Consider the following 144179-nt stretch of genomic DNA (forward strand, 5'->3'; position numbering starts at 1 on the left):
CTGATATCAACACACACACACACACACACACAATCATCAAACACTCACACTAAATCGATATGTCAGCTTTCAGATTAGACATCATCCCTTCCGCTAGCTTCTCTTTGGATGGACACAGGTGTGTGTTTGTAGATTGTTTGCGTTCCCTTGGACACCTGCAAGCTCGGGTCAAAAAAATTTCTCATAAACAAATGAAGCCACATCAATAATCTGAATCACAGCAGTTCGTGATCTCTGCTCAGGTTATTCAAAAACCATGGCACGATAGCAAATTGCTGTCTTAATCACTACTGCGATTACTTACTCATTTCAGCTCAGAATTAAAATTCATGCCCTGTATCACAGCAAGGAAGGGAATTAATCTGATTTCAATGTGAATCATTTTAGTGGCGCACATCTGCTGAATCTAATCAGATTAATTAAACATTTACACCAACTCCTTTATATGTAATCCTGTCCCGATTTTCTTCTATGTCGTCATTCAAAGCCTCAGTTGGATGGTAATTTTATATTTTTTTAATAAACCGCTGCTTCTCATTTTTCATGAGATGCATTTTAAATGAGTTCAAAGAGCTTTTTCGATTTCTTCTTTCATTCTTTTTTTTTTAAATCAAAGAAGTATATGGAAGGAAGCAGGACAAAACAAGCGTTTCATTATTGTGGACTTATCACATTATTACAACACTGCATGTATGTGTATGTGTGTTTGTGTGTGCATGGGCGTATTTAATTAAGCAATTTCCCCTCCAACAAGTCACTTCTTTTGAGTGCATATGATTGGAAAATCAATATTTTAACTGCAATGCGTGTTATAATTTTATACATGCAGCAAAGAGGCCACAGGGCCTGGTTTATGGTAATCTAAATGACAAAATCACTTTTAACCAAATATGGTATATCAAGGATCAAGAAACCTTCACAGGATTTAAGTATAGCTGGATTTTATAATATGTTCTCTTTCATCAATTCAAATTGACTTCACAAAACATTTATTCATTCAAACTAAAAATCTCCAATGACAAATTGTTCTAAATGCACCAGGGTTGCTGGAACCCTGCTTTTAAGGTTCCGTAATGAACAAGAGTGAGTTGCAGGAAATTAAACCTTAAACCCCAAAACAAAGATACATTTAAGTATATGTTTAAGGGTTCTAAATCAAAATCTAGACAATATAATTAAAGAAACGTATACAAACGTATAAAAGTATATTAATTGTTGGGGATATTACACCTCAAAACTAAAATTCTACATAATCTCTCGTTTCATTCCAGTCGAATATGACATTCTTTCATCCATAGAACACAAATGGGAATGTTTTGAAAAATGTTCCCACTGCTCTTTTTTTGGACACAATGGAATTGGATAGTGGCCATGGTCTGTCAAGGTTCTGAAAGGACACAATCCATTATAAAAGCATTAGAAGAAGTACACCTTCTGATACCTTTGTGTGTGAATAATAGTCTCGTCGTCATTTACTATCATTATGGAATAGAGCTGCTTGGACATTCTGCTTCCATGTGGTTTGATCCATGAGGAGGAAGAAAGTCACCGGTGAGTAAATGAGGATTTTATTCTTTGGGGTGAACTATCTGTTTGAGGAATCTTTCTCTGTTTAGAGTGAATGTACAACATGGCAAAGAACATCGGCCAACCAGTGAACTTAGACCCACTTCATGCTGTGTTTTCTCTCGCTCTCAGTGTCTTTAACTGATTTCTGTGTAACTAAAGATTTGAAGCTGAGGGATTTGGAGGAGGGGGACAAAAGAGAGGGAACGAATTAAAGATATCATTGACGAGGTAGAGAGGCGCAGGGTGCATAATATAATACGATCTAAATGAGGCTTAATATAAATAGAGGACCAGGCAAAGAGCGACAGTACAAAAGAGACTTCTAAATAAATCAGCGAGGTATTTTCAGAGTGTTGGTGGCAATGAAAAATCCACCAATGAGCCGCGAGTTTTATTTCAAGTGTGGTAATGAGAAGAGTCTGTGTTTGGTCTCATCGCCGGTTTTTCATCACCGACGTCACCAAAGGCAAGTCTCACAGGTCACACACACACTCGCATTTGCACATTTCATGAGACATACAGATGTTCTCGAGAGCAATTGAGTGGAGACGCATATCAGAACAGAGGAAGAGAGTAGGAACGTATAAAGAGGAAGTCGTAACGAATCCAATCTAATGGAATCTTGAGAAGCTTAGGATGAGTCATAAAACATTCACAAATACAAATACAGAGTAGCACATTCAAACATATTCTAAACACACACACACACACACACACACACACACACACACACACTGGAAGACAGAGCTAGTCATGCCCAGCACATACAGCAAACCATTCTAGTGGAACTGTACCAATGATTAGGGGTGAAATTGTTTCTTCTTTTCTTTCGGCTCCTTAAACAGAAAACGATTGAATGCAAGCTACAGAGCCTGCAGAGTTCACAGAGCACGCAGCCCTCTGTGTCTCATAGATAGAGGACAAACACTCTTTTAATTACGTACTTTAATTGCTATTATTGTTCTGAACATTACCAAGTAGAGAAGAGGAATTTAAAGCCAATTCATTGAAAACAAAGACACATCTCTCTCTCTCTCACGGTCACGTCAATGCTGGTGAAGCAAAGCAGAGGCATGTGTGTCACTACTGACTTCTGCTGGTCAAAAGCAGATACTATATCAGGAATTTAACCAATTTAAACTTGAATATTTTTTTTTAACACTGCAGGAACATTTAAGTGAAATTAAAAAAGGCAAAAAGTTACAGAGCTAAAATATACATTTGACCCAAAATCTTGATCTAGTCATATATATATATATATATATATATATATATATATATATATATATATATATATATATATATATGTGTGTGTGTGTATACACTTATATAATAATATATACTTATATAATAAAATAAGGGTATGTTGACTCTAAAGGTGTGTGCGATAACCTAATGTTTGTAATGGCACCAAATCATTGATCAGGTGACACGTATATCCTATTGTGTGTGATGTTCACATGCATTGCCTATGCCACTAGGATCCAGTCTCAGGTAACCTTCTGCCAGTGAGCTGAACCCAGTCAGGCCTCCCATAGCCGCATAAGGAACAGCTCTGCCCACCGGACGTCCCCGTGTCATGCGCTCTTTTCTGGTTTCAACCACCGTCACATGAGCATATCCAGGCTGGCCACATCCGCAGGTGAATGGACTTCGAAAACCCGTACACTGAGTGCCTACATGTGTGAACAGGTAACTTTAAGACAAATGGGGACTAATTTTATGTTTTATTAAATGCTTATGTGTTACATGATCAATTATGTTAGCGTTCATTTAATAATATATGGGATGCAATGGTGCAAAACTCACACTTCTTGCACAGGTGCCCTGAAACTTCAGCGTGCTCACTGGTTGTGTGTTTGCATCTGCAGCGTACTTGATTAGAGCCGTTGATATGAACGTATTCATAGGACACACAGTGACAACCTTTGACCCTACAGGGCAGGAGTATAGGCCTTTCCTTTGGCAACTCCTCAAAGTCTGTGCAGTGTTGTTTATACCTGAGAATGAAATAGAAACATAGAATAATCTGTTTGTGTGTGTGTGTGTGTGTGTGTGTGTGTACATCAAGTATGTGTATGACTGGTGATCCATACCTGTGTGTACAGAAGCAAGGTGTCTCTGGTCCAATGAGTTTGCAGTCTATCTGTCCTGGGATGCCAAAACTGACGTAAAGGCGGTTTCGTAATCTTCTTGGCACCACTGTCTCTTTGTATTTCTTGTACTCATCCTCTGAAAACATCCTTCCTCTATCATCTTCCCCAACAATCCTTTGTAAAAGATGCCATTCAATGATAGAGAATTATAAGATCACCTTTTCAAACTGACAAGCTTATTACTTGAACTAAAAAGGGATGTACAAATCACCAGAACATGAAACAAATGGGAAATGAAAAGATCAAAATAAAGTTTGTTGTTGTTGTTGTTGTTTAAACAGACTTTAGTTATTAGCTTACCGATTTCCTCAAACAAACAAACCCACCTTCTGTATTCTAAATAGGCCTCCACTGCTTTGGTTGCATTTTTGTCGATTTGTATGTTTTCCATTCCACTTTGATTACGAGTCTATTTGGTTGTTTTGTCTGTTGATATATAAATTACAGTCTCGCGCTGCAACACTGACAACGACAACTTGTTTTGGAATGAATACTTTTCTTGGCGTCTGTGACGTGTTTCTAGGCAACGACGAATTACAACACTGATCAGTTTATCTTACGTAGTCTAAAAACCAGGTAAAAGAGAGAGGAAAAAAATATACGAATGTCAAAATCTTACCAGTAATGTCCAATATAGCCTAATATAGCCATTGTATTGCATCTCTCGACTACATTTGTACAAATTGACTACATTTCCCATGCTCCCTATGACTTTTACGCGTGATGAGAAGTCTCATTCGAGATCGGTTCCTTCAAACAATTCTTTTCAAGAAAACAATTCAGTGATTCTTTTACGCTATGACGTAGTAGAACCTTGCGTTATCGCATGGTCCTCGTGTGGCATAGTTTCTATTATAAATCATTCCAATAACTGTATGTATCCTCATAGACTACAACTGTCTATGATGATTTTTCCCCAGTTTATTAATTAAGGTGTTTATTGTAATGTCATGCTCATAAAAACATGAGGTCATTTACAACATAATTATTATTTGCGTTAACAGAAAATAATACAAAAAATTTACATCGTCTGGCTGAAAAAAAATAAAATTTTGCCGGTTTTAATCAAATCATGTTGTACTATCAAGTACAAAAAAATAATAATCCAGAACGTTTAATTCGTAGGCTACATCATGTCTGCTCTAACTGTTCTGTCCATTAGTCAGAATAGTCTCACACGCACATTCATTAATTGCAAATGACTCGAGAACCGCTCGAAATATTTTTGTTCGTTTCGTGTACGAACCATAGACTGTTCAGTTGGCTCTGGTTCACATGGTTCAGTCCAATGTAAAATAATTGTTCAGACGATATCGTGAAACGACTCAGATTCAGACACAGATTCGATTCATAAGAACAATTCATTCACAATCCGGACATCGCCAGTGCGTAACATGACGTCGTACGCAATAGGTCGAGTTGTCACCGCAGGGAAATACTCAACATTTTGCTATGTTTATTCCGAGTTTCTCCAGATCAAGAGGCTCCGAATGATGATCTGGCATTTATTTTAAGGCGTTTTAGCTGTAAAATAATTCGCTTCTTACTTAATACAGAGACGCTTGCTTTGAAGTTTGGCTGCAGTTTGAATAATGTTTTAATACTGCAAGGCTGCCAGCCATGCAAACGTGCTAAGAAGATGTCAACAATTTGGAGTCAGCGAATCTGTCACCTTGACTTAAGTATTTAAGGTAATTTCTATATGAGCTATACGTTACTGTGTTGGTTTCCTCAGGCTGTTCCAGCTGTCTAATCTGTCTTTTCCAACCGGCCTTGTTTAAAGCGATAATAGAGTGTGTGTATTAGTAATACAGTCGATAGCTTAAAAGTCTGCAGACCGAGTGAAAATGGAGCACGTGTCGACGATTGATACGAGTCCAGCCAGAATCCTGAACTGTTTTTGATTTGCTTATGCTGCTTGCCTAATATCAGTGATCCAAATTTTTTTTTGTTAATGCTAACCTTTTCTAAAGACAATATCATAACAGCTATATGATAGCATCAACAGCTAAACGGTTAATAAATAACTTTCTGGCATTGTTTAACTAATAATCATGATCTGTTCAGCAAGGCATGAAATGTCGACCTCCGCGCTAACCCAGTTTTATGTGGTGATTCCCATCTTAAATTTCATGTGACTGTGCTTTGACAGCTCTGCAAACGAACACAATAGCTTGACAGGGTGGAGCACCTGTACTGTAAACCCTCTGTACTTTGATCACTCTTTGTTTAAGAAAGTCACAAGCTTGAATATGTCGTCTTGACTAATATAATCAATGTGCAAAAACACTACATTTTTATTTTGCCAATATTGTGCTACTGATTTTGTGGTGTAGTAGGGAGTTAGAAGTGGTCGTATTTCTCCCTCCTGCGTTATTCATTTATTTAAAGCATCGTCTCAGTGAGTGATTGATTTGTGATTGGTGGAGAATAGTACTGTGGCCATAGTGAAAGAGAGCGATGACAAGGTTCCTATTCATTTAGGATGGAAATGTAATTTATTCATGCACACTGAAATCTGAGGCTCTGCAAAATAAGTGCTTGTTCATAAAATCTGATATTATTACCATTTCATATGATCAATCCTCATATTTGCTTGTTTTTGTTTGTGGTGTTTTACAGATATTCCTTGCACCTAAACCCCATTGATAAATAGAACCCCCCAACACACACACACACACACACACACACACAATCTTCCACCCTGTTAATTTACTAGGCAAAAAAAAAGGATAAACAAATGTATGAGATCAGTGACCTTATTACCCAATCTTGTCCCCAGCCCTGAACTTGACATCCTCTTTTAAACCTGTCCCCACCCCATCCCCTTAACTGGGGTCCCATCAGACCTGCAGCATTGCCATGCTGGGCTGTCTGCTGCGTAGGAGCATGTCTCACAAACTTAGTATGTTACTGGTGCTCTTCGGCCTGGCCTGGTGTTTGCTGCTGTTTCACTACACCGTCACGCAACCTCGCCGGCAGAGCAGCGCAGAGCTCCGCCAACAGATCCTTGAGCTCAGCCATCGCTACGTCAAAGTCCTCAGTGAGGAGAACCAGAACCCTTCAGGGCCCCATGGCACCTCAATGGCAGGATATGGTAAGTATTTGCTATTATTAATTTGTGCTATTATGAAAAGACCAAAATTGATGTCTATGCTCTGTGGCAAATGTTGTTGGTTCCCTTGTGTCTTTTAACCGAACACAATTTCACAGTTTTAATACTTTTATGTTATTATACATATACTAAAAATGTTAAATAGCCTATGTATATTTCAAAATTAAATTAAAAATTAACTTATTAAAAGCTGTAAAAACAATGCTTGTTCATTGTTAGTTCATTCTATCTAATGCATTGTCTAATATTAACAAGTTACCGGTAACCATTGGTTTCCTTTATGGTTTACACTTTAAAATACTTTACAATAAGGTCTCATTAGTTAAAGGTGAACTATGCAGGTTTTTTACCTTAACTGAACAGCTTCGGAGTCATTGGAATGATTTTATTACTTTTTTCGGGTTGAATGGTGGTCGTTTCGCACCCCCCTATCGCCTGTGAGCGGAAAAACCACCCTTGCAACTTTGGGCCGGCCACAGCGTCAGAAAGTATCGCGTGATATCAGGTCTTGCGATGTAGCGAATTGCTTTACGGCAAAAAAATCTGCTAAAATTCGGTCATTATTGCGCTCCCTCAAGCTGTTCGAACCCGAATGAAGAAGACGTTTTAAAGAATGTCCCGTCTGCTTTATGCCGTTGTATCTGAGAGTCGCCAACAAGTTTTTCGACAGTGTTGTCAAATATCTATTCCGAAGCTGTAGGGGGAGCTCTATAGAGAAACCTGCGTGCAAAAAGCGAGAATACAGCGAAGAAATTCCCGAAATTGCATAGCCCTGCTTTAGGCTATGTTTACACGGAAACGATCTGAAGAGAAAACACAAAAGTGGCGTTGCGTTATCACTTTTTATTCTGTTTAGACGAGCGTTATGGGGGGGAAATCTGCGGGAAATCAAATGCAGCCTTTGATTTTACTTCTTTTTTTTTTATTAGTAATAACTAAGATTAAAAAATGCTGTAGAAGTATTTTGTTAGTTCACGATAACTTCTAATGTTAACAAATGAAACTTTATTGTAAACTGTTAACATGTAATTATGTAATCCTTTTAAATGATCTTTTATCAAATATTAACATTATTCTTATTCATGCTTTTTTTTTTTTTTTTTGCATGTGAAGTTTATGTGAAAGAACAGCCTACTTAGCATTCTGGATGGGTGTGTCCGAAAGAGCTTTAGAAATAACACAATACTAATACTTTCATCATTTCTTTTTGCTGAAGCTGACTTAAGGAGGACAATTGCTGTGCTGTTAGATGATATTCTCAACCGTTTGGTGAAGCTGGAGGGGAAAGTGGATGCTGCTGTCAACGCTTCCGTGCACAACATCTCCCATCCTGCTGCTGGAGCCGGCACTCTCCTTGCTGCCAAAGTTGCTGTTTCCAGGCCCACCAAACCAAATATGCCTGCCCACCGGCCAGACAGGCGTAGTAACCCTCTGCAGTTCCTGCCACAATCACCTGACAGGCCACATAAGCCGCACTCTTTAAAATAGAAAACTGTGGCCATGGACATCTTCTGCATCACTACAGCAAAGACTGTACAGAGATAAAAAAAATAAAAATATATATATATATATTTTTAGACTAAAGCAGCTTTTAGACATTTTTTTAGTTGTGCACATGAGCTTCAGCTTTATTGTTTTGTCTTTTATTCATGGATCAGAAATATATTTTATAACTTATTTGCAATATGAAATATAAGATCTGAGAGAATGATAGGATGAGATTTGTTTTGTTTTTGTTTTTTTACAGAAAACTGATTTTTGATATACAAATGAGTGTTTCATAATGTATCTGCAAAAGACTACATGTACAGCATCATCTCCACAGCTAGCTACTGGTGGCTCCTTTCAATTGTTAGGATTACACGCGTTTCTACGCATTAACTATTGAACTGTGGATCCAAAGAATATTCTCTGAATAGTTGATTGATGTCTCTATTGCAGGCTGAATCGGGTTGGTATTTACCTCAAAACTGAATGTAGCATTAAGCTTTCAGAAGGAACTATACACCAGGCACTACAACTCAATCCATGCAATAAAAGATGTACCAGACTTCATTTGTGTCAGTGTATGTAAGATATAAACACAGATTTGTGCCATTAACGTGATTAAATAAAATTGGAAATGTCTCCAAAGTGCTTCAAATAATACCATGGTATATGTACCGTGTCAATTACAATATAATTATTTTGGATATGTCGATTTATAATCTGTAATTTATATCTATAAATTGTAAACGACGTTAATCCGTCTTCAAACGTTGAGCAGGATGTGACGTAGTAGTTGAGCGAGTCGGTCTGCTCCCAGTTCCCCTCGCGCTTCAGCTGTGTGGTTTGGTCAGCCATTTTCTGCAGTTACATTGAGAGCGGAAGTCTTTCGGGGAAGAATATATTCATTTTCATTCTACCAATCATTCATATTTTCAAAATGAGTGATGTCGAGGAGCAACAATTCGAGGGCAGGGTAAGCATTAGTGTTGTGTCAGCCGTTCTGCAGTTTACTTTCAAATAATCTTTCTTTCTTTTTTTGCGGTAATGCTCGATTAACGTTAGCGAACGGCTAACTTTAGCTGCCGCTTTCTTTTGTTTATTTGCAATTTAACTGAGCAGATAGATCAGCCGATACATACTTATCGGTTAATAGTTCGCAAAACATTTAATATTTAGTAACTTTAGAGCTTATGAGTCCTTTACAATGTCGAATATCAAATAAATGTAACTACGCTGTTTGTTTTTCACCAGCATGTATTTGTTTATCAATATGTCCTTTTGGTAGTGTATTAACTTACCGGCTGGTCCTAGAATACTAAGTTACAGTTATTAAAGTAGACATTGAATAGAAAAATGTTAATACATGATATTCAATTACAACCACATTCACACGATTGTAGCCTGTGTACTTTTGGTTTCTCTTTCCAACGTTTCTGATCTTTCCCTACCTTCTGTCTCTTACATCATATGATTATATAACCAAACCAACATCTGTATTTCAAAAGGAGTGGTAAAATTTGAATAGTTAAATTCATTTTTCTCCCTAAATTTCCCATGATCTTAATTGCTCTGAATGTTCTTTTTTCATTAAGGTTATTGGTCGTGAAGGATTTGAAGAGTTAAGGCCAAGAATGTGGAAGAATATTCAAGATAAAAGAAGGCTTTTACAGAGAAAATGTTTACAGAGCAGACGGTTAAGTGGGAAGGGGAAAAAAGAACGGAAGATCGGTCAGATAGAAGCACGCTCGCATTATGTCTAAAGCAGAAAAAAGAAAAAAGGTTTCAGATTGGGGTGAAGAAATGAAAAGGAGAGGAAAAATGAAAACTGAACAAATGAAGACCGAAGAATAAAATGCCTGAGAGAAAGGAATAGCCTATACTGAAAACAGAAGAATGAATGAGTCCGTAGGTTAAGTAAATGCAAAATTTGTGTTCCAAGTGTCTTTCTAATCTCTCTTTGATGATCATTTGCATGTTTGTAGCTTTACTATGGTGATTCGGCTAAAGAAAAAGCATCAAAAGGACCTGTGATGACTTTGTAGCCTTTGTAAATGTATCGATAGTGTTATTAGCATTTTTTTTAAATCCATTATATAATTTAAGTAATTCTAACACTTTTCTCCACAGCTGTAATAAAGTGTATGTTTGGATTTCTGCAATTATGAATGTCATGTGAGTGTGCAAGTTAGCTTGCTTTGTGAATGTTTGTCTCGTAAATGTTGTAACACATTGCTGTGACATTAGGAATCTCGCTCACCATCCAAATCGGAGCGGGGCAGTCCTGTCCAACCCAAGAATGAGAGCAGGTCTGGCTCTCCCAGCCCTTCCCGAGCATCCAAACGTTCTGAATCAAGATCCCGATCCCACTCCAAGTCCAGGTTAGACCATACATTAGCTGAATGTCATAAAGCCATTTCTTGATTGGCTTCATGTCTGTTTATTTTGCTATCTCTCACTCTCTGTTTTTGGTCCTTTCCAGGTCCCGCTCTCGTCGGCATTCAAATCGCCGCTACAGCCGTTCTCGGTCTCACTCCCACCGGAAAAAGTCTCGTTCTCGCTCCTACAGCCCTGAATACCGACGCAGGCGGAGCCAGAGTGCATCGCCCATGTCTAACCGCCGCAGACACACTGGCAGCCGGGTGAGTAGTTCCATGGTTTGGGGTCAAAGTTCAAATGGGCCAGAGCTACGTTTACTGCAGTTACTTGTAAAAAATATAGTTCAATTCAAAAATGAAATTGTCATTATTTATTCACCGTAAACCCATGTGCTATTGTTTTTTTTCATACGTGTTTTTTCTTTTTTTAATATATATATTTAATATAATTCATAATCACAATAGCGTCATAATTGCATCTAAAAGATACTGGAAATACCTTCATATTGTGTTGGAAATTAGGGAAATTTCGAGTCAAAAAGTTTGAGAACGACTGGCTTACAGGTTTGTAACAACATGAGGGTGAGTGAATAAAGACAGAATGTTCATTTTTGGGTTAACTATCTCTTGAAATCAATTCAATTAAGAGCTATGTGGTCCTGTTTTTGATTACATTTTTTTACCATTTTTAACAGCTACGCTTAAAATGTAACAACTTGATTTAGTTCATGACCATGTTATGTATTTTTAAAAAGTGATGTGTTTTAAATGCTTGTCTCAAACTTGTGAGTCTCTGTTTTGTACAAAATGCATGCAAATGCAGCCTCACGGGGATGAGCATGACTGTCTTTAATAACCCCTTTCATTCCTTCTTATTACACCAACAGAGCTCACACAGCCATGACTCCAAAAAAGACTCACACAGTCATGGTGACGCCAGGGTATGTGGACGTTTCTTAAACTTTTAACAATGACCACTAGACCAAACAGGTCTCCATGTTGCTATTTAAAGGGGTTAAGAGGTCCATTTGGTGACTTTCAAGAATCGTTTTGTCCTCATACAGTGAATTTGAAGGCCCTTCAGATGGCTCATGCAATGACCATATTCATACCGTTATGCCTTAAGAAATGTTTAGTTGGACGGAAAGCTGTAATGTTTGTTCTTGCATTAAAAATATCTGTAACAGGGGTTATTAAATACTGTCACACAGTTATTTGGAGCAATTTCAGGAAATTAAGCAGTCATGTTGATTTGCCGTCCCACCAGAGAAAGCAGTGAAGTATTTCCTGAAAAATGGTACATCCATCTCTGTTTAGGGGTGTTACGATAAACACTGGGAAACCTAAAATGGTTATTTCATACAAAGAGAATGTTGAGCTGTTTTAATGTCATTTGCATGTGAATATTTTTTTGTGATCTAAAATTTGATACAAAGAAATGAATTGCAGCATGTTTTTTTTTTTCTTTTACTAAAGTTAATGTCTCATCAAAGAAGCGATAATGTAAGTTTAATATTTACATATTTATATGAACAGTAATATTTGTAAATAAATGAAATGAAAGGTCATAGACATTATTGTATTATTTGGTGGTTGGGTTATTTAATTTTTGGTGTTTTGAATCATCTGTCTTGTGTTCTAGTGCTCACACCTCTGTCCCTCTTACAGGCCAATCCAGACCCAAACACATGTCTAGGTGTTTTTGGTCTCAGTCTGTACACAACAGAGCGAGACCTGCGAGAGGTCTTCTCGCGTCACGGCCCTTTAGCCGGTGTCAACGTTGTCTATGACCAGCGAACGGGGCGCTCTCGCGGTTTTGCCTTCGTTTACTATGAGCGCATCGACGATGCTAAAGAGGTACGTCCCCAACTGTAAATGTCCTGCCAATGCATGTTCACCGCAAAAGTGGGGACATACTTAACGACTGTAAGGTCGATTATGAATGTAATTTGATTCTTACGACTGATCATGCCCAAACGCGCCGAGTCAGAGACAGTTGCGTTCAGTTTTGTTTAAAATCTGCTCCATTCATTGGAAACAGTCCGCAATGGCGCTTTTCCACTAGACAGTACCAGCTCGACTCGCCTTTGTTTGGTTTTCCACTGTGTAAAAGTTCTACCTGCTTCCAGATACTTTTTTTCGTATCACATCCGGTGAGGTTCTGAGCGAGCTGAGGCGATACTAAAATGTGACGTGAAAACACGGCAGACTGCTGATTGGTCAGAGAGAATCGTCACTATTCACTGCGTCATCATTGTACGCCCCAGACGGAGTTCCTGAATAACTCCGCCATTTTTAAATAGTTTGACCAGAGATTGCGTGATATACCCATTACTAATATTATGTAAAACAGCATACACTTGATTTCCTCCATTGTCCTGTGTGTGTGTGGGTAGTGGGTGTGTTGCTTAGACGATTACGTCACGGCAGTTTCCTGCGCCGTCGCTATGACGACCAGGTACTATTGTAGAGGTACTATCTGCAATGGAAAAGCGAGACGAGTCGAGCTGGTACTGGTAATGGAAAAGCGCCATTAGTGTGTTCAGTCTTAGAATGTTTCAGCTAGTCAATAAGTATGTCCCCGTCATAAGAGGTTTAGCGATTGACTTAATTGTAGCTTAAGGACAACTTCGGATTACCTGCTGTACCCAAGTGAACACATTGACTTATAAAGAGTTTCCCATACAAAATCAGGAAATATCAGGACATTTGTTTTCCAGGACTGGAATAGTCATGATAATTTCAGTATTGCAATAAAGGCGTGTTTCAATGTATTTGGCTATATATGGCTTGTCAAGTAAAATTTTCTTGCATGCAATAGTAAGGTGAGCGAATTGTTATTATTTGTATTTTTTTTCCCCCATAAATCAGTTAAACATAATAATCAATTAGTGAATAGGTCTGCAAAGCTTCCTTTAATCTTTCAAAACAAGACATTTTAATTTATATGGTTTTCAGTGCTCTGTAAATATATCTTGTCTAAAAAGACCATTTGTCCCTCACCGTAGGCAATGGAGCGGGCTAATGGCATGGAGCTGGATGGAAGACGCATCAGGGTGGATTACTCCATCACTAAACGTCCACACACACCCACACCAGGGATCTACATGGGTCGGCCCACACAGTGAGTATTTTGCAGGCAAAGGAACAAGAAGCAAGTGGCTAGTAGGATGGTTTTTAATAACACTTCAAATATGATTCTTAGCAATGGAGGTGGGGGGAGCAGCAGCAGCAGCGGTGGTGGTGGCCGGAGACGAGACTCGTATAATGATCGTGGCTATGATAGATATGACCGCTATGACGAGTACGACTACAGATACAGGTAACATGAATATACATACAGCAGCTGCCAAAAGTTATATGTTTTTAATGACCCTACAAGTTCAATTAAACCATCAAAATATGAGTATTTATTTTTTATAATTAAATATGAGGAAATGACAAAACACTATAATTTAAGGTATTTGTCTGACAAAATTATTTGGAAAAAACAAGGCAAACTACAGCTACAGAAAAAAAAAGCAATAAATATTAATTACAGTATAATCATTTATTAGTATTTAGTTGGTTCACTCTTGTTTTTGCATGTGTTCATGATTTGTATGACAGCTGTGGCAAAAAAAATAATGTGCGCACAATTTGGCATGCTGCTTTCACTCAAATAAAGCAAATGTTTAATAATATTTGAATAAAGGTTGACTTTATTAGGCTGTATTGCAGTGTCAAACATTTCCATTGTGCTAAATGAAAATCCTTGTGGATCCTGATCCGTTCTTCTCTTTTCCAGCAGGAGGCGCTCTCCGTCACCTTATTACAGCCGGTACAGGTCTCGCTCAAGATCTCGCTCATACAGCCCACGTGAGTGGATTTAAACGCCTTGAGCAATCTAAATTTTCCACATATGCCCAAATACATGACTGCTTTATAAGCCTCAACTTCTAGAGTGTATTACTCATGAAATCCCATCCTTCACCAGTTAGCTCACAGAATTGTGTACATTGTGATGGATATTTTAATTATAGACTCATGCTAATATAACTTTTATGTTTTGCAGGACGATACTAAGAAGATCCTGATGACTTCTTTCTTTTTGCCTGTTTGCATCAAGCTATACATTTATAAACACACGAAGTACATGTAAACTCACTGTACTGCAGAGATTTGTTTAATAAATGTCTTAATTTGTAGACTCCCTAGTATATAAGTTTAGGGTTTGTGGAGATCATACATACTGTCATCATAGGGTTTTATGTGCGAGACTTGTTTTTTTGTGTAGTGCTCGTATGGTGTGATATGAATTTTCTTATAAACTGGGCATCTTTTAGCGGGTATGTATGCTGTATTAAGAGTGTGAGTTGCTGTACATTTGTGTGACAGAGCATTGTGTACTTGAGAAAGCAAGCTGAGATTGCCTGTTTATCTGTGACATAAAAAAATCTTTATTTTCAGGATTAATTTGTGTTGCTTTGTTTCTTTCTCTAGAAATAAAGAGCTCAAAATAAAATGCGTTGCTTTCTATTCTGACAAGACATGCTTTGATGTGCTACTTAGTCTTGTGAATGTTCTTCAAAGTGTGAATACTATGAATACAAGCAATGTACTACACAGAATCCAATGTCAGCTTGCCTTGATATTTACCGTAACCATAGACATCAAAAATGTATGAAGAAACGTGTTTCTAGCTAGTAAATAATGTTGAACTATTTTTAAAAAGTGTGGTTGCTCACAATGCAAATGTTTTAAAATGATTTAAAACACTCAAAATGCTTGTTTGATTAAAATGCATTAATTAGGTCATGAAATTAATAATAACTGAAACGAACATTGATCAATTGTATAATTATCAGATTGTATTGTCATAATGCAATGAGATGTGCACAACTGTTTTTAATCACTGTCTTTATTATATCACAAGGAAAGATTTAATACAAATCATACAAAAAATATTTTTACAGTACAAAGTATAGGAACAATTTATCCTAAAATAATTCAAATAAATCCTTTTGCATTTTGTGTAAAACTGCATGGTACATCAATACTAATAGACACGCCTCTAATCTATCAGTATGTGTTCCGTTTTTAATGCACTCTATATAAGTTAATCCTATAATATTTAACATTCCACTATCCAGCTGTTTTTTCCCCCCAACAATATAGAGAAAGTTGCTTAGGCATCGGCCAAATACATGCTGACTAAAGTCTTTATAGTGCAAATTCAATGTTGAGGGCAAATAGAAATATATCTATCATATTTCAGTAACACTTTAGCAACTTTTATTGAAACAAACATCATATAAGAGACATTAGTTAACATGCATATAATTTGTTCATACTATACGTATTATAGTATACATTTTGTCAAGAGGGTCCACAGATCTTATAAGACCCCTTTGTTGTGAATATTTAATGTGTTTGAAATCAAATATATTAAATCACGAGAACAAGCCTACAAGGTTCTCCATTAGAGGAGCATGGAGGACTTGGCTACGTTAGACTGTCGGCCATATTGTTTCCACCTATCCAGGCATTTCAGATCAGTGGAGTGGATGAGTAAGGAAATTCTGAGACAAGACCATTGTTTAGATTCCGCCTGCCTGATGTGGTCCGTAAGTGACATGAGGCCAGCACTCCTTAAATTGTTTTAAAAGTATTTTTGAATATATAGAAATTAACAAATTGGTCAACAGATTCAAAACAGACTGGTGGGCTTAAAAGTTACATGTCGCTAACTGCCTCTCGAATAAGTCAATGAACCCCGTATAATTTTGTTACTTCTCATACAAAAATACATACACTGCCACCTTGTATGCACATTTAAACAGGCTGTATCAGCTGTCAGTGTATTGTGATTATGAAAAAAATAAATGTCTTAGTAAACATTCATAATATCATATGAGACTATTTTATTGTGATGTGATGCATATGTAACAAATCTTACATTTACAAAGCTTTATTTGAGAAGAAAAAGGATCACTTTAAAAGTCATATTCTTGTCTGCTTTTTAAAATTCTTGATAATCAATGACACGAGGCTGCAGTCTTTGAGATCTTATAAATATGCAATAAAACCACCGACTGCATACTTGCTTGAAGAACTTTAACAAACCCAAATGTCATGAAAAATGGCCATCACTTAAAATATGCCACACAGAATAAGCTAAACATTTAAGCCAAACAACTTGTATACAATACCTTCAAATATTTTAATTATACAACACATTTTTATTCCTACATTTCCAGACCATTCCAGCAATTAAAATATTAGGTGACTGTTGGATGCATTAAATAACAGTCTTTACAGTGGAAAATGTCCTTGAATTTGTTTTTGTGGATATTCTTCAGTGCACATTATCAATTTGTTAGCATACATTAGTGCAACTAAATACATCCCTACACCAAAAATGGTCCTTATCAGTCCATTCAAATGTTCCTGGAAATGAGCATGAGGAGGAAATTAGAGCACATTATATGAAACACTCAAAATATCATAGTTTGCATAAGTACAAATTATTATTTTATATTGTGCTTTACAAAAACGAATTTCCAGGAATGGAGGGCATTCGTAGCATTTAACACCTTTGTAGGTTGTTGTACACTATAAGAGTGTGACAACATCTAGCTTTGTTCTTCTTGAGACAATGAGAAAATTAATAGATTTTTTTTTCAGGTCCATTGTGATTTTCAAACATTACACACTACATTTAAACAGCCTCTCTAACCAAGCATGTATAAAACATTTATGTTAAATCTCTTATTACTATTCCAATCCTATGTTCGTTAGCATTCCAGGAGCCCCTGTTAAAGCTTGCAGAGCTTTGATTTTTGAGGCCCCACAGTCAAAGGTCAGGCCCACCTCGTCACATGGGTTATGTAACTATTTTTTCTTTTTTTCTTAAAATTAATTTGAGACCAATAGGCAATTAGTAAATCCCTTCTTCATTCTCAAATAAATATAAAAAAACAAACTTGTGATTTTTAACAATCAAATATTCAGACCTTATACAGGCCATGATTTGCAAATAATTTATGTAGGCCAAGACTTATTATTATTATTGTTTTATTTATTTATTGATCACAATCATCATTATTATTCCTTAATACAATTTCTCAAAATAACAATATTAAGGGAAATATGTAATACGTAAAACTTTCAACTTTACATTCTGTAAAGGCACAATAATAATAATAATAATAATAATAATAATAATAATAATAATAATACAATACAAATGATCTGCAACATAACATTAAACATTTTATTTGAGCCTTCGAAGTCATTCTTTTAAATATCAAAAAGGAAAAAGTGAATGAATAACTGAATAAACGCACGTAACCTAGTCTAAACAACTAACGTTAATGACTATACACATGGTGTAAGATGACATTAGTAGCCTAACCTAAAAAAGTTTGTTGTATGTAATTGTGACGCTTGTTAAGGTAAATATATGAACTATGAGTTCTTTGCATAGACTGTAAAAAAATAGGTTCTTTGACATGAACACAGGAAGCAGGTTGGAAAAAACAATTGGAAGATGTGAATCAGTACCGCCATTTTCTGTAACGTTATACACGGTGGTTCATACAGCCAAGAACATAAACATCGACTAAACTGTCATAAATATCCTTAAAACAAAACCAACAGGAGTGAAGAAGTCGGTTTTCAACAAATTAGTTATTTGAGAACACGAAACAAAACTGCTTGCTAAACACGAAACTTCCATGGAAGTTTCTGAAAGAAAATTATTCAAAAACATGGCGATAACTGCACAGAATGTTCCATACATCCACTCATCAAGGAACATAATCTGAAAACAATGCAAAATCTGAAACGGTAACTTACATAAAATACGTTTTAACTTGCAAAGTGATTAAATCCACTGTTCCTCAACGAAAGCGAAGCTAACGTCAATTCTTGCTCTTGTTAGCCTTTTGTTTGTATATAATATATATGCTACGTTTAAAACGTATTTATGTTATCGTTTGGGTCACTAATTCGACTTAAAACTGAAAATTATCCCGGTGGTTTTAAGGAAAGCCCGTAGATTTCCATCGTTAAACCAATATTTACCACCCTCAATCCGCGTACTATATAAACAATGTTTTCCTATAGAAACACGTCTCCCCTGACGGGTGGAGCAACGGGTCGCATTCCTTTTCAATAACATGCATTTTAAAGCAACCTCACAAACATACTGCACGAATGTAAAGGTTTAGTGGTTTTGTAAAGCATTTATTATCACAATCTATATGAAAGTTTACTATAAGAAATGGACGTTGTAAAAAGGGGGCAATTATGAAAATGAGCTTCCGATCTGACCAACGAATGAGGGGAGGCGTCGAGGCGAATCCCCCACACAAAAGGATTGGGTATCTAAAGGCAACGCATAAAATAACACTTTCCGCCACGTCTCCTACCATATAACGTTATATACAAATAACCACGTTTTTAGAATCAGAAAAAAATCTATATACAACACATTCATGCGAACTGCCTCAAAATACCTCATGAAAAAACGAAGTCCTCCTCCACATATTCTTTTCTTTGCATGGCTTTATATTTTAAATCTGAAACGAAAAGAAAATGTGTAGTGCATAATGTGTTCCGGTTTCTAGTTTTGAGACTGGATGAAGTAATTCCACCCCATAGTAGACTTTTCGCGCCTGGATTTGTACCGAAGAGCAGTGGATGAAAACCAATGAATGAACAGTCGCCGCAGCAGACAGCGAGAGTAGTAAAGCAGAAAGGAGCTGCGTTTTCATTGGTCTCCTGTTCGACCAATAGGAGCGCTTCATGTGCGTGCCATTCTATAGTAGTATTTCAGTTGTGCAAGCCATACTACTGGCATCTAGGCCCACATTGAGCAGTCAGCTGCTGTTACTTCTTACGTTTTTAGGTGCCATTTAAAGTTCACATCTATTGCATTGAAATAAGCTAGTTCTATTTAATTATGAGAAAAGCAAATTAAGATGTCGGTGCTCTTCGTATGAAAATAATCCTCTTCGTAGGATTTTAAATTAGAAACATACATGGCTATACTGCTGCTATAGAACAAACCATGATGTATGGCATGTTGAATGGCTTACTCAAATTCTGCCATTCTGTTTGTGTCTCAATGAGATAAAAAAAGCTAAATAAGTAGCCTATTGGTAAAAAAAAATCTGGGATAAAAAGTAAATTGTCTAGAAAAATAATTGCCCCCACAATGACATTGTTTTGGAAAGATGGCCCTGGCTAAAAAATAAATAGGCAAAAAATCGATACACGTGAGAAATAGTAACTAGTGTTAATAAAATAATTTGGGGGCGAAAAAAGCACAAAGTTAATTCGAAACTGATTATCTAATATGTGACTACCCTGAAGGTGCTGGCAGTCTAATTTAATTATTTTAATCATAATTGTACCCTAATATGCGGGATTATCGTTGTTAATGGTTACAGATTTGTTTCAAATATAGCATATTTAATTTGCTGATGTGTGTACTTCGTCTGACGTTTGGTAAAACCGAAGATGAACATATTTTTTAGGAATATTCCTCATTTAATTTAAACGCCAGGTAACAAATGTGAGGGAGCGCATACCTGGGTCACGTAAACGTAACAGGAAAAAAAGCTTGACGTGGCCGTCTTATGTATAGGATAACCTTTACTGGCCTTGTGAAAGTGCCACTAGTAAAGTTTTTTGTTGTTGACATTTTGTAACGACACTTCAGGTTGCGCTACATCTCGCAGCTCCCGCACAAATAGAAAACGCCCTAATTATCAGAAATCTGTCGTGTCAATGCGGTGCATTCAACTTTAATGTTTACCAATCACTGACTTTCTCTATTTTTGTGTACAGAAAAATCTTTAAGGAATCCAACACGACCTGTGTGTGTGTGTGTGTGTGCGTGACAGAAAGAGAGGGAGAAAGAGGCGCATGGGCGTGGGCCCTGTGTAAATGTCTTCGCTTTACGTGGAAGGTCGAGCGATTTGCAGGCCGCACATCCAGATATTTATACAACTCCAGTCTTTTTCTGTGGAACCGTGAAAGAAATGTAGCGAATTATCGGGAAAGAACTCTAAAGTATATTGCATGAACAAACACAGGCCTATGATCTCCTCCCCGCTGTGCCAGAAGGAGGCCCGCCTTAACCACTCGCCATTATGACTTTTCTATGTTCCGCATGGCCCTCCCCTTTCTTTAGGCACCGGAAGTGTTTAATTCGCTTTGTTCAATCTGGTCAGGTCACATTACATTAGGCCACAATTGTCAAATACTGTATGTACAGTTATGAAGAAGTTGCATTAGCGTGACACAAATGTAGCCTACCACATGCAACTGTGGATATGCATTAACAATGCATAGTTACGCGTGTGGGACTTCATAATGAAATAAAGAAGAGGCATAATTTAAACCATGTCCCTTGATTGATTGCATGTTGTCTCAGTTTTATATGTTTATTAAATGCATGTCATATAATGTATAGAAAATAAAGTAGATGCTGTATGTATGAATGGCAGACCCTCCCCCTCGTCCCCTATATGGCAGGCAGCCCACCATAAGCGCAGATAACAGTGCTGGCTTTAAGCGCTGAGAGCGAGAGTGCGTGCAACGCCTCTTTACAACTCCAACAACAACCAATAAGAGCGCAGAATTGCATTAGTAGAGAAAAGTCCACCGAACGGAATATCATTGAACGGTACAACGAGTACAGCTAGCTTTGCACGGGATCCCTGCAAATGCACGTAGAGCTCTCTCTCTCTCTCTCTCTCTCTCTCTCTCTCTCTCTCTCTCTCTCTCTCTCTCTCTCTCTCTCTCTCTCTCTCTCTCTCTCTCTCTCTCTCTCTCTCTCTCTGTCCCCACCCCAGTCATCCCTGTGCCATTTTCCCCCAATCCGACACTTAATTGAGCAACCGGGACACCTCACGTGCAGGACTGATTTGTAGTTTGAACACGTGGCTCATTGAAAAAGGCAGAACTTAGGTTTTTTTTGTTTTCCGTTTTCTTGATGTTATTGAGAGGCGGTGCCTACACAAACGTGTCTGACAATTTAGTCGCATCGCCAAAGAATAAAGAAACTTTCTCTGTTTTCCTCCTGGCCCTTGCCTCGCAGAGGTGACGGAATAAATAATTCAGTTCGTTTAAATCAAGAGGAAACGCGAGTGCGCGCAACCACGGCGGCGATCTCGTCCATCAAATATCTCAGTAGCTTGGAGTGATTGGGAGAACACTCCCAGACCCTCCGCTGAGCGACAGTGCGGTGCTCTCTCCAAACACTGCCCATCCGAGCGACGCGATACAGGGCTGCCCCTCTGCAACACGGTCGCTCTTTTTTGTATACAACAAAATGAATAAGCTTTACATTGGGAACGTGAGCGAGCAGGCGAGCGCGCTGGACTTGGAAAGTATCTTTGAGGAGTGGAAGATACCTTTCAGTGCACCCTTTCTCGTAAAAAGTGGCTACGCGTTTGTGGATTGCCCCGACGAAAAGGTAGCGATGAGGGCCATTGACATTCTTTCAGGTGAGACTTTTATCCGAATGTGATTTTTGTCCACCCTCCATATGAATTAAAATGCACACGCAACGGTCGCGTTTAACAATTAAATGCCTATGCAAAGCAGGGAAGTGCACGTAGATTGAGCAAGTGTTGAATATTCACTTTCAGTTTTTTAAACCACGGGCTTTACTCGTCGAGAACGCCAAGTCTCGCTTTAGAACCAAAATAACTGAACGGCAAGTGTCCATCAAAGTTGCAGCGTTGCTTGTCTACCCAGGGCGAAATGTGAAATGCTGTGTCCAAGTGGCGAGTGGTTGCACATATTTTATTTGAATTAAAATTGTCTTCATGTTTGGTGTGGCGTTTAAACGCATGTCGTGGAGCACTTCACTGAAAGTGAACTTAAGTGTTACTCAGAATTGGTCGGTTTCGAACTTTGCCATTGTAAAATTGTATCACTTTTATCGCTGTAATTACTAGCTGCTCTAGCCTAGAACACCAGGTGGTTGGGTTGCATTGGTGGCTTGTAGGCCTTTCGACTACTCCCCTCGTCTCCAGAATATGGGTTGATTTATGTTTGGGATGAGTGTAAATTGTGTAAAGGCTGCAATATTTGCTTTAAATGGAACGTATAAGTCAGTGGACATTTTCGTGATTTTCTAAAACAAGTCAGTGTCTCGCTGCTCGTGGCTGAGGCCTTAGCGCAAGCGTGGGGCAAATTTGCCTTCCATGTTTAACCTCTGGGAATTTGTATAGCCTATGATCTTTTTTTTTTTTTTAATTATAGACCGATTTTGCTTTAAGATGTCGTGAAAATTTAGTAGCTACTTGTCAGTGTGGTTTCTGTACACGTAACATAAATAGGATTGTTTATTTTTTTTGCACTTTCGTACATTGTAAATATTTGACACACAATAGACATTTTGTTTGAAATAAGAATGTGATTTATTAAAATACAATTAATATTTTTCAGGGAAAGTAGAACTCCACGGAAAAGTCTTAGAAGTGGAGCACTCTGTCCCTAAACGACAAAGGTAAGATTCATTTGTAAATTTCGCAATTTCATCCACGTTGAAATTGAATCCACGTTTTTGTTTTGAATTGATATCTTTAAATTTCTGTTCACTGTAGCCCTGATTTTAAATAGGGATTCTTGTTGTTTTTATTCTTTCAAATGACTCGTTTGATTTGTTTTCGTTCATATGGTCAATTAAACTGTTATTTGCAAGCTAAATGCAATATTAGGGTGGTGGCGGTGTTTCATGCATCTGCATAAAATGTAAATCTGCAGGTGTGTTTAGTAACAAAATAAGGTGTGTAAGCTAGCCTACTGTTGAACCTCCATGCAAGCGTGCGGAATGTGGGGTTTTGTAACAAATCAGAGGCCCTTGATGTGCTGAGTTCACATATTACTGGGCCTTTAGGCCTTGACAAAATGTAGCAAGAACGTAGCACGGTGTGCAACGTGAGAACACAAACGTAAAAACGGGACCGCACATGAATGTGCATTAATGGAGCCATGCTTGCAGTGGCGTCCATTTAAGAAGAAACTACTATTCAGTCATGCCGCTCACTCAGTGCTTCCGCCCCCTCTTTCCCCTCCTCGCGCTGCTCAGGCACGAGATGGACTCCTCAGCGCGTGTGGACTGCAAGGGTCGTGGTCTTGTCACGAAAACTGGTTTGTGGTTTCACAGAAACTGTACTAGACCCAGTGTAACCCACAAAGCACTGTATACCAACCGTGTACGAGTGGGTTGCTGTTTTATTTTAATAATTAAGTTGACGTAACGACACATACGATAGGCTATAATGAATATTCGCCTTATTTTCAATTTACGTCCCTCTTACGTAGGCTACACAATTCCTTGGCGTTGGCTACTGTGTTTTTATTAATAACTAACGGGTAGTGTTTTGAATATTGATTTCTCAGGCAAAAATCAACGCAGTTTCCACATAGATTTTACGTGATATAGCCCACATTTATAACGTTATTTGTTTAATTAAAGACGTTGCACTTAAGCGTTTAAAACGTTTAATTCAAATAAATGCTACGTAGTGTTTGATTACTTTATTTAGATTTTTTTTCTCGTAGGCCTACTGGTTAAACGCATGTTAAGTTAGATTTTTCAATTTTAAGGTGGGATTGCTGATGTTAAACTGTTGGTGACATGCAAGCTGTTTGGTTGCCATTTAATTTTTATCCACTAACTGTGTGTTAAACTATGGCTTAATATGCAGAGTTTTGTGTGTAAATTATAGAAAAACTATAATTTAAGTGTGCAATGCTCATTTTGTGTGTGTGTAGTGCACATGTGCTATAGGCATACTTGCTGATAGGACCAGGTCAGAGGTTGCGTATGTAAAGTTGGTTTGAACTGCGGACCAATGAGAGTTAAGTATAGTGAAATGCATGATGGGAGTGATCTTGCATTCTATCATATGAGTCTCGGCTTAGGCCCTGCCCACCTACACACACACACACACACACACAAAACATAAGATTTGGGTAAAGTTTGGCCCCTTAGCTCTCACGTGTGTGTGTTTCAAGGGGCATGCTATGGAGCCGTTTTCTGGGAGCTTTAGTGTGGTCAGGGTGGCAAAGTGTGTACAAGGCTGTATGTATGTACACAGGACTTAATTATCTTTATGTAAATATTTATTCACCTTAACATTTAGGCTGGATTATTATTTTTTCCCTTTTTAATGCAGAATTGTAATTTTGTAGCGTAGTTGAAATGTTTCAACATGATGATTATTGCGTTCTTTTACCAGTCTTGTGTACAACATACGCTGAGTGGGGTCTGGATGGACAACCCATTGGCCTTTAAAAGTTTAGTTTCATACGCCATCTTTCATTTTGTAGCTTCCTCTTGATTAGCATAGCCGTTTTCATTCAGAGCTTGCGCTGTGTGTGTGCGCATGCACACGTGTGTGTGTGTGTGGCGCTTGAAGGGGGCCCAACTGGAAAAGAGAGTGGGGGAAAGGGGTCTTCAGCTAGAACAGATACTGTTGTGTGTGGAAAAAAATTAACCTTTTGTGTGGTCTTTTTTTTTTTTTGGGTGGGGTGGGGGGGGGTATTTTGGATTTTATTTAATAAATAATACAGTGCTGATAAATTTTCCATAATTAATAAATCTTACTTTTTAAAACTTTTTTTCATTTCAAGTTGGGAAGAAAATATAACTAGATATTTTGGCGTTCTTTTTACTTTGGTTCAAAAAGTTGCTAAGATGTAAAAAAAAATCTTATTTAATTGTATGGTTGAAAACCCTCCCCCACTTTGATATTTTAAGTCACACAATGTGTAGCTGCGATTTAATAAAAAAAAAATTGTGCTAATGCATTTTGTGGTTTATTGTATACCTGATGTTATTTTGTTTAACTTATGCATTATCAACTATGGTTGAAATGTTCTCAATTTTTTTCTTGTCTTTTTACTATGAACTAGCGAGTAGAAAACCTAAATATTGAAGTGTCTTGATGCAGACAGAATTTTGGGTTCTTGTGATGGAGTCACGGGCTTGTGAATGAAATGCAGCCATGTTTCCTGGTTCCTCCAGGCATGTTTGTGTTGGGACGTCTACCCCAATCCCCCCTTTGTGCCATGTATGTTCTTACACGTGTACACACAGAGACAGTTGTTGCATGTCCGTTGGATTTTGAAGTAAATGAAGATGCCGTCTACTTCCTTTACGTCACAACCAAACCCCCACCTCTTTTTTCCTTTCTTGTCTGTAGGCTAACCCGTTACCATGGTAACCAGACCCCACCCCCTGGGGTAGAGAGTTTGTTACCCTGAAATGGGGCACTAACACCCCACCCCCGTCCTCCTAACCCCCCAACACACACTCACACTCCCCTCTTGCTCCTATAGCCTAATCTGCCGTAGGAGAACATTCCATAATGCATTCCCACTGGAATGCAGACCTGGACTGGAAAAGCACACCAATCCCACCAAATTCCTGAAAAGAAAAGGGAAGTGTTTAATTCGTATGTCAAACCTGGAATGTCGTACAGCTGTACTTTCCGCTAAAGTTGGTCTTAAGTGAACGTAAAGGCTTACGAAATGGCATTTGTTTTGTTTTTTTCTTCACTCGCCCCAGTTAATGCTATACTATTGGCTCCCCCCCTCTTCTCTGGTCTCTCATATGTCTGTTCATTCAGTTGAGTGCTAATGTTTTCTTTATTGTGTCTGTTCCTTTTTAGTAGATTTAATTTTGGTATGATTGTATGAACTAAGTTTTTTAGATTAAAATATTGAATGTGTGTGTTGCTGGTTTAGGTTATATAATTCTGTCAGAGCTTACAGCCACAGTGGATTTTTAGTGAAGCATGGACGACTTCTCGTGTTCTTTAGCATCACTCTCTCAATCCTTAACTTTAAGCTCAATTGTTTTTTATATCAATTTGTTTTCTCTGTAGGAGCTTTTCCCTGTTAGATGTTAGCATAAGCCCTGAACTACCTGTGGTATTTTTGCCTCCCTGCTTACAAAAATCAAATTTGGATTGCGCTGCCTTGGATTTTTTTTCACACCACAGACACGCTGGGGAAAACATGTCCAGGAATCACACAGATGTTGAATGCAAGTTGTGATGCATTTTGATAATTCCTGAGATGACTCCCAGTGATTGTTCCCCTCTTCACATGTACGCTCTTCATGAGTGCAAATGTCCCTTACAGCATGCACGACTAGGCCTAACATCATTAGGCTTTACTCTATTTAGCGTTACAAAGCTAGGATAGACAGTCTAGTTTTTTAACATGCTATAAGTTTAAGAGTTAATGTATCAGTGAGTATTTGAACATGCCAATTTCAAGGCAAAACAACAAATTAAAAGGTCAAAAATTCTTGCAGAAGTTAATGGTGCCAGTGTATATCCAAGCTTGTTCCAATTTGCAGAGGCATTATGGTATGACCATTTTGTTTGTTTTTATTATTTTTTTAAGAAGGTAGTTGCAGAAGTCCTAAATCAGAAAGAAAATTATTTAGATGGTAATGTAGTGCTATTTAAATTTGTTACTGTAAATCAACAAATTTAACAGCCAATGGAGAAAATATGCACTTTTTTTAGTTTTTCCTAAATTCAGCTTGAAAATGTATTTATTTTTTCGCAGCAAAGATATGGCTGTTAAAACAATATCCTCCATCTGTTTTTTCACTGGCATTAAAACAACTTGCACACAAGATGTCTTTTAAAAAAAAAAAATTTGTGGTGGTGGTTTACTGTCTTTTAGGGAGGTGAAAGCTGACATTTCGATAGCCAGTAACTAGAGCACAATACACTAAATAAATAAACCAGATCAACCATTGATGTTATAAAGCCATCAGAACTGTTGATGCTCACGGTTTGCTTTAAGCACCTACCGGTATGTGCATCGACATTGATTACTCTATTATGGTGGGTCAGTTTCTTGAACACCAGTGTCCTATGACTGAGTCCCCTATTATTACTTACTACTTAGGCCCCAGTCTATGCACATGTGTAAAACGCATGTGTGTGTGTGTGTTTGAGCGAGGGAGTGTGTCTACCTGTTCAGGTAGAGGCTTGTTTGTTCCCATGTGCTCTGTACATTCTGTTCTTGTTAATGTTATTGTGTAAATACGCAAGTATACAGACCGTGAACTTTGGAGCCGTGTAAAGTCAAGTGGCCAGTTATAGATCTTTCACAATCGCTACACCAAAACATACATGTTATTATTGAAACCTATATTAAAATAAAAGTACTGGTCTTTAAAATTTATACCACCATTAACATTTTGATTTTACAGTGCCGACTGACATGTTTACTGGCTCTGTATAAATCTGAGAAATGCTGTCATTTCTAAATGAATCTGAAGAAAAAGTGTAGGCCATCAATGTCTTTTTTTTTTCTTTTTCTCCATGGAATAATTCATTTGTGCAGTTTATATTAGGATTGTAGCGAAGTTGTCTTGTTACTTGTACTCGTTGTAATGTAAACATTAAATACCCTGTCAGGGTTCTTGACTGCTACAGGTGATGCCTTTTTGTCTTCCTCAAAAGCTAACTGACACATTACATTATTGACAAAATAGTTTATTCATAATAGGTTTGGTTGTAGTCTCTGACCAGTTGGTATTGTAGACGGTGTGGTGTTATGAATTTCTTAAACAAACCTGCAGAGTTGAGCTCACACTTACGATCTGTGATCTTTTTATTTAACTTTTTTTTTTCTTCTAGTGATCCTAAAGACCTTGATTTGGCTTTCTCAGATGTGTTTGATCAGGGTTGGAGCTAAACTCTCTCTAGGCCAAGATTTGGGGATCCCTGACCTGGTATAATGTTTTAATCAAGCTTGTCCATTATATAAAACACCTTTAAGTTCACCCTACATTATCTACATGTCAGCGTTTGTGAAATCGAGGCGTGTGGCAATATTCCAAACATCTCAGACATAATGACATTGTATAGTCAGGTTTTATCTGTCTGCTAGATATGCAAAATCAATTGCATCTACAACTGAAGGCTACGATTGAAGCACATCTGGCTCTGGTCATGTACATGTTAAATAACTAGTATTCACGTGACTGGGGTGTTTAAATTGAGTCGGCAAGGTGTTCAGACGATTCCATATAACGGGGGAAAAACATTGGTAAGAGTTTGTAGATTTTACCTTTGTTTGTACATTTTCATGCTGCTTTGCGAAAAGCTGGGGACTTTTGAGATGGTTGATAAGACTTTCGGAGACTCCAAGGTGACTATATTAAGCGAGTTTTAAAGGAAACAGTCAAAAAGCCTTTTAAAAGGCCTGAGCCTTTTCTACCTTTTTGAACAGGTTAACTGTCCCCTTTCTGTCGCTGTAATGTACTTGCAAACCAACTGATATGTACACTATTAATAAGTCGTTGGACTTTCACCGTTTTCTAAACTAGCTGATTACCTCCTTCACATAGTTCCATGAGAATGATGGGCAACCTTTCTGTATCAATTATCTTGATTTATAAACCCCAATTTCATACTCCGTTGTAGTAGGAGACTGGTTTCAGTTAGGTATCTTTGTTTCCAAATACAACAAATCTCAGGTTGTTTGTTCCAGTTGATGAACTCCAGTATGTATTTTTGCTATCCTGGTATCAATGGCTCACAAAACCACTAGCTTGCTTCCCTCCTGTCTGATGAGTTACTTATGTTTGCTACTATTGCCCCTAACTGGATCCCTAATCTGCAATTACATGTACCATATAGTCAGATCATTTATTTGAGTTATGAAGGAACAGCTAATGCATGTATTTGCAATAAAATTGGTGTTTGCAGGTCTACAGATAGAATTACTTAAGTCTTTAGAATGACTCAAATATGAGTGACTAAAATATGAGAGATTATATATCTTAAATAATCTTAATTTGTTTTGAAGATCAAACCAATTTTTTGTTTGTTGTGTTAGAGAGGCTGTTTGATTGGACACAATCTAGCTTTAATTTTCAGTAATTTACTTGTGTGGAAACCAAAGTGGGAAGTGGAAGGACTTCTGGTGAAAAGTCTCAACTAAGAAATGGAAAATGTATAGAAATTGACTGTACATTGATTTGTAGGGGAAAAAAGCCTATTTCAGAGTGCAAGTTTAAATTAGTATTTTTATTGTATTACAATGACCCCTCTCTTGTTTTCCAGGAGCTGCAAGCTGCAGATCAGGAATATCCCTCCTCACATGCAGTGGGAAGTAAGTGCCGCTCTTGTCTTTATTTTTTCTCCTCTGGGGTGAAGGGGCTTATACGAGGTGTGGTGTTGAAGCCATACTGTGACTTGCTGGCTCCCCACCACACCTCAGCAGCACTATTATTTAAGCCACCTGTCCTCCTGAGTTATGTCCTAGAATTTGACATCTTGGACCTTGTGTTAAGTAATTATCCTTCATATGTATCCTTCATATTAATCAGATGTTTCAAACGGCTTTCTTGGGAAGTAGCCTGTTGTGTGTGTTCGTTTTAGAGGTGTGTGACTTGTGTTTGAGGTTTGAGGCCTCGTCATGTGATGTAGAGTTACAAAAATTACTTCGAAAAAAGATTTGGATCTAAAATACTTGGCATTAAAATGTCCCTGATTTGTGCTGTTATCTCACAAGATGGATGGGTATTATCTGGCTTTATAGTGTGGGTGCCAGTCTAGAACAGATCTAGTAAAAGTATATGATGTTCAGTTGAAAAAAAAATCCCCTTTACACCTACTAACCCATTATTCTTGTCTTTCACTTATCAGATCAAACTATCTGTAGAAGTGACCGCGTGTGCGGCTCAGTACGCTGCTCTTTGCCCTCCTGCTTCTCATCTGAGCTTGAGACAAGAGCTCACTGACCCTTTGAAAGTGTGCATGACATGGTCGTTTTGCGTATCCCTCTTTCTCACTCCATTCTTGCACGTTTACATGGCCGCACCTGAATATAGCCTTACAGAAGTCTACAAAAGTGCTCTCACTGCTCTGATCATAGGAATCAGTTCAGATTCAAAACTGCGTGGTTTCCCCAGCTTTGGGGGGTGCTGGTTAGGGGGCTTCTCAACTACCAGTTTCATTTAAATGTATTACAGTAGTAGGTCATTGCCTGTTTGATGTTGGATTAAATGTAATGATTTAAAGAAACATTAGAGTCGACAATAACTACAATTAAAATGGCGACTCGCTGTGATTTCCATCATAGATTTAGTCAGCAACATGGGGAGCTTTCGGTGTGTGTGGTTTCTTTTTCCCCCTAGCCAACTCAATATAATAAGCTTTAATAGTACTGCTGTATGTATGTGTGTGTACCTGCTCATGGATAATAATATTATTATTATATAAGAGGTGTGAATCTTCACTTGCTTCCTTATCCAATTACGGTTTAGAGAATAATTAGATTGTAAAATTATTCTCGGCGCTTCATAATGCATCTTTTCCCAATTCTTATTAATAATAACTGTACTTTTTTATTTGAATCTAAATGAGAACAAAGATGAAAAGAAAAAAAAAGCAGTAGAGCTCAGCTAAAACAATATAGAAAAAAGTAAATAAACACTGCTTTTTTCACCATGTACATCTATTTATCAGAAGCATTCAAGACATACCAAAATTGAATAATCAAATGTAAAAAATAATTACTGCATATTCACTGCACTTTGTATCATTAGCATCACTTATTCTTGTTTGCATGTTTGTAGCAGGCCTTTTGCATATTTTATTACAGGTAAAATTAGTACATAAAGTCTACTGGGATTGTTTGCAGACAGTCATTGTAAACCGAAGCTATAATATATGAAGTGTTGTGACCGATTTAAAGGCTATATCAAGATGTATCGATCATGATTACTAAAGCGCTCCTAGACAATATTATGAATTCTGTTTATATAAGTTAAAGCCTGAAAAGCCTGACATATGGAATAAGTCTGAAAAATTACGTTTTGTAATGTAATGGTTTATCACCTATAGGCAAAAATATTAAGGTTTTAAAAAAAGCATGTTTTGAGTATTTTACTTGAATTGATACATTAGGCTTTTATGGCTCTCGTAGTATGATCGTAGAATATGGAGTTACTTATATGGAAAGAAGCAGAGGTTCAGACTGAGCTAAAATATAAGTCGTTATATATATATATATATGCATGCAAAGTGCATATCAGTTGTAATTTTATATCTTCCCAATAATGTCTTACTAAGATATTTAGGTTCACTTCCACTACATAGAACTGCATTCCCTGATGGATCAAAGACCAATAACAGTGTATCTGCAGCAACAGTAATGTGGGGGATCAACTGGTATTGGTATTCATATTTTCTGGACCGAAGCTCTATCTTCACAGCTCAGGCTCGAGGGTTGCTGTTGGTTCTGGAAAATATTGAGAAGGGTCAAGACTGTATAATTTCATTAGACTCAATGTCTTGTCTTCAAGCTCTTGAATCCGTGAATACTGACCACTTTGAGATTTAAATTTTAACTAAACTATAGCTTTTACAGAAGGAAAACTTTTAATAAGATATTTATTTCTGGGTTCTGGGACGCAGCCGGAATGGAATTCATATAAAAATAATAAACTCTATGAAAGAAAGCCCCGGATAAAAAGACCTGACCAAGTCATCTTGACTAACTCAAGACTCGCATGTGGATTTCTATGGAAAGGTGAAGCTCCTCCTTCGACTCATGTCCTGTTCCTTTGGCTGGTAAATATATTCTGTTGGACTAATTTTTATGATGCTACCAGAAAACATTGTCAAGTTGAAATGTTCAACATAGTACAAAGAAACGGTCCTCAAAACAAAAGCCTGATGTATCTTTCTTTAAATACAATTTTGTTTTTTGTTTTCATGGTTGGTTGTAAGAATAATCAAGTAAACTGAAGTGTGTTTTTAAAGAATTTATTCTTGCGTATACTTTATATAAATCTGTAAAGATTTCACTGTAAAACGACACTTGCATCACATGGTGTTTATTTTCTTTTACTTGATAAAGTATAAACTATCAATCATAAGGCATGTAGTAGATTGTGAACAAGTGTTTCAGAAAAATTGTGATCATGCTGAATTGATGCCTTAGAAATTGATACAGTAGTCTTTATAGGGTTAAAATTTGTTCAATTGTTACCTTAATATTTTTGCATAACGTTTCCTAAAAGAGGCTGTAAAACTTGAACTGACTATTCTGTATATTATTTGACTTAGTAACCACTTGATATTCAATACACTCTGATTTTGTTGTACGTAATTGCATCTGGTGTAGACTATGAACAGAAACTAATTGGTGTGTAAGTGAGTTTGTTTGTTTTTCTCTCCCTTGCATCTTTCATTTTAATACCATGTCAAGTTCAAAACAGTTCAACTTTTAAAAGTTGATCATTACCCCTGAATTTAGTTGCAATTTATCTGCACTTACTCTAGCTGTGTAAAAAAATCTCCTATTTTAATGGCCACATCATGCTTTGTTACCTTTTCGTGTTGATAGCCATGGTCCATATTCAAGTTAGGCGAGTTTTTAAAGGTTATAGAACATTATGACCATTAAACCGGTTTAATTATTATAATTAAACTTGTATTTATTAATATTTTCCAGAGTTTGTCACCTGGAAGTGTGTGTGTGTTTTGACTCAACTCCTCGTGGCCTCCTCGTATCGTATGTGAAAAATGAAATGTGTCTTCCCTGAATAGATAATATTCACACAGATTGGTTTTCTTCTCTTACAATCACAATTCAGTATGCAAATAGATAGGGGTGTCACGATTCTCCAAATCCTCGATTCGATTACATTTTCGATTCTAAGGTCACAGTTCGATTCGATTCTCGGTTTTTACTTTTTTTTTTCTTTTTTTTTAAGCACAGGTTGCATTATTAGACCAAACTTTTATGCATAATATCTGACCTTTGTTCACAATGTAGGCTACCACTGTCAAATTTAAAAAATGTATTAAGAACATAATTTAACAATACTTATATCTTCAGTCAATTGGAAACTTAAGCAAAATAACCTGCGATCTAGTTTCTCTTTTGTAACTGCAGTCTTCTTCAGAGAAGATGACATTCAAGTTCACAACAAAACAAACAAACAAACAGACAAACAGTTTAACAGATACATCTATGCGTCGCGCAGAGCCACTTAAAATTTTAACACTTTATTCTCTGAGAGTGTACACACACACACACACACACACCGGCGGCGCCATTCGGCGTCTGTCCGCGACGCCAGCAATGGCTCAAGACCTTGTTCAAAATTAATCCTGCCGCGCCAGAGAGCGCCATTCACATAGTTTTATATTACATTTATTTTAAATTAATAGATTTTATATACATTTATTTGTGTCAAATCGTCGTTATTACTTGCTGCAATATATATGTTTTACATTCATTTACAGAAATCAGCTGGTTGAATGAAAATTGCTGATGTTATCAGATTTTCAGGATACATTCAGTTAACGGACGCTCTCTGAGATAAAGTGCAGACTAAGCAACGTTGTACAGTAGCCTCATAACATAGACATGATCTTAATTCCATAATGTCCTTAAACATAATATTGCAGGCCATAAACATGAAAGTGCGCGTCCGGTGTTCGATACCTCGAGTTGTCACAGACGCGACGCGGCGCTTCTCCTCCGGTGTGTGCGATATGGCGATACCTCGAGTTGTCAAAGACGCGGCGCTTCTCCTCCGGTGTGTGCGATATGGCGATACCTCGAGTTGTCATAGACGCGGCGCTTCTTGTCGGGTGTGCGCCATCCAGAGGAGGTTGACTCGCAGCATTTCAACACGCGTGTTTTTTTCTGCTTGACAAGCCGACCGAACGTGACATGGGGGCGTGGCAGCATCGACGATTTAATTTTTTAATTCGATGATCGAAATTGTGACTTAATTTCGATCGATTTCGATTTAAAATCGAAATCGTGACACCCTTACAAATAGATATAAGAATAATCCATTTATTCTTGGGGGAGGATCAATACTCGCGCTGTTAGCACTGTAAATATCACCTTTAATGTTAAACGTGTATATAAAATATCAAAATAAAACTTCTTCTGTAAAATTTGCGTTATTCTGATATACTATAAGGCTGTTCATGTTTTCCGCAACAGAATTCTGCTGAAGTATTTATGATCCATCTGATGAATCATGTCTACTCAGGTTTTGCCCTGTGGCGGTAAGCTCTGTTGCTGGATAATACTAATCTGTTTGTAGTCCATTAACCCGGAAGACAATGATCATTTGAACCATGGGCATCCTTGGGAATTTCCAGTGACTTTAAGACTTGTAGATACCTTCACGTTTTGTCCTATAAGTTGCTACGACTGCCACAAGTATGTGAGTTTCTGTGCTTGACAAAGCGAACCATTGTAAATCCATATGTTGTAATTTCCTATGTGTTAATTTCTTATACGGCAAGAAATGTAGTATAGAAAAAAATCTAATATGTAGTAAATACTTTAAAAGTCACTTTGTGAAGTATGATTGTCATTTGTTTTAGAACAAAGCATGAGTCTTTTAAAGTGGTGTTTATCACAGACCTTTTTTTTTTCTGAAGAAAAAAAACAAAACGCTATGCTAAAAAGCCATAGAAAATTCCAGAGGGAACCCATGGTGAATTAGCCTCTCAGTTTGGCAGATTAAAAGTAAATTATAAAGGCTCACTTTTTTATTTTATTTTAGCCTGTAGTCCATTTGTGAAAGAAAGCTAGATAGGAAGAGTCATCATTATTTTAGCGTACTGTTCAAAAGTTACTTTTTAAAAAAATTTATTCTCTTATGCTCACCAAGGCTACATTTATTTAAACGAAATACAGTAATATTGTGCAACATTTTTAAATAACTTTTCTATTTTAATATTATTTAAAATGTACTTAATTTCTCTAGTGGCAAAGCTGAGTTTTTGACAAACATTCAGTCCACATTGTCCCATGATCCTTCAGAAATGTATTTTATATGCTAATTATGTTACTGAAGAAGAAACTCTTTTTAAATCGTTTGAAATGTGTATACATTTGTCTTTACTATCACTTGATCAATTTAATTATCCTGGCTGAATAAAGGCATTTTATTTTAAAAGTACAAAAAAAAAAAAAAAAAAAAAAAAAAAAAGAGTACTTTTTCAGCAGTACATCTCAATAAATGATTTGAGACAATTTTGTTTGTACTATATTTAAAATCACAAGCCTTTAGTTGTATATGCTGTATTTGAATTGGGTGCATCAACTTGGCATGAACCAAAAGTTAACAAAAAAATTGGACCTTGTCTAATTGTTTCGTTTCCCATGCACTTGCAAATAAACATACTTAATTTATAGTGCATTAAATTTCCTTCTCTTATTTCAGCTCAAAATGAATCCGCAGTCACATGATGTCAGGCTGCAAAAATGTCAAGTACCTACTTAAGTGAGATTTAGTTATTTAATCTGTCCCTTTGCTTTTCTTTGAGTTTGACCTGCCATTTGTGTTCATTTAGAAGGTATGTGTATTGTCTTGTTACTGTGGGCACATGTTGAAATCTTGGTGTGTGTGTGTTATCTGTGATGGCGTAGCTTTGGGGATGTGCATTTTGCTGTGTGACCAGGCTCAGGCGAGCTTAGCCGGGGCTGAATTTTTACCTGCTGCCCCGTCTGGCTACAGGCCTGCTCCATGTGTGGACGCCCAGAATGTGTAGATCAACCCCCACCACCCCCCACCTTTCCCCTCACTGCTTGTTGTCTGAAAGCCAACCACACCCCCTTCCTCTTTCACCCGACTGAAGGAAGCTTCGTCTTATTGGCCTGGACTCAATGATTGACTGGTTATGTAGCCAATGACTAGAGATGCACAATGGCTGCTGGGAATTCCATAGTAATGCACACGCCAACCAATAGGACTGCTTTGAATGGAGAAGGGAAGTGGCGGTGGTTGGGTGGGGGGGTTTGGGCCATTTAATATGTGTGACGTATAGGGGGCTGGTGTGTGTGAAAGCCTGTAGGCTTCCTTTTACCCATGTTCAGTGTTCGCCTGCACGCCTCCTAAAGAGCAGGGGTGGTGGAAGCGAGGAACTGACAAATGAGGTGTAAAACAGTGCTTTATTTATTTGGAGAGGATATCCTGTTTTTAAAGTATAAGATTCCACAAAAGCTAAGTGTGCTTTTGAGTTCAAATCTTTGGTCAATACCCCTTCAAGATCCAAATCATTAAGAGGCAAACTGCTTAAAGTCAACATGAAATGAAAAATCACCGTTTATTTTCAGAATGCATGTTATAGATCGAATTGTGAACAATTGATCCGTGTGGGTGTAAAGATCTATTGTTACTTTTGTTTCATTGACTGCAGTGACTATGTATATTGAAGAAAAATGTATGTTGTCATTTACACTCCCTCATTCGTTCCAAACCTGTGTGACTTTCTTCTGAGCAAACTCAAAAGCTAATGGCTTTTTTTTGTTTTTGTTTAAAAAAATAATTTGGTTCAGAAACAACCATTTCTTCTGACACCGAAGAAAAAGTCATGCCGGTTTGGATCAACATGAGGGTGAGTAAATGTTTTTTGGGTCAACTGTTAACTTACACCCTTCAATGTTTTTGACCCCATTACTTGGACTATTTGGCAATTTCTTTGAGTTCTACCTCCAGTCTCTTACACCATTAATCTTATTCTGAAGGTTTGTTGCTTGTCTTCACCAACAGGTTTTGGACGGGTTGTTAGCCCAGTACGGCACAGTGGAGAGCTGTGAACAAGGTAGAATGTGCTCCTCAGCAGATTGTCACTTAAGCAGTAATCTATATATTAAAAGATTAGTTAATTCTCTCCCCTTCTGTCTTCCTCCTTTCTATTCCATCTTCAGTCAACACTGACACGGAGACTGCTGTAGTCAATGTGCGATATGCCGCCAAGGACCAAGCCAGAGAGTGAGTATCATCTGCCTCGGATTCGGCCGACTCGGTCACCACCCCACCCCCTCCAGAGCGTCTATGTCCCACGTCTCGCAGTGAAATGTGAGACTGTCGGTTACACATGCACTGCTATTGGGATTTATTCAGCAATTATAATAACTCATTCAGTGCCACCTACTGTTTGATTAGTAGAACTGCAGAGCGGTCACAGGGGTTGGTGAAGAAGCCTCTGGTAAATGAATGGAAAGGGTTGGATAAAAGAATCTTCTGCAATTGTTTGCGCACAATAGGGAGTTCCTGTTACCATCCGCTAGTGGATGTCAATGAAAGATTTGGTGGCTTTAAAGGGCTCTGGCATCACATGTCTAAGCCTTAAGCGAAACCGATGGGGAGTTGAAGGGCATACGTTTTACATGTGTCCTGTTTGAGAGGGAAGCTGAAAAGCAGAGATGGATTTCATGCCCTTTGTCTCAGTCGCCAGGGCTATGCCCCGAAAATGGCCAATATTGAACAAACAAAACATTGGGCTTCATTCATGGAATGTTCATTAAAACTATTTTTGTTTAAACGGTTGCATTGAATTGTGACAAATTGTGCAACAATTTTATTATGTATTTATAAATGAGGCTCATCTTATTTTCAGCAATTGTTTTTATACTTGTACTATTTTAATTTGTTCCAACTCCGCTAGAGCCAATCTGTTTCAAGGTGTAGTTAAACCAAAAACTTGTCATTTTACATTTTCAAACGTGTTTATGCAATAATGTAATCAAGATTTTGCTGAAATGCAGAATTGCATTCATTAATGAGGCCAAGTTTATTTATTTAACTAAGCATAATATCCCACACATAAAAGTGAGATGTTTGTGTATAAAAGTAGCTTTGTTCATCCATCATGGCTTTGGTCCTTTCATTGAAATATAACTTCTAAATACAACATGATTTTTAAAAAAATTAGTTCTTAAATAAAAAGATCTGTTCACGTTAGTAAGTTGTTTCTCATTCTTCTGCGCTCCCTTTTCCAGAGCAATGGACAAATTAAATGGCTTCCTTATGGAGAACTACGCACTGAAGGTTTCCTATATCCCAGATGAGACGGCTACAGCAGATACCCCTGCCGTTGGCGGCAGGAGAGGTTTCAACTCACGCGGACCGCCTCGTCAAGGCTCTCCCAATCTGGGCGCGAGACCTAAACTACAGTCAGACGTGCCTCTACGCATGTTGGTGCCCACCCAGTTTGTAGGAGCTATTATTGGCAAGGAAGGTGCTACCATCCGCAACATAACTAAGCAGACTCACTCAAAGTAAGAATACTCTGTGTACGTACTTGTAAACGTCCCGTTTCACAATGCGCACAAGCACCACATATTAACATTTACACTCAGCACTGAGCCTATTTGCTCTATATACCAGTTTATCAACATTTTTCAATTGGATTTAATGAAGCAACAAAGAGCAAACCAATCTCTGTTGAAAAGCAAGGTTTGATGATATCTAATTGTGCAGTGACTGGTGGCGCACAGATGACCAATTTTAAGTTTGATCTGTGCAGATTATTCTGGTTAATTATTATTATTATTATTATTATTATTCGTAGTTGATTTCACTGATCAAAGTTGTATTCTCGATGATTGAAGAATTTGATTAAATAAATCAATGTATTTATTAATAAAATTATAAATCGCTTTCCAAATTGATGCATTAAAGACGCAGATGCATAAAGTATAAAAATCGTGCCACATGATCCTTCAGAAATCATTATAATATGCTGTACTCAAGTAACATTTCTTATCAACGTTGAAAAAGGTTTAACTACTTTTTGGTGGAAATCGTGAGACTTTTCAGTATTCTTTTGAATGGAAGTTCAAAATAACTTTTTTTTTTATTTATTTTTATGGATATCTTTTGTAACATTATGAGTGTCTTTAACAGTCACCTTCGGTCTATTTAATACATCCTTGCATTTGGGATGGGAACCCAGCATTGGTCAGACTGCTAAAACAAGTTGATAACATATTGTGTATGTGCGCACAGGATTGATATCCATCGTAAGGAGAATGCAGGGGCCGCAGAGAAGCCCATCACTGTTCACTCCACTCCTGAGGGATGCAGTTCTGCCTGTCGAAACATCATGGAGATCATGCAGAAAGAGGCAATTGACACTAAAATGTGAGATGATACACAAAACCTGTCTTACTGTTTCTGTTGATCCCTCTTTGTATGTCATACAACACTGTTACACAAACTTCCCAGACGGGAGGTGTGTCCCAATTTGCGTACTTGTGCACTATTCGATTACGTTTCTATGACGTGAGTAGTTCTCACTGAAAATTCCCAAAAGTGCACTTTAAATCCCCGGATGATGCACTAAATTGACAGAAAAGTTTTAATTGCATCCACTATCAGACTCCAATATTGAATGATAAAATATCCATGTAGAATTCATACTCATGCACTATATACTTAACCGTGTAAAGTACATTGTGTATAGTGTATCATGTGGGACACAACTATAGTCATTGATGCCTAGTTCACACTACAGGATTTTAGCCCAATTTGCAAGTTAACGAGCTCGCCGACAGCTCGGGCTGTTATCGCGTGCAAATCTGTGGGTGATCCGCGCTCGCCAATCTTTGTGTGAAATACTAAATGACGCATCAAAAACGCTCACTGACACCTCGCCGACGGCAGACAAATATATAGCATGCTAAATATCTGGAGCTGTCGGCCGACTCGATAGCCTGTGGTGTCACATGTCGCGACGAGCAACAGCCAATGATCAGCTTATCACATTACACACACAAGCCTTTTGCATTTGTAACTATCGTTACCTAACCACAACACTAGCAGGCAGCTGCTTTTTCATTATAAACATGTTTCATTATAAACTCTCTCTGACAGACAATCATTCCTGCCTGCGTCCATCCTTTCACCCATATTCTTTTTTTTTGGGGGGGGGGGGGGGGGTTTTGAACAGATCATTGCGCAACCAACGCTTTTTTTTTTTTTGTCTGGCCAGTTTTGTCCCCCCGTCCATTTTCAAATAGACAACAATTATTTAGCGTTATTTCGCATTCCACTTCTCGCGTGTGTTTTCGTGACAAAACGTGGTTTGGGGACCGGATAGGGTCGTTGGGTGACTGTTGTTAACCCCCTGCAGATCATTTACGTAGTGTGAACACCACAATGACTTCAAGACTCCAGAGCAAGTCATGTAGTCGAAACAGCACAGCGATCTGCCGACTTTTCAAGTTGTGTAGTGTGAACTATGCATGACACTCAATGTTGCACATTTAGTCACATTAAACCCATTATACCCTTCATATACACAGCACTGAAGAAATCCCTCTAAAGATTCTGGCTCATAATAATTTTGTCGGCCGTCTGATTGGAAAGGAGGGACGCAACCTTAAGAAAATTGAACAAGATACTGACACAAAGATCACAATCTCACCGTAAGTACTTTTTTTGTGTTTTTTTTTTATACTTTGAGATCAGCAATGTGCAAATTTTATTTATTTTTTTCTTAACTGTTTGCTGGGTTATGTTTCCCAGCATGCACCATGACATGAATAAATAATGTACACTGGGTTGAATATTCGTTACCATACCAATTTCCGAAGATGTCACTTATTCTGCAGAGATCGTTTTAAAACTTTGCTCAAGGCAACGCTCTGATTTACACTGTGCGCCTCTGAATATGCATTTAACTTGTCCAGTGGGTTTATCCATGCTGCACAGTTCAGTTGGAGTGTTTGGTTTCCATCCAGCATATTACTAAATAATGTAGGCTGCATAGTGAGGACTGTTACTTCAAGTGGTAGTTTGACCTTCAAATGCGAGGGAATTTAACTTTTCCTTTTTTTTAAATATATAATTATATATTACTAAATTATGCCTCTTTCTCACTTTTATCACTCGCGTGTGACTGGTTGCCTCTTTTGGCACACGTCTAAGGTTGATGACTCCGTCTATGCCACTTTACCAAAGGACTTAACTTGGTGTGTTTTCGCTTTGCTTCTACTGGTTATCTTTAGTGTTCTTTTAGTATTAATTAGATCCTATTATAGGATTTATTGATATTTTTAATTGGCTTTTCTTTTATATTTTTTTCAGTATTCATTTTAATTCGTTTTTTCCCCAGTAATTGTGCATTTGTACTTTATTTTATTTCTAATTTAACTTAAGCCTCTGCAATATTGATACTTTTTCTTTTTCTATATATATGTACATATTACATAAAAAAATGTATATGTAATATTTAGCATGTATTTGTATTAACAGAGCTACTTCATCTCTCTTTCTTTTCATATCCCTCCAATCCCAGTCTGCAGGATCTGACCTTGTATAACCCAGAGCGCACGATTACTGTTAAGGGTACATTAGATGCTTGCTCAAAAGCAGAAGAAGAAGTCATGAAGAAAATCCGTGAGTCCTACGAGAATGACGTAGCCGCCATGCATGTAAGTCTGCAATGATAACATTATGGATTAATTTTCATCTGAGATTGCATACAGCACAACAACAAAAATATCTGCCCTTTTTTCCCTCTAGCTACAATCTAACCTGATTCCAGGGCTCAATCTAAACGCGTTGGGTCTTTTTCCCGGTGCAGCGGGTGGAGGGATGTCCCCCTCTGTGGTATCAGGACCTCCGGCTGGGGCTCAAGCTGGCTATCAATCTTTTGGGGTAACAAAATTAGATATCATTGTGTTTGTGTGTGTGAGAGAGATGTATGTTTGGTGTACACTTGCGTGTTAATGTACGTATAGTGTTGTCAAAAGTACTGAAGTCGGTACTGAATTTTTTTAAAAGTGTGACCCTTTGAGTGCTGTTGAGCAGCGAACCGCTGTCTACGCCTGCTTTCAAACGCCCCCCTTGTATATCTGTGTGAGCGCTCTGTAAAGATTTTCGTCATTGGCTACAATGATCAGCACTTCAAAAACATGTAAATATACACCAATCACAGACATATTAGATAAGCGTGTGAACACAATGGGCAATAAGAGGTGTTTACGATTCTGCTCAACAGCGCTCATAGCGTCAAATATTTTACATTTCAGTACCGACTTGGTTCTGAAGTCGGTACTTTTGACAACACTTATCTACGTATGCAACGGCAAAATGTAAAGTTGGCGCCTACAGCCGTGGACAAAATTGGCAGTGACACAAATAGTTTTGCTTAGTTTACTGCTTCAGTTGTTGTGGTGTTGATTCGAATTTTCTAGATTATTGTGCAGTGATCATGTGCATTTTAAATAATTGCAAAAGCCTCATTGGCCCAAAAATGTACTATCACAAACCCCAAATTTCATTATTTGTATATATTTTTTTGGCCCTGGCACAAAATGACAAAATTTCACTAATATCATCAGTACATGGGAAAGTGTGAACAAGTACTAGACAGCACCACCAGTGCAGAGCTTTCTCAATATTGGCAGTGTATCTGCACGCACAGTCAGGGCGAAGACTTTTGGTCAATGTCAAGAAGGGCAGAAAAGAAGCCATGAGTCCTGTTGTGTTGTGCCAACAGTGAAGCATCCTGAAACCATCCATGGGTGGGGTTGCTTTTCATCCAAGGAAGTGTGCTCTCTCACAATTATGCGCAAAAACACTGCCATGAATAAAGAATAGAATCAAAATGTCCTTGCAAGAGCAACTTCTCCCAATGATCCAGAAGGAATTTGGTAGAAGCAAATCTGTGCATTTTGCAGCATGTTTGAGCAAGAAGACAAGAGTTGTAATGAAGTGGCTTGAAGATCGTTACATAGACATTTTGGATCTGTCAGGTTTTGGCCCAGAAGCTGATATCCAGCATGCCAGAGTGAGGCTCTGAAGAAGGTGACAAACTTTGCGTAACAAGTTATGCCACTGCCAATAATTTTGGTCATGGCTGTATAGTGTGTGTGTGGGAGTGTGCATGTTAATGTGTATGTTTCTTCCTTAGTGCAGCGTGTTTGGGAGTGAGGTGCCGTTTTGGGCCTCTACGCTCTCCTCCAGCAGCACAGCCTTTTCTGTAAGTTTTTATTTATTACCCACCATGCACTGCATGGCTTGGCTGCTCGCTACTGGATTTGCTGAAGGGACAAATGTCTGCTCCCTGATTAGTTGCTGCCCCGGGGACGTCGCTCAGCCTCCACAGCTAACAGAAATGCTGAAAAACTGCGGGTCAGATGTTTAACACGTGCTAGTCCTAAAGTTGTGTTTGTGATGGATGGGAATGAACGTTGTCAAGTTTGAAAGGGCATGAATAACATGGAGTTGGACTAACCCAAAAAATAGAATGAAATGCACAGGTGTGTAATATATTGGCTTATTGGGGATTTATTTTTCACCCCTTGACTTTTCTGAATGGTTCTCACGTTGAATGTTTGCTCATCTACATATGTATGACTGCTGTGCATTTTAATAAAAAACTATTCATGTGAATGGAGTTGCAACCGTTAAATAGTTGTATCTCTATAACTTGGTGAGTAGATTTTCTGGTTGCTGAATAGGCCGAGTATTAATATCTCTTTACATCAGGATGATATCAGAATGATATCTGCTGGCTGCTTTGAATATATGTTGCTTTTGGTGTGGGATGGACAAGTTACGAATTAGTATGTTTTTCAAGCAGGGTGAAGTCGAAAGATCAAGTCTTCATTCGTCATGTTAGTTGACTAGTTAATTGACTGTGTGAGTGAATGTTTTCCTTAGGACGTTGTTTGTTGTCTTGTGGCATATTCTCTTGATGCGTCTCGCATAAAAGCAGATTTATTTTGTGTTAAATGTGTGATCATAACTCATGAGTGCATTTGTGTCAGCAGGCACAGATGGAGTCCGAAACCGTGCACCTCTTCATTCCTGCCCTGGCAGTCGGTGCTATTATCGGCAAGCAGGGCCAGCACATTAAACAGCTCAGTCGCTTTGCTGGTGCGTCAATCAAAGTGAGTGACCGCAAGAATGTCTTGTGACCTTTTGTCTTCCATTCTAATCCTGTTTGTTAAACTTAATAGTTATGAGTAGGATTTGTTATTTTTGCCATGCTATTGCAGTATTAAAGTTTAAGATCTGTCATTTTTGTCTTCAATAGATTGCACCTGCTGATGAAGTTGATGCCAAGCAAAGGATGGTCATTATTACTGGACCACCAGAGGCACAGTTCAAGGTAAAAATGTTTTGATGATTTATGAATCAATTAATTGCTTGAACATTACAGTCATTTGATTGTGTATTCATGCATTGATTCTCTGCTGTTTTTTTAGGCTCAGGGACGTATATTTGGGAAGTTAAAAGAGGAGAACTTTTTTGGACCGAAGGAGGAGGTTAAATTAGAGGCTCACATAAAAGTGCCATCATTCGCCGCTGGCAGAGTCATTGGCAAAGGAGGCAAAACGGTAAACGGGCACTTTTCTTTTATACGTTTTCAATACGTTCTTTTATACGTATTCCCAGCATTCAATGGTCATAGCTGGCTCATTTAAAATGAATTTTTGTGCAATTATAATGAGGGGGATGTAAAACATTTGAGGAATGATTTGTCAAGCTCGGGTAAATTTTACCACTTCAAAAATGTCCCACGACTTCAACGTCACCACCACTAAGCTTCTGACCATTCTAAGCTTATGTGAACATAAATGTCAGGGAAAGAAATTACATGTGTATTCTAAATCGGTGTATTAGTGAATGCAGCGTAATATACAATACCTTCTGCTGTGTATGATGTTAATATGAATCCAACAACAAGAGAAAAAACTGAATCACTCACTACTCTTTATTGATTAACTTTAGTAACTTTAATAATAATGAATTTCTTACTTGAATGCTGCTGTTAAATGCTCTTGCGCTGACAAGGAGATAACATGGCGGACTTTGTCAAAGACTACCGTATAGATATACAAAGATGGTGCACTCCTATTACTTATGAATGGGAGAAACTGAAATGCACAATATGGCAGTATACGTCCCACCTTCTAAATAAAAAGTCACTTCGTCAGTGCAGCTAAAGTTAGAAGCTCCAGTTCCCATAGAAATCCCAAGAATCAACTTACTTAGGACTTCTGGTCTAGCCTGAAAAATAATCAGCTTGTATAAGATTCCATCGTCAGTCATGGGTGGGGCCTCTTCTAATGTGACGTCACATTAGAGTACATTCCTGAACGGCTCCTTTTGGCTACGTTCAGATAGCAGGTAAATGTGGCCCAAATCAGACTTTTTTTTTTTTTTTTTTTTTTTTTTCTCATGTGACTCAGATCTGTTCTTGTCATATGACAGTGTGAACAGCACAAACCACATGGAATCTAAAATTTAAATTCCTATTTGGGTCACATCTAAATGTAGTTGCAATGCAACATCAGTCTGAGTGGTCATCGGAGTTCATGCTACTTTTGTCACTCTAGAGTCGTCGTCGTCGAAAGTACCGACTTCGGTACCAAGTCAGTGCTGAAAATTAAAAAAAAATTACACTGAGCCTGGAATCGTAAACGCATTTTGTGTGACTTGGTAAGTCTGTATTTTTGACAACACTCGTCTAGAGCAATATTCGTAACAATTCTGCACTCATAGGAGCAACTTCAACGATTTTGCATACTCGAAGTTATCAAGACATTTGCTCAAGGTAGTCTGTGAAAGGACAGTGATGTCTCTGAACTTATAAGTAACGTTACCGGTATTACAGCAACAGCTTTATATACAAGCAAATCATGAGGGCTCGTATCATAAATATAAAAAATTCTGCTCTTTTTGATTTCACATCTCAGTTTTTATTTGTATATATTGCCTGCACATAAATTTGCTGGCCTCCATGGCATATCACGCTATAAATAAACGCTTAATTGCGTACTTTAATGTCCTCCGTGTTTACTTCCGTATGACAGAGCTGCATGTCGTCTTTTCATTGTTATTTTGCGCATGCAGATCAGTCCAGGACCATGATCTGTTCACACTGGAATCTGATATTGGCCACATTTAAAATGACAATGTGAACAACTATACAATAACTATACTATACATTAAAAAAACGATCTGAGCAATAAATCGTAATTGAGCACTAAGGCTTGCAGTGTGAACGTAGTTTAAGACGTGGTTTCATATGAATGGGGAATAAAAATGAATTTTGCATAATAGGTCCCCTTTAAAATACTTATGATTCTAATTTATGGGCATTGTGTAGAATATCCCTTTAAAAGCATATCAGTTATCAGAAAATATATATTTTATGTATGAATTGTACTTTGTAGCCCAAGACTTGTTGCCCACTGAAGCTAAGCAGGGGCTGAGCCTGGTCAGTACCTGGATGGGAGACCTCCTGGGAAAACCAGGTTGCGGCTGGAAGTGGTGTTAGTGAGGCCAGCAGGGGGTGCTCACCCTGTGGTCTGTGTGGGTCCAAATGCCCCAGTATAGTGATGGGAGTGGGGACACTAGACTGTCACAAGCACCTTGGATATTTAGATACATATACTGTAACACAACTCCTTCGGATACACACTCGGTGTTCACACTGTTAGGTCTTCTGATTTAACTGGTTGGACACAGAGTGGACATTCTGACCTAAAATCAGACACTGCACCTGGTCTGAGCAAAAAGAAGCTTAACATGGTTGTCAAACAAATAATTCCATGGGTTTTAGATTTGTAATTTTAGAAATATGGTTTTTCTATTAACTTTCTTATAGTATGTATTGATAATAATTAAACTCAATGGTAAAACTTCACATAATGTAAAGTTGCATTATTGTAATAAAATGTTCGTAATGTAGTAATTTCTTTTTAAAAAAAATGTATTATACAATATATATATTTTTTACATTATGAGAAGTTATTTCTCAAACATTTATTTATAAACATTGTCACAATTCTAATGGCTTTTAAAAAACAAAACATGTTAGTACCGGTATTTCTTTACAGTTCATTTTTACAAATCTAAATGCAGTCTGAAACTACCTGCGAAATGCAACAGATTTAAATATTCATGCAATTTATTTATTTAATTTTTATTATTAGTATTATATTTTTATTAAAGCGTTGGTATTCCTTTACGGTACATTTTAAAAATCTAAATCCAATCTTAACCTCCCTACAAAGTCCACCAGATTAATGATACTACTACTACTTCTAGTAGTAGGTGAAAGTTCTGATTTTATTAATATTTTACATCACAAAACCAAACAGATTTAGCAGGAATGTGTGGACTTTTTATAACCACTGTACATGATTGTAAGTTGTACTGTTTTTCAACATGCCCTCTGATGTATATGTACACTGTTTGCTTAACATGCTGCCGTTGGCTGAAGCAAATAACGTGATCTATCACACACACCTCATTACTATATTGATAGTTTTTATTTTTTATTATTTTTTATACAACATTTGTACATAGTGTTGTTGGTATATAACCCTCATTTAACAGTATGTATACCTTGTGTATAGAAGTAGTAATAATAGTAGTATCAGTAATCTGGTGGATTTTGTTGGCAGGTTAAGACTGGATTTAGATGTACTCTAACTGAATACCAATGCTTTGTTTAATAAAAATATAATAATTGCATGAATATTTAAATGTTGCTTTTGCAAGACTGGATTTAGATTATTATTTTTTTATGTACTGTAAGGATACTAACATTTGTTTCAAAAGCTATTACAATTATGACGACCGTTTTCGGTGAGTTTATAACGTAATATATTTCTCAATGTAAAAATTATTACATTTTGAGAAAATGATTACATTATGTGCAGTTCTTACATTGTGAGTTGCTACAATAGTGGAGCGGCTAAGTGAAATAATCGTTCAGTTTATGATACAAGCGTGAAAATTGGCATGAGCAGTCTCCACGGGTCACTTGACAAGAAAATTGTCTGAGCCACTTGAAATTTCAAGATGGCGGCCATTTTTCAAGATGGCCGACACCTTAGTGGAGCAATTAGGCTTAAAGGAGAACTGCGGGCAATTTTTAAGTTAATCTTGATCGTTATATCTTTGAGTACTGTCTATAGAAAGAAAAAGACAAACCGGATTGGTGCTTGCAACATGGAGCTGCTACCGCTAATGCCCAGAGCTCCCACTCAGCTAAAACGGCAGTTATGGGGGCATATTCATATTGTTTTTGTGCCTCTTAACAGACACAAAATGCAATTAAAATGTCTGTCCAACAAGAACAGGGTCCTTAGATGACAACAAGATGCGTTTAGCAACTTAGCCATTGTTTAAATTCACCTAAATAGTGTTTTAGACGGCTAGCTGTAGTCTCGCGCTGAAGTCCCGTGGGAACTCTCGTTGTAGCCGGTTGTTTGTGTGAAGAATGTGAGTCTAGTTCTTCGTCTGTATACTCGGGTTCTAATAAATAAGGACGACCATCAAACTCAAAAGCCTCTTCCATGTGTTCAAAATCTTCTATATTCTCCATAGTTACGTTACGAACAATTTCTTCTTCATTTGTGAGCAACTCCGATCATCACTCTTCACACACACGACGCTCCTCCCACCTGCACGCTGCTATTTACCTTTTTCCGGCTACAACAGGAGTTCCCCTGGGACTTCAGCGGGAGACTACAGCTATCCGTCTAAAACACTATTTAGGTGAATTTAAACAGATGACAACAAGATGCGTTTAGCAACTTAGCCATTAAGGACCCTGTTCATGTTGGACAGACATTTTAATTGCATTGTGTCTGTTAAGAGGCACAAAAACACTATTTATGAATATGCCCCCATAACTGCCGTTTTAGCTGAGTGGGAGCTCTGGGCATTAGCGGTAGCAGCTCCGTGTTGCAAGCACCAATCCGATTCGTTTTTTTCTTCTATAGACAGTACTCACAAAGGTATAACGATCAAGATTAACTTAAAAATTGCCCGGAGTTCTCCTTTAAGCCTAATTGCTCCACTAAGGTGTTGGCCATCTTGAAAAATGGCCGCCATCTTGAAATTTCAAGTGGCTCGGACAATTTTCTTGTCAAGTGACCCGTGGAGACTGCTCATGCCAATTTTCACGCTTGTATCATAAACGGAGCGATTCTGCCAAACATAAGCACTGTCCACTAAAGGTTGACATTGAATTAAGGAACAAGCTAAAAATGTTTATTGTAATTGTTAAAATGAATTTAATTAAACTATACATTAGAGAGAATCAATACTGATATACCCAACAATGTAAAAATAAAAATAGTATGTGTTGCATTTATCATGAAAATGGGGTGTGCAAACCTGGGAACATAGGAAAAATGGTGCTATATTGTGGTTCAAAATGCTGTAAAATGTCCATAAAACAATTTACTTCAATATGCATAGTTCAAATGGTGTTATTTATGACTAAGACAGTTTTGATATTGTTCAATATTTTAAGGCAGTGAGATCATAATCTTTACTGGACACCAAAGGCACTGATTCCCAGGAATGAACGAGCTGCTCTGTTTGTCTTTAGGTGAATGAACTACAGAACTTGACCAGTGCAGAGGTGGTTGTCCCGCGGGACCAGACGCCTGATGAAAATGACCAAGTAGTAGTAAAAATCACAGGCCACTTCTATGCAAGCCAGGTAATTGAGCTACGGTACTAGACATGCTAGAGCTGAATAATGGTTGAAATATGAAAGCCTTTTTTCCATAGATTGCTCAAGTACTGTGATGGTATTATGTTATTTCGCGCTTTGATTTGAGTATTTTTCCGCTATCTTTCACGTCTCTCAGCTGGCTCAGCGGAAGATCCAGGAGATTATCTCTCAGGTGAGGCGGCAGCAGCAGCCCAAGCCCTCGGCCACAGGTCCACCGGTCACCCGGAGGAAATAGAGCCACCGCGTCTTCTCGGAGACTGACAGGACACGGGACGCGTCCATCTCAGGGGTCAGGGAATGTCCTTACAACCCCGCCCACTTTTACACCCATTCCTCCTGAAGTTTCATTGAGATTGTGAACACCTCACAATTTCTTTGAATCAAATCATAGGAAAATCAGACACCCAGACCCTGCCTTAATACGATAAATGCACAGTCCTTAATTGACAGACGTTAAACGTAGTTTTGAATATTTGAGTTCATTGGGAAATGCAGCATTTGAGTGTAAAAGGCGTTTTGAGCCTGTTTTTTTGGGGTGCGGAATGGGTGACACGGGGTGGGGTTTAAGGTCTTCGGCTTGAGATGGAAAGAGGATTGTTGAAGGAAGTACGCTGTCCTGTGATCCATAGTGGCATTTTATAAATTCTGATGCATTTTATAGGTTAATAGATATATATACATATGTAAAATTATGAAAGAAGGTGGAGCAACACTGCCACTTATGACTGAGGGAAGTGTTGATTGGTGTTGGCCAGGAAACCAAGTTAATATGCATTTTACTGATCTACCTCAGGCTAGAGTACCTCAGAAAAAAAGAAAATGATATATGAAAAAAAAATGTTCTGTTTTTTTATTTTGCTTTGTGGTATTTTGTATACTTTATAAAGCTAATAGTTCTTGAACATTTTTTATTTTTTTAAGAAAATGTAAAATTTAGTCTGTAGTGAACAGATGAATCCCGAACTCCGCTTTGCTCCGTTTGCAGTGTGCGCGCGATGAATAACTGTATATAAGTTTGCGCACATCTGGTGTGTAAAAGAGCGGAGTTTGGGCTTCTATGTTAGCTACAGATAGGAGAAAGAAAAGAAAAGCGCCTCAGTGTCGCTGAGGAGCCACCACCCTCTGAAAACCGCCAAGGTAATGAGAAATAACGCCAACCGTACATACCGCAGCAATGCCGTGCTAATATGCTAATACCTGTCTCGGCGGTAGCATACGTTTCACCCGCAATTCATTACACTTCAGTTAGGGTTGGATGCAAGCAATAGAGGTCAGGGATAATCAAGGTCCTGCTGTAACCTCTTTGACACCCCCTCATCCTCAACGCGACTAGTTGTCTATCATAATAAAAAAGAACGACCAGCCCGATTGAGGTTGTTTTTTCTTTTCCCGTGCTCGTTTTTTTTCCTTTTTTTTTTTTCTCCCCCTTTTCCAAATAATGCGCTCCGTTTGGTCTTGGGATGGCTTTTTGCATCAAACTGGGCTTTACATGCCGAAGATTTTCAGTGTTTAACGTCAGTCAATGCATGTCGGGTTTGGGAAGTTTCACTGTTCTGATGCTTTTGCGTTAATAGCTATTAGGTTAGTCGGGTGCGCGTCTCTAGGCTAACGAGCTATGACGTAGAGATGAACGCGCGAACGGTTTCATTTATATCTTTCGTTTATCAAACAAAGTGAAAAAGCAAAAAAAAATATATAAAATGAACATTAGCAAAGAAACTAAACGTTTAGTAAATAAGTGAAAAACCAATATTCCTTTGTTTTCATGCAGAATGTAAATATGATTTGATTGTGGTAAAAGAGTGCATCCATGCTTCCACACTAGTTAGACCATTGTCTACCTCAGCTGAGGAAAGGGTGTGTGGCGGGAATCCTTCCATCTCACCCGAGACCTCCAGCGCGCGCAGCGATACCTCGAGTCCCTCGCGAACACTTCCGCACTGGGTATGCGCGTGGCGCCGAGCGCTGACCAGAGGGGCACAAGTGATCGTTTTTTTCTTTCCACACTTCTCTTACACCGTTTTTTGATCTACCTCTTGTTAGAAAAGTATTTAAATTAGAGGCATATTGCTATTTGTTAGAATCTATAGAGTCATATCTCATCTGTCCCTTTCCTCACAGAAAAATATCATTTAAAAAAAAAAATAATAATCATGTATGGCTAGGCTTTAAAGATGACTAAGAAAATTATTTCATTTTTGCCTGCAATTTATTCTCTGCTAACTGATTTGAAACCTCACCTAATTGCTTTTTTCCCCTTTTTCTTTCCGCTTCTTGGTTTGGTGGTGTGGCTTCCTTGTATTGGGCTTTATTTCTTGCATAGGTATTGTATTAAAGGTCAAAGTGTTTAATTTGGAAACTGATTAATGATGGCTATAGACTTTTTTTTTTTTTTCAAGGGCCTGCTTCATTTCTTGCTTATGAAATATGAACAATGGAGTCTTTTTATTTTTTACCTTTTTCATGTCTTATGGATGCTACAGTTTTTCTTTTTTTTCTTTTTCTTTTTGACTGATCTGATCCAATTTCATTTCATGGCTGTGTTGTGTGGTGAATCATGTTTCAGTGGGAATGTGATGTGGAATTCCGGGATCTGGAATGGTTCCCGGGAAAAACGTGGTCCGATTTCAGCATGATAAGCAACATCCCCTCCGACCGTGCTTGTGCGCCCTCACACACCTCCACTTGTCAAATGCCTCTGATACAAAGAAAATAATTAAAAGTCAAGTTGGCTCCTAGCAACCATCGTTTGTGATTCCTTGGCTGTTCTTTGTGTCCATATTTGTTGGCTGATTTTAGTGCTTTTTGGTGTATTTAGAAGCGTTGACGTTAAACTAGGTTTTGGAATGGGGAGGGAATAATTTCAGTTAAAATACAATGACCCCTAAAGCTTGAGGAATTTTCAAAATGGGTTATGAATGTATAAAAATGTCAGATGCACATTAGATGGTGGTTTAGAAAGTTTATTAGAATATGTTGAGTATATAAAGCACTTACAGGAGTGGCTCATTTCTATAATCATGAATGTAGCCAATTATATTTTCCAGAAGTGCTGTCAAATTAATTTAAATACCCAACCTGCATGTTCGTGATCAATACAAATTTCCCGAATTCATGTTAGAAGAAGAAACTGTTAGTAAAGTGTTTTCTTATGTAATAACAGCTTAATTACCATCAACTGAAAGACATCGGTCGGTCCTACAAAAAAGTGCACCAAATCCACTCCCCAAACGATCAAAATGAATCCAATATCTCTTGAATATATTATATATTCTCAGAACATTACACTACCCTTCTCACTCAACTTTCTCATCCTTTCTGCACATTAAGAAAACATTTAATATGAACGTCAAATCAAATGCCACAAAGCTTCACTTCAAATTGGCTGGTTCATATTTCAGTTATTGTGGTTTGGGAAAACCACATTTTTTCTGTGATAGGTCAGATAGTTAGTCATTTTAGATGATTACTTTAGATTTTTAAAACCCTGTAGATCTGGTATATTTGAGCTCATTCATCCCATTTCTCCCATTAAAAATCTTTGAAGCTTGTATGTGCGGTAACTAAAATGCTTTATTTATTCTAACTTAACTGAATAGAAGATGCCAGAGTAATCTAATCTTGCTGAAAACACTCGTCTACGAGATCACTTTTGTTATTCTTATAGATAGACTACAGCTTGAGTGATGTATTGAATAAATAGCAGCTGCAGAAACTAGATGCTCCGACAACTCGGATCAGTCTATTGTGCCCTTTCTGTCAATAAATGACTTCTCTCCTCGTGGACAGAGAACAGAGCTGCTCTTAGTCTGCTTAAACTCCAGCTACCAGCATTTCTCTCGGCATCCTCCAGCATGGAGCGTCTCACTGGACGATACACCTTATGTCGCCTAAAAGGAATAGAAAAAAATGAAGGGATTAAGATGCAGATTATGTTTTTAAAACATCAGTTTGGTTAGTGGTACTCACTTGTAAACCATGACGGCAATGAATGCAAAGATGGAAATAAGCACAGCGCTGGAAGACAGAACCACCTCAGCAACGTGGGAGGATTTAGGAGCGTCTAAGAGGATGGATAAAAAAATCAGACAATTATGATTATATAGTTATATAAATATTTATAAGTCTGTACATTTAAACATTTCTAAATCTTTATAAATTTTCGCTTTAAAGTGAAATGTTTGTGAGGACCAAAACGGAAAAAGTTCAATTTAGAGACACCCCTTTAGCAAAAAAAAGCAACAAGTGACTTTTTGAACTGCTGGTTAATATTTAGTCAGTCACTATATCATACAGAAAATATGTAAATTATCAGCTATATATTATATACTATATATATATATTAAAATACAGGGGTTGGTGCATTTCGTCATCTAGCAACATTTAACGACTTTTTTGAGCAGGCTTTAGCTACTTTCCATTGGAAATAGTAGGCAACACTAAACTAAAATTGTATTATAAAAGATAGAAACAATTTTTTTTAGATAAAACACTTAAATGAAAATTTGCCTTGGCAACTAACTGAAATTAAATAAGTTTAAGTACTAAAATAACCAAAACTAAAACCGAAGTAAAAATAAATAGAAATATATTTTTTAGAAATGAATAAAACTGTCAAAATCACATAACAAAATAAATGTAAAATTATACCAAAAAAAAAGCTCATTCAGAATATTAAATACTATAATTTTATATAAATAATACTAAAATAACTTTGTAACAATATATATTATAAAAATTGGTAACTACTTTTGATGGTCCGTTTTGAACATTCTGTTGACTAAGTAACTTTGCAACTACATGCCAACTTATTAATACTTAACTAATGTGAGTAGACATGTAGGTGCAACATTACTTATAGTCAACAGAATGTGTTAAAGGGACCATCAAAATAAACTGAAACCGGAGAATTATATAAAAATAAATTGAAAAAAATAATGCAAATGTCAAGGGACACTTCATACAAACTTACTCTTGTCAGGGCTGTTGCCAATTATGACTGAGGTGGTGCTGGCAAGAGCCAAGCCTCCAGGCACACCCAGCGTGATGTTGACACAGTAAGTGCCCGGCGTTTGGAAAATGCGTGTCAAACTGAACTTGCAGCCCTCGCCGTACGGGGCCACGTCCTCACACAAGATATTCTTGACCTCCCGACAGGCGGAGTTGGCCACTATGGTGCAAACCACTGAGGGAACACTGAGAAACGGAGGGATGATGCTCAATTATATTGGGTGTGATCCACACGTCATAGTGTTGTAAATGTGACTGAATGTTTTTGACATATGACGGTGACGTGCTGTGAAATGTCTCAGCTGGAGGGCCACAAATGCTCACTGCAGATCAGTCAACGACATCTAAAAATGCTCTTCACTTTCTGTCTTCTCATGTGAAGCACATGATCTTCTGTCTGCTTTTATATATATAAAGTATATATATATACATACACAGTATATGCGGTTTGTCTAAATCTTACCTGCCTGAGCATGTCACCATGAAGTTTACAGATGTGTTGGAAATTTTGTCAGCTGACACTTTTAAAATCTGATTAGCGGGCAGATTCTGAAGAGCTGGAGGAGGTTCTGTAGACACAGACATAAAAAATTTTTTTTAAATAAAAAACAATAATGTATTATTATAATAAGTATGAAGCATACCAGTGTTATTTTAGAAACATTGATAATAATTTTTTTGTAATATTTTGGTGTATATTAGATTTTATTTTTATATTTTCTGTTTCCATTTTACGTTTAAATTTATTTTTAAGCATGGTTTCACAGACAGGGCTTAGATAAAGCCAGGATTAGGCCTTAGTTCAATAAGGACTTTTAAGTAGCTTTTTTTAAACGTGCCTTAGAAAACAACATCACAACAGTGCAATTTGCTTCCAGTTAAACCAGCTCAAATGCATTTTAGTCTGGGACTAGGCTTAAGCTAAAAAAAAATCGTTTTTTAGTTTATTTAGTTAAACTTAAACGTGCAGAAAGCGATTTCTGAGAAACACTGTAGATATTTGAAATCAACCCAAACAAACACACTTGTGATGTCCAGTTAGCGAACTAATCGATTGTTTAAACTGATTCTTTTTAGTGAACTGAACCAGTTCATCAAACTGGACTGAACCGTCTGACACAGTTTGCGGCTCAAATCAGCACAGATCTACCAGTTACTCAATCAAACACTTTCAGATGTGTCTGACAGTCACACCATCTTGAAATGAGCCAACATCCAGGAGTATATGCTCCTTTGATGCCTGTTTTTGCCAACTCATTCTGCGTTCCAGTAAGTCCTAACAGTACACTGAACTGAAAACAGTCTTTCGTGCATGTCCGATATAAGAACTGTGTGCCGAGGGTGTCTTTTGCTGAAAAGGATAAAGTGTAACAAATGAAAGGTATTGGAAGAATGCAAGAGTGGATGTCTCTTTTATCATAGCAGAAGCTAAAATAATGCTTTGCGAAACATAAAGCAAAGATGATGAACGAATGACAAGGAAGAACAAAAAATGAACATATACAGTAGGCTACACAGTATACAAGCAAGAGTTTGTTGTTAGTTGCCAGCAGCACAACAGCTGCGTTTCCATTACCCTTCATATTGCGCAAATTGAAATCATGAATTGAAAATACGCCCAATGGAAACACGTCAATTTCACAAAAACTCCCATATATCGCGAAAAGTTTTTTAAGCTTGCATGAGGTGTTTTTTTTAGGCAATTGGAAAAGGGAATATTTTGCAGAACTGCAGTAGAAACTGCACCTGAAACGCCGTGATTTCGCAATCGTTTTTTAAATCTGCATTTAGAAAATATCGCAAATGTTTTGCGCAAATCTGTAATGGAAACGCGGCTAATAACACTCAAAACTGTCCTGTATAGGTAACTTTACAGATTAGGTCTATTATTAGGCCTTTTCTAATATTAACACGGGTCCTAAAGCTGTTGCCTGATCATAACCTTTATTTTTTTCAGTGATATTCCCCTGAGCTTTTCTCTTTTGTAATGTCTCTCAGCCATCTCTCTTTCTAAAGTCTTTCTTCAAATCTGCCTCTTGCTCACTCTCTCTCCTCCCCCATCATGAGTGGACACGCCCCCTACTGCTGATTGGCTACAAGTGTGTTGTGTTGCTCTGTCTGATCCACTTTCAACAGCATGTGGTGGCGGTTTTATGATATTCATTGATCTTTAGTAAAATATAGATGATTCAAATTATGTCACATGTGTGACTCTCACTTGTTAGTGTGAGAAGATTCTGTTTATGTACCTGGGAAGGCAGAAGGGAGAGACACTCCAGAGAACAGACGAACGAGGACCTCTGACCTAGATGTCAGAAGGCCATTTGATGCAGGGGGGGCTTAGTGACGAATCTAAACTAGTGTTATGGCTTCCTTGTCTATGGAAAACTACTGGATGGAAAACTACTGTGGGAGGAGGGCTCTGAAGAAGAAGACCTTGAATCTTAGATAAAAGCTGGTTCAGTCTGTCTGGGGGTGTGTCACTCTTCTGCACAGGGTAACAGCTGTGTGTTAGACTGCTCCTATTCTTGCAAGAATAAATACTTTAATTTTATAATTTGACTCTGAGTCTCCCTTACGCAGTGATGTTTGTTTGATGAATTTTTGCCACAACAATTTGGTGTCAGAATAGTGGGATTCCTTGGACGATGCCTCCTGGACCTGAGATCGGACGGTGTTTGGCCACCTGGACTGAGTAAGTTCCAGCTCTACCTCGTAAACTTGAGAGAGAGAGGCCGGCCGATGTCAGAGCCCCGGGAGAGTCGACCACTGGAAATCAAAAGAACTCAAGGTGGCTCGGAACAACATCTCTGAGTAAAGGTAATTAAATAATTAAATTAAGTTTAATTGGGGGAAGAGGGAAATTGAACCATATTGGCTGAGAACTGTTTTCTGTGGTACGTAATCTGAAATTAATTGATCTACGTACAGATCAAGATATTTCAAACAGATACGAGGGAAAATAATCTGAAATTAATTGAGGTCTGTGACAGAACAAGATATTTCAAGCAGATAAATAATCTGGAATTAATTGAGAACTGTGACAGACCAAGACATTTCAAACAGATAGGTACCTGGAAATTGATTGTTCCACCACGGAGCAAATTATTTTTGGGTGCTGAGGCTAATTAGGGGGAACCAAGAAAATCGTAACAGATTTTTTGGTAAACCGTAATTAGGAGGACACTAATAGTGTAACCCGTCCGGCTGGGTTAAAAGAAAGGTCGGATTTGGCAGGGACGCTTGACAAATAAAGAGAACGCGCGTAAAAGAGAAATCCACAGAAAACAGATGAGCGGCCAATATGGCGAAGTCTCAAAAGCAAGCTTGCGAAATTTGGTACACCGGTGTTTTGTCAAATGAGATCAAATTAAGGGCAGAAATGTATGATATTGAGCACCACAAGATTAAAGACGGTGCGGGAATCAGTTGAACAGGGCAGTGAGAAACAAAGGTTGTTGTGTCTGCGTTCAACGTGTGTAAAAGTGTGAAAAGACAATGAGTTGTTTGCTTGAAGCAGATAAAAGATAAAAGAGTCGATGTAGAATGTATTTCCATATAGTAAGATTGAATATAACTGATAAAAGGTTTTTATTTTTTAAGACATTAGATGTCAGAAGATTTTGTTTGTAACAAAAGTTGAAGTAGCAAGCAGCAATAAGATTTTTTTTTGTGAAGGATTGAGATTTGAGTAATATGATATTTTGGTTTCTGTAAAAACAGTAAGTAGGATAAGTGGGACAGAGACAGTAATGATAATACTTGTTGAATCTGCAGACTAACCATTTTGAGAAGAAAACAACTGTAGAAAAGGTATGTTATGAAAATAACATTTCTGATAAAATTTATGGAACTATATATGAACGGCTGTTAAGTCAGATTAAGGAATGGTATGAAAAGTGAGGTTCAGATTAAAAATAATAATGATAAGGTATTGAGTATGATTAACAGGGATTAACCTGATTTAAGATAATGAATGTTTCATTAAGCAAAATGGGGAACAATTCTATATTTTAGTGGTAAAATAAAGAGTGAAATTATGTTTATTTTTGGTTTGACCATTATCTTTTGAACCTAAAGACTCCAGCTATGCTGGGAGTACAGCAACAGCGCGTGCTTATTCAGCCCGGCTTCCGGATGATAAATGTGTACTTGCTATTGTAATCAGTGTTGTTGATGATAATACAGAATTAGAGAGATATAAAGACAGATTTTGGAATTCAATAATGTTAAATGTCGGATATTTTGTTGATATTAAGTCATTGAGGGAAAAAGACATTGTCTGTTTTATAAAGGAAATTATGGGTCGGGGATAATTTTCCCTGGACAAGTGTTAAAGTTAAATAGAAACTTTGTGAAAACAACTTAGAAACAATTTATGGATTTCCGTGCAGTTTATGAAAATTAATGTTCTGCCAATAATAATGATGAAGATTATGATTTGGCTAGTGTGATAGAATCCGCCACTGGTGGACTGTCAAAGAATAGAGAGAACTGCTTATCAGCTGTGTTTACAAACTGATTGGAACACACTGCTTCAAGGGTGTCAGTAAGTTGGTGCTGCTAGAAAGCTCAAGGTGATCGAACTATAGGCAAGGGGACAGAGAGTGTTTTAATTGTGGTCAGCTGCATTTAGCAGTAACTGTAAATGCCCACTCAGAAAGGTGTAAAAGAAAGTTGATGGAATGTGAAAGTGACGTATTAATGTGGGTTTGAAAGTAGAACAGGATTTGAAGACGATATTAAAGTTTTTCGTCTGAGAAAGAACTGATAATGTGAAAGAATGTGCAAGTAAATGAGAAGAGAAAGGAAAGTTGATAGATGGAAGTCGTAAGTAGATTGAAAGAAAAAAGAAAGTTGATAGATGGAAGTCGTAAGTAGATTGAAAGAGAGAAAAGAAAGTTGAAAGATTTAAGTCGTAAGGAAATCCTTTTAAAAGGAAAATAACTAAAGTACCAGTAAATGTAGAATTACAGATAGGGAAAATATTTGTAAAGGTAACTAAAAAGATGATTGTCTTTTAATGAAACGCTTAAACATTTTTTTTTGCAGATTGTAATTGAGAATCTGACAACTAAAATTGAGAGGTTATAATGAAACCTTATTGAGAAATAGAATAACTATTTGTATTTAATATCAAATAAGCAGAAGCAGTAGCACTGGGTTGCTAAATGTAAAAACAATTTTGTAGAAAGGGATCTGATTAAACAAACAGCTTGGTGTTGACCATGAAGGAGCTAGAAGATGATGTTTTGGTTTCAAAAGATAAGCTTTGGGACTTGGCTGAAACTGCCAGTATGACAGTCTCAATATGAGTGGAAATTTGTAATGTCGAAATTCCCTGATGTATGGGCAAAAGACAACTTTAAAATTATTTTTAATATTGAAAACGTATGATAAAGTAGAGAATGTTTAGGGAAGAGAAACATTGTACCAACTCCTGAAGGCCTGAGTCTCGGTCTCATTCAATGTCAGAAGGCTGTTAGCTTGGCCTGTCGTGACAATAAGCTATTTATAGTTGAAAATTATAGCATAATGAGATGTTAAAAGAAATCATGTTAAAGGAAATCATTGCCATTCAGAGGGCAATAAGTACTTAAATATTTTAGATTGTAAAACTGAATGACTTTAAAGGAGTCTTTAAAATAATAATGTAGACCTGAATTGAGAAGTGACATTTTTGTACTTGTTATTTTGGGACCAGTAACGTATTTGTCTGATCTTAGCCTTCACCATGACAGTGACACAGGACCTATGACCATGGCTATAGATGTACACTGAATAGACGATGTGAATTTTGTTCACTGAGATTTTGTTGATTCGGACATGTCTAACAGATTTGAGTGATTAAATACTGTTGTTGTTAAACCTGTCTCCCTTAACAATATTAGGCAGTCCAGGTGGAGGTGAGGTGGCTCTTGAATGTGTCTTTCCTAAGCTCCAGAGAAAAAAACAGCTGAGTTCTGTTGAAGAAACTGATTGTGTGATGCGAGCGGGTCACCAGTGGGTACGTGGCTACTCAAAGACGGGATGATTTTCCTGGCCAGGAGACATTCTAACGCAGGGGGTCCCGGACACTGCATCTCCGGATGGAGGTGTTATATGTGAGAAGGTATGAGAGTTGAGCGCTGATTACCAGAGGCCACTGGGGTCAGCAGAGCATTGTGGGGTCAGCAGAGCATTGTTTGACCGAGAGAATGTAAGTTCCTCTATACCACTCACCAGAGAAAACCCCGCAATTCACTGTATGGCTTGTTTTCAATTGTGACAAGTCTGATGGAAATTATAGATAAAGAGCTAATGTGAAATGTGCTTTCAGGAGCCAGCTGAGACCATGAGTTGATTGTCTTTATTTGTTGGGGAGACATTAATATTAATATTAATTTATATCAGGAACATGATGTGGTTGCCTTATGGGCAAGGAAAATTAAAGAAGTTGATTTTGAACTAATATGTCTATAGGATGGTTTTAACTCCTGAAGGTTAGACATGGTGCTGGTTAAAGATTAAGGCAGTTTTTGTAAGAGTTTGGATAACAAAGGTTAGGTGAATTGAGAATTTATACAAGTATTCAAACTAAAGATAACCTTATAAATACTCAGAGCATAATGTATTTTAGATTATTGTAATGGTTCTAATTTGAGTTAAACATTTGTATATTAACATTTGTGAACTATTAAGGGTTCTAGACTATGATTAATTAAGTTTCAGTCTTAGGAGGCTGTTTGAAAATATTATTTGTGTAAGAGAGACGGCTGAGTGGAGGAAGGGATTTGGTACTCTGTTTGTCTTTCTGTTATCAGGCATGGTAAGGCAAGTATAAACAAAATAATGATAATGAACCAAAACAACCCAGTTGACTTTTCTAAAGAAAAAATGAATAATGAACAGATAGAACATTTGAAACGGTTTGAAAGGCCATGTAAAATTATATAAAAGCTACAGAAAGATGTGAAGTTTAAATCTTATTTAAACCTTAAATATTATACTTTTAGAGTTAATATAAATAAAAATAAAAAAGCGAACATTGTAAATGAGCAGTTAACATGCTGTATGTGTGTCTAGCATAAGTGTGTGTGATGGGGACAGGACTTTATGTCTTGTGTTAGTGTAGGGCAGCTATTCCGCCTGAATAGTGAGTATGTTGTGTCTTTAACCTCTGGAGAGTGTTTTTTCATTACAGATGTGTTAAGGCAAGTGACAAATTGTAAAGAAGGCAAATGCTGAGTGAATCTGATGAGAAGATGATAGAGAACATGGGACGAGCTTTAAGATCACGCTCCGTCTGGTAGTAATTACTTTTGTCATTTATGATGTGGATTTGAATTACTTTTGGATAAGTTTAGGTATTTATATAAATTGGAATTGTGGAGTTGTAGATCATGGGTTGAAATAAAAGATGTTGTTATAGATTTGACAGCAACAACAAAGATGTGACACATTGGCTAAGTCAATATGAAATTATCCAAAGAGCAATTTATTATTATCGTAAACAAGAGGAGAATGTTTTGTTTTTTTGACTGACATTGACCAAGTCTGTACAGCATGACCTGACCTGATAAACTATTGATGACTTTAAAATGGTTGAAGAGGACTGAGTTGCGAGACAAAACAGCAGACCTGAAAAAAGCAGGATACGCTGTGAGATGGGCCGTTGGCCTTCAAATACTTCGATAAGAAAATGAAATTGTGGCTTTAAGTGAAGAATGTAATATTTTTGTTTCAGAGACAGAGAAAGATGTCTGGAGGAAATTTGTCTGAAGACACTATGTTAAATGTTATGTTAAATTGATGATCGAGTTGTGTCGACCATCAAAAGGGGGATGGTATAACAATTGCCAAATATGGTTTATTTAGGGGTAATTGGGTAAAAGCCCTGAAAGAAGCCATTCTTCTGCCTAACAAAATTGCTGTCTGGATTGTTTCAACAGGAAACGCCAGGACATCGAAGGCCGTGGAAACTACGTACTTTACTATCTGACGATAACCTCGAAAATTTGTTTTGCTTTACAGAGAGCATGCAGGATTGGGAGACAGGGCAAAATGTGCCCAATGAAATAATGGCAGAGCATAACTTTAAAATTTTCCTGTTGCAGAATGTCAGGATGGATTGCATCGAGCTGAACTGATTCTGCTTCCAAATGTATGAATATTGACTTGTGAACGATATGTGTTTTTCAGGGGAAAAGGACTCTGACTTTATTAAGAAATGTCTAATGATAATATGTTTCAATTTGTAAACAGATGGTGAAAATTCCACAGGTCACACCAAAAGGGACGAGGGAAAGACAAGCAGTCACTAACAAAATACTTAAAGTCTCCATTCACAGGTGACAGCAAGCAGGAAGTGGTTCATTCCGGTGGGGGTGTGGTTGTGATCTCAGGAGATCAGTGTGACACCTGGGTCCAAGCCGCTCACCTACACCAACAGGCCGCAACCATCCCATTAGTCCATGGGGCGAGAGGATGTTGGCCAACTAATGAATTAAGAATGTGGTTTTGTGATGATTTTGAGGATTTTATCTGATTATATTAAAATAGGGTTTAGTATTGATATTGGTATATGACAAATGATTTGATTGGTTACTGATTCATTAGAAAATATTTAAGGCAAATGTTTTGAGGAAGAGAAGATCTATTAATTCATGTAAATTATGGGGATTATTATTGAAGCTTATTAAGTAGAACCACTGCCTGATTGAATTAAAAGTAAAAGAACAAAATATGGTTAGGGAAATGGATATGGGGAAAATGTTGAATGTGTAGGAGTTATGATTGTATGTGTTATTCTGATAATTTTGTTATTCATGGGTGAATGTGAGAAAACTGGAATGTCTGTTCAATTGAAAATGACAGTCTATCTGGATGATGATGATGGTGAACAAAATTATGCAGATGATTCAAGTAGAGATTACAGTTAAATGTGTTGATGTTTTCTTTTTCTTTCTGAGAACGATTGATATGTAAAGAGGGTTAAAAGTAGCAGTCATCCGTGTTACGAGATGGCGTACAAGGACAGGGTTTGAAACTGAGGGATTTTTTTATTTTTTTTATTTTTATTTATTTATTTATTATCTGTTTGTTTTCCTACTGTGCTATAATCTTTTTCCTTACTAGTGTGACTGCGGTAGTGAGCCCGGCATTAGTAAACATGTTTACTTGCTTGCTAAATAATTAATGGGGCTTACCCCAACAAAAACAGCCTTATGCTTTCTTCATCCTGAACTCTTTTTCTTCACAGGTTCAAGGAGAGTGATCTTTTATGATGTGTGATGTAATGACTTGAACTTGCATTTATTATTATTGTTATTATTATTATTATGTTTGATTAATAATGATAAAAAGTGAGGAGTGTGGTGGCGGTTTTATGATATTCATTGATCTTTAGTAAAATATAGATGATTCAAATTATGTCACATGTGTGACTCTCACTTGTTAGTGTGAGAAGATTCTGTTTATGTACCTGGGAAGGCAGAAGGGAGAGACACTCCAGAGAACAGACGAACGAGGACCTCTGACCTAGATGTCAGAAGGCCATTTGATGCAGGGGGGGCTTAGTGACGAATCTAAACTAGTGTTATGGCTTCCTTGTCTATGGAAAACTACTGGATGGAAAACTACTGTGGGAGGAGGGCTCTGAAGAAGAAGACCTTGAATCTTAGATAAAAGCTGGTTCAGTCTGTCTGGGGGTGTGTCACTCTTCTGCACAGGGTAACAGCTGTGTGTTAGACTGCTCCTATTCTTGCAAGAATAAATACTTTAATTTTATAATTTGACTCTGAGTCTCCCTTACGCAGTGATGTTTGTTTGATGAATTTTTGCCACAACAAGCATTTCTCAGAAATTGCTTACTGCACCTTTAAAGTAAATGAAAATGAGAAATGTAGCTTTTTTATATTTAATTTTATTTCAGTTTTTTTATTACAAGCAATTATTTTTTATGGTTTTAGTTTTAGCTAACGATAACCCTGATACATACCCAAAAAAAATTTTATTTGACGAAATAAAAAAATTGAGTTTGTTGTAGCCTAAATGCTTGCTGTGGTCTGGTAATCTTCTTACCAATGATGATTATCTCGCCTTCAAATGAACCAAACATGTGGCGGAAACAGTCTAACTCCTTGAAGTGTGTGTGTTTGATCATCGGCGGAGAGGTGGGCTGCTTATAGGTTGAACTGGCCTCAGGTACAGCGGTTGCTGTAATAGATGTCACCTCTGAATCAGTTTGGAATCGTTCGGTTGTTGGGACAGCAGTTGTAGGAACTCGAGGGGTTGTACTTGGTGAAGGATCGGTGATGATAGGAGCTAGAGAATAGTTAAAAAGTATTAAATACATTGCACAACCCCAAATCCAGAAAATGTGGGACATTCTGTAAAATGCAATAACATAAAGAATCTGTGATTTGTTAACTCTCTTTCAGCTTTATTTAACTGACAAAAGTACAAGAAAAGATTTACAATGTTTTCACTGAACAACAAAAAAGTTGGGACAGAGGCTTGATTACAACTGTTAATTTCACTTTTTAAAAATTTTGGGAATTGAGGATACTAATTGTTTGAATTTGTTTTCAAGAAAAATTATTTTTTTAAGTTGAATGTTTGCCTAATCTCACCTAGGACATATAAGACATCTGCTTAACGGTCCGTGTCGTCGTTGTCTGATTCTGCTCGAGTTGCATTTCTTGATGCAGCGTCACACTGTGTTAAGTGACAACAGTTTTTCAAAGAACTCTCGCATGTGGATATATTTAACAGAGCAGCAAGATGGTTTCTCATGCAGTGCCGCCTGAGGGTTCAAAGGTCACGCACATTCAACAGAGGTTTCCTGCCTTGCCCTACATGTACTTGTGGATTTCTCTGCATTCCCTGAATCTTTTCATCTTTGCTTGCAAACACGATACCCTCACCTATTACTAATTCACCTGCTCTTTGTGGACTGTTTCAATAAGAGTTTGACTTGGATACTATATTATCTTTTATTTTATTTTGCCCCTGTCCCAACTTTTGTAGCAGCCATCAAATTTGCAAAATACAATGAAGTTGTTCAGTGAAAACATTTGGAAATCTTTTCTTTGTACTTCTGTCAGTTAAATAAAGATGAAAGAGAATGAACAAATCACATTCTTGATTTCATTGCATTTTACAAAAGGTCCCAACTTTTCAGGATTTGTGGTTGTAGAAATGTCCTTTATGTGTTCTGTTTGTAGTCATTCATATTAGACATTTTTGTTGCTTCAAATACAACTTGTCTTACCCTTGGTGGTCTCCATTTTGCTAGTGAATGCATGAGTGCCAGGAGGTAGAGTAGGCATTGCTGAAACACAAAACACATCCAACAGAAGTCATCCACATCCACAGGCTAGCAGGTTTAGGCATAGGTGTCCACATTTTAATGGACAATAATGAATATTATATGTCTGGCTAAGATAAGAGGATATCTGTTGTCTAGGAGCGTAAAGTGCCTGTGTTGATGAGATTACCTGGGGTATGAGCCTGTGTGAAGTGCATTGGTGTTGGAGTCGGTGGTGGGCAGGGTACACGGAAGGATGCCTCCACTAGGAGCTTGACTGTAACATTTCCAAGCGCGTTGTACGCATGGGTTGCCACATTGCTGTGGGTGACCAACTGGTTGCCATCCCGAAAGTCCCAAATGAAGTCCACAGCATCAGCAGTCTTCAGATAGTTACTTGGGTCGTGGATCTGGACGTTGAAGATCACATCCGACCCTCTGACAAAGACGTTTTTGTCAGTTATGCTGGCTGCTTCTTTCTGGGAAATGTTCACAGAGAGCGGAATCTGATCTGGATGAAAGAAAAACCTTGGTTAAAAATCAAAAATTGATCAATAAAAGAAGTTTTAAACTTTATACTTTATACAAATATCAAAAAAATTGAAAAAACAATATGTATACATTAAGACTGCATTTATATAGGCTACATTTATTTGATTAAAAAATATAGTAAAAACTGTAATATTGTGAAATATTATTACAATTTAAAATATTAAATATATTTTAAAATGTAATTTATTCCTGTAATTTTCAGCAGCCATTACTCCAGTCTTCAGAGCCAAAAAAATCATTATAATATGCTGACTTATCAGTTATTATCAGTGCTCAATTATTAATAATGCTAATGGTATAAAAATTTGCTGCTTAATAATTTCTGGAAACTTTGATACATTTTCAGGATTTTTTGATGAATAGAAAGTTCAAAAGAACAGCATTTTATTTAACATGTAAATCTTTTGTAACATTATAGATGTATTTTCTGTCACAATGCATCCTTGCTGTATGAAAGTATATATATAAAAAAAAAAAATTAACCCAAAACTAAATAATTACATAATAAAAGTAATATATTGAATTATGTAATAATAGTAATAGTATAATAATTACCAATATTATACATGTAATATAATTTATACTATTAAATATATACATCAATTGTATATATAAAAAATAAAAAAAAGATCAAGGTGCATTTATGATCCAGTACATAAATATGATTAAAACGGGAAGAAAGTAACTGGCAGACCTGTTATGAAGAACACAGTACTGTCCGTAGAGAGCGGGCTGTACTTTCTGCGCTCACGTTTACGATAAACCATCACTTCCATCACACCAGCCCCAAATGTCATATTAGTGGTGTTCAGGGTCAGATGGGAGGAGGAGCCATCACATGTCTCAAAATACTGGCCTGTGAGGGAACAACCAGGATGATGGTATAAGTGTGGTTCCACTGATATCATTTGGGTCAGTGAATGGCTGAAACTCACCCATGGTGTGCCACACATAGACATAACCTCTACGTCTCCAGTCATTGGTCTGAGGAAAAGGCTTTCCATCAGGGAAAACATTGCACCTCTTCAAATCTGTACACTTCCCAAAGCCATAGTCATCCAACCAGGATGTCCAGTTAAACACATACCCTGAACGCACCTGCCCATTAGCTGAAAAAAAAGCAAAGGGGTTGAACAGATGAAAAAATAATGTGTGATATATGTAAATGCAAACTTTTGAAATACATCAAATTTTCCCCCTTGCAGTTGTGCATAGAGATTATAGGGGAATGAAGCACCTGAGGCCTCCATCATACCGTCGTCGCAGTGCTCATCGTACACCAGGTTGCCATTGCTGTCCTCCTTCTGGCACGGTGGGAACTCCAGAGCTGCAGTGAACGACATGCACGAGCCGTTCATAGCAGGGCTGTCGCTCGTGAGGCGCACCTTCGGTGGTTTGTCTGTGATGTTCACGAGAGAGCATTGAATGATTATTGTGTGGGGTCAGACTCATGACTCATTTCTGTCATGCACTTTAATGTACATTTGTATTCCTGTCATGCAGGTCATTTTCATATCCCCAATTTTATGTGAGATTAGTATTTTTTTCTCAATATCTGTAAACATATTGGAGAATTTTTTTTCTCACAATCTTAAAATTGGAAATTATAAAAGGACAAAATGGCCATTTCTAAAACGTTTTCTTTGGAATATTGTTTTAATTGGAAGTCTTTTTTTATGATTTTCCTGTGGCCTCAGTATGACCTTTCCATCTTGTCAAACTTTTATTATATCACTTTAACTAATGAGATCATCTTCCTCCTGGATGTAAGAGACATCATTTTGGTGGGAAAACATCAACACAAATATCTCTAAGTATGCGGTGCTACTCAATCAGCTCCCTAGTTCAGTAGTCAGGGCACTGATCAGGGAGTCTCAGTCGCAAATACTGCCAGTTCACTGAAACGTTCGCTTCCTAAAAAATCCCACAATGCATAATGAAAACCAGGGAGCATCAATTGCTCACTATGCTGCATCCGAAATCGTATACTTAGCAGGCAAAAAACAGTATGTGACAAAAGTAGTATGAATTCACAGTACAAAAAGTACCTTAAGTAAATAATACTCCTGGCGAGATTCTGAAGTGTGCAATGTGCATACTATCCCATGAGGCCACTGAAGAGGATTTGTGAATGGCAGTGAAGCAACGCAACAGACACTGGTAGGTCACATGTTAATGAAAACATGGCCAGATTATATTCATACTACAATAATTCATACTATAAATAACATACTTTTTAGTGGTCGTGGAGTAGCCTAATTAATTATTCAAAATATTTAAAAATGAATTATTAAAAAATACTCTAGAGTATATGCAATTTCGGACACAGCCCCGTTCCCTTAATGTAAGTTCTGAAGCGTGAAACATAAATCACGCCAGCCAACTAATCACGCACAATAACATGTAATGTTTTGAAAAAACAAACCATTGTATTATTATAAACTAATTATTTTCCCCGCCAAATACGGACGGAATTTTCCGGGTTTCTGTGTTTTCACTGTAAGACGCAAGTGCCCCTAGGGGGCACTGTGACACATCTTCTGAAAGAGTTCTGAATCTCCTGATCAAAACACAGTAATGCTAGAAATACATCAAAGTTTATTTAGATTGCGGAGGCTTCAGATAGATGTGAGATTTTGCTGGGTAAGTTTAAAAGGGAATGAGAGAGCAGACAAAATAGCACAAAAAAAAAATCAACCAGGATGAGCGGTGTTATAAATATTCCCTTTGGTAAAGGAGAAGCTAAGGCATTGATCAAAAAAGAAATGATGATGAAAGGGCAGGACAGGTGGGACATGGATAATAGTGGATGGAAATATTACAGTGTAGAAATCTATCAATGCAGGCACAGGCACAGTTTTAACCAGACTGAGGTTTGACCACACAGGGTTAAATAAAACATTGTTTTTATTAGGTAAAAGTAAATCAGATGAATGTTTGGAATGTAAAATCACAGAAAGTGCAGAACATATAATGTTTTATTGGAGGAAATACAGAGAAGAAAGGATTAGACTAAAGCAAAAGATAAGTATAAGGCGGGAAGAAAATGGAATCTTGAGGGTGTATTGGGAACAACAGGAGAAGGGGTAAAAGATACACAGAAAGCTGTTGTGGAATACCTGAAGAATAAGGGGTATACAGGATGTAGTTGATCTATTTTTAATAAAATAATAAGTCATCGTTGCAATCCGCCATAAAACTAAAAGAAGAAGAATAAGAAGCAGAAACAAGCGATGTCATATGTAATCATTTGCATATGAGAATATGCAAGCTAGAACAAAATGGGTGAGGGTCTGTTCTTTCTATTGATATATTGCATGCTCAGATATTCATACAACAAAATATTCTGGGGGCCATGACATTTTTGTGAAAATGATCAAAAACGCTGACGGTGGCAGGCAACTTTTTTTTAAACGCCGGCGGGGACAGATTTAATATAGCATATAGCATAGCCTACATCAATAGACCATAAGTTAGCTAACATTTATAATTTATTTACGTCTGAAATGTTGCACATATGTATATGCAACAAGCAAGGTATTTATCATAATGTACTTTAAATTACATGTAAAAAATGATGTCTGACCGATATCAGTTCTGCTGTTGTTCATAAATACCAGCAGTGATGTTGTGCAATGAGGCTGTTATCATTAGTGTCCCGATGCGTAGTGAACCAGGGTCCTAGCTTACTGGCCATCCCAGTGCCTGCATTGGTGAACACGATATGCTGATTCCCGACCGAGGGAGCTAGAGAGCTGATTGAGACGCACCCATTGGCAATTTGATGACTTCTGTGATGTGTGCTATTAGCTGGCTTGTATCACTCTAAAACTTTACATTAAGTTTTCCAAAAGTACAGAAATTGCTTTGATATCACAATTATTAAAACTGGGTAATTATGATCTCGTATATTGTGTAAATAATCATGTTAAAACACTTTGAGTGCATGTGTACTCTTAAAAATAAGGTTCTGTAATGGCATCGATTGTTCCATGAAGAACCTTTAACATCCACTGAACCGTTCATTAGCCGCCACAAAAGGTTCTTTATTTTTATATTTTGTTTGTTTGTTGTTTGTTTGTAAACCAAAAATGGTTCTTCTGTGCATTTCTGAAGTGTGGTGTACAATTTTATACAAATTATTGTATATTTATTTTACTCAAGAATGATTTAAGGATCAATATAAGTAACACTGATAGGATATTTTACAGAACTCTTACCATGTCTGCGAGTCAGCTGTTGTTTGATGGGGGGATACAGAGATTCGTCCCAAGGGTTCGTGTCCGGATCCCATCCAGGGATTGGGAACGGAAAAGGGAGCTTGTGTTTGTGAGGGAACATGTCACCATAAGCTGCACTCATGACAAGGGAAAACAGAATATTTAAAAGCATTGTGAATGAAAATAAAGCCATGTAAAACTCCATTACACAAACATCTCTAATGACTATTTCATGTCATTAAATGGACAATAATTTACATAGTCTTGAAATTTTATAAACCATAACAGGGAAAACTGGGCTAGTTGTCTCACAGGGAATTTGCCACTTTCCACTCGGCTATATCTACAAAAACAGAGGTGAGCGTAAAAATATAAACCCACTCAAAAATAGGACAACTACTCCCAGTCTCCAGTAGGCAGCCTTCTTCCCAAAAAGAAGTCTTAAAACGCACTTAAATTACGCACTAACTTTATCTATAGGCTACCTGCATTCTGCGTATGGATACTTTTAACGAACTCAGATATTTAAAAAAAAATAGATTAAAAGAATAGACTAGAAAGCATATTCGCAGTCTAGTGGTGTACGAAATATTGAGAAAAGTATTTTCACAAGACTGACTTGGCTAATCTCACGCAAGTATCGTAGCCTAATTAGTTTCATGAGACTGCAGCGCGCGGACGAAAACAATTATTCCAACACAATGTAAAAAAATGTAAGTTATGTAGGCTATAGCCTATCATATGTTTTTTCAAACATAATTTACGTCGACTTTGGGGGAATTTAGAAATGGCAAGCAATCTTTTACACCTATATAGACTACAATTGTTTTAGTGGTTTATATAAACTGCCTACGTTACCATCTTGATTCAACAATGGGAAAAAATATATATATTATAAAAATGTGTGGACAGCCAAATTGCTTCAAAATGTAACAATTATAAACATTCACAGATTATTATTTTCGTCTCATCATTTCGTTCAAAAAAGTTTGTAGCCTACTTACTTTTTTTGCTGTTCGTTATAGGAACGAAAAATGCCCAGGCCAGCACAAGTAACATTTCCAAATGCATCATGTCGACTTTTTGGGTGAAAATACAAATATAATTTATCAGATTGTTGTTGTTTTTTTCTTGTATGTCCCACTCTGCCAGTCCAGCTGCTCGTCCCAGACCCCTCAACTCTCTTCTGCTCTTGCTCACATCTCAGTCACTCGCACGAGCTCTAATTTAATACAACAATCATGTGACGTTTCTGTAACAAGAAGCATCTGATTCTTAATTTGGATGAGCGCGAGCTGAGAGGAGACCTCGGAGTCTCATGGTGGCGTGACCCTTGTTGCTTTCTCCTTGTATTTCGAAACACAAGCTATTTCGAAATAATCGTCTTTTTCTCAGAGTGACTGTTGTCTTTACTCTTTAGGCTTTATAGTCTTGTCCAAAACAAATGGTAGGCTATATTGTATAGCCTTTTTAATGACCCATTATATTAGATAGGCTATCCTTGATCGGCAGAGTTCTTTTTGAGAAAATTAATTTAGTTATATTTTGAAAATCCTTTATAAAATTTCTGACCTGGGATACACTTGGGTGTAGGCTACAACTTGATAATTATTTTCAAAAAGTTTTGAATCACGAAAATTATGAAGTTTTCTTTGAGTTACCTGAAATAACCTTGCCTTTTCATTAAAAAGGTAAAAATGTATTTCCCTCTTACTTGGATTTGGGGACAATATTGTTTAAATATTAAGGCATTTAAGCCCCACAAAAAAAAAATCGGCTATAAAACAACAAAGTAAAACATTGCCCGTTGACAGTAAAGATTAAATTAGACTAGGTAACATATTCGCACAGTCTGGTGGTGAACGAAATAGTCAGAAAAGTATATTTTAAAAAAACATACACTGACATGTGCGTAACATATTAGCAGCATAGGGTAAAATATTTTCGTGGCAGGGGAGCTGCCCCTCGACCTGCCACTCAACGCGTCAAAGTTTTCATAACAAAACAAGGTCGTGTCGTCTAATTGCAAAGCGTTAAAAACAATTTAGAAACTCGGATGTCATAATATTTCGAGACATAGCCGAGGTTTGCACAAATCCACGCGCTTTCAGGAGACAGTCATTGGGAAACATTTGGAGGTCAAAGGGACGAACGATTGGCAGAAGATTTGTTGAGCGCCTTTAATTATTTTAAATAGGCTATCAGCTAAAATACAGTAAAATAACATGAGAAAAAATTATTAGGCAGTTATACGGAATAGCCTAACGTTTACTATAGCTATATTCTAATCATAAATGCATCTCTAAATCATCAGCTCATGTTTGCCCATAATGGAAACTGGCATGTCATCACATGCTTTGATGCGTCTCTCACGAGCTCAGTTTGAAAGTTCCTCCCAGTTTTTAATGTAATCATAATGGCGTGACTTTCCATGACATTTATGTCACAGCACTCCTGCCCACCAGAACCAACTCTGAAAAGACAGAGAAAAGAAACCCAGAAATAATTTAATAAAGAAAATAACTGATGAAAAGTATGTGGAGACTTCTTTCCTCTTTTCAAGTCATATCGCGATGTTTCACTCACTGACACCCCCCAGGCCCCAGTATACAGTATAGGCTATTATTTTTGTCATTTTTTTGTCGTGAACATTTCCATCATTGTCTTGCTTGGGAATAGCCTATAGCCTAGCCTAGACCTATTGCTTTCACAGCTAGCAATTTATGTATCCTAAATAGATACAATGAAATATATTTTCACAATTATTATCAATAATATATTTAATAGATTAATATTGCTTAATACTGTTTTGCACAAACCTCTCTTGTCCCGAACTGTAGTGATGGGAGTAACGAATTAAGCTTTTCAAAGCTTTGAATCAATTGAACCAAAATTATTCACTGTTTCGAAGCGTTCGAAACGCCACACGCTGGTGACCCCTGCTGGTCAGAACAGTGTAAATGCAACAATAACTCAGACCAAACATGCATAAAAACCACTGATCTATATAGAATGATGAAAGATCATTATATAGATCAGTGATGAAAAAAATAACACATTTTACAAACACATTGCAAATGTTTTATTGAAAGTAAAAGCTATCAGATGCAATTAACTAATCGTCTAATAAGATTAAACACCACGTGTCTGTGTGATATTGTGTTCTTTTATGCATTTTCAGGGCTTGTTTAGTTAGTTCCATGGATTGCCCAGCTAAATAGGCCAATAAGAGACTATTAACTACTATTATTCCTTTTAATTATACTAATGTCTAATTTAAACGTGTACAAATGTTTACAACTAATCAGAGCTCAGGTAAAACCTATACTGTCTATGGGTAAAACCCATTGACACTTGTTCAATGGTTCGCCGCTTGGGGGCGATCTCAGTGAATCCGCAATGAAAACAATTTTTTTTAATATAAAAATGTATTTATTTTTGCAAGAAAGGAAACGACAATGCATTTAATATACGTTAACATAAAAAGGAAAAATAAAAAAAAATAACACAGACTAACAATGGGACCTCAACTAGTAAGAAAAATGTGATCATAATTCTAAAGAAACGTATTGTTCTTATTGTTATTAACAAGTTTAAAAGATTTTACAATAAGGGGGAATATCAGCGGTAAAGACATACATTTTTGATGTAATCACCTTCATTTATATAGTGCTTTTAACCATACAGATTGTTTCAAAGCAGCTTTACATTGATAATAGAAAATTAAAGTAACAGAGATTGTTTGGCTTTACAGCTCTAGTCTAGAATCAAGTTATTGTCCAGCTAAAGTTAGTTTTGATTGATTCACTTTCATTGCAAAGATCGTAAGTTATTAACTTAGGGGCCGCTAACACGACACCGTTCTAACAGAAAACCCTTAACATGCTCCGGCCCGCAAACCTGTGAAAACGCTGACGTGTGCACATGCGTATTATGTGTTATAGGTATAGACGTGTAGTCTTTCTTTACAAATTGACCTTTGTGAATCTGGCCTTAAAAATGTATAATACAGAATTATTTATCGCTTCCACGTAGCCATGTGAACTGGAATTATTTTGACAGCGTTTTATCTGTACAGAAGTAAAGGGAAGGGAAGGAGGCCCTCACAGGGGAGAGACTAGTTGACACTTCAGGACTGCGTTGTCGTCGTGTCCAGGCGCAGGTCCTTCATCAGATCTGGATACGGCCTGGATCCGGCGGTCTGCGGTAAACCTCAGAATAAACAGAGACTAATATTAGTGTAGACGTCATCCTTCTATAATGTAACGAGTACATCAGGATTTATGGGAAGTGTTCCCGGTTCTGGCTGACCTAATCTATGCAGCCTAACATTGAATTATAGAAGTTTATAATGTGTTATGTGTATGCTAGGTCAAAGAGATGCGTTTTTGGTCTAGATTTGAATGACACTTCCCGGACAATGTTAGGAAGACTGTTTCAAAGTTTTGGTGCTAAATAGGAAAAGGATCTACCGCCATTAGTGTATATTATCCATATATACACATGGGTATTATCAACTGGCCAGAATTTTGAGATCGCTATAGACGTGGACTATAATGCGTTAAGAGCTCGCTCAAGTACTGGGGAGCTAAACCATTTAGTGCTTTGTAAGTAAATTTATTACATTTATTTTTTAAATGTATACAATGTTTAGCCAATGAAGTGAAGGGGCGGTCAAAATCCCTTGTCTCTTCAGTCAGTTATATATTTCATTCCATATCCTTTTGAATGCGTACATTACTTTTATACAAATCAATAATCAAATATATATATATGTGCATTATCACATAATCATTTCTATATTCTTTTGTGCTTGTGAAATTATATATTTTCTCTAGAGAGCAATGCCATTTCTCTGCCTTTCTTCCTGAGGAGCTATGTTTTGGTTAACTGATAATACGAAGCTCAAGCACTCTTCGGCCTTGGCAATGTTATTTGGTGGTGTTCTGTGTGTGTGTGTTTGACTTTCTACGTAGGCATTTGGGACACAACGCTCATCCTCATCGGCGCTCTCCTCTAACAGTTAGGTCAACTCTGACCTAAATCTAAAGATTGGCGACAGCTATCCTGACTAATGGCGATAGGCACCTTTTATCTGCTCACATGTGTGAAATTGTTTATGGTCTTATATTCTCTTAGCCAATCAGATGTATGGTGATGCGATGCTTGCCCTTGCAAAATGGTATAATTGGTGTATTATTTTGTGTAAGGTAGAGTTGGCTTGCGACCTCCTCGTGAGACTTTGACGCTCGCTCTACCAATGAAACTGCAAACTATTCTTCAGTAAATTTTTATCTTTTTGATTGAACCTCACGACTCCTGGTCATCTTTTCTACATATCTGGTCTCGGGTCTTATAACTGTTAACCCCTAACAGAAGTGTTGACAGGTACCTGGTAATAGCTGCTGCATTTTGGACCAGCTGTATTTTTTTTATACATTTTAATTTGTTTATTAAGCATGCAGGGCAACCACGCATAATAGCATTACAATCTTGCCTTGATGTCATTAACTTACTGTTCCGCATTTGTCATTGAAAGAATATGATGTAATTTAGATATATTTTTTACGATGGAAAAATGCGGTTTCACAGATACTAGTCACGTGGCTTTCAAATTAAAGATTGGTATCAAAGAGCACACCCAGGTTCCTAACCGACGACGAAGACTTGACAGAGCAGCCATCAAGTGTTGGACAGTATTCTAGGTTATTACGTGAGGAAGTTTTTGTCCAATAATTCAAATCTCTGTTATTTCAGAATTAAGTAGTAGGAAATTACTAGTCATCCAGTTTTTTATATCAGCTATTCATTCCGTTAATTTTGTGAATTGGTAAGTTTCGTCAGGGCGTGAAGAAATATAGAGCTGAGTATCATCAGTGTAACAGTGAAAACGAATTGCTTCCTAATGATATCTCCCAAGGGTAGCGTACAAAATAAACAGCAATGTTCCTAGTACTGAGCCTTGTGGTACTCCATACTTAATTGTGATCGATAAGACATCTCTTAATTTACTGTTAATGCCAACATAATTTTCGAGTCTATTTAAAAGAATGTTGTGGTCAATAGTATCAAATGCAGCACTAAGATCCAGTAACACTAGAGATAAGAGCAAATCATTTGTGACTTTAATGAAAGCTGTCTCAGTAGGGTACGGTCTAAATCCTGTAGATTTGAGATCGGCCTGTAATTGACTATTAATTCTGTAGGATCAAGTTGCGGGTTTTTTTAACAAGCGGTTTAATCATAGCCAGCTTAAAAGTTTTTGGTACGTAATGACAAAGATGAATTAATGATATTAAGAAGAGGATCTGACCTCTGGAAGCATGTCTTTCAATAGCTTAGTCGGTAAAGGGCCTACATGTTGTCGATTTAAATGATTTAACGAGTTTAGAAAATTCTCCCTCTCCTGTTGCAATGAATGAATGGAATTGCAATTCAATGCCTGATGCGATACTAGTAGACGGTTAGGCCTACATAGTTATAATTTTCTCCCTGATATTTTCAATCTTGTAGCCTAAGTAAAGAAGGTCATAAAGTCATTACTGCTGTGCTGCTGGGAAACGACTGGGGTTGAAGCTTTATTTTTCGTTAATTTAGCCACAGTTTCAAATAAATACCTAGGGTTTTTGTTTATTTTCTTCTAAAGGGGTTGAAAAATAAGCAGATCTAGCAGCTTTTAAGGCCTCTCTATAGCCTACGCAATAATGCTCTCTTTCCATGAAATGCGGGAAAAATATTTTCTTACAGTTGCGCTCCATTTTTCTGGCTGCTCTCCCTCTTTCTGGCTCCTAAATGTTGGCCTAGCCTATTTATTGCTTAATGAAATCTAGGCAAAGGATTAAGAGATTTCTTTTTGTGAATAATTAAAAAAAACACACACACACAAAGATTGGATTTACAATATATTCCAGGGAATAACCATGCTTTCTTCGAGTAGCCTAAATACTGTCAAAATAAATGTTCCAGAAAAATTTACATCAATTCTAGGGGATGTGTGAAGTGAACCTTTAAAATTTAGAAACAGTTATGACGTAAAGACTAAAGAAAGCCTTTTTTTATACTAAAAATCACGCGACTTTGGCAGTTTGATACACGTTCCGAACCACTGATTTGAAACTAAAGATTCGTTGAGGGTTTGAAGTTTTATGAAGTAGTGTTTCGAAATCGCCCTTCGAAGTGAAGGAAGATCACTGGATGGCGCTATAGACTGTGTTCACTATCCTTAAACACAGACGAAGAAGAAACGTCACCGGAGTGACAGAGGTGAAGTATGTTGACAAAATATTCTTCCTCTTGAGCATATAAACTCGTTTTGCTTTGTCCGATTAATTTTAAGTATTGCTTATAAATAATTTGAAAGGTAAATTGAACATGAAACTGTTTTTTTAATTAGCACTACCGTACCATTAGAGATATATGCTTGCTGCTCACGTGTGTGAATGTCACTAAGTTACATATCAGCTGTTGACAAGAAACTCTCATTTCAGATTTCAATTCAATGTCGTTGGTTATTTTTCAGTAAATACAATAACTAACTTGCTTTGTATTTGATGACATTATTAGGTGTTTGACCGGGATCAGATCGTCATATCTGATCAATCATGAGTGTCCCGTGTTATGTAAGAACGGTGGCCAGAAGTTTCGCTGTTGCATCAAAACTGTTCAGACCAACTGTTTTGTGTTCTTGTAAAGACACAGTCACGCGGTGAGTATCCAGAATCTGGGGCTGTTTCTAGAGGCTTTGTGTTTTAAAAGCTCTTGAGCTAGCTACCTTGTTGGCATGCAACAAAACTACTGTTTAGTATGTAAGGAGCGCACTGGATTTTGAGACACATCCAGCGTTTAGACACTATCCTTTGTGTTCATCCTAAACTTTACTACATTTGTTTCAGAAAAATGTCATCCAGAAGACAGACTGACCATCTAGAGAGAACCGCTAACGTTCGTAGAGACATGGTGAGTCTTGGATTTCTTTATCTATATCGGATTAATCTGAACTCCTTATAAAGGGTTAACAAATGATGTAGCTAAGTAGGTGAAAGTTCAAACACTTATATTCTGTGTTGTAGGTCAACCAATGTCATTTGCTTTTTGTCATGAGAGTTCAAGACGACATAATCATTTATTTATTATTTATCTCTACTTTTATTGTACTACTTTAATTTGTAGATATGTAGCATACTGATAGTATGGTGTTATTTCATTAACATATTATGCAGATTATATTGCCATATTATCACACTTCAATCATTGAGTGTGTGTATAGTTTTGAGTGATAAAAATGTATAATGGCTCTCATTTGTACATGCGCATTGAATAAAGCATTACATTTAAAATCACGAGAGGCTGAAATATGGAGATTTTATTGCAAATTCTCTTTAAAGACATGATTTGTTGTGTGCATCCAGGAACTTTTCTCTGCACGTGTCAGTGACGTTATTAACGAATCTGAATCAGTGAAGCGACTGAGACTGGAGGTTCCACATCCTGACTTCAGCTTCCGTGCTGGACAGTGGTAAGAACGGGATACTAAATGATATCCTGTATAATATGATGGGGCTGTGGGGGTATATAAGACAATAAAAGTTGGGAAACACTAATCTAGACAGTCTGGAGCTAATACTGTTACTAAATGTTACTTTATTTTCATTTGAAAGTGACTAATGGATGAGAAGACATGGAATTTGCTAAATGGCCAGGAGATGGTGCTTTTCTCTCACTTTCTCACAGTGTGAAAAAAAAAAAAATCTATTCGTACATCAACCTCTCCTCACACTTTCTCTCTCACTTTCTGCTCTCGCTCTTGTTGTGTATGTGTCTGAGTTTTGAGGGAGTCTGAGTGAGGTGAAAAAGTCAGGTGATGATTTATGCAGATATATGCACATAAACTCCTCCAGACCATATGATGTTGTGTTCCTGCTAAAGAACATGAGTCAGGGAGAGCAGCGCGAGTAGGTGTGTGTGTGTGTGTGTGTGTGTGTGTGTGTGTGCCTGACATATGTGCTTCTCACTTATTCATGCTCTGCATACACATATGGTGACTCTCAGACAAAGCATATGTTGTTTTCAGTTTTTTTTATGAAGTATTGATATAAGAATTTTTGTTGTCCTAGAATGTTACTGTGTCAAGTCAAGTCACATTTATTTAGATAGCGCTTTTTACAATACAGATTGTTTCAAAGCAGCTTTACAGAGATACTTTGTGGGTAAAATACTCTCTCTTAACTTTCTAAAAGTACTTTATGTAGTTGTGTTGTTAGTTTTCAGTGGTGTGTCAGTATATTATATTAATAATTTTGAATTGCTCCCTTTTTCACAGGGTGGATTTCTTCATCCCAGGTGTGGAAACAGTGGGCGGCTTCTCCATTTGCTCGAGTCCTGGCCTGCTGCAGAGAGAGGGAGTTATCGAACTGGCCGTCAAAAACACACACCACCCTCCAGCACACTGGATTCACACAAAAGTGAGTGAATGAAAAAAAATATACCGGTACACTTTGTTTTAGTTTTTGAAAGAAGCCTCTTATAATCGCCCAGGCTGCATTTATCTGATCAAACATTGAGTAATATTGTGAAATATTATTACAATTTAAAACAACTGTTTTAATAAATTTTAAAATGTAATTTATTCCTGTGATCAAAGCTGAACTTTTAGCATCATTACTCCAGTCTTCAGTGTCACATGATTCTTTAGAAATCATTCTAATGTGCTGATTTGGTGCTCAAGAAACATTTCTTCTTATTATTATTATCAATGTTGCGGTTTCATATTTTTGTTGGAGGCATGATAAATGTTTTTTAAGGATTTTTTTGATGAATGGGAAGTTCAAAAGAACAGCATTTATTTGAAATTGAAAATATATGTACTATTACTTTGTAAAAAAAAAATTAATCCATCCTTGCTGAATAAAAATATACATCTCTTTAAAAAAAATCTTACCAACCCCACACTTTTGAACTCTAATGGAATTAGCATCATTATTCAGATTTTGATCCGTTTTTATTTTGAATGTACTATTCCATGATTTTATTGAAATGTTTGTTAAAGGAATAATTCACCCCAAAATAAAAATGATCCCATAATTTACTCGCCATCCTCGGTGTAAATGTTTCTTCTTTCACTCGAAGAAGATCTAAGTTATATTAAATAATATCCTGGCTCTGTAATGGCATTGAATAGTGCCCAAGTTTTTGAAGCTCCAAAAAGCACATCCATCCATCATAAAATAATCCATACTACTCCAGTGGATTAATAAGGGCCTTCTGAAGCGAAGCGTTTTTGAAAGACAAATCCATATTTAACACTATTTTAACTATAATCGCTGGTTTCCGGCAACAGCCGTACGTGTGTTCACAAGTAATGAGTCGTTCATTGCGTCGGTCACGTGACAAATGAACGAAAGACTCGGAAGGTAAAGTAATTATTTATGTTCCCTGTAAATTATTTTTGACTGCATTATAATGATTTCTTAATTCAGAATATGATCAAGATTGCATAGGTGGATGTGTTCGGGGAATTTGCCTGTTAAAAGTATAACATTTAAAGACCCTTAAATGAACGAAATGACTCGGAAAAAAGATTTGTTCATTTTGATGAACGAGATCGAACAAGAGTCAGTAAAATGATCCGAACTTCCCATCACTAGTGTTCACAAGGGAGAATAGTTCTGGTATAAGGGTGACCTCTGACCTGACGTAGCACATACAGTAGCATAAGCTTAGCTGAGAATGTGGAAGCACAGAGGATGGAGCAAAACAAAACACCGGTTATGAATTAATCTAAAACGATAAGTTTATATAATGTAAGGAGCTATCAGGTCAGAGGTCATCACTCTGCCGTAACTAAAGTTTGTCTTCATAAACTTTAATCAGTATATTTTCATTGAATATCCAATTTTCATTGGATTACTGGTTGCAGTAATGCATTATATTTATTGTGCATGTACAATATGGATTGTTTTTTATACTATTATTCTACCATAGAGAGAAAAAAAAATGCATTTTAAATAATTAAAATAATCAGAACTCTAGAGAGCTATATTCCATATATGGTGATGAATGCCTTTATTTTATAGATTTTCTCACAAAAAAAAAGATTTTCTTGCTTTTTTTTGTAAATTCCTATTTGTCGTCCTCTGTTTCAGTGCTCTGTGGGCTCTCAAGTAGCTGTGAGGGTGGGGGGTAATTTCTACTTTGACCCTCAACCTTCGGACCCTGTGGTGGACCTGTTGCTGGTAGCTGGTGGTGTGGGCATTAACCCTCTGTACTCCATCCTTCTGCATGCAGCGGATCTGCTCAGACACGCTGATGGTCACAGGTACACACCAGGACACACACACCTGTGCTACAGCGCCAAGAACACCAAAGAGCTGCTCTTCAAGGCAAGTATATACACCGTTGACTTGTCGCTAGTGAGATTAAAACTGCCAACTGATTTTTACATATCTGCTCCATTTAGAACACCATCATTGACATTTGTCATGAGCGACCAGATAGATTCTCCTGCGATCTCCATGTTACCCAGCAGAGCTCTGACATAGAGCAGGAACTTCAGCCTTACACCATAAGTGAGTAGAAATATCTACAGTTGATATTTTTGCTATCTGTTACCTAAAGTTTTAACACATTGAACTATTTTCAGACATGATGCGTCACATGAGATATTCTTGTCTCCGCAGGTGGAAGGATATCAGAAGAGGAGCTTCAGCGCTATGTAGACTCGGAGCGCACATTGTGTTATCTTTGTGGCCCTCCTCCTATGATAGAGAAATTGAGTTCAGACCTGCAGAGAATCGGCCTACCGGAGGACAGAATCCTTTTTGAGAAATGGTGGTAGCTTTACAACTCCACCCAAAGCAGAGGACACAGTGATGGATGCATCTACATCGGTGTCATTAGAAACAGACTTCAATGGCAATGGACCTTTAATAACTTTGAGATCTGTTGAAACGCACAACAGACACCGTGTCTGCATTTGAACAATTTTCTGGACTCTATTTCTGTTATACCTCATTTTAAAGATGGACTCAACAAATTGACCATGACGAGCACTGTAATGATCTACATTATAGTTCATTTGCTGGTTAATGTCAGGAGTCCTGTTTTGAAGGCATGTTAAAAGATTGCACACTCAGATTGCACTGTTTTTGTTTTTTTGGTCTGTGAATAATTATATATTAGCATTTTAGAACACATATTTATTCATTACAAACAGGGACGTAGAAATGATCTGAAAAGTGGTGCGACAAAAACATAAAACATTTTTAACTATTTAATATAGTCCTAATTTTCTGAAAGGTACTAAACATGGTAGAAGTCCCTTTAAAGTCGTTGCAATATTTATAATAAATTTATTTGTGCGCTTCATTTTTTTAAATTCACGTCCCCTCATAATCTTCAAACAAAATAAGCCATATTCATAATGAATGAGCAGGTATTTCCAGCTTTTACAGCCCTCATCTGTTTTAAATTTTTTTCATCAATTTTATTTTAAAGACCGAAATTTGTTTGTTGAAATTGTTTCAATAACGTAAATATCCATGAAAATATCATTTATCATTATATTGTGCTTTTTAAGAGCAAGTCATGTCATTTTTTTTGTCTGGTTGTAGTTTTTTAAAATCAAATTTTACAGCTACAATGTTAAATTGTTTTACATTATAACTAGGCAAAATTAAACTCTTAAATTAAAATCTCAATAATCGTCATGTTCGAAACAAATACTATTTTTCTAATAGTAAGGACTTGTTTAAATATGTAAAGTCACATTGAAAACTGCAAGCTGTTGCTGGTTCCTCAAATCTGGCCCTGGAGGGCCACTGTCCTACAGAGTTTACCTCCAGCTCTATTCAAACACGCCTGAACCAGCTCAAGTTCTAGTTACTAGAAAATTGCAGTTAGGTGAATTTGATAAGGGTTTGAACTAAACTCTGCTGTAAATTATGCGTCTAATTTGCATCTTAAGCCCATCGAGAGCTTTTATTTACACCATTAACTCACAGACATTCACTATAACTGTTACTTTACCAAGTTAGACATCAGTTACTGCCATCCTTACTGCGACTGTCTTCAATAAATACAAATCTTTTTCATTTTACAGATTATTTGAGCTAGTGTATGACATATTGCATATGCTAATATTGTGTGTAATAAAACGAGCTAACATCACAGATTCACACAGGTACAAGTCTCAATACATTGGTCAGCGTTTAGCATATTCAGAGCTCCTTGAAAGGACGTTTTCACACATTTGTTTGAATCCCCTGCCATTTTCTACAGCAATTTACCTTAAAAACCCAAATAATTACAAGATTCAAACCCCTCTTAGCAATCTTACCAGGACAGTTACTCCATCAGCAGATGTATTTGCCCAGACAAGGGCCTGACTATAGTGTGTTCTGCCTGAGTAAACATGAGCATATTGTAATGGTTAAATATGCATAAATGAATAGTCAGCACACTCCAGAGAATAAAGCTCTCTCTGTTACCGCCGCTCGCACTTCCTCCAATTTAACACACGTAATTGTGCGCTTTAATTCCTGTTCGCCGTTTGTAACGGCGTCCTTTTTTCCTGGGCTGATGTTCGGGATGTTGATCCTCTGCGTGTGGAATTCCACCGTCCTTTCCGCTTGATCTCTCCTCTCTGGGCTTTCTGGCAAAGTCTGCCCATTTTCCTTTTGGATAATCTCACATTGTCTCATCAGACTTGTGTTTTCTCTCTCCATTCTTTCCATTTCTCTCTCAATCGTTGCCAGCGGTGATATCTCCCTCTCTGATGTCCTCTTACTATTCAAGTTCCTTTTGTTTTGACCTCTGAGGTGCAGTTTCTGGAAAACATGCACACAAACTGTCAGACACTGAGCTGCTTTTGAGGATTTTAATGTCAACTGACAACGCTATTACCATTTCACACAGTTCTCTTAGACAACTCTAATCTAATTTTAGCAGAATCCTTTCTTTTGCGGCAGAAATAAACCTTGTGCCATGCATACACACCGTCAAGTCTCTCCTCTTGCGAGGCAGCGTGGGTCTCTGGAGGAAGAGGATCTGTTTTGTGGCCAAACTTCCATCACTAAGACAAAAATAACAAATCAGAGGTCTGTAGGAGCCGTTTAAATAAAGAATAAAAACTAAGAGAAGACTCCTTTTTCAGGCAATGTTTATACTATAATTAGTCCCTAAACTGTATCATTGAACATAATGGTCTTGATTAAGGGTTTACTATGAGTTGGGACCTTTTCATTTTGACGATGGGAGTGGGCAGCACACACATTAGTCTCCAGCCGTATGGAGCCAGAGACTGGAGCAGAGGGATGTAGTCTGTCTTCACTGCGACACCCTGCAAAACAGAAGTGTCATTTAAACAACTTCATGTGTGGACATTTCACTCATGTCCTATTGAGACAAATTGTGTGAATGTGTACATATGTCTGCACTTATTTTTAAAGTTAGTTTGTAAGAAGAAATGTGTTAATTTCACTACAAATAATAGAATTGTTTATTTAATTGAATTCGGATGTACCAGAGTAGACTTACATCGATCACAGTCCATTGCTCAACTACAATAGCATCGTACACTGTGGTTGGCCCAACGTCACCTGAAGGACTTTGGAAGATAAAAACACTCTCCACAGTGGAAGAAGATGCTGAAGATAAAGAAAAAAGGATTGGAAAAGGTTGATATGAATTCAAAGTCTTAGATATACCTCCCTATCTAGATATACCTAGATATAAGTCCCCCCCCTTCCGGTGGACCACCATGGGACCTTACTTCGGAAAAATATTGTATGGTAACGTTAGTCAATGGCGAGAGACAACAAATATTTTGATCTCGTTTGAATTGTGCCCTGAATTACACATATGATGTTTGTCAATTTAAAAGATACATTTTAAAGTCAAGAAAGTCGCAGTTTGATGTAAAACTGTATAAGACTATGAAAATACGTAATTACAAAGAGTACAAACCCAAAAGGCGCACATGTGACGTCATACGTTTTCTCTCAATGAATGAAGCTAACTTTACTGAAGCTAACGTCTGTCATTTTTTTCTATAGTCTTACGTTATAATCGTAACGTTACGCCGTCATGTCTGAGTGTTTTGTACCAGACTGCACACATACGAGCAACGGTGACGTATAGTGCGAGACGAGAGATGTAGTTCATTGAGCGATTTTCACATAAAACTAAACGTTACTCTTCTTTTTTATGACAAACTACAACTTTCTTGACTTTCATAATTATCTTTTAAATTGACAAACAGCATATGTGTAATTCAGGGCACAGTTCAGACGGAATAAAAAGATAAGTTGTCTCTCGCCATTTGACATACATATTTTTTTCCGAAATAAGGTCCCATGAGCCGGAAGCGGAAGGGACTTAGGCTCTCTATATGGCAGAATAAGTCAATCAAAATAAAAGGGCCAATCGCCAGTTAGTAAAGTCTACACGTCACTGCAGCTGCCCTTAGAAATCTCCGGTTACTACAGCCATTTTGAGCAGTAATTTATGGGATAGTTCATCTCAGATTGTGTTGCTGTTTTCAAATGTGTTATTTACATGTAATATTTAATATTTAAAAGTATGGCAAAGATTTCCCTATTCAAATAGATAGGACTTGGTCTCGGATGCCTGAAATAAGTGCCTGGAGGCGTTGCAGGTTTGACGTCACTTTGTAGGCCAATCGGCAGTTAGCATCACATTGGTTCCTTCGACAAAAACCCAATAGGATTTTCCCACAGGCTTTTGGATTATCCCTAAAAACAAGCTCTGTGATCAACAAATGTTTATGATACGTTTTGTCCATCAAGATAATTATCACAGATGAACAAAACTTTTATGAATTTTGAAGCCTAAATGCAGTTTGCAGAAGTAAAAAGCTAAAGGTAGGCCATAAACCAACTACCGTCACCGCTGAGCTGATTTCTAAAATAATGATAAAAGTAGTTTTTTTAATTTAGTTTTATTCTGTTTATTTTTATTATGTTATGCATTTTGTCACATTTGTGTGTTTTTTCTAATAATTGTATCATTATTTCATTAAAACTCGCTAAATTAATAAATGTAATACAGTAGTAGAACATTTACTACCATTTGTAAATTGTCACTACATCTCCAGTACCTGCATCATCTCCCAGGTGAAAGTAGCCGTCGATGAGCTGTGCGCCACTTCTGAAGTGCTGCGTCATGTGATCCAGCCAATGAGAGTCAACCGAGCTAACAAGCCCCGCCTCCCTTTTCACCTGCAGTGGAACCCTCAGAGAAAAGTATTTTGGCGATCCCGACAGAACTATCGTATGGTTGTACAGCGCGAACACCTGCACACCTGCACATACAGAAACAAATACTTAGACTTGTTGCTACATATTGATTCAGACTTTAAAAGCCAGATAATTATAAACAAACTTATAGATAAGCAACTGCTACATGAGCAAGTGTTTCTCTGAATTTCTGCCAAATGAAGCCGCTGATAAACGGTGCGTCGAGAGTGCTATTGATGTAATACAGCTGCTGTTGTTTTAAAGTTAATATTGAGTAACTTTTAAACACAATATTCCCTGTTACTTGGTCTACTTTTGCTCAGCAAACAAAAATAATTCCAAACAAAGCCACAGAAGAATTTCCGTTGCGCAATACACAGCAATCACTTTCCTGAATAAATCAGTGTTTGAATGAATTGGTTGAGTAAATGATTCAATGGCTAACTCAAAGTGACGGTTGCTGCATCTGAAATTGCATACTGTATAGTAGGTACTACATTTGGTTTAAAACTTACTTCACGACCGTTAAAAAAATACGTTCTATATACTATGAATGTGTGTGGTATGAATGAAATTCGGACGTACTACATCCGCCATGTTGTCACTGTCATGTGGCCTCAGTATCAGTAGCGTCGCTTCATCACCATTCATAACACCTCTTCTTTCATGGAGAGTGTCAAAGTGTCTATTGAATGTGCACTTCAGAATCTCTTTTTGCTTATTGTTTTTAGAATACTATGTATTCGGACATAGTACTGCGTTTGCGTATTCCGTTTTTCGAATACTATATACTATATATGCAGCAAGTCACTTGTTTAATTCCTGTATCAATCAGTGTTTGAACAAATTGGTTGAATGAATGATTCCATGTGATGTATTTTGTAAATATCTAGATTCTACTATATGTAAACCGTGTCTACAGTTAGATTTGAGTCATCAGCATATTTTGCAAATAATTCTGAATTGGACCAACACAATGAAAGTGAACTGAGCCAAATCATGACCAATACTGAGATTTCAAGATTTCTTCACTGGTAAGGAATTGTGATCAAATCAGACCTGGGAATTATAAATTGTTTATCTTATTTTATATAATTATCTTAATAAAACTTGATATAATCTTAACGAAAACATGTTTTCTTGGTGGTTTTTTTTATGTATTTCTACAGACTGCATACTTACGATTCAACATCTGGGTGTTTCCAGTGCACTTGCTGGGTTTGTCTTGGCTTTTGACCTGCTCCCTGTGCTCTCTTTTGTGTTTTTCTGCCAAATCACAGCTGGACAGGACCGGCTGCATTCTAGTATTTTGGGTTTGATGTAGCTCTGATGCACTAGAGCTTAATATAAACTCATGCGATGACACTCGATTCTTTAAATCATCAGCTTGTGTACATTCACATTCAACATTCAGGTATTGATACTCTGGACACTGACGGTTCTCAGTGAAAGGATTCTGATTATTCCAGCACTGGCTGCTCTCAGTGCTTTGTATTTGAAGGCTGTGGTTCATAAAGTCTTCATCGTGTTGGCTCTGGTTCTCAAAATCTGGATTAAAGGTTGTGCGATACTGGTTTCGATGATCCCCGTTGCCTTGGTCCTGTTGGCTCTGCTCGCTCACAGGGCTGAGGGTTGGAGGTCTGCTGCTGTGATGCACAGAACAGGGACTGGAGTGTAAAGAGGAAAGCTCTTCTGGTTCCCAGTGACCAAGGAAATATGGACCCCCACCGGGCTGGGGCAAAAACCCCACAAACAGATCACCCTGATCAGCCAAATCCTGCACCTGCATCTCCAAACACAACCAGGACCAATTAAAAACGTTGAGACATTCATCATGACACCTGTTCTATTCAAAGTGTACAATCAAAGTTGACAATGAATGGATTCCAATGTAATATGAATAATTTTACAGTGTCTTTGTAAGAGGAAGGTGGTGCTTTGTCCTCTAGATGCTTTTAAAATAAGCTCTGTGGAGCTGTGACAGGAAATGCTAATGAAAACCATATTTTCCAATCATCATACTGTCACGCCACACACGCATATGTCTAAATCATCAGTAAATGTCACACGGCGCAAACACTTCCACACACACACACACACTCAGTCAAACACTGCTTATCTCCAGATAAATGCAATTACTGAAAAGGCGAGGGGGTGACGACTAATGGAATGGCAGATGAATACGGGGTGTCTGTGTCTTTGCAGCATCCTGTCAGCTTATGTTTTCTGTTTTACAGCCATATTGTAAGACCATGATAGAGAGAGTCTGAAGTAAGTGGGTTTTTGATGCCATCTTTCATTGAGTGATGACACTAAGTGTGCCACTAAAGTGAATGAAAAACAAATTGACCCGCTGCTCTCTGTTTGAATGAAAACAAATTCACTTTAAAATAAGGGCTAACCTTTTTCACATAGCCCTGTATGACTTCTGTGTCAGGGTCCTGGTGACCGAGGTAACACACGTCTGTTGTGAGATGAGGCTCCACCCAGTTCAGCAGACCACTGTCCGAACCACTGTAACAAAAAAGCACCATAAAGCGACTTTTGAACATCCATAAATCAAATGCACATGAAATCAAAATAGGCCCTATTTACTCAGTCTTGATTCATTTATGAATTCCGAAGAAAGAAAATCCTAATGATTGGTCTTGAGTCCCACAGAGGAGTTCCAGAAGGGAAAAAAGGAGGAGTAAATACATTGAGGGAGGAGAGAGGACCAGGTCATGGACATTTATGTTGTGTTTTATTATGTTTACATGTGGCACATTTTGAAATTACCGTTCAAAAATTTGGGTCAATGTTTCTAAAAATGATTCCTGCTCATCAAGGCTGCATTTATTTGATTTACAGTATCTCACAATTGCTAAAACACATTTCTTGAAACCTTCACCCATATTCTCAAAACTTTAAACACAAAACGCAGTATTTAAACTACATTCACAAAACCCCTGACTCTTCTGCCAAAATCAAACACTTGCCTCAAAACCATTTGATCTGTGCTCAAAATCAAACAATGCTTTCAAAACATAAACACAGCCAGTCAATATATAAACACTCATCAGCATTCATTAGACTCTACATCAAAAAATTGACAACACAGCGTCCAGGGCATGTAGTTACAGATTTTTTTATTTATTGCATATAGAAAATAATTTTGCCATAAATAAAAGTAAATAATTCACAACTCAGTACAGCAAATATATTGCATACTGTAAGTACTGCAAGTAATACAGTATTGATTTCTGTATTTTTCATATTTTCAACAAAGACAACTCTAAATGAAAAGCGTATTACACAAAATATTGTGCAATTGCAAAATCAAAGTCAATGAGAGACTCATTCTGCCTCAGCATCCCGTCTTCGTGCTGGGTCCGGCCAGAGGACTTCGTCCACATCACATGCAATGTTGTCCCTTCCTAGGCAACGTGGGAAGAACCCTCTCGTGTGCCGGATCCAGCCTTGACAACACTCCACACCTATGCCATCACAGGCCAAATCCATTGCCTGTAAAAGATTTACCCTTGTATATGGGTTACGGTCATAGACCTTCCATCGCCACGCAGAGAAAAACTCTTTTCGGGTTGTACTCTTTGTCCTGCTTCCCTCATTGTCATTCCATGAACAAGAACATGGTCTATCACAGTTGCCCGAATTTGATCTGAAATTACTATTCTTGGTCTTGCTCTTCGTTGTCCTTTTACTCTTCCTCCTCGTCCACCACCTCTTACTCGAACTCTTCCTCCTCTTCCTCATCTTCCTCCTCTTCCTCCTCTTCCTCCTATTCCTCCTCTTCCTCATCGTCCTCCTCTTCTTCTCACATTGTTTCCATCCATTGTGGTATCAACACTCAATGTACCTGGGCCACCTGTACTGGCTTATATTCTAGACAACTGATTTGATCACATCATTAGAAACAAGTGTGAACAATTTTGAGTTGTTGTGTGTAAACGATGACAACTGTGTTGTAGTTGTGTTTAACTTTTGCCACATGTATTTACCATTTTGCAACACAGTGCAAAATGTGTTTTAGTGAGTAAGAATGTGTTTAGAGTTTTGCAAAAAGAGTGGATGACATTTGCAAACAGTGTCTTAACTACCTGAACTTGTTTAAGGTTTTGCCTACAAAGTGACTGATTCGACAAATGCGGTTAGGCCACTGAGCATTGGGTTCAGAGAATGGATTTTAGTGTTTTAGCAATTCAAAAATACTGTAAAAAAAAAAAGAGAGTAAATAATCAGAAAAATAAATAACATTTTCAAAAATCTGTTTTCAAGTTGAATATATTATATATACTATATAAGTTATTCATTATTAACTTTATAAATCATTTTTTGGAAAATAAATCTTTTGTAACATTATTTATAAATGTCTTTACTGTCACTTCTAATTGATTTAATGCATCCTTGTTGAGGTAAAGTATTGATTTCTTTAAAAAAAAAAAAAAACGTTTTTACTCACGCAAGGTATGGTAGTCACAATTCTAAATATCTATTTTTTAAAACCTTTTACTGACCTGACATTTTCACACAATCTAAAATGTAAAGTAACTCTTTATTTCTAAGATGATCACATCAGCACTTTATATGATTTGAGAATGCAACATAATTGTATATAATGCAAAAATATTACTGTTTGAAATATTGATTGATGTGTACAGATAAAACACTGTTTCTGTGCAATAAGCATATGCCGAACATAGTCAAGGTTTGTGTGTATACCTGTGTGTTTGTCTGATGAGCACAGCTCGGTGTAACTGCTTCTGTAGGTTAGCACTAGCAGGGCCGCAGGAGTGAACAAAGGGATGGACAGCAGCCAGTACGAATCCCTTCTGATACAACTCACACACCTGCACTGGAAGCTCTCTGACTGACGACAGACACAGCAATGACGACACTGACACCTCTGGAGAGAGAGAGAGAGAGAGAGAGAGAGAGAGAGAGAGAGAGAGAGAGAGAGAGAGAGAGAGAGAGAGAGAGAGAGAGAGAGAGAGAGAGAGAGAGAGAGAGAGAGAGAGAGAGAGAGAGAGAGAGAGAGAGAGAGAGAGAGAGAGAGAGAGAGAGACAACTTACTTCTAATAACAATAGTTTAAAAAAAACGCACACACACACACACAAACACAATAATAATAAAACAAATAATTAAAACAAATTATATCAATCAGTAAGATTTCAGAAAGATTTTTTTGAGAAATTAATAATTGTATTCAGGAAGGATGCATTAAATTAATAGTTAAGACTTTGACATTGTTACAAATTTTGAAAATAAATTGTGTTTCTATGATTTCTATTTAATAAAGAATCCTGAACAAAAAAACTGTATCAGCATGTTAGAATGATTTCTGAAGGATCATGTGACACTGAATATTGGAGTAATGACTGCTAAAAATTCAGCGTTGCCATCACAGGAATAAATAAAATTTTAGACATATATCAAAGCTGAAACCAGTTATTTTAAATTCTAATAATTTTCCACAATAATATTGTTTTTACTCTATTTTTGATCAAATAAATGTACCCTAAAAAATCTTACCAAATCCAAACTTTTGAACAGGTGAATATCTAGTGGTTTATTTTTTCATTTATAAGACATTCCTTAGAGCAATGAATGTGACAACTAGCCCTAGTCCTTCACATATGTCAATGTACCAAACCTGAACTGATGAATAATGTATGCAGTTTCATAACACTATATCTGCATGAACTAATAAATCCACCCCCACCATACACTCATGTGGAAACGGGGAGGAGGAAAAAATGAGAAGATAGGTGCAAACCATTTCATTCACAGTCATCTCTGTCCAAAAAAAAGAAAAAAAAAAAACGTGTTAAGCTCATTTTCTGACACACTAACTGAAATGCTGTAGAAGTAGTTTGAAAGTATTCTGGTGAAATGGTTTTTACAAGCAAATTGTTTGTGTGATCAGTAATTAAAGTTAATTTCCAGCGCTCGTTATTCAGGGCCGCAGCGAGCTGTAATCTGAGCACTGCTTGACTGCAATCATCTTTCAGAGTGACGAGCTTGTTTAAACAAAACTGTGACGGTCTGAACACGCTCTCACTCTGAGGGGGGTTTATTCGTGTTTCCAGAGAGGAAATAACAGCACGGTTCACAGAGAGATCAACTTATAGGTGAAATGAGTGCATGTGTGTGATTTCTGTGATGCGGTGTGAATTTCACTGTTTGGATGCAGGTAATTTTAAGGAAATTATGTTATTTATGTCTGATCGACAATTTCAATTCAACCATGTCAGTAGCCCAGCTAATGTTCTTGGAAGGTTCTCTCAAAGTTATGAACAAATATAACTCCAATAATGTTAATTCAAAGTTATCTCGTCTTTAATAATGTTCTCAAAACTTAAGCACAAAAACATTATTACATCATTCATTAAACTTTTTTTGTCCAAAATGTTTAGTTGAACATGTTACTACATTTTAAAATGTTCAGATAACATTCAAAAGTAACATTCCCATAATGTTTGCAAAATGATTCAATGTAATGTTCCCTTAACGTTCGCATAACCAAGAAAAAAGCGTTTTTAAAACTGGTCGTTTTGCACATTCAGGGGTAATTCAGAAATAATGTTTTCATAAATTAATGCGAACATTAGCAAAACGTTCTTAGAACATATTTTTGTTAGCTGGGAGGTTTGGAATAGATTTGCTTATCCATTAAATGTATAAACCTTGTAAGTGTTAAAAAGATTTTGAAATGAAGAGACAAAGAAGTCTCTTGTGCTCAACGGGGCTGCATTTATTTGATTATTTATTATTTATTTGAAAACAGTTGTGCTGCTTAATATTTTTATTGAAACAGTGATAATTTTTTTTCAGGAGACTTTGATAAATAGAAAGTTTAAAAGAACAGCATTTGATTGAAATAGAAATATTTTGTAACATTATAAATGTATTTTACTGTCACTTTGTATCATCGCTGCTAAATTAAAGTAGTAATTTCTCCCCAAAAAACAAGTAGACCCAAAACTTTTTTTCCGAACCAAAACACAATTTGTCACTCTCTCAAATATGACGAGAGAAAGATCACATTTAAAAAACAAAATGAACACCAAACAGTTACATACAGCATAACTTCCAGTTAAGGGGGAAATCGTTTCTGACCCCTGTATCCCTCATGACACACTCTCATAAAACTTCACCAAATAGGAAAATCTGTTTGCAATCATCAGGTAGTGCTGAAACAGCGGAAGTGTCTTAGACTTTATGATGTCTATTAACTCCACTCCGGTCCAGAGCATTAACTATATTAACCAGCACATCATGCGAAAGGCCTGTGGCAAATGACACTCAATGCTTCAGCTATGCGTGAGAGAATGAGAAAATGCTTTTGTTTGTGTAGGACCCACACACACACACACACACACACATACACAGAGAGAAGATTTGACTCCTTCTGAAAGGCCAAATATATAATAATCTGTCCCTATATTTACTACGGGGAAGTTCCACCTTTATAAGACAGAATTTACCCAGTCGGGGGTTAAACGCTCCAGTAAACAGTCCTTCTCAGCAACATACTCCACCTCAACAATGCAGTCCTCTGAACGAATATCCCTCAGTCTGAATCCATGTACAAGCTCTTAAAATGACAAGCAGAGAAAGTAAATAACTGCTAAATCAGTTAAACTCCACCTGCTGAGAAACATGTTTTTTTGTGCTAAAATATCAACTCTCACAGCACAATCACACTAAATCCTTCCTGGATTTTCTGGAGCGGTGTCTCAAACACCTAGACAATCACAGATTTGAACGTACTATGTGCGTTTGTAATGAAGTTGTTAGCGTTTCCAAGTGTGATTAACTAAAATCCAAACACTGAACGGATCTGCTCTGGTTTATGCCTCAGACTAACAGGACACAAGCAAGCAGGTGTTTCGCATCACAGCTGTTATATTGAATATAACATGAATATAATTATCAGCTTATTGGCCAGAAATAATATTGGAGCAATATTCGTTTGACCATGAGCATCCAGGACTTCTTCTTTTCATTTATTATTTAAACAAAGTGGTTCATAGTATTGTAAATGCCAAAGTAATTTGATTTCACTGAACCAATCCTCTAGATGATTCTTTTAACTAAACGTGTTAGTTGCAAATCTATTATATAGCCGTCCCTTCTCCGGCTGCGCTGACCTATCAGAACTGCTCTCTAAATATTGATATGTCATAAATATTAAAGTAAGTGTTTATGTGATTCATAAGTATGAGGGATTCTTGCTGCTTATGACTGTGATGTCGGGTCCTGGAGGGGTCTTATTTTATTTTATAATAATCCGACAGAGAGCAGAATTGAATTATTTATAGAAACCAATTTAAATTAAAAACTGATTTTGGCTATAAATACAGTTCAGTGTCACTAAGACAACTGATTTTCTCTCTTATGCACACACAAACAGATAAATCCTGGATTTTAGTAGTGACCCCTCACATCTTCAAGATCAGATAATCCTTGAAACGATGCCTAGCTCTCTCCCTCTTCTTTTTTCCCCTCTCTGTTATTTCATCCCTGTCAATCATTCACATTCATTAAGTCACTTAACATTGCTTTCAATATTGATGCCCCAAAACAAACAAACAAACAAAGAAACATATTCTAACATCTCTGCCTCACACTCGCGCTGTCACAGCAGTTCGCAGTGAAACTCTTTTTTTTGTCTCGGTGTCTCTGTAGGCATCAGTGAATTTTACATATAAATGACCTGCCTGCCTGTCTACCGATAAGCAGCTAAAACAGAAAGCCTGGAGTGTGTGTGTGTGTGTGTGTGTGTGTGTGTGTGTGTGTGTGTGCGTGTGTGTGTGTGTGTGTGTGTGTGTGTGTGTGTGTGTGTGTGTGTGTGTGTGTGTGTGTCCAGAACCTGAACGATTGTAGCTGTCCCAGTTCTCACACATTCCAATTTTTTATAAATAAATATTTGATTCAGGTCACAAACCTGCACACACACAAATCTGTGTTTGGGTAATGTTTCATGCGTTAACTTTAAGTAGTAAAACTGCTAGATAAGATAAACTAACAATACCTTTTTTTACTCTTTATTTTATTTATTTTTTAGCTTCCAATAATATAAAATAGTATTTTCAATATAAAAAATTATTGAATTAGAAACCAGGCAAACACACTATATTACAGAAATATAAAGTCCTCTGAGATCCATGCTGGACGGCGCAATCTCATCAGATTTCAGTCAAAATTAAGTATTCCAGTCCCATATATATATTTTTTATATAAAAGTCTTGGTTAAAATTTCACTATGAAGCGTCAGCCAATCAGATCGTCTATGCAAATACCCTAGCACAGATGTTAGCCAATTGCATTCATGCAGCACCGGAAAAGTAATGTGTTTGGCTGTTGTCACAATGACGGTTGCCATTGTGCACTCAGCACTCAGCAGCACCAAGCTTCAGACACGCCTTCCGTCCAAGTATAGTATACACAGTATACAATAGAGGGTTCTCACTACACGTCATCAATCCGGAAGTCGGCCATTTTGGAGGCACTGAACGTAAACAATGCCACTGAACTGAACGGACTTGCAAATTTGGAAGATTATTACTGCTGAATTACTACTGGTCGAGTTTTGGTCTGTACTAATTGGTCGCACCGGGAAAAAAACATTTTGAGTTCTATAGACTGTCAAAAGTTAAAGAGAAGAGTGGAAAAACTGATGAAAGAAGGCATTTGTGGTTGAGAGAGGCACAGCATCAGCCACATGTGTAAATAGCGTTGACTATGGCTAAAATGTTGACGAATTATGGCTACATTTACACTGTCAGTCCAAATCCGATTATCTTTGTATCCGATTGGAATCTGATCTAAAATGATGTCCACACTGTGTATCGCAACTGTTCATCCGATGTGTGTGTCCATGCAGCTCTTTGGCAATGACGTTACGTTGATGGAGGGGTTTGCATTTGCAATAAAGATGTTGACTTATTTAAATTTTGGAAACATGGAAATGTGTAGCCACCGCGCTGGACTACTGTGTCTTGAGCCTGCGGCAGAACTGTAGGAGGCTGGTATGTAACAGCTTTTTTTCTGCGCTCTTGTCTGCGCCGGTTTCCAAAATAATAATTTTCTGCTCGTCCGGCACTTTGCAAAAACACAGCCTTGTTTCGGCAGCGACTTTCAGCATGTTCCCTATAACAACGTCTGATGTTTACATTTTACGTGGCGTGAGAAAGGCACATACCACGCGAAATCCGATCAGAGCGTTAATTCGGACTGAAGCTGATGTCCTGATATGTGTTTTGAAAATGATCCATATGGATGTAGCTTGAAACGGATTTCATGTGCTTTTTTGGACTGACAATCTGAACGTAACGTTAGCCTATGTCGGGATAAGAAATAGAAGGAAGAATTGCAGTAAGGGCTAGAGAAGATAGCTCGTTCGGATCTTTAACGTTACCACATATTAATTTTAGTTTGTAAAAATTTCACGCTCTTTCCTGCTTACTAAGTCCTTCTCTATATGATTTTGCAGCTTCCACGTGTTTTTTTCCGTAGTTTATTTGTGTAACAATGTGTTCAGTAGAACATAAACAGTGCAATCCATGCTGTTGTTCACATGCGAGTACCCCCATAATGGGCGGTTCCGGGTTACCGACCAGTACGTGACGTCGGTGAAAACCCTCTATAGCTACAGTAGCTGGAGCAACTTTTCTCTATTTATGGCATACCTGTCAACCCTCTCGTTTTTCCAGGGATTCTCCTGTATTTTACCTTGCTATCCCGCTATCATCCCGTTTAAATATTTTCCCGTATTTTTAATCTTTCTATAAAAAAATATAAAAAAATCCCATTGGGTGCAAACCAGTTAAGCGGAAATCCCGCCCTGCAGCTAATTTCATTGGTTAAGGTTACAATGACGGGTAGGTTTAGGGATCAGCGTTTGGTGTAGGCAATCAGTACTGTGATTCACATGACCAATAAAATCTTTAGAATCGGCTGAATTGCGGGATGGGGGGAGGAAATCGCGCGAAGAAGAACAGCAGCATCCCGAGGATGGACGAACATGAGAGAGATGGCATTAACACACGCAATTATGCCAAAATGTCCGTTTTGTCGAGTATCCTCATAAGAGCAGTCTGAGCAGTCTTAAATTAGTTAAATAAAGTCGTAAATGAAGGAAAAGAGTTGTGAGAGAATGAGGCAGCGGCTGGTTTTAAAGGGACAGCACAGCAGCCAATAAAGCTTTCTGTCAGTTAATCAAAGAACAAAGGTAACAGAGAAAATCACTCACTGCTCCTGACTAAAGAGCTTTTTTTAACTTTAATAAGGATTAATCAATATACAATTTAAAGTGCACACTGTTTGATAACTATTTGTTTAATTGATAACAATTTCTGTATATTTCCTGTTAGACACATATACTGTCTTTATGTTGTTTCTACATTAATTTGGAGATTGTGAAATTATTACATTATAAAATATATAAAAAACATAAGGTTTTTCAATGGCGATTAATCGTGATTAATCAGAAAAAAATGTGTGAGTAATGTAGTTAATTGTTGCAAACGATAAAAATAAATAAAGAAACATGAATAAGTCTTATTTGCAACATCAGGAGTTTATTTAAATAACACTTGCCATCAGCCATCAGGCTTATGCTACCGCTAACATGGACGTTGAGGTCATTTCCGTGATTTGGGAAAAGCCTGTAAAAGTCCCGACAGAAAGCGATGCATAAGGATGTAGTGTAACGACACCCAGTTCTAGGAATGCACAATTTTTTTGTGGATAGTACCAGTTTGCAACAATTATTAGTTAATAATAATTTGTCAACCACTAAGTTGTCAACACTTCAAAAAAAAAAAAATATATATATAATAATTGTGGATATACCAAAATACTTTTACAGCATCGCGCGATACTTTTACGGGCTTTGTCAAACAAAGCCCTTTCTCAAAAATAATTTGTCAAACACTTGTCAACACTTCAAAAAAAATAAAAATAATAATAATTGTGGATATACCAAAATACTTTTACAGCATCGCGCGATACTTTTACGGGCTTTTCCCAAATCACTGAAGTGACCTCGACGTCCGGGTTAGCGCTAGCATAAGCCATCAGGACAGTGTTGTTTAAATAAACTAAAATACCTATTCCGGCCATTATTAGTGGGGTAATTTACGAGATACAACCTTGGATCCATTAGCGCCTGCCATTCTGCTGATATCTCTAAATAAGCTCGAACTTTAATAATGTTTGACCAAATGAAAATTTTGGCTCGAGGTTATGGTGCAAAGGACCCTAGGATGAAATTACTCCGAACCATCCCTTTAATGCATTACTTTGTTTATTAGCATGTTTTCTTCATGGGGACCTTTGACTGGTGCCCACAATGTAACTGAAGGTAAATTCAGGTTTTAGTTGAGAGGTCCCTGACCCCCATCCATACACAATTATACATCCTTGTAATTATGCTCAGTAATGGCCCATATACTCCTATGCTTTTAAGTCATTAAGATGAGCTGGTCTGTTCTTCTGCTTCAATCTGTGTCTTATATTCTCTCATCCTGTCTCATATCCACTTTCTCTGAATTCAGCGGGATCCATTATTGCCTCTCTCGAAGCACACTAACAAAAGCAGCATTAGTATATTTAGAAACATAAGCCCTCAAAGAATATACACTGTTTGGTTGCTCTCTTGCTCTATTACTCTCTCTCTCTCTCACTCTCACTCTCTCTCTCTCTCTCTCTCGCTCTCTCTCTCTCTCTCTCTCTCTCTCATCTAATCTCATACTTTTTTTCTCTTTCTTTGAAGCTTTACACTTTATTATCTGAAGGTGGGTTTTGTGCATTTGTGTATGCATATCAATATATATGTTGCTTTGAATTTTGAAAAACAGCAATCATTTTTATACTGCATGTCACTCTGTATATTAATCCTCTGATGCATGAATTTATTAAGTCATTTAACCTTTCTTACCTTTATTTTTATTTTAGTTTTAATCATTTTTGTACTTCAACTTATTTCAGCTAGCTGCCAATGCAACTTTTCTGGTTTTCCGGTTTCCATCTAATATTTATATTGATGAGTTTTAGTTTTAGTTTTACAGTAGTTAACAAAAACAAAATCACTGTTCCCAATACCTTCCCCACAAAATGGTGTCATTTGAGTTTCATATAGGTCTACTGCAATCGTAAATAAATAAATATTCCAGAGATTCATCATCACTTCCATTAACCACAAAGGCCTATTCACACCAATTCACACCATAACGTTCTGTTTATTATAAGCGTGCCCTGCGGTCATGTTGCATCTGTTGTTAATTTGCATCATCTGGGCATTTAAAGGGGTGGTTGATTATGATTTCACTTTTTTAACTTTAGTTAGTGTAATGTTGCTGTTTGAGCATAAACAACATCTACAAAGTTACGACGCTCAAAGTTCAAAGCAAAGGGAGATATTTTATTTGACAGAAATCGTTTTTTAAGGACTACAACAAACGGCTGGTAGGGACTACAATGAGCTTCTAAAATGTACTTAAACCCCGCCCCCGGGAACAGGATTTATAGATTATCATGACTTAAGGCCATTGCACACTGAGTCCGAAATTCGCATACGAAATTTTCGCACGTCAAAAAATAAATACGACCTCACGTTATGTCAATCACGCTTGCACACTGCCTCCGAAACTTTCGTCCGTCATAAAAAAAAATCGAAACGAGTTCGATTTTCTGCGTTTTTCGCATCCGTAACAAGCAGTTTGAATGGTGTTTGAATGGTGCTTTGACAATTCAGAGCCACCGAATCACCAATACGAAAAAACGCATACGAAAATGTCGGACTCAGTGTGCAATTGCCTTAACACACAAGATGTTGTAGCTCCGCCCTCTGTGCCAGGAGCAGCAGCTCATTTGTATTTAAAGGGACACACACAAAAACGGCACGTTTTTGCTCTCCCTCAAAAAGTGACAATTTTAAATTTACTTAAACAAAATTTAAACAAAAATATCTGTGGGATATTTTGAGCTAAAACTTCACATACACCGTTGGGTAATCAGATACTTATTTTACATCTTGTGAAAAGGGCATTATAGAACCCCTTTAAAGTGCACTTTTTCAGTGTGAACACTATAAACGTCATAGAATAGGGATTAAGTACGCAAATTGGGACGCATCTAGGAACTAAGCAGATGAAGTGAAACACTGGAACAATGGGAACAAAGAATTCAATTCAACATAAGAGTCTTTTTGAAAATAAAAAAGGGGAAACAAGGTGTCAGAGAAGTCCACTGAAGGTGCGTTGAAGTGAACCCATGTGTTTATTCCAAAATCAAAAGTGAAACCCTAACATATAACAGGAAAATTCCATTAATTTATGTATGAACAAGAATACCACCAACTAAAGGGACTTTTTAAATAGATAAATTCTGCATCCCAATTCACCTATTATACTATGCCCTAAAAGTACGTACTGTTTTTGTGAAGAAAAAGTACATACTTTTGAGTGTGTAGCAGAAGAGTAGGTAAGCTTTGGGACATACTACGTCATATAATTATGTCTTTAATGGGCCGCTCTGTCGCTAAGTTATGTGCATCCTGTCACAGTTTAAACTGCCCTGTCAATCATCTTGTCAGTTAAAATTCTCCACATTGAATTTAATTTAATTTCCTACCGTTTCGGAGAGAAATATACTAGCACATTGATCTGCCAGTCTTGGATCGTTCATGTGGAGAACTCTCCTCATGTGTTTTCAATTTGCATAATGATGCATTTAAAAGTTAATGACCAAACGAATCATTAGAAAAGTTCACAATGCTGATGAAATATAATGTGATGGATAACATCGAATAAATACATTTTCGTCAGGTTAGATACTAGCGGTGTAACGATACCCTCATATATATCACCCTTGATACATATCATCACGATACTGAACTCACGATATGATATTATTGCGATACTTTAAGACATATGATAAAAGGTTAACAAACAATTTACTGTTAATTAAAGTGCTAAATTTGGTATTACATTTGGTTGGAAATGAACAGGCTTGGATTTGGCGCTGGTAACCCAATGCACAGGACAATAGAGACACCATAATAAAAATATTCATGATTCTGAAGCTGAAAATACAGAATTATTTTAGACGAATATGTTTGCACTCTATTGACTAGACATATTTAAATATGTTCATTGACTAAACATATTTAAAAATAATGTAGGCCACTTTTTACTGGTAACATAAGACAATTAGCATTATCAGTACCCGCAAATATTCCCCCATTTCTTTATTATACATTTTATTCAACATTATATATAGTAGTTTAATGTAGTACTAAGACTAAAACTCTGAAAACTAAAATTTTTCCTCACACATTATTTTTTATTTAACTATCAACGATACATATAGTCACTATCCAAGATACATATTGTTGCATTTTTGTATTGCGATATATTGTGGCACCCCTATTAGAAACTGATAATTAATCACTCAAACCCCTTTATCTAAACCTCTCTACTTAACCGTCAGACGTACATATCCGCCATGTTTGTCGTTTTTTTAATCCGTGTTTGTAGTCACGAATCGAATCCTCATCCAATGCGCAATGGTTGTGGGTTATATTAGCCGTAAGAGTGTCCAGGATCTGGACTCCGGATTCTAACCGAAAAAAGTAGACCATCCGGGAATCTTTGGAATACTCCTTTCAACATTCGAATACTATTTAGGGCGGATAGATTGCGAATTGGGAAACAGTAAGGCGTGTTTCCATTACAGATTTGCGCAAAACTTTTGCGATTTTTTCTAAATGCGAAATGACGCCGTTTCCATTAACCGATGTTATGCAACTAAAACATAATTTTTTTCTCTCGTGAGAAGTCATTCCAAAAATCATGGCAACAGACGTTGGTAGGTTTATGTATAGGCCTATCCCAGCCACCGCACTAGCCATTATTATTAATCGAAGGAGACGTAGGTATGTTACCCAAGCATTAATGCCAAGGAAAGACCCTTATACTTGTGTGAGCGACACGTATGAGGTGTTTCTGGGTGTTTCTCTCTCAATCTGCTTCGAGGTCTTGATTGTAGCATTTCTTTGAGGTTTAGAATCCAGTATTCCTGTAATTCTTATGTCTTTTATGAATTTAATAAAGAACTCTGTCTCGTATTCTGTCCAAAAACACCACGTCATCTACGTCAGGTGACCTGTAAATGCGCAAAAACTGTTTCCATTGTAGTTTTGCGAAATATTTCTTTTTCGAATTACCTGAAAAACCACCTCATGCGAGCGTAAAAACTTTTTTGCGGTATATGTGAGTTTTTGCTAAATTTACGTTTTTCCATTGGGCGTATTTTCAATTTTCAATTTAAATGTGCGCAATTTGAAGGGTAATGGAAACACGGCTAGTGATAGTGTTTGTAGCTGCAGGAAATGGGCATGTGTACCTTCCTTTCCTAACAGGAAGTCCAGGAAGTGGTATGTGTAGGCCACTCCTGAGTGGGTCTCCACTTGTGCTCTTCTGAGGGTGGAGAAAATCTTTCCCGGAGCTTCATCTGACCCTCGGGGTTTCGGCAACTTACAGCCCATGTCTGCGCACATGGAGAAAAACAAAGACAGAGAGAGAAAATGAGATAGATGAATATGGATAATTTGTCTGAAATATTCATGTATTCATAACTACTTTATTGATTTAACTGATTGCCTTGGCAGCAGTCCCTAATTGTCATGCTAATTAAGTCAGATTGACACTGAAATAGGAACTGAGCACGTGCAAAACAGGGGAGAGGGCATATCGGCATGTCTTTAAACATAACCACAAACATTCAGATACACGCACGTGTGCACAAGCAAAGATTTGTCACATGGTAACATAACATGAAGTCTAATTGGAAAGCTAATCAACCTTCAAGCATCAACCTTTAACACAAACACGCGTTCGCTGTATCAAGCACAATGCCCTCTTCAAAACGCACACACTGTCTCCTTGGCTACTAGAAGCAGCAATCAGATAACGCTTCATATTTGATCTGTGACTACACAACCAATCAAACAGTGGAATGTGTGGCCGATGAATTAGCGTGTGGCTAATGCTAATAAGTGTCACATCTAGCACGCGCTAACTTGATGTGACAGCAAAGGCACGCCACGTGGGTCCCGGCCTCCAGCGCTAACACACACCATCAGGTACGGGTAGTTAGCTGCCAGCATTTTCATGTCAGCGTTTGATGAGCCAGAACAGGTGAAACCGAGAGGAACCGGACAAGCCCAGTGGCCGTGACAACAAGCATTAACTGCGCAATGAAGATGCGACGGGGAAAAATGGATGGATGGTTTTGTGGATCAGGAATGGGGTGATCATTTGGGAGATGTGTATATGAGTAGACCAGGATAGACAGTTAAAAGCAGTACTGTGCCTTACCATGGTACAGCAACAGAATCAGAATACCATGGTATTTGGATATATTTCATAGTACTGTACTGTATGATGATTGTATTCAGTGGTATGTACTGATTGGTAGGCCTATTTGTAAGAATATGATGGCATTACCATTGTAATAATGTCCAAAAGACCATGGTATTACTTATTATGGTACTATGTCAAAATACTATGGCAATAGGAATGAGATAAAGAGATTGAGATACGTAAAATATTGACACAGCAATAAGTGTAAAAACAGTGTGAATTAATGACTTGTAAGTGTAAGTATGTTTTTTATATATATATTTTTTTGTATGTCTTATGTTCACCAAGGCAGCATTTATTTTATCAAAAACAGTAGTATTGTGAAATATTCTTACTGATCTGGTACTCAAGAAACACATTCCTTATTGTTATTAATGTGGAAAACAGTTGCGCTGTTTATTATTATTGTTGAAAACGTGAACTTTGATGCATAGAAAGTTCAAAAGAACAGCATTGATTTGATATCTAAATTTTTTGTAACATCATAAATGCTACTGTCTTGTTTGATAAATTGAATGCGTCATTGCGGAATAAAAAGTATTAAATTAAATAAATTTAAAAAATAGATTTATTTTTATTTTTAGTTGTTAGAACATATTTGAACCATGTGGACCACATTTTAATGCTAATATTGTTTTATTTTACAGAATTTTAAGTCATCTTGAGGCCCCCTTAGAAGTTTTTTTGAGGACCCCAAGTGGGTCCCGGTAAGTATGTTACCAAAATAGTATATGGGAGTTTCCAAGCTGCGAAAACAGCCCTGACTTCCAGAAATCAATGAAAAACATAATAAGGTGGAAACCGTAAGCTGGTGTCTCTGCTCTGATGTAGCTTACAGAGCATCTCTAAGTGGTTCTTTGTAATTTTAGGAGCTCTCTCACTTTGAATTTTCTTTGTTCCTTTAGAATTGATTTTTTTGATCGCCTCAGGTGTGATTGTGGCTGGTTATCTGCTCAAGTCAAATACTTCTGTAATCTGTTTAATCTCTGTTTTATCTCTCACAAAATGGTGGACTACAGACTTGAAACAATACGCTACTTTCAATATTAGTCATTCAGAACAAAAGAACGAGTCATTTATATTTAAACAGAGAATATACACAGGAAGGTGCAAACATAATGGTCTCAGTCGTTACCTCAAACATTATAGGTTTATATCGCAAGTAGGAGTGAACCACAAAGATTTACTGAGACAATTTGCTTTTATTATGAATCCGACAGCTGGAATATAAATGACTAATTCATGGGAGATACACGGACCTTCACACCTGTGCTGAGTGAAGTTAATACTGGCAGTCAAGCATCCGGTTCCACTCATTTCCCTTCACTAGCCTGACAATCACATCATTACTGATGCTAATCGCTCGGCAACAGACCGACAGATCATCAGTTTGCTCACAGTTACTGAGACAACATTTGGGGAGCTATTAGAGCAGAAAAAGAAACCACAGATTCTTAATCTCAGCTGAATTTGCAATACCATCAAGGGACCAGCAAACGCAAGCTTTGATATAAACACAAATGCTGCTATGAGCACATAAGCCTCAGTGAGGGGATAGTTGCTCCCTCATCGAGCACAAAAATGACAGCACAGCAATGCGAGTATGATACTTAGTCCTTTCCATTTGGGATATATCGGTACCAGTTTATGGAAGCTTGTTTCTGGCATGGAATAAAAATTAAAACGGCAATTGTGACTTTTTATCTCTCACTTTTTTTTCTTGCAATTGCGAGTTTAAATCTTGCAGTTCGAACTTTATAACTCACAATTGCGAGTTTATATTTTGCAATTCTGACTGTTTCTTAACATTTTTAATTTATATCAAAACTCTGAGAAATAAAGTCAGAATTGCAAAATATAAACTCACAATTCTGACTTTTTCACAATTTGTTTATAAGTTTATGACTTGTAGTTGTGAGTTTATTGGCCCTATTTTAATGATTTAAGCGCATGGTCTAAAAGCGCACGGTGCAAGTGCACTTAGGGCATGTCCGAATCCACTTTTGCTAGTTTAACGAAGGGAAAAAATGGTCGGCGCCCTGGTGCATGCTCTAAAAGAGTTTTCCCTATTCTCTTAGTCCCTATTCCCTATTCTCTGTGTAATGGCTATGTAACCAATCAGAGTCTCATCTCCCATTCCCTTTAAAAGCCAGTTGCGCTCGCGCCATGGTGGATTCGCTATTTACATCACGGAACAAAGACTGAACTCTATAGAGCGAGGAAATGGATCCCGCTCGTGCACGAGTTTAAAGCGTGCAAGCAAAACATCTACGGGACAAGCCGGATTTCACCATAATAATCTTTTACATTGTAATTCCTTTTATTTTTAATATTTGGCATGTTGGTGCGCCCTGTGAGTGTACGTGGGTTGTGCACCCGCCTGTAGCCAACAATGCGCCTGAAACGCGCCAACAATGCACCTGAACACACCTTGTTTTCAGACCAGTACGCCCATGGGCGAACAGATGGGCGCAAATGCATTTGCTATTTAAACAACGTGGAGCAGGATGTGAAAATGATAACTGCGTCGGATTGAAACTATAGCAAAAAACACTTGCATTGCACCGGGTGTATGATAGGGCCCTTCATCTCACAATTCAAAGAAAATAAGTCAGTTAAACTCCCAATTGAGAGAAATAAAGATAGTTATTATAAGATATAAACTCACAATTCTGACTTTTTTCTTGCAATTGTGAGTTTATATCTCACAATTTTGAGAGAAAAAAAACATAAGAATTGTAATTGTAAGAAAAAATTCTGAATTGTAAGATAAAAAGTCGCAAGCACCGTTTTAATTTGTGAGTTCGTATGTCACAGATGCAAATTTATATCACAATTCGGAAAAATAAAGTCAGAATTGCAAAGTATAAACTCACAATTCTTACACTCTAAAAAATGCTGGGTTGTTTTAACCCAATTTTGGGTTAAATATGGACAAAACCCAATCGTTGGATCAAAAATGCAATTGAAAAATTTAACCTCAATGGCTGGGTTTGTCCATATTTGACCCATATTTGTTAAAACAACCCAGCATTTTTTAGAGTGTACTTTTTCACAATTTTGAGTTTAAGGAGAGTAGTTGTGAGTTTATACCTCACAATTCAGAGAAATTAGGTCAGAGTTGCAAGTCATAAACTCACAATTCTGACTTTATTTCTCACAATTGGGAGTTTTAAATTTCTCTGAATTGTGAAATATAAACTTAGTTTATCAGTGCTGCCCAAGTCTCTATGGGAAAACATTTATCACATTTGAGTCACGCTCTTTAATATCCCAGCAGTTGTTTGTTTCCCATTTACAGTGATGGGATTAAAGAGCAAACGAAGACTTGAGTTTCTGCTTCTTGGAGACCCTGGTAATCTCACATGTGTCTATATGATATATGATATATATGATTCCTAAATTAACTCGAGCATTTCTCATCAAATTCTTCCAAGACCAAAAGATGTGAGATATGCTATTACCTTATAATCTTACTGTGTGTAAACAATTGGTTCTATTTTTATTTCCAAGGACTTATAGGAGAAACATCTGAGACAAAAAAATATACTAAGTCCAGTATTAGGGTTTTTATATATTTATATATTATATTAAATACATTAAATTATATATTAGTCTTAAATACATTAAATGCACATTATGTTCAGGATATGAGGATACAAACAGACTTCAGCACAAAGGTGCATGCACAGTTTCATACTCTACATCACAACCACACTGCACACTTCCCACACTACACACTTCCTGCAGAACACACGAAGATATTCACACACACAATAATCTCTCACTGTGATAAGCGTGAGGAGGGGAGCGGAAGAAAAAAGGGAAAAAGAAAGATGGAGAGCTAAATTTAGGCAAGATGATAGGGAAGGATAATAAGTTGAGAGCACACATCGAATTGTGGTAGGGGGGGGGGGGGCCCTCTGGTAACCAACGGAGACGGGATATTGTCAATATGATGCAATAAAGAAAAGCCTGATTTACTCTCCTAATGTCTTGCTCTGACAAAGGATCTTAATACAATCCTGAATATATGAACAGAGAGTATACTAAAATAGTGTAATTATATGTGAAAATAACAGAAATGTTACAATCTTATCGCATTAGTGCGATATGTCAACAGAAAAACATAGTTTGACATGGAATCTTGTTTTTTGTACATGCACGATAGATTTTAAATAAAATACTATGGTAATAATTAAGTACCATATGCAGTGGTGTCCAAAAGCCTGAGACCACATTGAAAACGGGGATTCCAAAAATAATTTAAACCTGTAAATAAACATTTTAGGTCAATTTGAAATGAGTACAAATATTACTATGCACTATTTCACTATATATACAGTCATGGCCAAAATTGTTGGCACCCCTGGTAAATATGATCAAAACTGGCTGCAAAAAATAAATCTGCATTGTTTATCCTTTTGATCTTTCATTCAAAAAATTTCCAAAATTCTAACCTTTCATTGAAGCAAGAGAATTGAAAGTGGGGCTAAATCACATTATGAAATAAATGTTTTTCTCCAAAACACGTTGGCCAAAATTATTGGCACCCTTTTATTAAATACTTTTTGCAACCTCCTTTTGCCAAGATATCAGCTCTGAGTTTTCTCCTATAATGCCGGATGAGTTTGGAGAACACCTGACAAGAGATCAGAGGCCATTCCTCCACACAGAATCTCTCCAGATCCTGCAGATTCCCAGATCCATGTTGGTGCTTCTTCTCTTCAGTTCAGCCCACTCATTTTCTATAGGGTTCAGGCCAGGGACTGGGATGGCCATTGCAGATCTTGGTTTTGTGCTCAGTGACCCATTTTTGTTTTGATTTTGATATTTGTTTTTGGATCACTGTCCTGTTGGAAGATCCAAACATGGCCCGTTTTAAGATTTCTAGCCCCGGCTGTTAGGTTTCGATTTTTTATCTGTTGGTATTTGATCCAATCCATGATGTCATGTATCTGAACAAGATGTCCAGGACCTCTGGCAGAAAATTAGGCCCACAGCAGTAAAGATACAGCAGAGTATTTCATTTTACACATGGGGTACTTTTTTATCCCTGTGTGCACCAAACCCATCTTAAGTGTTTGCTGCCAAAAAAGCTATTTTTTTGGTTCCTCTGTCCATAAAACGTTTAAAAGGTACCTGACACTACTGTCACTTCAAACGGGACGGGTTCTATTATAGATGAAACAAAAAAATAGCTTTTTTGGCAGCAAACACTTAAGATGGGTTTGGTGCACACAGGGATAAAAAAGTACCCCATGTGTAAAATGAAATACTCTGCTGTATCTTTACTGCTGTGGGCCTAATTTTCTGCCAGAGGTCCTGGACATCTTGTTCAGATACATGACATCATGGATTGGATCAAATACCAACAGATAAAAAATCGAAACCTAACAGCCGGGGCTAGAAATCTTAAAACGGGCCATGTTTGGATCTTCCAACAGGACAGTGATCCAAAAACAAATATCAAAATCAAAACAAAAATGGGTCACTGAGCACAAAACCAAGATCTGCAATGGCCATCCCAGTCCCTGGCCTGAACCCTATAGAAAATGAGTGGGCTGAACTGAAGAGAAGAAGCACCAACATGGATCTGGGAATCTGCAGGATCTGGAGAGATTCTGTATGGAGGAATGGCCTCTGATCTCTTGTCAGGTGTTCTCCAAACTCATCCGGCATTATAGGAGAAAACTCAGAGCTGATATCTTGGCAAAAGGAGGTTGCAAAAAGTATTTAATAAAAGGGTGCCAATAATTGTGGCCAACGTGTTTTGGAGAAAAACATTTATTTCATAATGTGATTTAGCCCCACTTTCAATTCTCTTGCTTCAATGAAAGGTTAGAATTTTGGCAATTTTTTGAATGAAAAATCAAAAGGATAAACAATGCAGATTTATTTTTTACAGCCAGTTTTGATCATATTTACCAGGGGTGCCAACAATTTTGGCCATGACTGTATATATATATATATATATATATATATATATATATATATATATATATATATATATATATATATATATATATATATATATATATATATATATATATATACACATACAGTGGGGAGAACAAGTATTTGATACACTGCTGATTTTGCAGGTTTTCCTACTTACAAAGCATGTAGAAGTCTGTCATTTTTATCATAGGTACTCATCAACTGTGAGAGATGACAAAAACAACATCTAAAACAAAAATCCAGAAAATCACATTGTATGATTTTTAAATAATTAATTTGCATTTTATTGCATGACATAAGTATTTGATCACCTACCAACCAGTCAGAATTCCGGCTCTCACAGACCGGTTAGTTTTTCTTTAAGAAGCCCTCCTGTTCTCCACTCATTACCTGTATTTAACTCGTTACCTGTATAAAAGACACCTGTCCACACACTCAATCAAACAGTCTCCAACCTCTTCACAATGGCCAAGACCAGAGAGCTGTGTAAGGACATCAGGGATAAAATTGTAGACCTGCACAAGGCTGGGATGGGCTACAGGACAATAGGCAAGCAGCTTGGTGAGAAGGCAACAACTGTTGGCGCAATTATTAGAAAATGGAAGAAGTTCAAGATGACGGTCAATCTCCCTCGGTCTGGGGCACCATGCAAGATCTCACCTCGTGGGGCATCAATGATCATGAGGAAGGTGAGGGATCAGCCCAGAACTACACGGCAGGACCTGGTCAATGACCTGAAGAGAGCTGGGACAACAGTCTCAAAGCAAACCATTAGTTTTAATAAAAATGAAAAATAAAAACGCAAGGTCCTCCTGCTCAAGCCAGCGCATGTCCAGGCCCGTCTGAAGTTTGCCCATGACCATCTGGATGATCCAGAGGAGGAATGGGAGATGGTCATGTGGTCTGATGAGTAAACTCCACTCGCCGTGTTTGGAGGAAGAAAAAGGATGAGTACAACCCCAAGAACACCATCCCAACCGTGAAGCATGAAGGTGGAAACATCATTCTTTGGGGATGCTTTTCTGCAAAGGGGACAGGACGACGGCACCGTATTGAGGGGAGGATGGATGGGGCCATGTATCGCGAGATCTTGGCCAACAACCTCCTTCCCTCAGTAAGAGCATTGAAAAAGGGTCGTGGCTGGGTCTTCCAGCATGACAACGACCCGAAACACAGAGCCAGGGCAACTAAGGAGTGGCTCCGTAAGAAGCATCTCAAGGTCCTGGAGTGGCCTAGCCAATCTCCAGACCTGAACCCAATAGAAAATCTGAGAGCTGAAAGTCCGTATTGCCCAGCGACAGCCCCGAAACCTGAAGGATCTGGAGAAGGTCTGTATGGAGGAGTGGGCCAAAATCCCTGGTCAAGAACTACAGGAAACGTATGATCTCTGTAATTGCAAAAAAAGGTTTCTGTACCAAATATTAAGTTCTGATTTTCTGATGTATCAAATACTTATGTCATGCAATAAAATGCAAATGAATTACTTAAAAATCAAAATTTTAAGTCTGGATTTTTGTTTTAGATTACGTCACTAACAGTTGAAGAGTACCTATGATAAAGATTACAGACTTCTACATGCTTTGTAAGTGAAAAAACCTGCAAAATCGGCAGTGTATCAAATGCTTGTTCTCCCCACTGTATATATATATATTTTTTTTTCATAAATACAATATATATATATATATCATTTTATTTTATTACATTAGAGGCATTTTCACTAATGGTCTCAGACTCACTGTAGCAAAGTACCACATATTACCATTTTGATACGTCACTGTACCATAAACATTTTTTTAAGAAACTGACTAAATTTATAATTTAAAAATGTTTAAATCTGAAACGGTTTCTGTGAATGGTTGCTTGTGACAGTAAAAGCTGGGGTCTTTGTAGAGACATGCGATCATCAGGGAGTAATGTATGTATGTGCATGTGAGAAAGTTTGTGTGCGAGATCTGTTTGTAGGACTTTGTAGGTTGCTATCGCAGGAGCAGGCAGGCATGGCTGAATATGAAAGTTGATGATAGCACATTCCCCTCACATTTCACAGGTTCGTAATCATCTCTTCATTCCTCTCGCTTCCTATCTCTCACCCTTGCTATATTTCTCTCTCTCTCTCTCTCTCTCTCTCTCTCTCTCTCTCTCTCTCTCTCTCTCTCTCTCTCTCAGAGTTTGACTGCTTAGGCTGTCACTCATATCAGCCTCGAAGCCCCACTGTGAGTGTGTATGTGTGTGAGAAATACTAACCGAAGGTCATCTTCTTCTGGCAGTCATCTCACTTGATACCATCATGTGTGAATGAACAATATGTGCCTGTTCTGAGCAGTTTTTTTTCCACTTATACTTGAGGTTGAATCTGAATTCTCACATATTCATGCTTACATATTCTTAGTACACACAATACAAAAATATATATTTTAGTATAACGCACAAATTAATGTGCATTTCATATTTTGCATTGAGAAATATTAACTTTGGTGAAGCACTATTTCATAAATTCCTGCTGTGTGTAGCACCTGCGGCTCTGCATATTCTAACATTAGGAAAGATCCAGAAGTTTAGATAATTTCAGTCTGAGTTTGAGTTGAGTGGCACATTTTAGTGCAGATTGTATTGTGAACTTAATGTACTCTTTCTAAAAGGCTATTAAAGTATAGGGGCAGATGAAAACTACTGTATATTGCAGCACCAATTTTCTTTTCACATGCAAAGACAGCATTTGAATTAAAGTCTTAAAGACAAAGGAGAGAAAAAGTCCACAACAATTTAAAAAAAAAATTCTTCAGTGGTCTATTTACAATAAAAATGTTAGTCATAGTCACACAGAAAACGGTCTATTTAATTGTAACGATTATGGGAAAATTGTCACAATAAACTAAATTGACTATTATATGAGCAAAAAATGTGACGCGTTAAAAAATGTGGCCACATTAAAAATGAAAATAAAATGTACAATATGCCCTTTTCAAAACTGCTTTAGGTTTTGTGACAAAAAGCCAAACACTACATAATGTTATATAGTAGTTATGTAGAATTATACAAAACCATTCATGCAAGTGGAAATGTTTTTTTTTTTTTTTAAATATATAGTATGACTTGAAGGGAAGTGTGAAAGTCTATTTTTGCTGTTCTCTTGCACATGCAATGCACACAGTATTCAAAATAGAAGTGAGCTTGAACTTTAAAGTGACTCACATACAAGCTCAAATAAAAGCATTGAAGTTTGCATTTATTACAAGTATAGCGAGAGCATGGGAAGAAAGAGAAGAAACCAGTGACTTACGCGTAGAATCAGAAAGTTAACAATGTTGTATGAGGGTTCAGTGAGAGAAAGAAACTACACACAATCATTAAGAGAGTGAACATACCTGCTGCTGTTCTTTGATAGTCTCTCTCGATTTGTGTCGTCTCTGCCGTTTCTTTCCCCCTTAATTAGGCTATCTTTCTCTTCTCTCCCGTTTCTTTTAGCTTTCTGTCGTTTTCTCAACTCTCATGCCGTCGCGTGTGTGTGTGAGAACTGGAAGCAGGTGAGCTGATGATGAGCTCAGTTCATTTCTGCCGTGGCGACTCCTTCACTCAATACAGTGTGCTCACTAACGTCTCCTCCTCCTCCCCTCCCTGAGAATGAAAGGGAAATGATGCCCTCCACTGTTTCCAAATAGCTCTCCTTTTGTCTCTCGTTTCACCTTCACCATCGTACAGTCAAACGGGGGAAAACAGTATCAACTAGAACCCAGAACTATTTGACTAATTCACACCAAAAGAGAAAATGTTGATTCCAAAGTTCACTGTTATCCAAGGAGTCTCTGGATCGGCTTCCTCATTCATTAAATATAGCCCTTAAAAACAAAACAAAGGTAATATGGCTCTATAGCGCCATATTAAAAAAAAGTGGAGTTTATATAAGTTAGTTTAATATAATAGTTTATATATTATTTATATTAGTTTATATAAATTCCGTTGTATGGCATAATAAATAATCCTAATAAATCAATACGTTTCTTGAATGTATCATATATTGTAGATTCCTACAGTAGGCCTATATGCAGAATAATGTTTAAGACAATGAGCATAACATTGCTCATTATAGTTCAGACAGTTCATGACAGAATTAAACTTATTCTACAACCAGAAACGTGAGTTTATTTTAGTTGAAAAGAGTACGTCAATGATCCAGAAGCCAGGTCGAAGTATAGAGTCCCAGATGAATCTGTGGATGTTTTTAGTTATATATAGCTATATATTATTTTAAAGCGCATATATATATATCATTTTAATATACATTTAAAGCATATTCATTGACCAATTCATAATTTAAAGTCTGTCTGGCCAGACAATACAAGGGATGAGACCAAAACAGTAGAACACCTTCCACAGAATCAAACATCAATATTATCTAAACATTTCACCTTAAAAGGCATTATAAAATTATGATTCAGTAACAATAATAACCCTACCCCCCCAAAAAAACAAAAACAACTAATGGAGCTCACAAACTACATAGTTACGAAATCCTTTTCTTTCTTTTTTTTTGCATTATTTTACAAATCTGGTGCCCTATTGCAGTAAAAAAACAAAACAAAAAAACAACTTTAATAAACGTGAGGCAAAAATAAGTTAATTCAATTATATATTTTTTATTAATAACAAAAACAGCAAAACCATACAATGCCAACATCAAAATCCAAAACGTATATACATGGCAAACCCAGAGTACAATGATTAGAAGCAGCTCTCAGACTATATCACAATAGAAACCACAACTCCCATGAGGCCATGGGACCTGAGGAAATAAAACTGTGAAATGTCAATACAAGTCAGTCAGAGTTCGCTTTAAAAAAATGTGATGAATCTGCTACAGCTATTAAATCAGCCCCCCATAAAAAAAACAAGTGGTGTAACAATAGGTATAAAATGACAGTGCTTTGTGTTCAAAAATACCAATAACTTTTTGCAAACTTTTAAAAAAACAAAACTCAATTAACAAAGGGAACTGGTGCGAAAAAGTGCTGGAAAAATAGAAAAAGGCAGCCTGACTGTTCACACAGTGATATCAATATTCCGTCATCGCTTTAATTTAAAACAAGTCAACCGTCCCGTGACCTGCTGTGACTTACAGGGCTGAGTATAAAATTTTATTGTAATTTCTGAATTAATGCAATGATTTTATTTACACCTTTTAACTGCACTAAGAAGAAAGAAAACCAGCATCAAGGAAACAAAATTAATGGAAGTACAGTGATAACTACTGATGAACGAAAGTAGATTCGTAGAGTAAAAAAGGGGAAGGGGAGCCACTGTACCCTGGTGCTCAACAACCAAATCGAGGAAATCTGAACATGTGCCCTGAATGTGAAAACCCCAAAACAAAACAATTTTAACAGTGAACACTCGCCAGGTTGAATCCGTAAACAAATGAACGATGGTTTAAAATAACACAGAACATGTCAGAACAGTTACCTAAATGCATACGGTGCATCACCAACAGTGAGTCAAACTTTAAAATAAGCAAACATAAATAAAATATAAATATGTATTTGTGAGCTTAAAAGTGTCTTTAAAGTTAGTTGGCAATGAAGAAAAAAGAAAAACACAGACAATACAAATAAATGGGTGGAATAGGCTAAAGCGAACAAAGCTTGTCAAATGTTTCAGTGAGTGGATGTGAGGCCTTATATTACAGTATGATCATACGATCATATCAGTGTTGTCCCCTCAAAATACACCTCCACATCACACCCAGGATGACCCTATCTGCAACTGTTTGAAAAGACAGACAATGAAGTGCACTGCTTGATCTCCATTAAGTTGTTCTCCTCTGCTTCTATGGGAGTCTACCCTAAGAAAAAGAAACAGTGACTTGTTAAAAGTGACTCAAGGAAACCTAAGACTACCTTCCATCTGAGGTGCAGAAAAACTTACCAAAAAAAAAAGGAGTGAAGGCTTAGCTACAGAAGGGTTAGCAAAGTCTGGACTCCACAATCCACATAGTTCTGAAAGACAAAGTCACACATTGTATGAGCCTTTTAATGTTGGCCCACTTGACTTCCCTGCAGGTGTTTTTATACCCAGTCAGCACTGCCATCTAAAGGCTAACCACAGCACAACAATCAAATATAATCTTCATTAACTATTGGCCAGTGCACTGTATGGTATTAATGTATTAAAGCTTAAAACTTTCAAAACGCATTGCATGCATATATAGAAGTATTTTCTTATCACAACATTGCACTGCTTATCCTTCATCTACATTTATAAGTTATCTTACGCTTCAATTAATGAAAAGCAAGGTTAAAAGTAAGACAAGTTAGGAATTTACACAGATATTGTAGATTCACTAGACTTTCTCTCAAACGTGACCCAATCTTGATACCATGTTTTGATTTAAGCTTGCCAGTGCTTATTGATGCACTGCACTGACAGCTTTTCAAGTATTATTAAAACGCTAGAGGCAACAGTTTCAGACTAGTTTACACACACTCTTCTCAATTTTATTTACAGGGCAAACCAATGTGGCTAATATCTCTGTTCGTTATATGCTAAGCAATTACATTACCACATCCATTCAAATTAAGTTAATAAAATATCTGTAAAAGTTTTAGAATGGCCCCAGAAAAAGTGACATGAAGTTAATTAAGCTCCTCAATTGACCGCATAAGTGTTTTGTGCATTTTTAGAAAATGCCCCGGTTTCCATCCGGTGTTTTTTTATGTGATATCCAATAATGTGCAGCTTTAATGTGTTGAGCAGCTTTACATTTGTGTGAAAACTGCTACTTTTTTTAGGATTCTTTGATGAATAGAAAGTTTAAAAGAACAGCAATTATTTGAAATAGAAATCTCTTGTAACATTATTTTCACTTTTGATAAATTTGTTCAAAAATATTTATAGGAATGGCATTTTGAGATACAACTACAACAATCCAGTTCAACCTCTTATGCTCAATCCCTCATTTACCAACCCCCCAAAAAAGGAAGTGGAGCTGACCTGGTTGACAAGCCTCGTCCTCTGCTCTCCACACCACTGTGGCAGGGGATACTAATAAATACAAAACAAAAACAAATGGTTGACATTAAGAGTTTTTTTTTTTACCTGAAAAAGATAGCATGTGTAATTTAGTTTACACAAGATATCCAAATATGCTTATCTGAGTGATGAGCAATGTGACTGTTTGCATGTACCTGGTAGGCATACGTGGTCTGTGCGTAGTTCATGGGCACCGGTGGGACCATAAATCCCGGAGGACTGGAGTAAGAATAAGGCTATAAAGAAAGAAAGATACAGGGAAAAGTTTTTAGGAATCTTAGGAATGTGCAAAATGTTTAGGAAGCACAGTGTTTAAAGGCCCATTCACACCCAGATAAGATAACTATAAAGACAACTATAATAATAACTACATTCGTCCACTCCACTACAACGCACAATATTGTTCCATTTATAAGCAAGTGCTTCAGTTGTGTTGTCTGCCGTTTAAAATGCTTGAGCTCTTCAAAGCAGGGTTGATTTCCTCAATATTTCAAAAGTCAATATGTTTTTGCGTTTATGAGCTGGGAAAAAAAAATAGTTGTGAAAGTGATCAACAATATTGTTCCTCTGTGCCATTATCATTATAGCTGTGGTGTGAACTCTGCTATAGACCTTAGTCAGGTTAGACACCATTTTAGATGTTTGATATCACGATTTTTGATTGTGGACGATAAAAAGGTCTCCACGATTCTCTTTTGAAGAAGCATTGTATCAGTTGCAGTTCTGGCGCCTCTGTCTCAACATACTGTACAACGCGATTACCCATGCGTTAACGTGATGTGAAGTACGAGTACACGGAACACTGCAATTCACAAAAGTTCACTATTTGCAGGTGCTTTAAAGCCTTGCCGGTTTAACATTTCATTTGCGTGCTGATGCGCTGTTCTAACATACACTTCCCTGAGCACGTAGCCTACACATGCACTTAAAAGCCTGTCAAACAGCGGCTGGTTTCTGGACTGAGTTACCTTTCAAGTCTTATTGGGTTAATACTGTCAAATACACACAAACATTTGAAAGAAAATCAGGTGCGTCACATGCGTTTATATTAGATGCGTGCCGGTCTTAAAGTGACCGTTGCCTACAGTAAAAATGCTGCGGCTTGTCCTTAAAAGTATAGTTCACCCAAAATATGAAAATGTTGTTATAATGTTGTTGCAAACCTGTATTCATTTTGTTCTTGTGCTGAACACAAAAGATGATATTTTAAAGAATGTGGCTAACCAAACAGTTGCGGGTCCCCATTGACTTCCATCGTAGGAAAAAAATATACTATGGAAGTCAATGCGACCAGCAACTGGTAACCCACATTCTTCAAAATGACTTATTTTCAACAGAAGAAAAACTTATTTGAGTTTAACAACATGAGAGAGTAAATGACAATTTCATTTTAGGTGGAACTATTCCTTTAATGCAGGGGTCACCAAACTAAGGCCCGCGGGCCGACTCAGGCCCGCCACCCCCCTTTGACTGGCCCCTCAGCCCCTCATTACTTGAACCGGCCCTATGAGGCAATCCTCAAAAGTCGTCATGGCCTATTTTTTTTATTGCTTTTTTGGAAAATAATAACATGTCTGCATCTGGTATTTTGTTGATTTTATTTTAGTTAAAAATGTATATTTAGTTATAAAAGTAATTTGCCGAATTTTCGTCACCCGACATGCTCGAGATAAAGCAGTGACAGACTGTCAGTGTCCAGGACCGCAAAATGGCTAGCGTTAAACAAAAAGTTTAAAAAAAGTGCCAAGACAGCACAATTAATCAACAAGTACAAATACAGCTCACCTATACTACTGATTTTGATTACCATTATTCTGTATTATTGTTGTGCTTTAGTTTTGAGCCTACTGCTCACTTAATTTTCACCTTGACCTAAAAAATGTTTACTGAACATGCTCACCTGGATAGGCATAAGAGCTGGCTAGTTGTTCTATTACTCATGTTATTATAATTTAAATGTTTTTTTTTAATTATTAATTTATTTATTTTATTGGCCTATTTATTTTATATTTGACCTGAAGTGCTGCACAGAATTATTATTAATATCAACAGGCCAACATATAATTTATAATTTTTCACTCACCTTTGCCAGTGTCAATCACCTCAATAGGCAGATGTTTCTTATCTTGACAGCATTGATGTTATTTTTATTAGAAAATAAATAAATGGAATATCTGTGATATTTCAAATTAAAACAAAGTGTGAAGACTGAATTACTACTTTTCCAAATCACTAGTAAAGATAAACAAAAATGTGCCAGGAATCAAGTGTTGATATAGTAGTTTGGATATAGTAGTGGGGATGGCTGTGCCAGTTTAGTAATCTCTACTACACAATGAGGCCTCTGGTGGTCATTTTGGTCTGGGTCATACAATTCTATGTTATATAGCTGACCCGGCCCCGGCCACCCCATCACAGTCAGTAATGTGGCCCCCAGAGAAAAAAGTTTGGTGACCCCTGCTTTAATGTAACAAAACACAAGGAGAAAGCACTCACTGATCTCGACTGAGAACTTAAGCATTAATAAGAATGCATGCATTTATACAGTGAGGTCTGTGTTTTATTTTTATATTTCTTCATTTAATTTCTTTCTTGAATGCTAGTTAACCCTTTCACACGCAATTTTAAAATATTCTAACTGACCCCCCAGCGTGAGTTTTTCAAGCCAACCGTTATTTCAAATCTCACTTTATTATTAAATATTTACAAACATTATAAACGTATAACCTAGGCAAGTTTAGCTGCTTCGGCTCACTCCACAACAAATTCTTTAAATTTATCGGTAGGCTATTCAGAACAAAAAAAAAATCTCATTTGACCAAATCCATAAATTTCCATATTCGCAATCTAACATTTGGTGTACATTATTTATGATGCAAGCAAAGGCTTTGTACTTCACTCGTGTTCCAATATCCAAGTAAAACATCCTTGAAAATGCGCAATTCATCCAAAAAGTGTGTTTGGTGGGGCGGTGGGCACGCTGACCGGCACATATTGTACAGCGGATGTTTTATGTTTGGTTCACTGCATTTTAGTTTAGCGAACTCGCTGAAATGTTAACTTAACAGCGGTACAAACTGATATGCTGTATGTGTGCGTGCGGCGCCTGCGTGATCAGTTGGACTTAATTATTAGTTAAATAATTAAGTGGAATAAAATAACGAAAACAAATACAATGCGCTTTCTGCCGTCTCATTTTCTGTGAACTTGTTCGTGGAGTGAGGTTTATTCTGCTATTTTCACATGTAAAACATTTATTATGATTTAATTTAAATTTGGCATACTCATCTTGTCATTTAACAGATAATGATCAGTTAACCTGTTAGCCTTCAGCGCCACTTTTGAAAAATCCCCAGAAATAGCATACCCAACCTAAAAAAGATTCAATTAATTTACCCTTTGTCCTAAAAGCTCAAGTATGGTCTCATTTGAAAGCTGACACCTGGCACTTTATTGGAAATGTAGAATGAATTATTGTCATAATGAAAAAAAAATTATGAATAGCTTCAAAGTTGTGTAAGTTATTAGAAATTTATTTTTATGAAACATCTTCATGAAAATTAAATTGAAGTTGGCCCGTCAGCACTCTAGAAATGCACTCCAGCTAAAGACACATGTCTGACCATGTTATATTTAAAATTTGAAGGTGATAAGTCTAAAACTCTGTATTTTGTTAAATGTTTTTCAAGATCATCTCAAATGACTTTATTTTGAATTGACTCTAAAATGCAAACTTGTGTTTATTGTCATCTATTAGCATCTATTCAGTCTATTGTCTCTATTGTTTTGTGGTGCAAACGAGCCCCATTCAGTGTCACTCTCTCCTGCACACATTTACACCTTTCCAGCCGGCTTATGGCCATAAATATTCTTTTCCTTTGTCTCCATTATAATCGCTAACGACTGGCTAATCACGGTGTTTCACCCCCTAATTTCTTTCATAATCTTCACTTCACATTTGAAACTGTATCAAATGCCTTTCTTAAATAAAGAAATATTTCAGTAAGCATTCCGATTTAGAAAAAAAATCATAAAAAATAACAGCTAGATGGCAGGTGCAACTAGAGAGCTAGCTAGCATGTTAGCTTAGCACACCATCAATACACGACAATTTATGAGATTAAAACCCTGTTTGAGCTCCAAACTTACTTTATAGTGCAAGTCGAGTGTTTTAAATAATCTTCTATGAGCTTATTTGGCTTCAGAAAAGAAAATCAGACAGAAAATATATGATTTGATATTATTCTGCACTATTGTAAAGTCTATACCGATTAGCACTGCTACATTATACATATAATCTATTATTATAAAAATACCTGACATGGCTCGAAGAACACAGGTAAATCAAATATCATTGCAATCATGTTTATTGTCTTCAAAACATCTTTATCTGCATGTTATAGCGATCTCTGAAAGCTAACGTTAGCTGTTTATGTCAGTGACGTCCTGGAAGGTCACAGGTTATTTCTTCTTCGTGAGCTTTCATATTTGGAAAAAACTGTGCAAATGGCGCCCTCAGCCTGCTGTATGGATTGAAAACACAGTACATCAGAGTATCCAGCGCTCTTTATGTATACATCGACGCATTTGGATATAAATTCAATAAATATTATTCCTGTCTATAGAAATATGATGTAAACCTATGATAATATATCAATATTTCTCCAAATCTGCACATTTTTGAGCCAAAAGCCCTGAGGAACGTTGTTTTGTCACGCGTTCTCAAGACAACAGCACCGGAGTTTTTTTCTGAATGGAGCAGCTGACGCTCATAATTCATATTAAAGGTATCGACTCATTTTTTCATTACATAAATCCTGACACAAATTAAGACATAACTGTCACTATAAGTTTCTCAGAATACAATAGTGGTCAAATACTGAAACGTGAGACTTATATATTTTTAATGATGTATAGTTTGTCAAGGTAATAACATTAAATCTGATAGTAACTTTGAACTATTAAAAAAAAAAAAACGCTTCAGAGCGTCCTCGCTCTGGTGAAGGTTAACAGGTTTTAAAAAGCATAGATTGTTGGTCAGGAAAATAATCTAAATTGAACAAAATGCTCTCATAATAATCTCTACCAGAATTGCTACGCTGCTCGCAATTTCACGCTAACTCCAAAACTTGTGTACACAAGCTAAAATCTCCACTGCTTACGTCTATATTGATAAATGGCAAGTTTTACGATCTGTTTTTTGTTGTACGTTTGTTTCGTAAATGAGGGCCATTATGTTTATACACAGGGTGTCGTGATGTGTTACCTGCATGTATTGATTGCCTCCATTGAAGACAGGTGAGGGAGGGGCCAGGCCTGGGGGACAGCAGCTGCAATACACATATGGGGTGGGGCTGACCCACTGTGATGGACCAATTATTGGAGACGACACTGAACCTGGGATAAAAAAGATCCCAAATTATTTTAACCATGACATTTTCAGTCATTAAGATTACATTTATAATTTAAAAATTAATTAAAAAAAGATGTTCCCAATTTTTATATCCACTACCAATCCTTGAAATTGCTAAAAACAAGCAATTACAAATGACAAGCAATACAAATGTCTCCAATGACACCATTTAAAATGACTATTTGATCTAGACATTTCCATGACATTTAGCACAAGACCAAATAGAAAGCGAAGCACATGGACTCACGAGAATTTCGCTCTTTCATGATGGCAGGTCCCAGTTTGAGTTTTTTCCCTTTAAAACTGATCTGCTGCTGTAAAATAATTAAAATGTACAATATATTACTCTGCCCTCATAACACCAACACCAAGAAAGAAAATAGAGAAGAAAGTCATGAAGAAAGGTAAAAGTGACCTTACATCAACGATAGTCTGGATATCAACATCCTCACTGAAATAAACGAAACCATACCTGTGAAGGGGAGCAACAAATCAAGAGGTGATGCAGCAATGAATATAGTCTAAAAACAGTTTCCATATTACAGAAAGTAATATTCTAAAAAAAGCATAGTTTACCCACAAATAAATGTCAATCTCTTATAATTTACTGATCCACATGGTGCTCCAAAATGACTATTGTAAATGACAATTTAAACATTTGGATGGCTTAGTGTGACAAAAGACTATAGAAGGGGTTGACAATAAGGACGGCTCGATGGCAGCTTAAACAAACAGTTCGGGACAGTTAACGGAACAGTCACTTGTCCGCTCAGGCCAGGGCTGCAACATCATAAAAGTTTATTGCATGTGTTTTAAGCCAACTAATTTAAATATTCAAACAAGACACAAAAGAGAAATTAATTTGGTACTCGCATGCAGTTTGAGAAGTTTTGTGAGCGCAACACATCTGAAGCACGTGCTCAGAAAGAGCAAATATTGAATTAGGGTTGCACGGTATACCAGTACTGGGAAAATATCTGTATACATTTTATTTCTAAATGTATGATGATATGATTTAGCTCATTTCGGTACTTAGTACGCTGCTGACCGGGAGTTTACTGCTAGGGATGCAACGATTGTAGATTTTTTTTGGTACTATTATAGTCTGAGGAGTAATCCCGGTTTCACGATAATTATGCAAGTATAATACATCAAATTACAAGAACAGTCCTTAGATTTTAAAGTGTTAATTCTGCCTTTTGAAACCGAAATAACAGTAACCAAATAATATAGCACAAAATAAGACAAGTCCATCTCTCCCTTTAAAGAATGGTGATCTGACTGACATCTGCTCCGTAAACATCCATAAAGTGAATAAACTGTTATTGTTATCAACTGTCATCCACATGTTTTCATTTTAATAATATTTTTAATAATTCATATAATTTTACATGTGGCCTCAGAAAATCATGTCTATTATTTTGGTTTAAGTTTTAGTAAAAAAAGGATAGAAGGAAAACTGAGAACATCTCTAATGCAGTGTTAACAGGGCCGGCGCCACGCGGGGGCATTGCCCACTCAGATCTGATTTGTGCCCACTCAGTTGCAATTTGTCCTCCCTCCATGCAATTGATTTGAACCCATATGATCACAACGGTGCAATTAGAGCGTTTAATGTGTCACTGATAAACTTAAGCATGCTTTCACGCTTTGGCTGGCACTGAGCCACAGAAAGACACATTGAGTGCTTTTCATACATCACGACTATTCAGTGTTTTCAACCACATTGGGCCCCATTTTTCAACTATCTAATCGCATGGTCTTAAGCGCACTGCGCAAGTGCACTTAGGGCGTGTCTGAATCCACTTTTGCTAGTTTAACGACTGGAAAAATGGTCGACGTGCCCGGTGTATGATCTAAAAGGGTTGTCCCTATTCTCTTAATGAGTAATGGCTGTGTTTTGGGCTTACTGTGCAATAAACCAATCAGAATGTAATTTCCCTATTCCCTTTAAAAGCCAGTTGCGCTTGCATCATTGATGCGCTTGCATAAAATTTTCAAGCAGAAAGACTGAATGCTTCAGCTCGTGCACAAGGTTAAAGCGCTAGAAGACCATTTACGGGACAAGCCAGATTACAGCATATTATGTACACCATAGGGATGCTCCGATCAGGATTTTTGCAGCAGATACCAAGTACCGATTTCTTGTCATGGTGATCGGCCGATACCAATCCCGATGCTTAATAGAAGACAAAGATAAATGCATACAAAATGGAGAAAATGGAGCAGTCTGATGCAGCCCACAAGGTTTATTTAAAAATTGTCCAACAGTAAACTGTGGGAGGACAAAATAAACATTTAATCTTAGGGCTGGGCGATAAAACGATAACGATAATTATCGCGATATAATTTTTCTCGATAAAACGATATCAACAGTTCGATAAATGTTCGATAATGTTTTTGCGCCAAAAGCGGAACGAATCTCATTTGAACCGCGCGCCACACGGACCGTTTATCCGCTCGGCTCAAGGTCCAAACGGCAGCGCGAGCTCACTAGAGCAGCCGTGTTGGTTTACTCTGATCGGTCACGAGATACAGTGAGAAGGGCTTGAATTCAGCGAGGAACACAAATGTCTCAGTGATGATTTAATTTTAAACCAGTTTAAAGGCAGATAAACAGCGCTGACGAACAGGAGAAACACTGTGCGCAACGATACAGTCAGAAGCTTTTCCGTCTACACATTCCCATCATTTACCACGGATTTACTGTAACGTTAGCCTAGTAATATTAACTGCACCATGAAATGTGCGTGGGATATATATATATATATATATTGAATGAATTGTATAATATTATTAATGTAGACAATGTATTAAGGGACTAATGGAATATAATTACAGTTTTTAATAATGTATTTAGGCTACTGGTTTTCATAAATACCATAAAGTTACATTTTATCTGTGGTTATCATGATCTAAATGCATGATGCTGGATGACCAATGGTTAATTTAAATAAAACTAAAGAATATTACATTTTAGCAAATAAAAATAATGTTGTTACTTTTTTTTAACAGATGTTACTGTTTTTGTTAATGAACATAAATTATATATAGTTAAATCTGCATCCTAACTCAAGCTAATACTACTGAAATAAAGATATTAATTTTGTTAAGGAAAAATTACAAATGTTTGACTGTTCTACCTCAGATTTGTGAATGTTCACCTGTTTGGCAAGTGTTTGTCATGATATGTTCTGACAACAAAGAGTAGTTTAAAAACGCAACACTCTGATTTCTACAGCTTTCACTTAGGAGTAAAAATCTGTCTTTAAACTTGAAATAAATAAAGATTTGACATTTATCGATAATTATCGATATCGACTGATATAAAAAAAAATATCGTGATATTTTTTTGGGGCCATATCGCCCAGCCCTATTTAATCTCCTAAAATGTAGGGCCCTATAATTTCCGCGATCACGGAATCAGCAAATTAACGCGGAATCTAGTGTTAACGTGGAATTTCACCGAATTTTACATATTTGGAATGAAATTCTGTAGTACCGGTAACGTTACCCACTAATAGGCTCCTCTGCTTTCAGTCGCTTCCGTGTTTATCTAAGCCCAGGGCTTCAGACAGGGCTCGACATAAGCAATGGCCCGATGGCCCGGGGCCAGTAAAAGAGTATGGGCCAGTGACTGGCCATCAGCAAAATAAACCGCAATTTGTCACACACAGTGGCGCGAAGAGTGTCAATGTTACTTCAGGTTATTTAATATTCCGGCGGTGAATTATAAGCTCTGCCTCTGATTGAGCTAAAATCAGCCAATCGTCGATGTAGTTCAGTATTCGCATACTCCGTTGTTGGGGGGCGAGCGCGCCGTGTCCATGCACTTCGTGAACGTGCGAGCCTGCGAGGTGCTAGGGACAGACCGAACATCAGGACATTGTACTTATAAGCTCAACCCTCCCTGTGACGGGATGCTATCTGTATCTGAAAGTAAGCGTCTTTCAGATCCACTGAGATAAACCATGCAATCTCACGGGCGACTTTGCGCAAGGATTGGTTGTCAGCAATTTGAACGAGCATTTCATAAGCGCTTGTTCAAATTTATAGACGGAAAAGCTTCTGACTATCGCTGCGCAGTGTTTCTCCTGTTCGTCAGCGCCGCTTCATTTGCCTTTAAACTGGTTTAAATCACTGGGACATTTGTGTTCTTCGCTGAATTCAAGCGCTTCTCACTGGATCTCGTGGCCGAGAACGATCAGAGTAAACGTCTGCTCGAGTGAGCTCGCACTGCGCTGCCGTTTGGACTTTTAGCCGAGCGGATAAACGGTCCGTGTGGCACGCGCGGTTCAAATGAGTTAAGTTCCGCTTTTGGCGCATAAACATGATCGAACATTTATCGAACTCTTGATATAGTTTTATCGAGAAAAATTAAATCGCGATAATTATCGTTATCGTTTTATCGCCCAGCCCTTTCCCTAATTACCTCAATCAATTTAAGGTCATTCCCATTTTATTTGTGTAAATTTTAATCATTAACATTTAAAAGCACACTCTTTTTACGACTAAAATAACAGTAAAGGGTAAAAAAAAATCCCCAAAATTAAAAGGGGAGAAAAAAGAAAATTAAACGGATTTTATAGGGCCCTAAAAATGGAGATGTCTGATGTAACTTAAACATTGTCCAATACAAGTCAGGACCAAAAAAAACAAACTCCTAAAAGAACAAATTGGGAGTTGTATATTGGCAATATCTTTGCAAAAGGAATAACACATTTCATCACAATTTAACGAGGTAATTATAACTTAAACTGCCCCAGACAGACAGACAGACAGACAGACAGACAGACAGACAGACAGACAGAGAGAGAGAGAGAGAGAGAGAGAGCAGATAAGAATAGAAATTAAGACAGAAGAGAGGGAAGAAGGAGACAGTAGGTCATTAGTCAGTAAGTCTGATGTGTGAGCAATCAAATAACAGGTGGCCATGAAGTAAGCACAAGTGTTATTGACATAAATGAAGCTGACATTTAAGTAAAGCAGAGGGAACTCTACTATTGGAGTTGGATTAATCAAGATGTCACAATGGGGCTTTGTCCATAGTTTTTAATCAACATGTCAAAATGTAACAATTGCATAACAATTACAAGACAGGCTGGACATTTGAATGAATTGCCAACTAATGGCCTAAGCCAGTCTAGAATCGTCCAGCCAGAGGTCAGAAAACTTGCATTTTCCCATAATGTCCAGGTTTTTCCTTGGTCAAATTTGGTCTTTGGTGGTGGCCGACAGACACTGTCATCCTTTCTTGTCCTCTTTTTAATTTTTTAAGCTGTGATTTTACCACTTGATTTCATATCTTGATTTCATATCTGTAAGATAAAATCCTTGATAGATCCAATAATTGTTTTGGTATATAATCATATCAATATCAAAAAGTAGAATAAAAAAGTATTTTAACTAATAGTCTAATTTTCTACCATACACTGTACAATTGAATAAAATTAGATGCTAGATAACTTGCTTTGCACTTTTTTTTCTGGTTTCACCTCACTCCAGTCTAAACTAAATAATTTTTTTGGTAATGTTTCTACACATTATAATATAAATAACCTTAAAATACTACGTAGTTTACATACATGAATTGTTTTTGTTCATGTTACTTCACAGTGCATTAACTATGTTAACAAATACAACTTTTGATTTCAATAATGTAGGCTACTAGTAGGCCTAAATGATGAAATTAACATTAAGAAATATTAATTAATGCTGTAGTTAACTAGAGTTTAATAAATGGAACTATATTGTAAAGTGTTACTGATTTGTTATACACAGATTCAGATGTCCCGTGAGGACAGATCAGTTGTTTTAACCATTCATTAAAGTGAATCGGTTCAAAGGGTTAAAGTAGATGTAACTCGCGGGCAGCCAATGAGCATTATGCTAATTTGTTATGTTGTTACGTATGCAAGTTACGGAAGACTGGCATTACTGACGACTCATTTCGGAAGTTCAGAATAGATTATCTTTTTTGAGACAATAACCATTTATTGTGCACTTTGATTTTTAAAACTTTGCAGACCTTTTACATTCACAAACATCTATATTATACACTGCATGAAAGGTAATATCTGAAAAAGCATAACAGGGACACTTTAAACAAAGATTGATCTGCCGTACAGTGTAACACCAGGTCGTTGGCATCCTCTGCAGGAATTTGTCATAATACATAATGTACATAAGACGATCGTGTATATTATGTATTTTAACAGTGTTGTACTATAAAACCATATTATAACTTGCTTTTGATACTTTATTTGAACTAAATATTATTTCCTCGTTATTATACATGTATTCTAAGTCATTTTAAAGGTTTAGGTCGTTGCTTAGGCCTTTTTATTACCACAGAAAATATCCAATTACTTGATTAATCATCTAAATAATTGACTGATTACCAAAATAATTGTAGATGACAATCCTAGACTTATGCTTTACAATATTTTCTGAACTACCTTATTTTGTGCTAGGTAGAAAACAACCCTGCTGACAAAAACCCAAGATAAACTATACTAAACTGTCTGGTTTCCCTGCCCAGTCAGTTGGTTTATCTGGCTGGTTTTAGAGGGATTTGGACCACTTTAGGTTTTAGATATTTTTTTTCCAGCACGGAAAACTACAAGTGTCACTCACCCTTTGCATATTCCTCCTCGATAAGTGATGATTTTCACTTCTTTCACACACCCATACTTGGCAAAGAACTCCCTGATCTCATTCTCGTCCACCTGATGGAAAAGTAGTGACACACAAATCAAGTACTTGAGTAAAGAAGAAAAAATTTAAAGTAACCCTAAAAATATTACTCTGGTAAAATAAATACTAATTTTAAATTTTACTTAAGTTATTAATGTACTCAAGTATTAAAAGTACTGATCAATGAACCATGTTTATTATTTAGCCAGAACTAGTCAGACTAGAATAATAGTACCATATATTAAATAAAATACCATAGTATTTAAAAAAAAAATTAGGAAAAAACTAATTTGTGTAAGTGTGGCTTTCAAACACTAGTTTTATATCATCTGTAACAAAAGCTGGGAAGATGCATGAATTAACTGGTGATTTTTGGCAAAAAAACAAAAAAAAACGCCCATCCCGTACAGACATCACACAAATACCCACATTTCAGCGGGCTTAATTAGCTGGCCCTTATACAGCAGATTTAACTCAAATATATACGTGGCTGCAGTGGCGCCCGCAGCTGTATGCACTGTGCGTACCATAAGCCCTCCGACTGACCTGAGAAATGTTTCCCAAAACAAATATTTCAGCAATTATGCATGACCCGCATCTCTGTCGTCTGAACCAATAATTTGTGAATTAATCATTCTTTTCAGTGACAGTCGATTCTTTCTTTTCGGTGAATTGGCCAAACACGTTTGCATAACGTTCTGAAACAATTCGGCCGCTCTGTGACTATCACCTGAAGTGGATTCTCGGTCAGTAAAACAAACCATGTATTCGAGAGAACAAATAGCGTTGTTTGAACTACACAGCATAGTACAGTGGATAACAGAAAACAAGCTCAAAGGAGTTACGTTTACTCCCAGTCCCGGGACACCATTTTAAACAGCGCTGCAACATCCAGTGAGAAGCATTTCAAATTGAACACACACACCTCTCTATTACAAACAAATCACTCTGATTAAACATTCCCTCAACATTCCCAACAAGACTGACAAAGGAAAACAGGAGAAACATTGTGCCAAGAAAAAAGTTAGAAGATTTTTAAATGCCGAAATCACCACCCTTACAAACATTTACCATGAAAATACTGTAATAACACTGACTGTATTTCCAATGGTATGGGCAGAAATGTGAGATATTTATATCGAATACAATGTTATTAAGATTTATACTACAGGGCCGTTGAATGCTTGAATCTGATTGGTTGACGAACGTTCTGAGGTGTGCAATTATTTTCAGGGAACCGCATGGCTAAAGTAGTTCCAGGCAGGTCTTAACCGCATTACAGTTCCATATCACTGCGCCTACTCAACTGTAATAACGGAAAATAGGATACAATTCATAACAAGAAAAACCATGCAGCCCCATGCGCTTGATCTGCAATTTTCAATGTCTAACTTCACAATCAATGGAAACATGCAGTTTAATTTGAATAAATAAAGTATAGTCCTATATATAATCAATAGAAAATTAAACTGAATATTTAAATAAATTGATAGTCCTGCTGCACGGGTTTTCGTAATTATTGCAAATAATATAACAAATAAATAATTATTGATATGCCTATACTTGTTAAAAGGGCTTTGTGTTTAATTTATTAGGCTAGTCTACTGTCACTAATAGAAAAAAAAAGAATGAACGAATTAATTAAAACGAACTGAATAAATAAATAAATAATATTGACGCACATGATTCTCTCCCTCTCTCTCTCATAACTGCATTAATAACTGCATAAAGCCGGGGACACAATTACTATAAGGCCGGTTATGAATGTAATTTGATATGACTGATCATGCACGCGTTTTCAGCGCGTTCAGTCTGTGTTCACATCGATGTTTAAAATATGCTAGTGCATTCACAGTCAGAGAATATTTCTAGTCGTTAAGTGTGTCCCCAGCATTAAGTCTGTTATCAGCGGCTCAAACCTCCGTTACTAACTCTAAAATGACGTTTTGGAATTAGCAACGGAGCATACAAACATCTTGAAATTCGTCAATTATTCCTTACTTATTAGGTGGGTAGGGGAATATAATTAATTTTTAACACCCAGCTATAATTAGTTATTTTTACCCATGTATAATTGTAGCATTCTACACAGTAAAAAGTGGTAGGTGTTCCTGTAAGGAACTATGGTTACCTGAAGCCTTAAAATTAGCTAATCTAATGGTCAATTTAAATCAAACAATTATATTTTTGACTTGAGTCAAACCAGTTAATTTACGTTACCACATAAGCACATTAATGCAGACCTGCAAACTCACAAGTGGTGAAAAGGGTGACATGTTTATGAAGTAATTTGTTGTAGGAGGGTCTGGGGCATCGTCCCCCATGAGACAATTTTTATGATTTCAACATGTAAATGAAGCATTCTGGTACATTCTGACAATAAACATTTAGCTTCAAGAAAAAAATTAAAACTTGATTCAATATTGATTAAATTGGGGTCTATCAGGTACAGTACAACATTTCTTCAAAGAAAAAAAAAAAATCTCTCTCAACGAATGCTGAAAACCATAAGGAACCCCAGTTGGTACATCATTCTAATATTGAAGGTTAAAAATGATTACACACCCTGACGAAGGCATGTAGCCGCAACGCGTAGGTGGATCTGTCACCATTTTTAATGTTTAGAGCCATTCATCAATAAAGGCTTTTTAACTTTTTTTTCACATATTTCGAGTGCCTTGGAGTTCCTAATTTAACTAACTAGTTAAAAATGATTTATTTGTAGGCTATATGGCAAACGCTCTGTGCGTTTGCCATAGAGCTACACAAACAACATAGCAAATGAACAAGATCGCGGCTGCACAAGCACACCCGCCAAAAACATTTACAAACTGAATCTGCAGGGCTGACAACTCTCACGAATTCACCGTGAGACACGCAAAGAAAATCGCGAAGCAAAGAGGACACTGACAGAGAAGGTTACGGTAACGTTACTATTGATATAAAACAAATTCTCAGCTTTCAGATTCTGTCAATTTAATTACAAAATTCAAACAAACATCGTTTTGATCACACGGAACGCAAATGTAGGAAACCTCGTGAATTACGGCCGCAAGCGTGAGCGGTGCGTGAACAGGGCGGGTTTTTTTTGGCGTGCATGTTAATCAATGAGTGCGTTCACACCGGGAGCAGCGCACCAGTGTCAAGCAGGAGCGTCGTGTGAGCAGCAGTGAAGCGGGGGATTCGGCACAGAGTCTATTTTTGCTGCGCTGCTCACGCTCAATTAAAGTGAAAGCACATTTTTGATGGACAAATTAAATATGATTTCACACAAAAAGTGCCAACATTTGCATGTCTAGTGTGTTTTAACAAGAACTGGAGTAGGCTGTAAGAAAAAATTATATTTATAGAAAATTTACCCATTTAAAGTTGTTTTTATTATTCAGTTTGGGTAAAAATATATGGTGTTTTATAAAATAAAATATAGAATAAATTTGTGTGTGCTGTAAAGTGGTAAAACATTTTTTTACATCAGTATCAGCAGGTCAAACTCAATGAAAAATCGGACTAGAAAACGGTAATCGGTGCATCTCTACTTTTTAAACGACCAAACACACTCACTTACACGTGAGTAACATTATTTGAGAATCTGAATATCTGATAGTTGGATGACATGGGTAAGCAAGTTTGTGAATATTTTGAATAAAAAAAATAAAAGCGAAATAAAAGCGACACATCTGTCATGTAAGGGATAATGTATAGCGAGGCGGTTGTTATAGCGAACAACTCCCGACAGGCTGATTATGAGGCCGACGCGAAGCGGAGGGGTCTTGAATCAGCCTGAAGGGAGTTGTATTCGCTATAACAACCAACTTGCTATACATTATCCTGCGTATTACATGGCTACCTACAAAATAAATCAATCATTTGACAAAATATTTATTTAAAAAGGAATTTATTGATTTAAAAACGATTTATATGGCTTCCGCTAAAGAAAATAGTCCGTTCCGTCTCTACGATTAGAATCCTGCATCCATGGCAACGCTCTGTTTTTCATGGCAACGGTCTGTTATACTTAGCAGCGGTCTGTTATCAAGAAATAACAGACCGCATTCTACATTAGAATTCAACCAAGCCATGTAATAAACAGTGTTATTGTGGCTGCGGTGTATCGTGTGACCGCCATGGAAACATTAAAGGGAACCTTCTAAAATAACAGTCACCTTGAAAAAAAACTCACTCTGGGAGCTCAGAATATTTTAAACTTACACGTGAAAGGGTTAAAGAAAAGATAGAAAATAAATATTTACGTGTGCTGTACAGTGGTTAGAAAAAATGAAATCAGAATCGGCATCAGGTCAAACTCAATGAAAAAAATTATCGGAATCGGTGCATCTCTAGATTTTGAAGCAATATTCTCATCAGCTTTTACATATTTGTGTACATATAAACTAAACTACTACAAAGCTCAGTTTATGAGGATGTCACGGGATGAATGAACAGCTTCGGGAGGTGAGGTGAACTAACAGACAATTTTTTTCTTATTCTAAATGCGATCAACATTTGATGTGTTTGGGGAATTTGGTTAACATGTAACATTTTAAATACATTCTGCTGAAATGACTCGAAAAAAGATTAGTTCATTTTGATGAACGAGATTCAGAGATCCGAGTCAGTAAAATGATCCGAACATCCAACTACTAGTTGGTTCGCTTTTAATTTGTCCCACAGCGTTTTTTTCTACTCTACCACAGTAAAAAAGTGAATATAATAGGCCTGATACCTTTTTGCTAGCACATCAAATTCCATTTAACACAGTTTGTGCTTATTATGGTAAGGTGTGTCAAGTTTATTTGTATAGCGCATTTCACACATGTTTGGGATTTTAGTTTCGCTTTCTTTGGCAGCTCAAAATCAAATATAGCCTAAATGTCTTGACACTGGTGAAGATAAAATTCACTCTTCAGACATTTTACAACAAGTGTCAGTTGCCAGAAAGAATACTCTCCAGTTGCAGGGAACACTTTAGTAGGCTAAGAAGAAACAAATATTAAGTATAACAAGGTTGGGTTCCTTCAACTGTCCATCCTATTAAAAATGGCTAGGCTATAAGACAATTGTAACAAAAAAACACACACAATTATTCAAATCCCAAAACTGAAAATATAATACCAACCCACCGAACAAATATTAGGGTCCAGCCCTAGTAATTATATTAGTTATACTTCATTTATCCAGTGAAGACTAATTTTACATTTGATTATTCAATTTCTGTACCCGAACACTGGTAGAATTACCTGAAAAACAAAGCAGTGGTTTTTTAAATTGTATCTTTATCTATTGCATCTATGCTTATAATTTGTTTATTATTTTCTATGCAGATCCACTCCCTTACAAAATCACCCCAATTATTCTAGAATGATTAATTATTTTCAAAGAGCTATTCAAATCATCTGGATAAATTGATATAGGCTATATATAACAGAAAAACTAAAATTGCAATGTTATTTTTATCCCTACATCCCTACTGTTTTTACTGCAAAGATATCCAATTATGATAATCATTTAAATTCAATAACTAAATTTTAACACGTTATTGTATTGTTGTTTTATAGGATACATATGAACTTAAGTAACCAGCTAACGTTACTTGAGCAGATTTTTTATTGGATACTTTTTACTCAAGTAACTACAAAGATTATTACTTTTAGTAAATATTGATATGTGTAACTTAACGTTACTTGTACTTTTACTCGAGTACAGTTTTTGGATACTCTAGCTAGCCACCTCTGCTGTGTAACGTTACTAGGCAGTGAGTTAGTTTGGCGTTCCGAACATAGATTCGGTTTTCAGAAATGAATGAGCTCGTTCATGAATCGGACACCGCTCTTGCTTCAGAGGGGGTGGCGATTTCTTCAGCTCGAAACAAGAAACGTTTTATAAAATGTAGTGGAGTAAAAAGCACGACATTATGCTTTGGAATGTAACGTTAGTGAAGACAAAGTTTACCAAAATAAAAGTACTCTGCTAAAATAGTAAGGTTACAGATACTTGAAAACAAAAAATGTCCTTAAGTTAAGTAACGAAGTCCACCAGAACCACCACTGTGAAAAGGGTATCAGTTTGGGGAATAACGTTAGATAGAAACTAACGTTATCGAATTGTAGATAGAATTTAGAACCGCAATGAACCAGTTTGAACATATTAGGCCACAAAAAGAACCGCGGTTTCAGTTTATCATCAACGCCATTACCTTCATGTCAATCCCGCCGACGAACAGTGTGTTGGGCGTCATCTTGCCCTCAGGTAAAATATAGCCGTTAGACAGCTTCAGAGAGGACGGAAAGCCCTGACGGTGCTTCTGGATATCCTGTGGATTTTACAACATTTTCAGCACTCCATCAACACACATTATTAACAGTAGAATGAACAGGTAAAACGTACAAATTGAGCGCTCAAAAACAACAATGAACAACGTTTTTGAGATTCAAAATACCATTACCTGTGAATACAGCCCACATATAAGGCACAGGGGTAACTTAACGCCCTGATACATCTTAGATCTGAAGTAAGGCCTCACGTTTCGTTACCGACTCCCTAAAAATGAACCCTAAAGTCAACCGCAATGCTAACTTAGATGAAGAAGTTTCAAAGTGCTCGACCACACGCGGACGAAACCGCGTTGATCTCGTAACTTACACGATGTTTTCATGTTTCTTCATTAAGCAATCTTGGCATTTAGGTTAAAATTAGCTAATTAGCTGAACATTTGTGCTCTCCTGGCAGATGCACATAATTTAATGGACGACGATCTGAATTGATTTCATTTGATGGCTAATGTAACGTTACCGCGCGATATATTTTACAGCAATACAACTCGATATTAAACCCATAGAACTTTATAGATGGTGGCTGAAAGATGAAACGATCAATAACTATTACTATTTTTGTTACTTACCATATGTAAAACCATTAAAATGACAAAATAAGTTAATGAAGTGAGTGGCTCGTACGGTCTGTGCTTCTGGCTGGAGTCGCATTAGAGCGCCACACCCATTCTCAGTCCTAATTGGAAAATGCAACATACCAAATAAGGCGAATTTTAAAGTCAATACGAAATAACAAACATTGATTTAACAAAAAAAAAAAAAAAACATTAATCGGTCAAATCTCAATCATTACATAATTATTTGTAAAATAATGTGGCAGATTGAAGTCTAAAATGTAATCCATTTTTGTACAGTGTAAAAGTTTGGGAATGTACACGAGGTAGGCTACTAATAACTTTAAAGGCTATCAAAACTTTGTTTAGCATCTCAATTGCAAAATAAATCTGCCTTTTTAAATGAGAAAATGTAATAAAATTGTCTCAATTTGACGGAAAATTTGGAGCAATTCTAGTTAATCCATTATTATTGAGGAGGAAATATTGTTATAGCGATAGCTAACCGATAGATGTCGCTATAAAAATTATGAGCTGCCTGTCTGGACTGAATTTGAGGTCATATGCCTCTTTAGACAAGGCCTAAACCTAGTCCTGGACTAAAATGCATGTTTGCGCTGTTTCAACTGAAAGCAACTTGCACTGACGTGTCTTAAAGTATGTCAGTGCAATTGTCTCAAGATGCACATCAGTAATGTTTTTTTTCCCCAAGGTACATTTATAATAGCTACTTATATGCCCCGATTGTTCTAAAGCCTAATCTTTGTTTAATCTAAGCCCTGTCTGTGAAACCAGGCCAAAACCTACTAGGCTAACCTATAGTCCAGTGTTGATTATGTGGAGGAAGGCAATCACCTCCACAGAAAAGGGAAATAAATGGCTAAAAATAACATTGGGTACAAGGAAACTGTAGCGTGCACAGATCTTTGGATTAGACAAGAGTAATGCTTTTATTCATCCAGAGTTAATAGGATATCAGTATTAGAAACATCCTTCGTGTCATGTGCAAAACAATACACAGTTACCACGGGAACCAAGACAAAACAAGACTAATGACATCAGAGAAATACTAGAACATAAAAGCTTCACATATCATTGGATAAAAAAATTGTGACAAATATGAAAGAAAGAAAAATCCATAATTTAACAAATGACTATGTCGTGGACTATGGGCTAAAATCTCGATCTTAAAAAAAAAGAATAGACAAAAATGGAAAACGGACAACTGCTCAGGCACTGGTTCATGGAAAATCAATAAAGATGAGAGTGAATGAGAGACACTCAGTCCATTTCATAAAAAAAGCGCTCTCTACTACTAGATTGAGCATCTGTCAGTGTCCTGTCCTTATCACAAAAGCCAGTTCCCCCCAAAAAGAGACAAAGACAGAGATAGAAGGAAAACTGAAGCAGAATATAGCTTTTATCTGAGGCAGAGAGTGTCTGTTAAATGCATTTCACAGGATATTGATTTAGAAGAAAACTAATATAGGTTTTCTACATAAACGTCAAGATGCGGTCCAAAACCTTTAGGACATTTTCAAAGAAACCTACAGAATGAAAAATCTCATTAAAGTCGAGGCTGCTTTTTATGGCTTTAGATACCACATTTATGTAACAGAGCAAAGGATCTATGGCCAGGGCCTCACATTTGAAGCACAAAGAAAAGAGTTATCTTGAATTGGGATGGTTTTAAATGCACAGCCAGAGGTCCAGGATTTAAGAAACAGAATGTGTGGTTTAGGGATTGAGCTACAGGGCATGGGGGCACACGAGGCAATCAGCCTGAGTTCATATGTGCAAACGTCCAGCAGAGTTTTTTTAAGTGTTAATGATGGGTCCAGTCATATTTGGGGTAAATCAAAGTTCAAAGGTCAGTAGGATTAACAATAGTGAAGTCAGAGTCCTTGCTGTGAGTGCTGCCGTCATCTGGACTGGAGGACCCAGACGTGGTCCCCATCAGAGGGTCTTGAAAATCCGCCTTGTTTAGGCCTCGTACATGCTTAAAGAGTGGAGCCGTGGTGATTATGCTTTGCTCCTCACTCTCTGATGGCTCGTCATCCTGTGAGACCAAGATGTAGTCATCCCAGTTTCTCCCTTCAGAGGCCTAAGACAATAAAAAGCGTGTATGAAATTGGTGTTTGGGTGAATCGCGTTAACATATGGAGGTTTTTCTCAGCATATATTTATATGCAATCAATTAATCAGCATGTAGTCAGTATGTTATTACTTTGAATTGGTGCTAAAACTAAAAATATACCAATTACAATAAACTAAAACTATTTAAATCAAGCTGAAATTAAAAACAAATATTAGATGGAAAAACTGAAATGAAAATTATAATAATGTTCCCATGGCAACTACTACCAAAAAAATAAATAAAATGACAAACTGAAAAGAAAAAAAAGAAAGCTAAATAGAAATATAAAAATTATAAAATGAAATAAAAAAATCAAGCGAATTCAAAATAAATCTATAAATATTATAGAAGTATATTAATACTAAAATAACACTGCTTTAAAAAATAAATAAATTATTGACAGCTCATAAAGCTAATCCCATACAAAAACCATTTTATTAGTCTAATCATTATTATTCTATGACAATTAATGAACCTGCCACCCTGAATTGCATGAAATACATGCAAATAAAATGAATATAAAGATTGTAAAAGTATTTATAAATAATTTGTTGTACTGCTTTTAATTTATTTGATATATAAAAATATTATTGTATTTGTACAGTAATACATGCGTTTATTAGTCACAAAATGAATCTTGCATGGTCCTAATCTTGGTCTACTAAAGTATAACCCTGAAATGAATTTATAGAATGTGCATGTACCTGCTCACATGAAAACTGTTTTGTATAATCATCTGTAACCTGTGGCTCTGGTATTGTGGGGACATTATCAGTGGTCAAGACCTTGACTTCCTCCTCCTCCTCTTGCTCTTCCTCCTCTTCTTTCTCTGCTACCTCTTCCTCTTCTTTCTCTGCTACCATGTCTCCTTCCTGGTGGCCGTAGCGCTCTGGAACCGCTTGTTGTCCGTCTGTAGAACCAGCTGCGTCTGGATCACTCTGGTCCTTTAGTGTACCATACTGGCTAGAGCAGTAGTGATCGTCTGCTATGGAGATCTCCTCATTCTCCTCCGCCTCCAGCTGACTCTGGTTGAATCTGAGAGCCCCCTTCAGGATGTCCTTAATCTGGGGACAAAGAGAGATCTCGAATTATATTTGTATATTAATTCAGAGTGTGTTATAATTGCATTTAGATAACTGTTTTTCTCATACATGTAAGATCAATTGTACAGTTAGCTAATTATTAATTGCAAAATAAACCCTGAGATGTTGTATCACCCTGAAGGGGTTTATTTTGTAGTTATTAGATGGTTATTTACCAATAAATAAATAAATAAATAAATGGATAAATATCTTACAATAAGGTTCCATTTGTTGAAACGGAATATTGAACCGATGGCAGGGTTTTACTTTAGCGCTCCTCCTCTCGCTCATAGCAGACTAACGATTTGAGGGGAGTTAAGCGTTTATAACCCAAGCCATCAAACTGACGTCATCAGAAAAGGAAAGCCATTCCAGACCGGAAGTAAGTTTTCAGATTTTGATTACCACGGCAAACTATTTTTTTCTGTGTATTAACTTGCACGGATTAATTGTTCACCACAAGACTAGTAATATGCACTAACAAAGTAAATAGGGTCAATTTTGATTTCATGTCGACTTTAAAGGATTAGTTCACTTTAAAAAAAAAAAAATATGATAATTTACTCACCCAGATGTCATCCAATATGTATTATATTATATACATTATTCATATATTTATAGATGTATTCAAATTATATCATTTTTTAGAAAATGGCCGATTGCTTCACTAGATAAGACCCTTAATTCTCGACTGGGATCGTGTAGAGACTTTGAAGCTGCATTGAGATGGACATTTGAACCTTGGGATAGATGGTTGCCATTAAAATCCTGGAATGTTTTCCCCAAAAACCTAAATTTCTTTTCGACTGAAGAAAGAAAGACATGGACATCTTGGAAGACATGGGGGTGAGTAAATTATCAGCTTTTTTTTCTTTTTTTTTTAAAGTAAACTAATCCTTTAATTTCAACATTTGAATGGGACCATATTGTAAAGTGTTACCAAAATAATTTTAAGTGAGAAGAACACTGATTGAAAATGGTGAATATTTTTAAGTTTTTATTTCACACACACACACAATGTATTAAGTTATATACAGTTTATATTCAATATTTAGTGTTTATCTTATTACAGTTTTCAGTTTGCAAAGTGGAGACCTGAGTTATACCTGTTTTAGTCCAGCAAGTGACACCAGAACCTCATCTTCCTTCTCCAGATGCTCCTGCAGTATCACATCTTGAATTTTTCCTGTCCATTAATCAAAGCACAATCGTTACGATTCCATCACCAGTGTGTTTGTGAGTGCAGAGATGACTGACTGGCTCAGTGACTCACCTATGTGCATGTTCATCATCTTGGCACAATATTTACTCATGGCCTCTAGGTCATTAATCTGACCCTGTAAAAATGACACCTGGGCCTCCAGCTCCTCCTGTGTGTAAGGATACATACGCATAAATTAGCATACACAAAGCACATATAAAATACAACATTATCAGGAGCTACAACATTATCAGGAGCTACAACATAATCTCAAAGTAATTTACATGCTATATGAAGAAAGAATGGACACAAAATGAGAGCCTGAGAATGCAAATGGTAAAGCAAAAACTAAATTTAGCTTACCGCATCCTTCTTGTTTATAGTTTTACTGTGGGACCGTGAGCGACTGATATTAAAGAAAGAGTCTTTCTTCGTGGCAGAGGAAGGCGGAGATGATGTGCTGGAGTCTCGCCCCGTGGGCACAGGGAGAGGAGGGGAAGACATTGCATGGTCCCGCCCACCAGACAAACTCTCAGAGCTGGGGGAGGAACTAATGGTCCTGGGGGTGTGGCCTGCAAGGTAGACATCAACACAAGTTAGTCTCAGGCAGCCTATGAGAACAGACAACCAAAGAGAACAGAACAATTCAAAATATCATAAGCTAGATAAATAGCATGTCTGAGACACAATCACACAGCATGCAGTAAATCACAGGTAAAGCAGAAGTAAAACAAAACATGACCTTAAAAACAGAAGGATTTTCTGTGGACTATGAAGATAACTAGCAAAACACGGATATGGAAAGTTCAGAGAATAATTACACTACCAATCAATATCGAATAGTTTGGGCTCAGGACGTTTCCCCCCACCCATTTTTTAAAATAAATTTTTGATCCATTTTAAATTGATCAAAGGTTACAGTAAAATCATTTATAAAGTTACAAAAGCTATTATCAAAGAATTCTAAATAATTCATAATAAAAAAAAAAGAATGATTAGAATGATTTCTGAAGGATCATGTGATACTGAAGACAGAGTAATGATGCTGAAAATTCAGCTTTGCCATCACAGGAATATATATTACATTTTAATGTGACATTTCAACTTTATGGTTTTTACTGTATTAATGATTAAATAAATGCAGCCTTGGGGAGCAAAAGAGAATTCTTTCAAAAATATTTAAAACAAAATTCTAATTGACCCTGAACATTTGAATGGTAGTATAAATTACATATATTTTTAATTTAATGAATTAATACAAATACATCATTTTAATTTTGGGGTAAACTTTTTTTAAAACTGAAAAAGCCTGGTGGCAAAAAGCAGCATGACTCATTACAAAATACATGATTACACCAAGTTTATTTGAACACAGACACACATGCATGCATTACAGAGCAGACACATCACAGTAAAAGCACACAAAGAAACATACAAAAACAGAATCAAATAAAAAGCATTTATAAAGCATGCATGCACTCTCCGGTGCTGTTGTTATCGTCATGGCAGCAGTTACCTGGGGTATCAGATTGAATCTGGGAAGGGAGAGATATCTGAGAAGCTCCACAAGGACCTATGTCTAACAGACAGCAGAGTAAGGCTACAGGCTACAGCACACCTATTCTGTTACATGTAACTATGTTTAAGCACATGCACGTACACATTCACATAATAATCCATGCACACTGAAGTATTAATAAATTCTGAAGGTATATGGGTAATATCAACACCGTGGCTGCGTCTGAAATCGCATACTCTCTTGAGAAGGTAATTATTCTGAATAAGTAATTACTTCACGACCGCTAAAAACAGTATGTTCTATATAGTATGAATGTAATCCGGATGTACTACATTCGCCATGTTGTCATTATCATGTGACCTAGCAGCTTCAGTTACGTCACTTCACTGCAGAATCACACCAGAAGAAGTAGGTCATCCGGGTACTTATAGTCTACTCTTTTATGAGTACTGTGAATTTGGACACACTTTTTTTTGTTTTTCGCCTAGTATGTGATTTCGGATGCAGCCAATCTGTAGGCATACGGGGTTGAAATGTTGTGTGTATACGAGTGCTCACCTTTGCTGAGGTGCACTGGCATACTTTCAGACTTCAGCAGTCGGTGCTGATGCTGCGTTTGTGTGTGCGGCTGTGATTTGATCTGCGTATTTGCCGGAACGGTGCACGATGGAGGCTCGGCCAATGGTTGTGGCACTGGAGTTTGAAGGGGAGGAGCTGATATCACCTCGCTGTTAATTGGCGAGATACCGCTGGAGCCGCTCCCCATTGGCGCAATGAGCTTCCGGCCGAAATTAAGAAGAGAACTGGATACTTTATTAATGTTGAGAGGTGCTGCTTTAGTGCTGGCCCTGTAGAAAAAGAAAGAAAATATTTTCTAAATTGTAAGTAAATATAATTTTATGTTTATATAGTTATAATATGCACGAAAACACAAGATACCGAGTCTTGTTGACCAAGTCGGCTCCACGGGTTTTGTAGTAGTCGAGGTTTTGCTGGAACTGGTAGTTTACTGGTCGTGGATTATTCTAAAATTATATAAAAATACATATGACAAAAACAAGGGTAAGACTTTACAATAAGGATTCATTAGTTAACGTTGACATTAATAATGAACTGCACTTCTACAGCATTTATTAATCTTGGTTCATTTCAACATTTACTAATACATTATTAAAATCAAAATTCATATTTGTTAACATTAGTTAATGCACTGTGAAGTGACATGAATAAACAATGAACAACTATATTTTTTATCAACTAAGTTTAGCAAAGATTAACAAATACATTAACAAATGAGACGTTATTGTAAAGTGTAACCAAAATAAGTTCTATGGAGTACATACTGTACTTTCAGTAGTATAGAGTCAAGCTATTCTTAAATCTGTGTTTGGGACACTGGGATAAATTATTTTAAACTTATTTTATAAAAGTTCCAGAATCAATTATAATATGAATAATTACATTACTTTTATTATATTCTAATTATATT

At 37.0% G+C, this 144179-nt stretch overlaps 9 protein-coding genes across 41 annotated transcripts in view; 4 read left to right on the top strand and 5 right to left on the bottom strand.

Moving 5' to 3' along the window:
• Positions 1–2881: 2881 nt before the first annotated feature.
• fam221a (family with sequence similarity 221 member A) lies at positions 2882–4461 on the bottom strand. Of its 3 annotated transcripts, XM_079591668.1 has the most exons (5): positions 4345–4455; positions 4052–4151; positions 3666–3839; positions 3379–3569; positions 2882–3245 (listed from the first exon to the last, which is right to left on the bottom strand). In XM_079591668.1, the coding sequence occupies exons 2-5, from the start codon at positions 4114–4116 to the stop codon at positions 3010–3012; spliced, it is 666 nt and encodes a 221-aa protein (XP_079447794.1). In that variant the 5' UTR covers positions 4117–4151; positions 4345–4455; the 3' UTR covers positions 2882–3009. The 3 variants fall into 3 exon arrangements, with proteins under 3 accessions (XP_079447794.1, XP_079447795.1, XP_079447793.1); XM_079591669.1 differs by lacking the exon at positions 4052–4151 and having other exon boundaries at positions 4345–4461; XM_079591667.1 differs by lacking the exon at positions 4345–4455 and having other exon boundaries at positions 4052–4332.
• A 642-nt stretch (positions 4462–5103) lies between these two features.
• Positions 5104–8980, top strand: ccdc126 (coiled-coil domain containing 126). Its single transcript, XM_079591670.1, has 3 exons — positions 5104–5416; positions 6348–6822; positions 8057–8980. Exons 2-3 carry the CDS (start codon positions 6588–6590, stop codon positions 8326–8328), a joined length of 507 nt encoding a protein of 168 aa, XP_079447796.1. The 5' UTR covers positions 5104–5416; positions 6348–6587; the 3' UTR covers positions 8329–8980.
• Positions 8981–9087: 107 nt separating this feature from the next.
• tra2a (transformer 2 alpha homolog) lies at positions 9088–15719 on the top strand. Of its 7 annotated transcripts, XM_079591674.1 has the most exons (11): positions 9094–9301; positions 9921–10233; positions 10573–10706; positions 10808–10967; positions 11591–11644; positions 12180–12206; positions 12372–12560; positions 13712–13827; positions 13909–14025; positions 14491–14561; positions 14758–15598. In XM_079591674.1, the coding sequence occupies exons 2-11, from the start codon at positions 10222–10224 to the stop codon at positions 14766–14768; spliced, it is 891 nt and encodes a 296-aa protein (XP_079447800.1). In that variant the 5' UTR covers positions 9094–9301; positions 9921–10221; the 3' UTR covers positions 14769–15598. The 7 variants fall into 7 exon arrangements, with proteins under 7 accessions (XP_079447797.1, XP_079447800.1, XP_079447798.1 ...); XM_079591671.1 differs by lacking the exon at positions 9921–10233 and having other exon boundaries at positions 9088–9301; positions 14758–15719; XM_079591672.1 differs by lacking the exon at positions 9921–10233 and having other exon boundaries at positions 14494–14561; positions 14758–15599.
• A 5634-nt stretch (positions 15720–21353) lies between these two features.
• On the top strand, positions 21354–52758 carry igf2bp3 (insulin-like growth factor 2 mRNA binding protein 3). 5 transcript variants are annotated; one of them, XM_079590178.1, is made up of 16 exons: positions 21354–22204; positions 23154–23214; positions 29813–29861; positions 37288–37339; positions 37446–37509; positions 38520–38798; positions 39529–39663; positions 40827–40949; positions 41822–41957; positions 42049–42183; positions 43442–43510; positions 44301–44423; positions 44570–44644; positions 44742–44873; positions 49892–50005; positions 50157–52758. In XM_079590178.1, the coding sequence occupies exons 1-16, from the start codon at positions 22030–22032 to the stop codon at positions 50253–50255; spliced, it is 1821 nt and encodes a 606-aa protein (XP_079446304.1). In that variant the 5' UTR covers positions 21354–22029; the 3' UTR covers positions 50256–52758. The 5 variants fall into 5 exon arrangements, with proteins under 5 accessions (XP_079446304.1, XP_079446305.1, XP_079446306.1 ...); XM_079590179.1 differs by having other exon boundaries at positions 44304–44423; XM_079590180.1 differs by lacking the exon at positions 43442–43510.
• Positions 52759–52968: 210 nt separating this feature from the next.
• Positions 52969–72295, bottom strand: gpnmb (glycoprotein (transmembrane) nmb). 2 transcript variants are annotated; one of them, XM_079590177.1, is made up of 12 exons: positions 72097–72295; positions 71093–71224; positions 68128–68271; positions 67808–67981; positions 67567–67728; positions 66511–66831; positions 66285–66344; positions 65093–65335; positions 55494–55599; positions 54993–55216; positions 53990–54083; positions 52969–53910 (listed from the first exon to the last, which is right to left on the bottom strand). In XM_079590177.1, exons 1-12 carry the CDS (start codon positions 72164–72166, stop codon positions 53763–53765), a joined length of 1878 nt encoding a protein of 625 aa, XP_079446303.1. In that variant the 5' UTR covers positions 72167–72295; the 3' UTR covers positions 52969–53762. The 2 variants fall into 2 exon arrangements, with proteins under 2 accessions (XP_079446303.1, XP_079446302.1); XM_079590176.1 differs by having other exon boundaries at positions 68110–68271; positions 72097–72294.
• Positions 72296–78228: 5933 nt separating this feature from the next.
• oxnad1 (oxidoreductase NAD-binding domain containing 1) lies at positions 78229–83222 on the top strand. 3 transcript variants are annotated; one of them, XM_079590889.1, is made up of 8 exons: positions 78229–78360; positions 78656–78797; positions 78985–79048; positions 79501–79607; positions 80412–80553; positions 82234–82470; positions 82548–82656; positions 82768–83222. In XM_079590889.1, the coding sequence occupies exons 2-8, from the start codon at positions 78694–78696 to the stop codon at positions 82923–82925; spliced, it is 921 nt and encodes a 306-aa protein (XP_079447015.1). In that variant the 5' UTR covers positions 78229–78360; positions 78656–78693; the 3' UTR covers positions 82926–83222. The 3 variants fall into 3 exon arrangements, with proteins under 3 accessions (XP_079447015.1, XP_079447017.1, XP_079447016.1); XM_079590891.1 differs by having other exon boundaries at positions 78266–78355; XM_079590890.1 differs by having other exon boundaries at positions 78321–78452.
• A 124-nt stretch (positions 83223–83346) lies between these two features.
• On the bottom strand, positions 83347–114429 carry rftn1a (raftlin, lipid raft linker 1a). Of its 2 annotated transcripts, none has more exons than XM_079590888.1 (10): positions 114102–114429; positions 103757–103900; positions 92065–92248; positions 89748–89859; positions 88528–89128; positions 87207–87410; positions 85625–85734; positions 85324–85427; positions 85085–85160; positions 83347–84915 (listed from the first exon to the last, which is right to left on the bottom strand). In XM_079590888.1, exons 2-10 carry the CDS (start codon positions 103896–103898, stop codon positions 84541–84543), a joined length of 1908 nt encoding a protein of 635 aa, XP_079447014.1. In that variant the 5' UTR covers positions 103899–103900; positions 114102–114429; the 3' UTR covers positions 83347–84540. The 2 variants fall into 2 exon arrangements, with proteins under 2 accessions (XP_079447014.1, XP_079447013.1); XM_079590887.1 differs by having other exon boundaries at positions 88528–89134; positions 114102–114304.
• Positions 114430–115346: 917 nt separating this feature from the next.
• On the bottom strand, positions 115347–136886 carry dazl (deleted in azoospermia-like). 4 transcript variants are annotated; one of them, XM_079591678.1, is made up of 11 exons: positions 136508–136771; positions 136311–136405; positions 136062–136178; positions 129809–129900; positions 123593–123644; positions 123420–123486; positions 123026–123156; positions 117915–117995; positions 117721–117771; positions 116656–116726; positions 115347–116572 (listed from the first exon to the last, which is right to left on the bottom strand). In XM_079591678.1, the coding sequence occupies exons 2-10, from the start codon at positions 136362–136364 to the stop codon at positions 116682–116684; spliced, it is 690 nt and encodes a 229-aa protein (XP_079447804.1). In that variant the 5' UTR covers positions 136365–136405; positions 136508–136771; the 3' UTR covers positions 115347–116572; positions 116656–116681. The 4 variants fall into 4 exon arrangements, with proteins under 4 accessions (XP_079447804.1, XP_079447805.1, XP_079447807.1 ...); XM_079591679.1 differs by having other exon boundaries at positions 115347–116567; positions 136508–136569; XM_079591681.1 differs by lacking the exon at positions 136311–136405 and having other exon boundaries at positions 115347–116567; positions 136767–136886.
• An 801-nt stretch (positions 136887–137687) lies between these two features.
• The window catches only part of tbc1d5 (TBC1 domain family, member 5), a 24017-nt gene continuing 17525 nt past the window's right edge, over positions 137688–144179 (bottom strand). For 4 of the 14 annotated variants that reach the window (XM_079589891.1, XM_079589892.1, XM_079589890.1 and 1 more), the window contains exons 16-23: positions 143630–143715; positions 143249–143538; positions 142688–142750; positions 141535–141743; positions 141244–141340; positions 141077–141156; positions 139593–139952; positions 137688–138855 (exon numbers count right to left, since the gene is read on the bottom strand). In XM_079589891.1, the coding sequence (XP_079446017.1) occupies positions 138616–138855; positions 139593–139952; positions 141077–141156; positions 141244–141340; positions 141535–141743; positions 142688–142750; positions 143249–143538; positions 143630–143715 (1425 nt within the window). In that variant the 3' untranslated portion in view covers positions 137688–138615. The remainder of the gene's footprint in view (positions 138856–139592; positions 139953–141076; positions 141157–141243; positions 141341–141534; positions 141744–142687; positions 142751–143248; positions 143539–143629; positions 143716–144179) is intronic. The other 10 variants (XM_079589895.1, XM_079589894.1, XM_079589896.1 and 7 more) reach the window with 3 other exon arrangements.

The sequence above is a fragment of the Phoxinus phoxinus genome, assembly GCF_949152265.1.
Source record: "Phoxinus phoxinus genome assembly, chromosome: 19".
Taxonomy (NCBI): domain Eukaryota; kingdom Metazoa; phylum Chordata; class Actinopteri; order Cypriniformes; family Leuciscidae; genus Phoxinus; species Phoxinus phoxinus.

Excerpts from the sequence above, each read along its gene's own strand:
- igf2bp3 (XM_079590178.1), top strand. The coding sequence starts at position 22,030 with ATGAATAAGCTTTACATTGGGAACGTGAGCGAGCAGGCGAGCGCGCTG. Across the intron at positions 37,510-38,519 it reads GCCAAGGACCAAGCCAGAGA|AGCAATGGACAAATTAAATG; the intron begins GTGAGTATCATC and ends TCCCTTTTCCAG. Across the intron at positions 44,645-44,741 it reads CACCAGAGGCACAGTTCAAG|GCTCAGGGACGTATATTTGG; the intron begins GTAAAAATGTTT and ends CTGTTTTTTTAG.
- tra2a (XM_079591671.1), top strand. The coding sequence starts at position 9,266 with ATGAGTGATGTCGAGGAGCAACAATTCGAGGGCAGG. Across the intron at positions 9,302-10,572 it reads AGCAACAATTCGAGGGCAGG|GAATCTCGCTCACCATCCAA; the intron begins GTAAGCATTAGT and ends CTGTGACATTAG. Across the intron at positions 11,645-12,179 it reads ACAGTCATGGTGACGCCAGG|TTAATGTCTCATCAAAGAAG; the intron begins GTATGTGGACGT and ends CTTTTACTAAAG.
- gpnmb (XM_079590176.1), bottom strand. The coding sequence starts at position 72,166 with ATGATGCATTTGGAAATGTTACTTGTGCTGGCCTGGGCATTTTTCGTT. Across the intron at positions 71,225-72,096 it reads TATAACGAACAGCAAAAAAA|CTTATGGTGACATGTTCCCT; the intron begins GTAAGTAGGCTA and ends TCATGAGTGCAG. Across the intron at positions 55,600-65,092 it reads AGGCGAGATAATCATCATTG|AACCTCCTCCAGCTCTTCAG; the intron begins GTAAGAAGATTA and ends CTGTGTCTACAG.
- oxnad1 (XM_079590889.1), top strand. The coding sequence starts at position 78,694 with ATGAGTGTCCCGTGTTATGTAAGAACGGTGGCCAGAAGTTTCGCTGTT. Across the intron at positions 78,798-78,984 it reads TGTAAAGACACAGTCACGCG|AAAAATGTCATCCAGAAGAC; the intron begins GTGAGTATCCAG and ends CATTTGTTTCAG. Across the intron at positions 79,608-80,411 it reads AGCTTCCGTGCTGGACAGTG|GGTGGATTTCTTCATCCCAG; the intron begins GTAAGAACGGGA and ends CCTTTTTCACAG.
- ccdc126 (XM_079591670.1), top strand. The coding sequence starts at position 6,588 with ATGCTGGGCTGTCTGCTGCGTAGGAGCATGTCTCACAAACTTAGTATG. Across the intron at positions 6,823-8,056 it reads CACCTCAATGGCAGGATATG|CTGACTTAAGGAGGACAATT; the intron begins GTAAGTATTTGC and ends TTTTTGCTGAAG.
- rftn1a (XM_079590887.1), bottom strand. The coding sequence starts at position 103,898 with ATGGGCTGTAAGTTGCCGAAACCCCGAGGGTCAGATGAAGCTCCGGGA. Across the intron at positions 89,860-92,064 it reads CTCATCAGACAAACACACAG|TGGTTCGGACAGTGGTCTGC; the intron begins GTATACACACAA and ends TTTTTGTTACAG. Across the intron at positions 85,161-85,323 it reads CCCATCGTCAAAATGAAAAG|TGATGGAAGTTTGGCCACAA; the intron begins GTCCCAACTCAT and ends TTTTTGTCTTAG.
- dazl (XM_079591678.1), bottom strand. The coding sequence starts at position 136,364 with ATGTATCAGGGCGTTAAGTTACCCCTGTGCCTTATATGTGGGCTGTAT. Across the intron at positions 129,901-136,061 it reads TCGGCGGGATTGACATGAAG|GTGGACGAGAATGAGATCAG; the intron begins GTAATGGCGTTG and ends CTTTTCCATCAG. Across the intron at positions 117,996-123,025 it reads GAGGCAATCAATACATGCAG|CCTTATTCTTACTCCAGTCC; the intron begins GTAACACATCAC and ends CTTTCTTTATAG.
- fam221a (XM_079591668.1), bottom strand. The coding sequence starts at position 4,116 with ATGGAAAACATACAAATCGACAAAAATGCAACCAAAGCAGTGGAGGCC. Across the intron at positions 3,840-4,051 it reads GCCTATTTAGAATACAGAAG|GATTGTTGGGGAAGATGATA; the intron begins GTGGGTTTGTTT and ends TCTTTTACAAAG. Across the intron at positions 3,246-3,378 it reads AGGGCACCTGTGCAAGAAGT|GCACTCAGTGTACGGGTTTT; the intron begins GTGAGTTTTGCA and ends TCACACATGTAG.